This window comes from Saimiri boliviensis, chromosome 13 (genome assembly GCF_048565385.1).
Source record: "Saimiri boliviensis isolate mSaiBol1 chromosome 13, mSaiBol1.pri, whole genome shotgun sequence".
NCBI lineage: Eukaryota > Metazoa > Chordata > Mammalia > Primates > Cebidae > Saimiri > Saimiri boliviensis.
This window is the reverse complement of record NC_133461.1, coordinates 46,030,562-46,174,740: the sequence shown is the minus strand read 5'-3', so window position 1 is coordinate 46,174,740 and position 144,179 is coordinate 46,030,562. Positions and strand designations below refer to the sequence as shown.

The following is a 144,179-nucleotide window of genomic DNA, read 5'->3' as shown; positions in this document are numbered from 1 at the left end:
TAGCTTTGGGGTTGGTTTGCTCTAGCTTCTTTTTGTGATGTTAGGTTGTCAATTCGAGATCTTTCTAACTCTTTGAGGTGAGTGTTTAGTACTACAAATTCCCTCTCTTAACACTGCCTTAGCAGTGTTCTAGAGATTCTGATACTGTGCCTTCGTTCTCATTAGTTTTAAAGAACTTCTTTTTTTTTGTTGTTTTTTTTTTTTTTTTGTTGTTGTTGTTGTTGTTTTGTTTTTTGTTTTTTGGTTTTTTTTTGAGACGGAGTTTTGCTCTCGTTACCCAGGCTGGAGTGCAATGGCGCGATCTCGGCTCACCGCAACCTCCGCCTCCTGGGTTCAGGCAATTCTCCTGCCTCAGCCTCCTGAGTAGCTGGGATTACAGGCACACACCACCATGCCCAGATAATTTTTTGTATTTTTAGTAGAGACGGGGTTTCATCATGTTGACCAGGACGGTCTCGATCTCTTGACCTCGTGATCCACCCGCCTTGGCCTCCCAAAGTGCTGGGATTACAGGCTTGAGCCACCGCACCCGGCCTTGAGAACTTCTTTATTTCTGCCTTAATTTCATTATTTACCCAAAAGTGATTGAGGACCAGGCTGTTTAATTTTCCTGTAATTGTATGGTTTTAAGAAATTTTCTTTGTATTGAATTCTATTTTTATTGTGCTATGGTCTGAGAGTGTGGTTGGTATGATTTCAGTTTTTTGTTTGTTTGTTTTAGTTTGCTGAAGATTGTTTTATGTTCCACTGTGTGGTTATTTTAGAGGAAGACATACATGCAGCCAAAAATCATATGATAAAATGTTCAACATTACTAATTATTAGAGAAATAGCAAAGACATGGAATCAACTTAAATGTCCATCAACAGTAGACTGGATAAAGGAAATATGATGCATAGGCTGGGCATAGTGGCTCACGCCTGTAATCCCAGCACTTTGGGAGGCCAAGGCAGGCAAATCACCTGAGGTCAAGAGTTCGAGACCAGCCTGGCCAACATGGTGAAACTATATCTCTACTAAAAATACAAAAATTAGATAGGCATGGTGGTGGGCACCTATAATTACGGCTACTTGGGAAGCTGAGGAAGGAGAATCACTTGAAACTGGGAGACAGTTTGTAGTGAACCAAACTCACGCCACTGCACTCCAGCCTGGACCACAGGAGAGACTCCATCTCAAAAAAATATATGATACATATACACCATAAATATGATACATCACCATAGAATACTATGCAGCCATAAAAAACAACAAGATCATGTCCTTTGCAGCAACATGGCTGGAGCTGGAGACCATAGCAAACTAACGCAGGAACAGAAAACCAAATACTTCATGTTCTCACTTGTAAGTGGGAGCTAACTAATGAGAATTCATGGACTCAAAGAGGAGAACAACAGACACTGGGGCCTGCTTGAGCATGAAGAGTGGGAAGAGAGGAGGATCAGAAAATATACCTATTGGGTACTATGTTTAGTACACGGGTGACAAAACAGTCTCTACATCAAACCCCCATAACAGAGGTTTACCTATGTAACAAACCTGCACTTGGACTCCTGAGCACAAAATAAAAGTTAGAAGGAGAACCGGGCGCGGTGGCTCAAGCCTGTAATCCCAGCACTTTGGGAGGCTGAGGCGGGTGGATCACGAGGTCAAGAGATCGAGACCATCCTGGTCAACATGGTGAAACCCCGTCTCTACTAAAAATACAAAAAAATTAGCTGGGCATGGCGGCGCGTGCCTGTAATCCCAGCTACTCAGGAGGCGGAGGCAGGAGAATTGCCTGAACCCAGGAGGCGGAGGTTGTGGTGAGCCGAGATCGCGCCATTGCACTCCCGCCTGGGTAACAAGAGCGAAACTCCGTCTCAAAAAAAAAAAAAAAAAAAAAAGTTAGAAGGAAAAAAGGTTATATTGCCTCACTTCCCTGGGGTAATGACTCCCTCTGCCTCTCCTTCACACATTTCCTTTACAACATAGAACTTTCCAAATTTGCATCATTCTTGTTTTTTCTCTCTTTAATGCCACCAATTCCTCTCATGTCCCTCTACAGAGTCTTCACGTGTCTTCTCATTAATGATTTTCTGATCTGTATTCTCACCCAAATTTCTTCACTGCTTCTTCTTGGCGAAGTAATCTGCATCAGAATAAAATAGATGTAATCTAGCAGTCTTTCTTATGTTGATTATGGTTGTATGATTGAAGAACATTTTATCAATCTAACATAATAGGAGGAAGAGTCATCATCTGCTGATACGACACAAAGTCTGTCAGTAAGGGATTGAGAAGAGCGAACGGTCTGTTCTAATTAAAGCGTACTGTAGAGCATTTCATACCATAGTTTAATGTTGCAAATACAGCATAAATTCTGTGAACACAGGCAGTAAAAGAAACATATTTTTATCTAAAGCACATTAATGCTATTTCCCAAGTAATTATCAAGGGTTATAAAACTCCAAAATTATCAGGTAGATTGCAGCATATCAGTCATTAAGAAATTTCTTCATTATTAGTGAAGTTCATTATTAGATTCAACCATAATTGCTCTATGATATTCTATAATTAAGCAGCACAGGGGATGATGATAATACAGAGTCAGTATACAATTTACTAGATGTAAATTCTCATGCACACTCCAATTCCCCACCATAACAACTTAAAATCACGTGCAATTGAAAATAAACTGCAAGTAAGTTGAAAACTACACTGATCCTTAATGATGTTCACTTCTTAATAAACTTGGAGGAAAAAGAATGAAATGAAACCTCTTCCATTGCTTTTACCTGGTACACAGTAGTCACTAAATAACAATTTTTCACATAATGTCTTGAGCCTCATGTTAGCTAGCCATAACGACATTTCATTCTCCCTAGAATAGTAATATGGGCCTCCTCTCTTTCTGGAGCTGAAACTAACTCTTCAAGGACCAACAGATTACCCAATTTTTCCTAGTTAACTCCCCTTTTTAGACACTGAGTGATCATAGGTAACTGTCTTTTCAGTTCTGCCTATAATTATAGAGCTTTAGGCAAGTTTTCTGGTTTTCATATATTAAACAAGAAAGTTCAACTGGAAGGTCATAACTCTAAAGCTTTAATGTGCTGCACCTTACAGTATTTTGGTACATATCAGGAGGTACAATGCCCAACTACCTGTCTAAGACCTCTCTATCACCTCCCTTCTCCCCTTACCCTTCACTCTCCTGCCCTTTCATCCCATTTTCCCCTACTCCCAAAATGGATAAAGCTAAATTCTTAACCTACAGCAATACAGACCCACAGGAGCCCTGAGTTTTTCTGGGCATGAGCTCTGAGAAAGAGACCAGAATTTCTGCTCTGATTCCTAAGACAACTGTACTTTCTTGAAAGGGAAAAAAGTAGGTCAGGTGCAGTAGCTCACACCTGTAAACCCAGCACTTTAGGAGCAGGATGATTTCTTGACGCTAGGAGTTTGAGACCAGCCTAGGCAACATAGCAAGACCCCTGTCTCTACCCCCATCCCACCAAGAAACAAAAAAAAAAAAAAAAAAAGAAAAGAAAAAAAGTAGTTGGTGCTGGGTGCAGTGGCTCACACCTATAATCCCAGCACTTTGGGATGCCAAGGGGGGCGAATCACCTGAGGTCAGGAGCTAGAGACCAGCCTGGCCAACGGGAGAAATCCTGTCTCTACTAAAAATACAAAATTAGCTGGGCATGGTGACAAATGCCTGTAATCCCAGCTACTTGGGAGGCTGAGGCAGGAGAATCACTTGAATCCAGGAGGTGGAGGTTGTGCTGAGACAAGATCGTGCCATTGCACTCCAGCCTGGGCAACAAGAGAGAAAATCCATCAAAAAAAGAGAAGAGAAAAAAAAAAAAGAAAAGAAAAAAAGGAAGGAAGGAAGGAAGAAGAAAAAGCAGGTGATAAGGAGAAGTAAGATGAATAAATGGTTCTTATAAAATGTTCTGTACATGACATGAAATTTTACTGGGAGGAAAGTGTCTAAGGTTTTAAGAGGCATACATTAAATAACCTTGAAACCCATTTTCCTCTATGACTATCCATGTGTTTCCGAGAGTGACTAATGTGTATATTCCATGTATGTGTATAAGAGATGAAAGGAAACAAAAATAACTTCCCTCCCAGAAACAGTGGAAGGCTTCAGTCAACAAAGTAGGCCACAGCATCAGACTGTATCTCCTGTGATGTGTACTGCCTAGTTTTGAATGAAATCAAATGACAGCTTCCTCGAGATCAAATGACGGTTTCCCTGACCATCATCCTAAAGCACACCTGTGATGGATTGCTCTAGAATGAACCATCAACCTCGAAGTTTTCTTTAAGCTTTAGTGAAACAAAATAGTAAAAGCTTTTCATGGAAGAAGAAAGGAGTCTCCAGCATTTATACTAATTGATTTTGGCGGCCATGTCCTTCATTAGAAATGTAATTGCTGGGTACGTAAAAATTGGCACTGTTGGGGCTAGACAGATCTTTCTTTTCTTTTCTTTTGCTTTGCTTTTTGCCTAATATTAATAGTGGTTTCTCGGTTTTGCCATAGCCTTTCTGTCAAGATACTGGCAATCAGAATGTCATGAAAAGACCAGAATGCCCTTTCTCGCATTTATTGAAGAGAGCTTCTCATGATCCTGTGGTAAGACGACGGCAATTGCTTTGCTCCAATCCATCCTCCACACTGCAGCCAAAGTGATCATCTTAGTAACAAATTTGACCACATTTCCCCCCACTTACATCTTTAAATGATTTTACATCTGAAGGACAAAGGTTCCCCATGATCTGAAGTTTTCCTACCCTTGGCGCCATCTGCCTTCATATTTCCTTTTTCTTTTCTTTTTTTTTTTTTTTTTTTTTTTTTGAGACAGAGTCTTGCTCTGTCTCCCAGGCTGTAGTGTAGTGGAATGATCTCAGCTCACTGTAAACTCTGCCTCCCGAGTTCAAGCAGTTCTCTGCCTCAGCCTCCCGAGTAGCTGAGATTATAGGCGCACGCCACCACACTCAGCTAATTTTTGTATTTTTAGTAGAGATGGGGTTTCTACTAAAAAGTGTGAAGGCCAGGCTGGTCTTGAACCCCTGACCTCGTGATCCACCCACCTCGGCCTCCCAAAGTGCTGGCATTATAGGCATGAGCCACCACACCTGGCCTCACAGTATTATTTATGCCCGTTTTGAAAAGATTTTGTTTTCAAAGTCTTTTTACATCCTTCTTGAAACAGCCTCAGAGTTACTCTAAAATATTCCAGCCTTTGGCCACCCTCTGCAGTGCAGTTCTGGAATCTCAGTGTTTGTTCCTCCAGAGGTGATTAGGCCCAGAGAATATTGTGTTACAACATACAGGCTCAAACTGGATTAATCTGATACAGAAAGCCAATTTCAACACTTATGGTTAGAAAGGTCTCTTTTCACTGGGAATCTACTTGGAAATTGAGATGGTTTTTAAAAACTAAATCAGAACCCATAAATGTATGTACAAACGCATGTTCTAACCTCTGCTCATCTGCACACCATTCCCTCCCTGCCTCTCACACTCACGCCCAGCCATGTCAGAAAATCGGTCTTGTTTCTATTCACTGCTTTCAGTATTTTAAATGGCTATTTCTATTTTTCTGCTCACATACTCAGCTCCCTAATTGTTTCAAAATGATAGTATCAATTATCCTCTTGTCTTCCAGCAAGAACACAAGGGCTGTTATCCCTACCCTGGGGAGCAGGCAGGTTAACATTAACAAAACTTCTAGATCCTCTTCACCCATTTCTCTTAAAGCCCAGATCCTGTTGCCAGGTCTGTGAAACCAACAACCTGCCTTTTCTTCTTTCAGTCCCACTCAAAACATCAAAATCCCAAAATCTTTTCCATGTTAAATGCCACTTCACCGTACAAGGCATGAGGAAGGGAGGGATTTGAAGGAAAAACAGAAAATTCCTATTCTGAAGATACTAGAGGAAAAATGGAGAAGATAGGAGTCTCCCATCTCTATTTCAAGGTTAGCACTGGGTGATGGAGATGAAGACAGTAGAGGGAAGAACGATTCCCCATCCCAGCCTCATTGTCCAAGTCTCTCTTGCCTTTTTCCCCAATCTCTTCCCTTTGACCACTCTCATTGCCTTCACTGAATTTTCCTTTGCAGTATTCTGCCCCTTGAGAGAGCTGCACTGGTCTAAGCTAAGCAATTCTTTAAATCTCTCTTCCTCAATGAATACATCATCACTGAGAGCCTAATACAAGAAGATGAACTCATAGCTGCTTATCACTATCAACATCACCGCCACCAGCAACAGAACACCTCTGCTCTGTGTGGCCTATGGACAATGCCCAGCCCAGTGACGTTCCACTGCTGTAAGAATGCACTAACTGCCTGGTGTTGCTGTCAGTGTTGTTTTTTTTTTTTTTTTTTTTTAAGATGGAGTTTCGCTGTTGTTACCCAGGCTGGAGTGCAATGGCTCAATCTCGGCTCACTGCAACCTCCGCCTCCTGGGTTCAAGCAATTCTCCTGCTTCAGCCTCCCGAATAGCTGGGACTACAGGCTTGCGCCACCATGCCTAGCTAATTTTTGCATTTTGTTTTAGTAAAGATGGGGTTTCACCATATTGACCAGGATGGTCTCGATCTCTTGACCTCATGATCCACCCGCCTTGGCCTCCCAAAGTGCTAGGATTATAGGCGTGAGCCACCATGCCCAGCCTGCTGTCAGTGTTTTGACTTTCTTCTCCTCTATGTTGCTGCACTCCTATTTCTAGATGTCCTTTTTGAGTCTTCCCTCTGCAATCTCCCTCTTACCTCTACCTTCCTTTTTCTGAGAACATTCATACTCCCTGCTTCTGCTCCTTGGCCGCAGTTGATTGGTCAGGGGTGCAGACTTACCTCAGGTGACGCCAGTGTGGTCCATGCCTGGGATTTGGGCTCTTGGTACCAAGAAAGAATCATATACAGAATCAACATGATTATAGAATCAGATAGGTACAGAGAATCATATAGCATGTGTATAGATATATAGAATATAGATACATAGACCCATAAAGAAACTATAAAATGTAAGGGATTTGGAGTTGTTGCTAGCCATGTTTCCAATTACCCCTGATGTAGTTTTCTCACTTGCAACAACAACAAAAAAATACAAATAAATACATTCCTCATGCCAGCCCCTAAACACAGCCTCAATAAATACCATCCAGATCATGTTTTATTTCAAGGCTCCATTAGCCAGTAAATATAAAGCAGACTCCAACTTCTCACTTCCTGGAACATGGCCATTCTCACTTCAGCAGGCCTATGTCACCTAGCACGTTTGGTCAGTTAACACGTTACCTACAAACAGAATCTTCTACATTGAGGTAGTAGGCGTTTCACTTTGTTTCACTCTCTAGCCTTCATAGGTTATGCAGGAAAGAAAATGTCACCTGCAAAGGAACATAATCTTTTCGTCTTTCGAAAGAATCTCACTGAGATGGTAACTATATTATATTCAATATTTTTTAAAACAACATTGTTAATTTTGTTAAGCCCCATGTCCAAACTTCCCATGAGCATGCTTTATAGGTCTTATTTCTATAGAGCATACAGCGGAGCTTGCTCTGAACTTGAAGTTGTAGACATGCCAGCTACTAGACAGAAGCCACAACAAACAAGACTTGAGCTCTAGAGAACATGGCTCATTTATCAAAATGTCAGAAGCACAATTAAAGTAACCTTTCATGCACCATGAGTCAACTCAAAATTCAACTCTTGTGACGGGCTTTACTCTGCTTCTAATGTATCATCTATTTCCAACATGGTGCTGGCCAAGATAAGGCCTCAAAGGGCCTGCCAGTTACCCTCTCTCTTCTTGAGATAGCAGCACAATCAGGTTGCCTTATTCTTTGGGTAGTTGACCCTACAATCTGAACATAACCAATTAGACCAAAAATGCATGCCTGATGCAAATATAGCCATCTATCACAGTATTTCAGAATCATCTAGAGCATTTCTTATAAACCAGTCTTGTGGGAACCAGCCCAGAGCTACAGGATCAAATTTCCCAAGAAAGGGGTATGAATTCTTTATTTTAAAATGCCTACCAGGCAATTCTGATGATTAACCAAGTTTAGAAACCCATAATCAGAACACAAAGGGACATACTAAGTGGCCTGAGACTTCTTCCCAACAGGGCTGTGAGGAAGACATCCAATCAGATTTTCCCTTTGGAGTGTTCAAAGGTGACACACACACATAGAAAACAGAGTCCTGGCCCAGCTCAGTGGCTCACGCCTGTAATCCAGCACTTTGGAAGGCCAAGGCAAGTGGATCACCTGAGGTCAAGCGTTCAAGACGAGCCTGGTCAACATGGTGAAACGCCATCTCTACTAAAATACAAAAAATTGCGAAATGTGGTGGTGAGCACCTTTAATCCCAGCTACTCAGAAGACTGAGGCAGGAGAATTGCTTGAAGCTAGGAGGCGGAGTTTGCAGCGAGCTGAGATCACACTACTGCACTCCAACCTGGACAACAGAGCAAGACTCTATCTCAAAAAATGTAGAAAGCCAGAGTAGCTCACCTGCTTTGGGGGGATCAGCAGCAAGGCTGCTGTGAACTTCAGGTGAACTCCAGAGAAGCAAAACCCTAATAAAAAAATGTGTATGTCTCGGAGATGAGCAGTTGGACCTAGCAAAAGATAACCAGCTTTCACTGACCTTACTACAAGATAGTTGTTAGCTGAGATATGTTAACTGAAGTATGAAAATTATAACCACAGGCTTTTCTGGGTAACTGCACCCTCTCTTTTCTATGTGCTTTGTAAATATGTGAAATAAAGTACTCTGAGACAGGTCGGGGCTGAAGAGACTGACACCATCAGCTTTTCAGACCGCCTGGCCCAGCTTTATATAAGTCTGTCTGTATGTCTTTCTTTATCCCCCGCCATTCCCTTAGGTCTTTGAACCCTTGTGCAGCACAGGACACAGCACATGCCAGAAAAAAAAAATTTTTTTAATAAAAAGAAAGAAAGGAAACAGAGTCCTGAGCAGCAAAACCTAAGAGACTCTCAGAGAGACAACTGTAAACTCATAGATAGAGACCACGGGAAAGATAGAGTTTAAGCAAAGATGGTATCACCTAGAGTCATTAGAGAGATTGGAAGCAGAAGCAGCACTAAAACAGAAGTACCACTGGAATCAGAAGCAATGGTGGAGCTGTAGACGAACGAGCTGCCCCCGTGATGCCCGGATGCAAAATGGCGTGCTAGGTCCACAGTACTGAAAGCTCAGTAACTGGGATGGCTTCTTCTGCTTCTTGACTTTCCTTTGGTTTACTACGATAAACCCAAATCACCTGAGATACTGTGAAAGGCCTAATTCACTCACTGGTTTTATTTCTTGAAAAAGAAGAAAAGATTTTTAGAGGAGCGTGCCCTTTCAAGGGCCAAAGCAAAGGCTTCTGAAGTATGATTTCAGTCATTACACTAACTGAGGTGAACAGATAATGTATTACATCTATTAATTTACAAAAGCAACATCACTGATGCGTGTGTTTGCATGTGTGTACATGTGCGTGTGTGTGCTTACCTTATTCTATACAAGTAATAAATCTCTGGTTGTGACAGAAAACTAGGAAGAGATTTATTTCTGAGAATTAAACGCTTTAGAACAGTTTCTTGAAAGCAACGAACCAGCCCAGATAAATACCATTTATGAAGGCTCCTCTGAGTGACAGCCAGGCTTGGTCTGGCAACATCTAGGCTTCTCTCTCTTTTGAAAAAATTAACATTAAATTTACATAAGCAGGCTCATCTCTTAACATTCAAAATGGCAATAGTATAACATGTACTGTATATTTAACAGTAGAAAAAACAGTAGAAAATTTAACAGGTGAAAACTTGAACTTAAATTAACAAATTGAAGAGATTCCTTTCTATAAAACTTTATTAGAGGGACATTGTTTTGATCATTGCAAATAATTTTAATTTTCAAACTAGCTCTTTTTATGGATCACAAAATAAATATACATATATGTGTATTTTAATGTTACAAACTAGGAAATATCACACACACATACACACACACACACACACACACGACATTTTCTAATTCACAAATGGGAGAACATGTAATTTTAAATCCCAATCCTATAATCACTTAAAAGTTAATATAAATCAGAGTTTAATTTTTTAATTAAGATCAGCTTTTCTTTCTTTTTTAAATTGTATGCTCCCTATCATATCATTCCGTTTGATAAAAATAAAAGAAATAATTTAAAACACCACAAAATATAAGAGTTGTGATATCCCTGATAAGGGACTAAAAGTAAAACTAATTTTCCTGGAACTAGTTAAAAATCCTTTATAGGCCGGGGGCAGTGGCTCACGCCTGTAATATCAGCACTTTGGGAAGCCCAGAGATCAAAGTTCAAGACCAGCCTGACCAACATGGAAAAAACCCATCTCTATTTTTTAAAATGCAAAATTAGCCAGGCATGGTGGTGCATGCCTATAATCCCAGCTATTCAGGAGTCTGAGGCAGGAAAATAGCTTGAACCCGGCAGGTGGAGGTTGTGGCAAGCTGAGATGGCGCCATTGCACTCCAGCCTGGGCAACAAGAGCAAAGCTCTGCCCCCCTCCAAAAAAAAATTCTTTATAATATCACATCATCTCATAAGGGGGAAGAGTTACACTAAATACAGAACATCTTGGATGCCTGCAAAGCCAAAATGGCAAATAATAAAAAGGAAAGAAGCTGTGAACCAGGTGTCAGCCTCCTCAAAGAGAAAAGTTTGTGTGAATATTGGGAACTCTAGACTAGCTTTATCAGTCATCTGAGGACATACAGACTGCAGAACAATTGTCTTTATCTGCAAAGAATTTCTGCTTATCATCAGACAGATGTGGTGTAATACCAAGAAATAAATGTCTAGCACAGACTTTCTGTTTATGATGTTACAGATATATATATATATATATATATGTGGTTTCTAAGGCTATCCTTACTCCTTGGTTCTTTGCTAGAAATCTTAACAATTTCTTGATATGACACTTTTTTCCTTTAAAATTTTACTCTAAAGATAGTTTTCCAAGTGGGTTCCATTCTAAAATTGTTTTGCTTCTCTTAACATTGCTGAAAAAAAGCCTCTTAGATGCGCAAAGGTGTTTTCAAGGGATATAATGGATGCTTTCTGTTGGGAGATAATTCTCTATCAATCTCTTACATTTCTGCAAGTCTTGTTAGGCAAAGCATTAATTTCCTTTTTGTTTCAGACTACCTTTTCCTGGATGTTTGTGTCAGCCGTGGAAGACTGAGACCTGTCTCCCTCTGAAACTGAGAGCCAGTTGCTTCCTGTGCAGTAGAACAAAGCTAATATATGCCTCCACAGTGAAGGTCAGGCAGGTTTGCTTGCAGCCCTTTATAACAGATATTTTATAAATATTTTAGAAACCAAAGTTTGAATCTATGTTGCCCCACAATCAACCAGTGAAACCCATTAAGACAAATGGAACAATAAAGACTGAAATTTAAACTTTCGTTTCAATGTGGAAATTTTGCTATTTGGGCAATTTCACACATTTAGAAAACAGACTGCAGCTGGTGTCCTTGTTAACCTCAAGTCTTCACTTAATTCTGGTTCCGTGCTGCAGCTTATAGTATTAGCTGTGCTTTGGGGCCTTAAGGAGGGTCTTAAATTGACCACAGTTGGGACAAAGCAGCACGAAAAAAGCTGTGGCCACAGAGAAGCCTGTTACCTACCAGTGGCCAGAGGTGGCCCTGGAAGCACAGCCGCTGCCCAGACAAGAACCACCAGGACGGCTGTGAGTGTCCTGGGGTATGATGAGGGGAACCTGGTCAAAGACTTCTAAAAAACTGACTCTGGGACAAATACCCGCCAATGATAGACTGGATAAAGAAAATGTGACACATATACACCATAGAATACTGTGCAGCCATAAAAAAGAATGCGTTCATGTCCGTTGCAGGGACATGGATGAAGCTGGAAACCACCATTCCCAGAAAACTAACACAGAAACGGAAACCAAACACCGCATGTTCTCACTCATAAGTGGGAGTTGAACAATGAGCACATATAGGCGCAGGGAGGGGAACATCACACAGCCAGGCGTGTCTTGGGGTGAGGGGCTAGAGGAGGGATAGCATTAGGAGAAATACCTACTGTAGATGACGGGTTGATGGGTGCAGCAAACCACCATGGCACATGTATACCTATGCAACAAACCTGCACGTTCTGCACATGTATCCCAGAACTTAAAGTATCAAAAAAGAGAAAAGACTCTGAGAGACGGAGAATTGAGGGGATAAGTGGTCAACAATAACAATACTAAACTCAACCAAATTAACTGCTGTATTAAAAATTGTTTCAATAATAAAATGTGGCACATCAAACCAGCCTGCCCCTATAAAAACACCACGTTGATTCATTCATGAAACAAACGTTTTTGAACATGTAGTCTATGCCCAGGCAAACTCATAGGTATAACATGGCTTCCTGCCAGGATCTTAACACTCAGTGGGGTTAACACCCTTACTGGCAATGGCAACACAGTTTTATTAGGGTATGTTCAGCAAAAAATATCAATAGGTTTAATAAAATTAAACTCGATTTCTTTTGCACAAAGGTCCAGATAGACAGACCCAGGCAACTATGTAGACTCCACAATCATTAGGACTATGGGTTTCTACTAAATTGTTGCTCCATCGTTGACACATGGCTTCCACCTTGTGGAAGATTCCCAGTAATGGGAGGTCTCTCAAGAACCCGCAAAACTTTCCGTGATGGACTCAGTTGAGACAACTGCCAAGACCAGAGTGCCCAGAGACCACCAATGCCAGATTATCATGGTACCAGTGAGGTAAGGCCTTCCTACACCGTTGCTCCTCCTACTTAGGGAGTCTTACCAAATTCTAGAAGATTCAGAAGCAGCCACATATATTGAGACAGGAAGGAGGAGAAGCACACAGTAGAAAAATGAAGAAGTTGGTCACCTTCCTCCCAAACTGAAAGCTTCCCAGGAGAGAACCCAATGTTAACTTTATGAAACTCAGAATGCTGGTTATTAAACTTCTTGGAAAACTAAATTATTGAAATTGAGCCTGTCCTTGAGATTGTTTTTATTGTACTTTAGATTCTGGGGTACATGTGCAGAACATGCAAGATTGTTGCACAGGTGCATTCATGGGAAGGTGGTTTGTTGCCACCATCCCCCCATCATCTATACCTGACATTTTTCCCCATGTTATCCCTCCCCCACCCTCCCTACCACCATCCCTTCAGTAGCCTGGTTTAGTTTTGGTAGGGTGCAAGTGTCCATGAATTTATCCATTTCTTCCAGGTTTACTAGTTTATGTACATAGAGTTGTTTGTAGCAATCTCTGATGGTAGTTTGTATTTCTGTGGAATTAGTGATGATATCCCCTTTATCGTTTTTTATTGCATCTATTTGATTCTTCTCTCTTTTCTTTTTTATTAATCTGGCTAGCAGTCTATTTTGTTGATCTTTTTGAAAAACCAACTCCTGGATTTATTGATTTTTTAAGGGTTTTTTGTGTCTCTATCTCCTTCATTTCTGCTCTGATCTTAGTTATTTCTTGTCTTCTGCTAGCTTTTGAGGTTTTTTTTTGAATCTTGCTCCTCTAGCTCTTTAAATTTTGTCAATAGGGTCTCAATTTTAGATCTTTCCTCGTTTCTCACTTGGGCATTTATTGCTGTAAATTTCCTCTAGACACTGCTTTAAATGTTTCCCAGAGATTCTGGTATGTTGTGTCCTCGTTCTCATTGGTTTTGAAGAACATCTTTATTTCTGCCATCATTTCATTGTTTATCCAGTCGACATTCAGGAGCCAGTTGTTCAGTTTCCATGAAGATGTGCAGTTTTGAGTTAGTTTCTTAATCATGGGATCTAATTTGATCTGAGAGTCTGAGAGACTGTTATGATTTCCATTTTTCTGTATTTGCTGAGGTGTGATTTACTTCCAATTATGTGGTCAATTTTAGAGTAAGTGCAATGTGGTGCTGAGGAGAATTAGCGTAGATTAGGTCTTTTCACTTAATCTCTTATTTCTTGGAGGCTTTGTTCACTTCTTTTCACTCTTTTTTCTCTTTTTTTGCTTTTTTTTAAATTTCATTGAGTTGATCTTCGATCTCTGATATCCATTCTTCTGCTTGATCAATTCGGCTATTGAAACTTATGTACCCTTCGCGAAGTTCTCATGCTGTGTTTTTCAGCTTCATCAAGTCATTTATATTCTTCTTTAGGCTGGTTATTCTAGTTAGCATTTCATCTCATCTTTTTTCAACGTTCTTAGTTTCTTTGCATTGGATTAAAACATGTTGTTTTAGCTCAGAAAAGTTTGTTATTATCCATCTTCTGAAGCCTGCTTCTGTCAGCTCGTCAAAATCGTTTTCTGACCTGCTTTGTTGCCATGCTCGTGAGTCGTTGTGATCTCTCTGGGGAGGCGAGGCGTTCTGGACTTTGCTGTTTTCGTCCTTTTTGTGCTGGTTTCTTTCCACCTTCTCTGAGTGGATGTCCTTTCTGTTAAAGTTGGGGTTATTTCTCCTGTATGAGGCTTTTTTTTTTTTTTTCTTTTTTTTTAACGTAGGTGTCAGTGTGCCACTTAAGACAGTGTGTCCATTGTCTGCCTGTGGAGGCGCTGCTGGGCTCCCTGGTCTCAGCCAGGCTGCTGTTTGTTCTTTGCCGGGTTTCCATACTGCTGGGGCTAGCCCGGCCTTCCCAATGGCGGGCTCTTTCGCTCTGCTGAGCCTGCTGTTCCTGGGTGGAGGATGTGAAACTCTCCCAGAAGAACTCTGGTGGCTGGATCTTGTAGGGGAGGGGCCTGTCTGGTCGTATCCCTCTCCCCAATTTCAACTCTCCTTTCTGTGGGATGGGCAGTTCCTTTTGGCAAGCTTTCTCGGTATTAGTCCAAATCTCCACCCTGGGCTGCGCTAACAAGGCACTGCTCTGGCTGGGGCTGCCAGCCTGGGCTATTGCCCGGGTCTGTGACTCTGGGTGGTTCTCAGAGAGGCAGCGTTTCCCTGGTCTGCGTGCTGCCAAAGTCTCAGAGTGAATTGCTGTATCTAATTCAGAGAACTGAGGAGGTGATGCCGCCCTCCTCCCCCACCCCACCCCCCATCCTCCATGCCTGATACACTTTCCAGGTGGGGCAATGCCCCACCTTTCCTCAGCTGGATGCCTTTGGGTTGCTTTTGCTACCTTTTTTTAGGGGTTAATCCCACTGTTCAACCAGTCCCTTTAAAACAAAACCATACCTCACTCGGAGACGCAGATACCACCCTGGTTCTGCCTCACTCAGTGGTAGCTGCACTCTGGAGAAGCTTCCTTTCTGCCATCTTCCCCATGAGATGTTTCTTATATCTGTTCTAGAGATTTAAAGAGACCAGAGGGTATTGGTCAAAGAGTCATGGTGCCCAATATTTCATTCCTCAGTTCATTTCTTCTATTCAACAAGAATTTCTAGCATGTGTCCTGCATTGTTCTAAGTATTAAGGAATGATACGAAAGAAGCAAATCTCACAGTTGATGTGCACAAGCCCCCAAGTTCACAATCAAAATAAAGCCTAGAATCTTGAACAGAATTGGAAACTTAAAATAGTGCAGTGGTTGCGATAGAGTGTCAACCTTAACTAAAGAGATTCAGGAAATATGCTTAAATGTAGAGTTTAATCAAGCACAAAGTTTAAGAATAGCCACCAGGAACACAGATTCCAAAGAATGGAAGTCAGTGCTTCAAAGTGGAGAACTTTTGGAGGTCATTTATATAAATAAGGTTTGGGAAGCTTAACAGGGTTTCAGTGTTTTCCACACAAGGCTAGCACACAGTTACAGTAATCTGATTAATTGAGGTGGTGTTCTTTTTGGGAAAGGTATATTTAACATTTCACAGTGAGGATTTAACAGTCATGGGGGCTTTGGCGCTATCTGATCTGAGTTAGATGCAAGATAATAAAGGAGGAAAAGCTAGCCATCAGCAGGGGAGAGGTCTTATCTCCGGTGCCTCTTAGTTTTTCCTAGTTGATTTGCAGAACAAGAACAATGAGAAAGATTGACTTTATAATCTGAGAAGCAGAAATTGCCGCCACATGCATGTGCTGACCACACAGTCACATTTCCTTCAAGGCTCAACATAATTTTTAGAGTTTTAAAAATGATAATTAGGTTTAAATTATTTAGGTTTCATTCAGTCATTTGAAATCACATCTAATAGAGGAACTTATGAACTTCAAATGGAATTTAAGTAAATCATGTTTTAAAATAATAAACTGTTTGAGTACTTACTACAGTCAGTCACTGAGCTAACAAATTTATGAGCCGGACGCAGTGGCTCACACCTGTAATCCCAGCACTCTGGGAGGCCGAGGCGGGTGGATCACGAGGTCAGGAGGTTGAGAACATCCTGGCCAACGTGGTAAAACCTCGTCTCTACTAAAATTACAAAAATTAGCTGGGTATGGTGGTGCGTGCCTGCAATCCCAGCTACTCAGGAGGCTGAGGCACAAGAATTCAGGAGGCAGAGGTTGCAGTGAGCCGAGATTGCACCACTGCACTCCAGCCTGGCGACAGTGAGACTTTGTCTCAAAAAAAAAAAAAAAAAAGAAAGAAAGAAAGAAAGAAATTTATGGAATTAGGTCAGTTGATTGTCACAATGACCCAGTGAGATAGGAATTATTGTTGCTACACTATACAAATAAAAAAACTTATATGACTGGTTAAGTTACTGTCGAAAAGTCTTATATTTGGTAAGGAATAAAGCCATGCATTCAATCCCCGGTAGTGTGATTTAGCAGTCTTTCAATGCTAGATCTCCCAAGGTTGTCTTGTTTACAGAGATGACGGGCCTCCATTAGTCTGCTTTCACACTGCTGTAAAGAAATGCCGGAGACTGGATAAATTACAAAGGAGAGAGTTTTAATTGACTCACAGTTCTGCAAGGCTGGTGAGGCCTCAGGAAACTTACAATCATGGCAGAAGGCAAAGGGAAAGCAAGGCACCTTCTTCACAAGGCAGCAGGAGGGAGAACGAACACAGGAGGAACTACTAAACACTTATAAAACCATCAGATCTCATGGGAACCCACTATCACAAGAACTGCATGGGGGAAAACTGCCCTATGATTCACTTACCTCCACCTGGTCTCTCCCTTGACATGTGGGGATTATAGGGATTACAATTCAAGATGAGATTTTAAGTGGGGACACAGCCAAACCATATTACAGCCTGTTATTTGCAAGTAAACTCACATCCAAAACGTATTATTGTTTAGAAAATATTACAACCTACCTTCAAATATTTAAAATATTCAAATACTTTCTATAAACTTCATACATCAATCTTGATATTGATTTTGAAATTTAAAGGTACCAGAATACACCCCCACAAAAAATATACCACTTTAACGTAAGAATTATTTTGAGTTATAGGCAACTGAAAACCAGCAGTGCAGGAAAAGCTTTTTACTTCCCCCTGTCTAAAAAGAAAGTATAAAGTTTCCCTTTTGTAAAGGATATTTATATTTATATTTATAAAGGAAATTTCCATTGTAAAGATGTCTCCATACCAAGAAGAGAGGTACTTCTGGAGACAGCTCTTATCACCTGATATGGTTTGGCTGTGTCCTCACACAAACTCATCTTGAATTGTAGTTCCCATAATCCCCATGTGTCATGGGGGGACTAGGTGGGAGGAGGCAATTTATTCATGTGGGTTGTTCTTCTCATGCTGTTCTCGTGATAGTGAGTGACTTCACGGGAGAGCTGATGGTTGTATAATGGGCTTTCCCCACTTTTGCTCGACAATTCTGCTGCCACCATGTGAAGAAGGACGTGTTTGCTTCCCCTTCCACCATGATGGTAAGTTTCCTGAGGCCTCCCTAACCACGCTGAACTATGAGTCAATTAGAACTCTTTCCTTTACAAATTACCTAGTCTCAGGTATGTCATTATTAGCGGTGTGAGAATGAACTAATACACCACCTTAGAGGCTCTTATTAGCATGGCAAAACAGCCTTTATTTATCATGCATTTCCTTCTCTGTCCTTCCCAGAACTTGGCCCCAACTTCAGCCCAAATTCCCTTTTTCTTTTGTTTATCCTAAAATGATATATAAGTTTCAATCATCTGGCCACCTCCTTGAGCCACATTTTTTCTTTGTGAACTCCTCCAAACTATGCTATGTGTTACCTCATATAATGCTAATTTCAACATTTTAAAGGTAAAGATCTGGACAATGATGCAAACTTGCACTCCTAATGCCCTCTAGTGGATACAGTTGGTCTCAGGCGTCACTTGCTAGGTTTTTTTTTTTTTTTTTTTTTTTTTTTTTTTTTTTTTGAGACGGAGTTTCGCTCTTGTTACCCAGGCTGGAGTGCAATGGCACCATCTCGGCTCACTGCAACCTCCGCCTCCTGGGTTCAAGCAATTCTCCTGCCTCAGCCTCCTGAGTAGCTGGGATTACAGGCACGTGCCTCCACGCCCAGCTAATTTTTTGTATTTTTAGTAGAGACGGGGTTTCACCATGTTGACCAGGATGGTCTCGATCTCTTGACCTCGTGATCCACCCGCCTCGGCCTCCCAAAGTGCTGGGATTACAGGCTTGAGCCACTGCGCCCGACCAACTTGCTAGGTTTTAGTGAAACTTTCCATAAAAAGAATGCTCTGTCACTATACTCTGTCCTCTCTCCTTTCTCCTCCTCTATTTTTTGGTCTTGTCCATCTTCCCAAGATACACTGACAATGTTACTCAGTGTTAATGCTAATAAAGCTCTATTTACAAAACAGGTGTTTATTTAGAAAAATAGCTGTATTCTTTCATTTGTGTCTGGTGGTTTTTTTCTTTTTAATTTTCTATTTATTTATTTTTTAGATGGAGTTCCCCTCTGTTTTCCAGGCTGGAGTGCAGTAGCGCAATCTCGGCTCACTGTAACCTCTGCCTCCCGGGTTCAGGCAATTCTCTTGCCTCAGCCTCCCGAGTAGCTGGGATTACAGGCTCATGCCACCATGTCTGGCTAGTTTTTGTATGTTTAGTAGAGACGGGGTTTCACCTAGTTGGCCAGGATGGTCTCAATCTCTTTATCTCATGATCCACCCACCTTGGCCTCCCAAAGTGCTGGGATTACAGGCATGAGCCACCATGCCCGGCCTGTGTCTGGTGGTTTTTGTGCTGCAACAAAAGAGCTGAATAGTTGCAACAGAAACTGTATGACCTGCAAGGCCTAAAATATGTATTATCTGTCATTTTACAAAAAAAGTTCACTTCTAATCATGGCACATTTCACTAGTTCTGAAAGATGCTTTGGCTAGGAAAGGCTTTTCCCCAGTTGAATATGTTTGGGAAACCTTCCACTAATACACATGAACAGTAAAGAAACCTCTTTAATTTTAATTCCATATTTCTTTAATTAGTTTAGTCTAGGAATTCTTTTTTTCACCTAAGACATATTAACATGGTATTCAATGAAACATATTTTGGGAAATACTATTGGGAAATACTATTTTATAATATTGTACTTTCTTGGAGTCAACAATTCTGCTTTTCACAATAGAAGAATTGCTTTCTAAAGAATAGCACTATGCTTAGTTTTCATTTATTATATAAGAATATTTTTTAAATCCATTTACTCTTGCTACTCTGGAATTTTTTTTCTATTATACTGCTGTTTCTTGGTTGTCTTCTTTATTCATTCATCTAGTTTTTGAGCATGGTCAATTTTTAAGTGCTTAATTATGCACCTTAAAGACTCAGAAAAAAATGCGCTTTTAAAATGATTTTCCATGATTATTAACCTAGAATTCTACAGAATATGGAAATGAAAAAAGAGTAGGAGTAGAAACTAGTCTTCCTTTTTTTTTTTTTTTTTTTTTTTTGAGACGGAGTTTCGCTCTTGTTACCCAGGCTGGAGTGCAATGGCGTGATCTCGGCTCACCGCAACCTCTGCCTCCCAGGTTCAGGCAATTCTCCTGCCTCAGCCTCCTGAGTAGCTGGGATTACAGGCACGTGCCACCATGCCCAGCTAATTTTTTGTATTTTTGGTAGAGACGGGGTTTCACCATGTTGACCAGGATGGTCTCGATCTCTTGACCTCGTGATCCGCCCACCTCGGCCTCCCAAAGTGCTGGGATTACAGGCTTGAGCCACCGCGCCCGGCCAAAACTAGTCTTCCTTTTTAATGGAAATTCCATACTGTGCCAAAACCAGCTAGTTCACTTTTTAACAAATAATTAGGCCTTACTGTTGGGGGTTGAGTAAAGCAATGTGAGTTTACAAAGGATACTGAGGTGGAACATGATGGCTCATGCCTGGAATCCCAGCACTTTGGGAGGCTGAGGTGGGTGAATCGCTTGAGGCCAGGAGTTCGATACTAGCCTGGTCTAAATGGCAAAACACCATCTCCACTAAAAATGTAAAAGTTAGCCAATGTAGTGACACATGCCTGTGAGAGAGTGAGTAAAAAGAAACTAATTAGACAGATAGTTAGGGCAAAGAGTCCTTGGCAGAACTTCTCTTCTAACAAAAAGCAGCCCAAGAAATCACTTCAAAGAGCAGCCTGGAAGGTCAGTCTACAAACATAGATAAAAAAGCGGCTCCGGAAAAGAGGGGGCACTTCCTGGGTAATCAGCAAGCCTCACTTTCATACGGTGGGTCCCAGTAAGCACATTCCTTTCCTTTTTTGGACATACTCAGATAAGGAAGGGTATGCCTGCAGCTGCACTGATGAGAAGGGGTACCTGGTGCCAGGAACGTCAACCATGGGGACTTTACCTCCCACTTTTTTTTAGCACATGCGCAGTAGGAAAGAGATAAACAATGTGAGTAGCTCAGGCCAAAGACCTGCCTACATAACAAAAGGTTGTGGTAGAGCTACCAGAAGTGCATGACTTACGCAAATGAGATACTAAAATACAAAAGTTAGCCAGGTGTGGTGGTAACCACCTGAGGAAGGAGACCCTTAATCCTCTTCAGCCTTCTACATTACATCTCAAAAGAACTTAGAAGTCACCCAGAGGAGGGAGCAGTTGGCTGCGCAGGCCAGGTTAAGGGTAAGACCCCTACTACTAACCACAATCCTGTCTATAGATCACGGATATGGCATGGAAGAATCTTTCCGGAAGACACTGTTTTTACTCAAACACGATCAGACCCCCACCTAAGTCACATACCCCACACCTACGTCACGGATCCAGACCCTTTTACATGTAATTTCTAGACTTGTAAGCCTTTAAAAGAGCAATGATTTTTTTTGTTGGGGAGTGTGGTTGTTTATTTGGCTGCAGCTTCCAGCCAAATAAAACACCACTTCTTTCCCAGTTTGGTATTGGAGAGGTTTGTTGGCAACTGTTTCTGCTTCATTATTTGGTTCCCTGACCAGGAAATGAGTTTTGGTTGGCGGACGGCCAGCACAGGCCTTTCAGGTGGCTTTGCCTTGCCCTGCGGAGCATCCCTGAGGGGGACTCCAGCCTGCTTGGGTGATGAAATTCCTGAGAGCACTCCTGGGAAGTTATTGGCCCCAGTGGAAAGCCTTGCCAGAGCAGAGCAGGAAAGCCCCAACAGTGTGGATCCACCCCGTGGCTGAACACATAGAAGGAATGGGTGCCTGGAGTGTCCGGATGACAGAAACATGGTAGGAGTGATCCTGGGAAACTTGCCCACCTCCTGTATGTGGAAGCGTAGCCTAACCACCCATGTGTGCTGGACTGCGCACTCCCGAACTCAAATCAATCTCTCTCTCTCTCTCTCTCTCTCTCTCTCTCTCTCTCTCACTGTAACTAACCTTGGAAGTCTTGGCGTATTTTCACATACCTGCCATTCACCTCAGCTGATCTTATCAACTATAAAAATAACACCCCATCTTATACCGAGAAGCCACAAGCACTCATTGACCTGCTGCAGACTATTATTCAGAATTATAACCCCACTTGGACTGACTGCCACCAGCTGCTTATGTATCTTTTTAACACTGATGAAAGGTGGAGAGTACTCCAAGCTGCTTCGAATTGGCTGGAGGAGCATGCTCCAGCAGATTACCAGAGCCCCCAGGAGTATGTCAGGGTCCAATTACCGGGTACTGACCCCCAGTAGGATCCAAACACCGTGGAGGGCATGCAGAGGCTAGTCCGGTACACAGAAGCCTTACTGGAACGATTGAAAAAGGGAGCCCAGAAGGCTACAAACATCAATAAAGTATCTGAGGTCATTCAAGGGAAAGAGGAAAGCCCGGCACAGTTCTATGAGAGGCTATATGAAGCCTATCCCATGTATAGTCCTTTCAATCCTGAGAGCCCTGAAAAGCAACGCATGGTAAATACAGCATTTGTCAGTCAGTGTGCAGAAGACATTAGGAGAAAGTTACAGAAGCAGGCAGGATTTGCCGGCATGAATGCTTCACAGTTATTGGAAACCGCTAACCAGGCGTTTGTGAACAGAGACACAGTAAGCCATAGAGAAAGTCGTAGAGAAAACAAGCATCAGACTCAACAAAGTGCTGACTTGATAGCTGCTGCTATTAGAGGAGCGCCCCCAAAAGGGCAGGGAAAGAGGGGGGGGTTCCTGGAAAGCTACCCAGTCTAGTCGTCCAAGCCTGCAATGTGACCAGTGTGTTTACTGTAAGGAAGTGGGAGGACACTGGAAAGACAGGTGCCCCCAGTTAGCAGGAAAACAGGGAGATCTTAAGCACAAGGCTTCAGACAAAGGTGAAGGAGCTCTGTTCAATCTAATGGAAGGGCCACTGGACTGAAGAGGACCAGGCTCGATTGCCTCCAAAGAGCCCATGGTCACGATGACAGTGGGGGGCAAGGACATTGAGTTCCTCGCCGACACAGGTGCTGAATATTCTGTGGCAACCACCCCTGTAGCGCCCCCCCATCAAAGAAAACAACCGGCATTGTTGAAGCTACTGGGGTGTCAGTGAAACAGTCTTTCTGTTTGCCTCGGACTTGTGAGGTGGGGATGCACAAGGTGATCCACCAGTTCTAACACATGTCCAATTGCCCTTTGCCCCTCCTAGGAAGAGATCTGCTCAGTAAGCTATGGGCAACCATCACCTTCACCAAGAATGGCTCTTTACGGCTGGCATTGCCTCAAACTGAAGTCATAACGGACCTTAGGGCTCCTCGTGAAAAAGAGTGGAGTCTCTTCTTAACCGAACCAGACCAGGAGACAGAACCTGCATTAGCAAAACAATGGCCTAAGGTCTGAGCAGAGGACAATCCACCAGGACTGGCAATCAGCCAGGCCCCTGTGCTCATTGAAGTCAAGATTGGGGTTCAGCCGGTTAGGCAAAAGCAATATCTAGTTCCCTGAGAGGCTCTAGAAGGCATTCAGGTCCACCTAAAATGGTTAAAGGACTGTGGGATTATAGCTCCTTGCCAGTCTCCATGGAACACCCCCCTCCTGCCTGTCCCTAAACCAGGGACCAAAGGCTACAGGCCAGTGCAGGACTTGCGCCTGGTTAATCAGGCCACAGTGACTTTGCACCCAACTGTACCCAACCCATACACAGTGTTGGGATTACTGCCAGCGGAGGATAGTTGATTCACCTGCTTGGACTTAAAGGTGCTTTTATTTAAGTGTTAGACTGGCCTCGGAGAGTCAGAAACTATTTGCTTTTCAATGGGGAAATCCAGAAACAGGTGTAACCACCCAGTACACCTGGACCAGGCTACCTCAGGGGTTCAGGAACTCTCCCACCATCTTTGGGGAGGCACTAGCCCATGACCTCCAGAAGCTTCCTGCTAAGGACTTAGGCTGCATGCTGCTCCGATGTGCTGATGACCTTTTATTGAGACATCTCATGGCAGTCAGGTGCGCTAAAGGAACAGATGACTTACTCTGGTAACTGGAGCACTGTGGGTGTAAAGTGTCTAAAAAGAAACCCCAGATTTGCCAACAGCAAGTGCGGTATCTGGGGTTCACCATCTGGCAGGGTGCAGCCTAGGAGCAGAGAGGAAACAAATCACTTGCAACCTGCCAGAACCTGAAACTAGAAGGCAGGTGTGAGAGTTCCTGGGCATGGTGGGTTTCTGTAGATTGTGGATTCCAAACTTCGCAGTACTGGCCAAACCCCTATATGAAGTGACAAAGCGGGAAGACAAGGAACCCTTTGAATGGGGATCTCAGCAGTGTCAGGCCTTTCGGGAACTTATGTCAGCCCCGGCTTTGGGGTTACCTGATTTAAAAAAGCCCTTCACATTGTATGTGTCAGAAAGAGAAAAAATGTCAGTTGGAGTTCTAACACAAACAGTGGGACCTTGGCCCAGGCCTGGAGCTTATCTCTCCAAGCAGCTGGACGGAGTTTCCGAGGGATGGCCCCCATGCTTAAGGGCCCTGGCAGCAACTGCTCTGCTAGCACAAGAGTCTGAGAAGCTAACTCTGGGGCAAAACTTAAATGTCAAAGCACCCCATGCAGTAGTGATTCTAATGGATAGCTAAAGACATCGCTGGCTGACAAATGCTAGGCTAACCAAATACCAGAGCCTGCTATGTAATCCCCGCATCACCGTTGAGGTCTGAGACACTTTGCTCCCAATGTCGGAAGGCCCAGTTGAACACGACTGTGTTGAAGTATTGGACTCAGTTTACTCCAGCAGGACCAATCTTCAGGATCAACCCTGGACAGTAGCAGACTGGGAGTTGTATGTGGATGGAAGCAGTCTTTTTAATCCACGAGGGGAAAGGTGTGCCGGCTATGCAGTAGGAACTCTGGACACTGTGATTGAGGCCAAGCCATGGCCTCAGGGTGCTTTGGCTCAGAAGGCTAAACTTACTGCTCTGACCCAAGCCCTAGAACTGAGTAAAGAGAAGGCTACGAACATTTATATTGATTCCCGGTATGCGTTTCTAACTCTTCAAGTACATGGGGCGCTATACAAAGAAAAAGGCCTGTTAAATTCAGGGGAAAAGAAATTTTGCAGTTGCTAGAAGCAGTCTGGAAGCTCCGGAGGGTGGCAGTCATGCACTGCCGAAGACATCAGTGGGCCCGCACCTCCGTGGCCCTGGGAAATAGCTGATTCAGCAGCTTGTAAGGCGGCATCTACTCCCTACCGAGCAGCAGTTACAGCCCCTCTGATTCCCCAGATACCTGACTTGGTGCCCACTTATTCTAAGGAGGAAAAGGACTTTCTCTAGGCAGAAGGGGACCAGCTAATTAAAGAGGGATGGATCTGGCTACCAGATGGAAGAGTAGCGGTGCACAGCCATTGGGGCGGCGGTTGTAAAGGCCGTACGTGAAACCACTCATTTAGGTCAAGAGTCGCTTGAGGTTAGGCCGGTATTTTTACATCTCACACTTACCAGCCCTGACCAAAACTGGCGCAGCGATGCATTACATGTAGGCAGCACAATTCGAGGCAGGGTTCAACTATTCCCCCTGGCGTTCAAGCTTATGGCGCAGCTCCATTTGAAGATCTCCAGGTAGACTTTACTGAAGTGCCCATGTTGGGGGCATAAGTATTTGTTGGTCCTGGTGTGCACATACTCTGGGTAGGTAGAGCCCTTCTCGACTAGAACTGAAAAGGCCATGAAGTAACCCATGTGCTTCTTTGAGATCTCATCCGTAGGTTGGGACTGCCACTGTGCATCGGCTCAGACAACAGACCAGCATTTGTGGCAGATTTGGTCCGTTAAACGGCAATGGCATTGGATATCACTTGGAAGCTGCACGCCACCTACCAACCACAAAATTCCGGAAAGGTAGAGTGGATGAACCGGACTATTAAGAATAGCTTAGGGAAAATGTGTCAGGAAACAGGATTAAAATAGGTGCAGGCACTTCCCTTGGTATTATTCAAAATTAGATGTACTCCCTCTAAGAAAACAGGATATTCCCCCCTATGAAGTCTTATATCATAGGCCTCCTTACATTCTGTGGGCACTCCCTAGAACTCCTCGGGAGTTGGGAGACATTGAGCTAGGATGAAGTTTACAAGCTCTAGGAAAAATCACTCAGGATATTTCAACCTGGGTAAATGAAAGATGCCCTGTAAGCTTATTCTCCCCAGTTCACCCTTTCTTACCAGGTGATTGTGTGTGGATAAAGGACTGGAATGTAGTCCCTCTGAAGCCATTGTTTAAAGGAACCCAGACCGTGATCCTGATCACCCCTACAGCCATAAAGGTAGAGGGAATCCCAGCCTGGGTCCACCACAGCCACATGAAACCCGCAGCAGCTGGAACTTGGGAAGATAGATCAGACCCAGACAATGAATGCAGAATCACCTTGAGAAGGACAACAAGCCTTGTTCCAGCCACATCCCAGAAACTCGCTGGCCCACGCATGGCTAAAGCATGAGGAAGCTCACCGTGGGCTTATTCTTCTTAATATTGGACTTATACAGTGGGGACATAAATAGATTTTGGAGAATGCTCTCAGTGTGTGCACCATTGTACCTAGGGTAGATGTGTTCCTCCTTCTTTGGGGAACTTCTTACTCTATGGAGTAGCTGTCCTTTCACCACTTTTCTTTCTTAATAAACTCCCTTTTGCTTTGCACTGTGGACTCACCCTGAATTGTTTCTTGGGCAAGATCCAAGAAGCCACTTTTGGGGTCTGGATCGGGAGCCCTTTCCTGTAACATACCAATTGGAAAGGCATTCTCCAGCCAGGGCTAGAATTCAGTCCTGGTTCCGGTCTGTCCCTTGATTCCAATCTGAAGGTTAGCTGAACCTTGTTGTCCATCATATCTGAATTGAGTGAACCCTTCTGCCAAAATGTAGGGAACTGGAACTTCCTCAAGCATCTAAGTAATCATATGATTGCCTTGTAAATAAGAAATATTTGTGTTTAAGTGGCCAAAGTCATTGTAACACACTAGTGGGTAAACAGCCCGTGAGGAGAGCTGTAGTGAACGTGAATGTACATCCCAGTGTTAGTGATAGGGCTCTGATGCGTGGAGGAGCACCAGGGCTCTTCTCTGGTGTGAGTCAAACTACACAGACACATGTGGAGTGGTTTTAAGGAGCAAAGAGTTTAATAGGCAAGAAAGAAGGGAGAAGACAGAAGGAAAAAGCTCCCCTGTATAGAGGGAGGGGGGCTCCAAAGCCAAGGGAGGAGACCCCAAGTGTGTGGGACACCAGCTCCTTACAGGAGAAGGCTGGAGAAGGCGGTAACTGATTTGCATAGGGCTCAGGGGATTGGTTTGACCAGGCATGTCATTCACCTGGCCCAAGAAAAAACTGGCCCTCCCACCCTAGCTTTTAACATGCAAATAAACGGAGCCATAATGTTCTACACTCGTGGGGATATGTGGGGGTGGCCATGTTGCCAGGCACATGTGGAGACAAGGACAAGAGAACCATGATGGGAATCACCAAGTTTCAGTGGACCCGGTTTCTAAAGGCCTGTATTTGCATATCAAAGGTTGACAGCCCGGCTTTTAGAGCCAGGGCTTTCTTGCTAGACAAGAAATGTTTCTGGAGCTGCTTTAAAAGAAACAACTTTCCAAGGACTCCTTTTCCTATCTACCTAATTTAATAACTCCTACCACATTAGGGCTCAGAATATGATACCCCTAAATACGGTGCTCTGACATGTTGAACTAAAAAAGCAGCCACAAGGTCTTTCTGACCACCTCCCACCTCCACACTGACTCTACACCAACCCTATTTCTCCTAAAGCATAGGATAAGGCTTTTCTCTGATAGTTCCTTATATACCCTTAAGACCGGAGCCACCAGAGAGAACATAATTGCCCCCCCTCTCTCTGAAATCTCATTTTCTATCTCAGAAGACTGAGGAATGCAACCACAACTGGACAGACTTTTTCACAAGGTAACGTTTGCCTCTTGGCCTCATTCAAATTCCAAAAAGAATAATTTACAAGCTACTATCTCCAGGTCCATTCATTCCCACTAAAAATCATCTACTACTCCTCAACATTGCCACATTTTCATCTTTCTCCTATGAAGAAGTGTGTAGCAGCATCTGTACCTCACTGGGTTACTGAGAAATTGTTCTCGTGTGACTCCCCTGTGCTTAAGCACGTTAAATAAATTTCAAATGCCTTCTTCTATGAATCAGCCTATTGTCGATTTATTTTCAGTGAACCTTTCAAAGGCAGAGGGGAAGCTTTCCCTTGGCCCCTAAATCTTGGTACCCAGACAGACCCAGTTTATCCTGTTGTCCCCATAATTGTAATTTAATAATGCCCTCCTTCACTCTCAAAATCTCTCACTTGGGATGAAAACTTAGTGGTCATCCTCTCATCTACCTATACCTAGCAGAGACCACATGTATCTGCCCAAAAGAACCTAATAATTGTGAATGGCAAAATAGGCCAACTAACACCAGAAGCTGGTAAGAGTTCATAGTTCTGATCAATACCCAATAAATAATAAAATTGATAGGCAAGCTGGGATTGTCAACCCTAGCCGTATTGTTTAACACAACTGAACAAATGAACTACTGGAAACTCCATTACAATGAGTCTTTGAACAAATTGCCATACCTTAGGGGCGTGTGTTTAAAACACTGGCCTAGCTACCTATAACTTTTAAAGAATAATATTTCCATGATGTACCTGACAACTTAACCGACCTTATAAAAATCTGCAGCTACTAAACACAAAGTGCTTCTCAGGCTTCCTGGGACAATGTTTCCCAAAGTGGTCTATGCAGATCCTTTCTTCAGGACCAGGGCTTGTTAAAATCTCAAGATTTGAAAATAACAAATGAAAACAAAAGGAAATTAACAACAAAAACAAACTTTCATTGCCAAACCAGACCAACAAAATTGGGTTAAGAAGGTAGAACCGTCCGGGTGTGGTGATTCACACCTCTAATCCCAGCAGTTTGGGAGGCCGAGACCGAGGCCGGTGGATCACCTGAGGTCAGGAGTTCAAGATCAGTCTGGCCAACATGGTGAAACCCTGTCTCTACTAAAAATACAAAAAAAGCTCAACTTGGTGTGGAGGCAGGTGCCTGTAATCCCAGCTACTTGGGAGGCTGAAACAGGAGAATCACTTGAACCCGGGAGGCAAAAGTTGCTGTGAGCCGAGATCACGCCACTGCACTCCTCCCTAGGCAACAAAGAGCAAAAAAACCTCCATCTCAAAAAAGAAAAAAGGTAGAACCTCTGGTATTACATTTTTAGTGACTCCCTAATGATTATGCTCCTACATTTTGAGAACCACTGCAGATGTCAGAACATTTCTCACAGTCTATGACAAGAGTTACGCTGATAAATGTTTATCAAATTATTCTCCAGGGTAAAAAATCTTTTAAACTGCTAAAGTTTTTGTAGCCAACACTTTACAAAAGTAATAACAAAATACGCAATACTCTTTATTGTAAATTCCAAAACGCCAACTGATTCTCAGAGTGGTTTCTCTGATTTTTGCTGGGCTCTTGTATAGAAAATCAACCTATGTTGCAAATTGGTGAGAATAATTCTAGTATGAATGCTGGTTGATATTTCTGTTTACATTAAGGAGGAAGAGGAAGTGAGAAAACACATGTTGGATCTTCACTAGTTGATGAGTGATACGAGCAACTTCTTTGCTGGACTGGATAACACTTTTCAGATACTGCAGGAATATTTTCCTAAACTATTTGTGCTATTCGTAATAGCTACAAAAGCGCAACACTTTAAATAAGCATCACTAACATTTTCTCTATGACTTTCTCAAGTGTAGACAACAAAAATAAAGCCCTGGTTTGTTGCATTTGCTGGTTTTCCTGAGCTAAATATTCCACTATAATCGATTTTAAGCTACCAGCAATATGTCACTTAATGCAGAGTTGGCAAGAGACAAGCAGAAACACACCATTATATTGTATTTCCATGATACAGATGCAATAGACACAAACTATCTTGAGTACAGCCAGTAATATTTAGGAAGTAATTTTGAGTACTTTATTACCTTTGTTTTTAATATATTCAGTTGTAGGTTTAGTTTTTTTAATTAGTCTGTTTAACAATCTGTTCAATTTAATATTCAGCTGAATGGTTTAAACATGCTCCAAGATACCACTGTGACCATGTCTCCTTCTTGTTCTTGTATTTCCTCTCCTCCTCAGACTTTTTTAGAAGCCCATAGCCCTAAACTCTCAAGAAGGAAATGAGTGTCCCTAGAATGTGATCTTCCTCTCCACCTTCTCTCACACCTGCTAAGACAGAGTGAAAGAAGCTGAGAAGATCCAGAAGCATAAGCAGCAGTTGCAGAGAGGCACACAGACTAACCACCCCTCTCTCAAGAAGAGTTGTTCCAAGTACAGGTTTGGAATCTTCAGTCTGAAAAATGGTCTTTTGATCTCTTCCCCACTCTGGTGCAGTCTGCTCTAATTATTGCTGAGATTGAGACTGGAACAAACCATGGTAGCTGCCAATGGCACAAATAACCCATCTGCTCCCTGCCACCCACCCCTATGCTCTGTCCTCCCTCCTTCTCCATTTACAAGGATGTTCATTTGAAACACCCTTGCTCCCATTTCTCTACCCGCAGCAGGGCTGAAGTGAAATTTCGTATGTCCAAATGCCCATTCTCTGAACAAAAGGTTATTTTGAAACCAGACTTTCTACTAATCAATAGATCTTCATACTCTATACAGTGAATAGCATGTCTTTATTCTATTTACAGTACATTTGTTATAAATATAATACATTTTTGAAAAGCTTATTTTTAATTAACTTGAGATTTATATTTTAAACAGATCAACTCAATTGTTAACATTATATAATAAAGAATATGATAATTTTAATGACAAAAATCGTATGTATTGTGAAATAGTGCACTCTATACTGAGATGAATGAGGGGAAAAAGTCAAAATTCCTTTCAAAACTATATTCAAAGCATCAGAAAAAAATTTTTTTCTTTTTACAAAGTTATATATAAGCCATAGGGACCACCAAATACTGAAATATGAAGACGCTATGACCAAAGTTCAAAACTGATTTTAAGGAACTGTGTGAAGCAAGACAAGAAGATTTGTATTTAACACTCTATAGAACTTCACAGTAAAGCTGGAATTTAGAGACTAATGGCTTAATAGGAGTACTGCCAACAAGGCCTTTCCTTTCTCAGAATCATCTCCTAACAGTCATATACCATCACTGACAAGTTGTAACAGCAGACTTAGACTTTGTGTTTTCTTAAGATGGGGCTTAAAAGGTGCACGGATATATTGAAATCCTGTATTATGAGCATGTAAATTATTCTCACCGTTTAAAGAAATACAGAAAAATAATATAAGTATTCTCAGTCCAACGTGCTTTGCATCATCAACAAAATGACAAGTCAAAGGATTTTTCAGGGATCAGATATCAATCAGCCTTCATAACAAGTTAGGTATATCAAATACTGCTGTAAAACCCATCCAGCAAAATTTAACGGATTCTTGTGAATTTCAGTACAAATCTGCAAGTTGTCACATATTATTGATGATAATCAGGGCAGGCATGGAATTCTGCTGACTTGTTTCAAACACTGTAACTTGGTCCGATAACTTGGCAAATACCCTAGGAGTTCCAAGGTTATAAACACCTGTATGAACAAAGCACGCTTTCAGCTGCAGGCTGTGAATCTCCTGGCTTTTAAGCTGAAGTTTATACTGTGTTTGTCCAAGCCAGGTGAATGATCCATGGATTTCCAGTGCTTCTGAACTAAGGGAGGAGGAAAATGATAAGTTGCAGGATTTTTTCTTTATAATTTTTTTTCCAAAGTCACGTAACATACTGCTTTCAGTGATGCACAGTGGCTCACACCTGTAATCCCAAAACTCTCGGAGGCTGAGGCAGGTAGATCACCTGAGGTCAGTAGTTTGAGACCAGCCTACCAACATAGTAAAACCCTGTCTCTACTAAAAATACAAAATTAGCCAGGTATGGTGCTGCATACCTATAATCCCAGCTACTTGGAAGGCTGAGGCAGGAGAATCCCTTGAACCAGGGAGGTGGAGGTTGCAGTGAGCTGAGATTGCACCCACTGCACTCCAGATGGAGATTCCGGCTCAAAAAACAAAACAAAAACCAAATATATCCCTGTCATCTAACAATTCTATTTCTAAAAATTACTTTATGGGCCGGGCATGGTGGCTTACACCTGTAATCCCAGCACTTTGAGAGGCTGAAGTGCGCAGATCACCTGAGGTTGGGAGCTCGAGACCAACCTTGACCAATATGGTGAAACTCTGTCTGTACTAAAAAGACAAAAAATTAGCTGGGCATGGTGGTGCACGCCTGTAATCCCAGCTACTCAGGAGGCTGAGGCAGGAGAATTGCCTGAACCTGGAAGGTAGAGGTTACAGTGAGCCAAGATCGTGCCATTGCACTCCAGCCTGGGTGACAGAGTAAGACTCTGTCTAAAAAAAAAAAAAAAAAAAAAAAAAAAAAAAAAAAATTTTATGAAGCCAACTGTTTATTAATAATAGCAACATCATTACTATAACAGCTAACATATAGTAATAGTTACTAATTTTTAGGCACAATGCTAAGAGTGTATTATTTCATTTATTGCCCACAAGAGTTAGTATATGTGGGAACTTAATTTCAAACCTAAGCTTTTAACCCCTTAGCCATATATAAAAATAAATGTGTGTACACGAATGCTTCTAATATTGAAACTGTTTATAATATTGAAAAATAGAAAACCTAGTATCCCCAATAAAATATTGTTAATAAATTTATGATATACAAAATCATATATATAGGCATGTGTCTGGATTTCAGAGAATGGTTCCAGAGAGTGTTTGGGGGTTATACATAAACATAAAGTATATGCTTCATAGTATTTTTCCAAAAAATTAAAAAATTTCTTAATTCCAGCCGGGCGCGGTGGCTCAAGCCTGTAATCCCAGCACTTTGGGAGGCTGAGGCGGGTGGATCACGAGGTCAAGAGATCGAGACCATCCTGGTCAACATGGTGAAACCCCGTCTCTACTAAAGGTGCAAAAAAATTAGCTGGGCATGGTGGCGCCTGCCTGTAATCCCAGCTACTCCGGAGGCTGAGGCAGGAGAATTGCCTGAACCCAGGAGGCGGAGGTTGCGGTGAGCCGAGATTGCGCCATTGCACTCCAGCCTGGGTAACAAGAGCGAAACTCCGTCTCAAAAAAAAAAAAAAAAATTTCTTAATTCCAAAAAGCATTTGGCTCTAGTAGCATCAGTTGTGGGATTACGGATTTGATTTGTTGTTGTTGAGTACTATTTTATAATCAAGAAAAAACGTCTTTAATATTTAAAACCACTGTAACACATCTGTAAGCCTTCTACATTAGCAAACAAAAAACCAGGACATGCTTGAGTAACTTTCTTATCCATGTTAGACAATTATTTGCATAATTTCAAAATATTAAACTGCTCCCAAATCACTTTAAACCTTAAACTACAAAATAACCTTGCACTAAACAAATTATTTACCTTGTTGTTTTATGCCGAAGATCAACTATGACATCTACATCAGCCTTGGAACAATTGGAAAGCAAAAGGGTGACTGGTACTAAACAAAGGCTATGGAAGAAAAATAAAAAAGTTATGTATCTTTTTCTTCTTAAAAACAATTTTCCTGAAAATAACACTTAAGAATATGTAACAGAGCATAAGCTCCTTAAAAACAATCAGATTCAAGAAGAAAAAAGACCAAGTTCCAAAATCACTCAAGACAAATTATTTTGTAAATAAAAATACAAATATATTAATACAATGACAATACAATGTTATCTCCTGTCACCTATTCTTTTTCTATTCTCATACCTCTACTGCTCTGTGTCCCACTACCATGATCAAACCTCCTACTGTCCCATTTCCTCTCACATTTCTATTTGTTTTCCGAAATCCCCATTAAATTAATATCCTCCATCTCTTCTTTTTATGTTTCTACATCTTTAACTGTATAGTATTCTCAACAATGGATGCTGTTATTTCTTCCAACATCGTCTGTATCTTGGAGCGGTAGATGTAGTTCTTAATGATTTCTTCCTACTTCCTCTCCTGTAAAGATACCTCCATTCTTTCATCATCAACTACCCTATGGTTTGTATTCTTTTTTTCTGTCCCCATTCTAACAAACTAACACGGTGACAGGAATTCAGTAGAGCTGGAATTCTTTGGGGAAGAGGGAAGGAATGGATATTTTGGAATATTTGAGGTAACAAGGAAGCATGTGTAGTTTGACCATCTGCTTCACCTCCTATTTGTGAATTCGTCTGCTCTATCAGTCAAGAAAACACTTAGTAAGACACTATTCTCTGGCCTCCTTCTTCCATACTATCTATTAGTATAATTTTAAAAGTGTCAGGTAAGTTTGTTTTCTCCCTTTCAACTCCAAGTCTTGTCATCATTTTTAATAACTTCATTGTCTAAGTAGATGACTCATTCAACACCTTCCCAAATCCTGGACCTATCATCTCCATAATCTTCAGTACTATTCAAAACTCGGCCATACAACTTCCATGACCACCCATGATTTTTTTCACATCACATTAGACAGCTAATCCTAACACAATACTTGGTCACCCCACTCTGACTACCATCTCTTATCTCTTTGGATCTCCCAGTTATACTCTCTCATCTGTTTTTGAGTTTCACACAGACACCTTATCATTTCATCCTTCATTTCAATGGTTCTCAACCTTGGTTCCCGTGATAACTGTGAGTATTGCTTAACAGTTATTCGCTCCCAATACTTCCCACTATGGGACTGTGAATCATCCTTGTTGATTACGGAAGTGAGGCTATTTGGCCAATGAATATTAATACCTTTGATGCAAGCAAAAGCCTTAAACGTGCTTTTGCAGTTTGTCTCCCTTGTTATACTCCAGAGAGACACCACCAGAACATACTCCAGGTAGCAGCTGCTCCTTTGGACTGGGCCCAAAATATATGTGGCACAGACGTGAACTCAAGTTTCTTCAGGTGCCAAATCCAACCAACCCACAGACCAAAGCAGAGCTTCAGCCAAATTACCAACCTGCAGACCCATGAGTATGGAAATAAATGCCTTGTTATAAGCTACTGATTTCTGAAATGGTTTATTATGAAGCAATATTGTGACAACAATGACTAATATAGATGCACATGGGTATGATCTGAACACATTTTAAAACTAGAGATGCCTGTTTCCTGCTTCCCGAGAATCTGATTTAATCAGCCTGAGCATTGGAAATTTAAGAAATTCCCAAGTGATTCTAATGTGCAGCCAAGGAAAAAACTGCCACATTTTATCCTTGAACCTGTCCTGTTTTCACGTACTTCCATGTACAGTTTTGATTTTGGAATGCTTCATTTAATCCCTCTTCTACTTTAGTTTAATCAAACCTGTCCTGTTTCACATAGATTCTTTAGGGCTTTTTAACCCCAGTAGCATAATGTAGAGAACTAAACATCCTAGCCTCTAAATGCAGCCAAGGTTTTAACCACTAAGGTTAAAAAGAAGCACCAAGGGTATTCAGAAAGTACATGAAGCAGAACAGGTTTAATCAACAGAGCTGAAGTAGAAGACTTGAGTTAAAATAAATCATGGAATCAAAATTGCTCATGAAGTATATAAAGTTCAATAAGGATAAAATACAAAACTTTTATTTTCACTTATGGTTGCATATTAGGAGCACCTGGAGAACTTCAAAAAATCCAGATGTCAACCCCTGGGCCAATCAAACTGGTACCTCTAGGGGTAGGACTGAAGCATCCTTCAGTATTTCTTATATTTTCCCAGGTGACCCTGCACTCATCTCTGTCAGAAAAAGGAACACAGAATGAGTACTGGGCAACATTATGACCATGACAAAAACTTAAGACCACAAGTATTTAAAAAATAACTTAGGATAAAATTTTGTAAAGATCCAACAAGAGTAAGTGCTGGTGAAGTTATCAAGCAGAAGGAATTCCCATATGTTGCTATTGGGATATGCAAATTAGTAAAACCACTTTGGAAAAGTTCCTAGGTAAGTATAAAAAAAAAAAAAGGCAAGCACATATGTACAAGGAAAGGTGTCAAAGAATATTCACAGCAGTAGAATTCAAAATAGTTCAAATCAGAAGACATTCTATGGTTGAACACAGTGGCTCATGCCTTACTCTGGAAGGCCAAGGAGGGCAGATCACTTGAGCCCAGGAATTCGAGACCAGCCTGGCCAACATGATAAAACCCCATCTCTACTAAAAATACAGAAGTTGGCTGAACTGGTGGTATATGCCTGTAATCTCAGCTACTCAGAGGCTGAGGCATGAGAATCACTTGAACTCGGGAAGGAGAGTTTGCAGTAAGCTGAGATCATGCCACTGTACTCCAGCCTGGATGACAGAGTATGACTCTGTCTCAAAAAATTTTTTTAAAGAAAAAGAAGGGAAAAAAAAAAAAAGGAAAATATTTTAAAAGTCCATTAATACTTAAGTAGATAAACTAATTCTGGTATATCCAAACATATTCATATGCAATGAAAATCAATTCTTCAGGTTCATACAATGGTTGACTCTTACTAACACAGTATTAAATGGAAGAAGACAGACATACAAATATACTCTGTATAATTTTACTTATATAGAGATGATTATTTAGGTGTTAGCTTTGAAAAAAAAAATCACTTAAAAAATAAAGAGAGAGAGACAGGGTCTTGCTGTTTTGCCCAGGCTGTAGTGCAGCAGTGTAAACATAGCTGACTGTAGCCTCAAACTAATGGGATCAAGCAATCCACCTGCCTCAGCCTCCCAAGTAGCTTTCCCTGTAACCCATCATGTTCTTCAATATTACAAACATCCACATCTTGCCTAGTAAGAACAGATACTGCCTAATCCCTTTTGATAGCCCGGTTTCTTGAAAGGATGGTCAACCTAGTATCTTTACTTTCTTACCTCCTCTTTACTTCTCAACCTATGTCAGGCTCCTGTCCCCCATACAGCGGCATTTCAAAAATCACAAAGATCTCCTTATTGTCAGATCCAGTGACCTTTCTGTAGCATCTTAAAACTACTAACCACTTCTCTTGAACTGCTCTTACTCAACCTTTAAGATAGTTTCTTCTTACTACACTGAACAATCCTTGCACTTTAAGCAAAAAAAAAAAGGAGATAGTTTCTTTTTAAATTGGTCTTTTCTTCATAATTTTTTAATTGCTCCTTTTTCTTCAGTCTTCTTCATAGCCTTCTTTTTCCTTAGCTTCTTTCTGAGATGTTACTGTTCCACAGGTAACCATCCTCTTTTTTTTCTATTCCATCCTATATCCCCATCACAGGGTGATTTCACCAAAATTCCTATCTTCAATTATTATAGATTGTTTCTAATAGGCTTCTCTCCATCTTTTCTAATGTTTGCAGAACTGGCAACCTTTTGAAGTGCTGCCTGATTAAGGACTTCTTATTTTTAGAATTTTAGAGGTTTATATATTCAAGCTATTTACCAAAATCACAAATATATCACATTTACCATGAAATTTAGTACTTAATAAATCTTAAGCAACTGATATTGTCTAAATTTAAATTGTTTAGTTCAAGTATTCTGTAAACTCAGTAATATTCTAAATTTCTTCTTCATATTTGGGTTGTCATTGCCAAAACAAATAAATAAATGCACGTGTCAGTGTGTTGCAGAAAATTTTTAACAAAAACAAAGCTCAAACCTTTTTTGATGAAATGGATGATTAAATGATTCTGGGTAGTGAAGACTCGTTTTAATGAGACTAGAAAGCTGCTCTACTGATGGTCTTGAGGAAATTGTAGTGTTTTCTGGCCTGAAAAATTTCAACAGTTCCATTTCTGGTGGCTCCTGAAAAAAGAAAGGAAAAAACATATGACAATAAAAACACTTCCTTGTTTAAAAAAAAAAAAGCATAGTTTATACATACAAAAGTTAAAATTAGCAGAGATAATGGACTTTTTCTGCTGTTAAAGCTAATAGCTGCTATCATTTGCAATATAATCCAGGATAAAAATATCAGTATCTGGAATCATTTATTCATTCCTCACTTATTACGTGTTGGAGTTAGACTTGAATCCCAGTAGCCTTACATATTAGCTCTGTGATCTTGGATTAGTTGCTTAACACTTTAATAATTAATTTCTTCATATGTAAAAAGAAGTTGCTGACAATAATAACTTCAAAGATTGTTGTGATTCTTATCTGACAATACTGCAAAGGACTTAGGAGTGCAGACATTCAATTGCATAGCACCTGTTTTAATGGCTGAAAATCTAAAACTGTCTTAATATTTCGTTCTGAAAATATCCTGATACATTTTATAGATTATAGTGCTTCAACTATATTAGCTGAAGGTTAAAATTCATGTAAAAAGTCCTGACACAGCCATTTGTCAGGCACATTATGACTATTTCAGTAAATAATCATTATCATCTAAATGAAAATAGAGGTCGGGCATGTGGGGTCACACAGGTAATCCCAACACTTTGGAAGGCTGAGGTGGGCGAATCACTTGAGGCCGGCAAATCACTTGAGGCCAGGAGTTGGAGACCAGCCTGGACAACATGGTGAAACACCATCTACTAAAAACATAAAAATTAGCCAGCCATGGTGGCACACACCTGTAATCCTAGCTACTCAGGAGGCTGAGGCAGGAGAATTACTTAAACTCAGGAAGCAGAGGTTGCAGTGAGCCAAGATCGTACCACTGCCTTCCAACCTGGGTAACAGAGTGAGGTTCTGTCTCAAAATAAAGAAAGAAAGGGAGGGAGGGAGGCAGTGAGTGGGGGAGGAGTAGAGAGAAAGATAAAAGTAGAGAAACATTCCATTTCTACTAGTTTCTTTCTTGGTTATTTATTTTCTATATCTTCCCTCACCACCCAGGAGAATATTTGATTTCTAATTTTCTGATTGCTGAGTTTGATTTTGATCTATACCAGCAACTGGCAAACTATAGCCCATGGGCCAAATCCAGCCTGTGTCCTGTTTCAGTAAAGTTTTATTGAAACGCAGCCACATCCATTTGTTTACATAATGTCTAGGGCTATTTTTTTACCTCGATGACAGAAGTGTGCAATTATGAAATAGTCAATCTGGCAAGCAAAGCCTAACGCACTTCCTGGCCTTTTTCAGATTAAGTTTGCTGACTCCTTATCTACATAGTTGCAAAAGCAAGAACTCAATTTGCTGGAAATAAAATAAAAGCTGGCACTGGTTCCAGATTCATCCCATTAACAAGTAACAAATCAACCATATTATATTCAAGTAACACCCTGTGGCTACTGGTAAAACAAATTTTTAAAAACACAAACAGAAAAGTTTATAACTTAGTCAGTGGTAATAGATAAGCATATAATCATATAGCCATGTATGATTATTGTAATCATTTCTAGAAATCTAACCCACAAAATATGTAAAAAAAACACAGTATTTGAAACTGGTATGACATACAAATGTATGAAAACTGGCCAAAAGTATCATATAGTAGCCAAATAATGTTTAAATAGCATGTTAAAAATACATATATTTTAATGCTTATATTTGCATAAGCATGGAACATTTCTGGAATAGAAAAGGAACTTGACAGGCTGGTCATGGTGGCTCACACCTGTAATCCCAGCAGTTTGGGAGGCGAAGGCAGGCAGATCACCTGAGGTTGGGAGTTCGAGACCAGCCTGATCAACATGGAGAAACCCCATCTCTACAAAAAGCACAAAATTAGCTGGGCGTGGTGGTGCATGCCTGTGATCCTAGCTACTCAGAAGGCTGAGGCAGGAGAATCACTTGAACCTGGGAGGCAGAGGTTGCAGTGAGCTGAGATCACGCCATTGCACTCCAGCCCAGCCTGGGCAACGAGAACAAAATTCCATCTCAAAAAAAGGAACTGTACAATGGATAACTTCAAAAAGTGGCTCTGAGGAAAGAAAAGCAGAATTTGCTTATATTTGATCTTTTGTTTTAAATATTTTATCTTTCCAATTGACAGTTTATATTTTATTTTTTGCAATAAAAATTACTACTTTTATAATAAAATTTTTTCAAAAATCAGATAAACCTGGGTACATAAAAGAGAATAGAAATGTGATTAAGGGAGACAGGAGAAAGAAACTATCTGATACAACGTAATGGTCTTCACATGTGCAATGTAGGTGGAAGTATTTGCATTTTTAAAAAGAGGAAAATTAATTTAGAAATGTTAAAAAAAATTGAAGAAGATCTTTTTTAAGTGACAGAGATTATGTGCAAATACAATTCTATTTTGACCTATTGTGCTATACTGCTTTGGAATTAAATTTTCCTTCTGCTAATGATATGACTTAAAATTATAATGTTATATACCTGCTGTTGCCTAAACAGAGGATTCAAATCATGAGGACTTCTACCTACACCTCATAGGGTTGTGACTAAGTACTGATGTGAACCAGCACTTGACAAATACCAAATACCTAATGAATGGTATATACTATTGTCATTTACTTATGTGGATTACTTTATCCCCCAGTATCAGATAATTTTCTCTAGCTGAATTTCAGACTTTTTTTCTTTAAGAGACAGGGTCTTGCTATGCTGCTCAAGCTGGTTTTGAACTCCTGGCCTCAAGCAATCCTCCCACCTCAGTCCCCCATGCAGCTGAGACTACAGGCATGTACCACCACACTCAGCTTGTTTCAGACTTTAAGGAAATTTAGACTGGCCAATTAAAGATTCAAACACAAGACTAGTATATTCTTGGTACACAAGCATCTTTGTGTATGGATGGGCTAGCTGCCTGCTTTTCACAGGACTCAAAACGCAACGTTTATATTGGTGAATTTTACCTTTGGCCAAGGTATGTCATTCAGCCTTACAGACTCAGATATTTAATCCCATTATTTTCTCAGTTAAGTTATGGTGACACGTTAATCATTACAACATAATGTGGATGAATGCATAAAGACAAAATGCGAACATAATCATGTATAGTGATTAATGTAACTTGCCACCAACTAACCAAATTACACAGACTTTCTATGGGTAGACCACTCAGGAAACAAAGTTTCAGAAGACTGATTGCCAAGCATGAAATCAGACAAGGGATATTAATCAGTTAACATAAACGTTGACTGGCATCAGGCTGATCACCTGAACAATGAAGAGACTACAGAGACACAAAATATTAATGTGGGTAAGCAGAACATACCCCATGACAATGGCTGGATGAATACTGGCAAAGTCTTTTTTCATTCTATAATTTTATAACTGACTGACTCCCCTACTGATGGACAGTTTCTTTCTTTACTTATATAACATGAGCAGCCCAAATCCAAAGATCCAAAATCTGAAATGCTCTGAAATTGGAAATGCTGCAAAATCCAAAAATTTTTGAATGTTGACATGACATTCACAGGAAATGCTCTTTAGAGTATTTTGGATTTCAGATTTTCAGATTAGGGATGCTCAACTAGCAGGTATGTGATGCAAATATTCCAAAATCAAAAACACTTTGGGTCCCAAGCATTTCAGAGAAGAGATACTCAATGTATCTTCTTATTTTCTCTCAGGCTGAATTCAATTTGTGTATGACTAGGAATGCTCTTTCACATCTTGCATATTTCTGCTCTGATCCATTACATAGTCTTTAAAAAAAAATGCAAATGAATCAGTTTAGAAAAAGACCTAAAGGTGCAATATATGTTCAATGCAAAAAAATTCATGTACAAAACTGTAAGATAAAAAGTAAAAAGACTTTCCTTTCATAAATTCTTAAGGAAAAAAATTCTAAAACACTAAACTTATGGGTTGTATATTAATCTGCAATTTAGCAACCACTAACATAAACAAATAAATTATAATTTCTTTCTGTAATTTTAACAACCAGTCAATGAAACCTGTAGTTTATTAAACAGTATCACCTCTTCTCTCCCTTTTCTTTTTCGGTTAAAATTTTACCATTTCATAAAGTGAGCTGAATGAATGTTTACATGAACTTAATATGTAGTAAATGCATAACAAAAGCACACATATAAGTTCCAGAAACTGAGTATTTGCTTAAGGAAATAGATTATGTTGCTACATTGGTAAAATAATTTTGTGCAGAGCATTCCCTATATTTACCCTGTAAGGCAGAACAAAAATTAAAAGACATGCTGATTACAGAACTGCAGTGTTGAAAGTTGCGATCTTAAAGCTTACTGTGTGTACTATCTATTTGTGTGCAAACCATTAGTGTTACTGAGCCACTCATATCCAGTTAAAATATTTTTGGTTTCTTAAAGCAGTGGAATAAATTTCATAACTCAGCATTCTTTATTCATTCATTTAATAATTACCAAGTACTTACTATGCGCTAGCACTATCCTAAGACGCTGTAGTAAAACAGTAAATAAAGCAAACAAATTCAGCCTCAATAAATAAGTGTACCTGGGTGATGGATGCAGCAATGTGAAAACGGGTAAAATTACAAATCCCCAATCAATAGATGCCTATTTTCTCTTGGAAATTTTTAAAACTGAAAGTTATTATGAAATATTATAGCTGTTCTCATTTCACAGAGTCTCATTTGTAAAACAGAGATTACTCTACCTGCCCTGCTTACAGAGTATAAGGACCAAAGGAGAATACAAGTCACTTTGTAACCTATAAGAAACATGAATTCAATATGCTCTCAGTCAGTTTGGGTACATTTCCTTATTTTATGGCACCATAAAATTTTCTGGCTCATCTTGAATATTCTCTGCCCCAGCCCTAGAATCAACCATTTTTCCAAGGAACCTGGCTCCTTTTGTTGGAGGTCAGTAAGTTTTAAGCTGATATTATTCTTGTGAATCAAAAAACTATAAGTATACCGAACAATATGGATAAATTTCACAAACAAGTGGATTAAAAGCTAAGGCAAATATTGTATGATTCTATTTATATAAATCCAAATCAAGTAGTTTTGTTTTTGACTTGTAAGTCAGAAGTGACTAGAAGTTCGGTCTAGAAGAGAAAGATTCCTAATCGGAAAGGAACAAAAAGCAAAACTTCTGGGGTGCTGGTTATGTTCTATTTCTTGACCTGGGTCCTGTATTGGAGTGTTCCTTATTGTTATGAAAATCCAATAAGCTATTTACTTTAATGTATTTATGCTACACTTTAGTAAAAAGTTCAAAAATGTATTATTAATATATTCAAGTAACCAAAAAAATACAAGCTGTTATTTGAGACTTCTAAATTGTAATTAATACATTCCTATATACCACCTGTCAGGAGGAAAGCATGTGAACAATAGCCTTAAAAGAATACCTACAACCAGAAACTAATTTACTATAATAATATTTTGAAGAGTTTGTGCCTCTCTCCCAGTTTAACAGTAGCAGTAAATATTTTCACAATCAATACTGAATTTGTGAATGGCAATTTCCCAATAAGGATTTGATTCTATTTTATGAATTCCACAAAAGGCGCAATGTATAAAGTACTATCATCCTTGTTTTATATGTGAGTAGTAACCCAACAGGTGCACCAGGTCAATCTGAACATCTTTGGGCTCCAAATCTATTACTCACAGATGATGAAACTTATCTCCCAAGCTTAGCTAATCATACAAGAGAATATAAAATATTTCAAAAGTAACATACAGAGAACTAAAAGGGATATACTATATATAGTATGTAAAATGGGAATCTACAAGAGTAGATTTTATAGAAAAACCCACTGTTTCATTTTCTAAATGCTGTCATGCCATTGTTTGAAATGTTCCAAGTGATCAAAAGTTTATGATATTTAGGACTAAAACTCAGAATTTTTCTATTAATTGAAGGGAGGAAAACATTTCTTAAAGTAAGCAACAAACGTGGGGTTAAATTTTGTATCTTCACTAAATATAATAAAAAATTACCATTATGAGGCCGGGCGCGGTGGCTCAAGCCTGTAATCCCAGCACTTTAGGAGGCTGAGGCGGGTGGATCACGAGGTTGAAAGATCGAGACCATCCTGGTCAACATGGTGAAACCCCGTCTCTACTAAAAATACAAAAAAAAACTAGCTGGGCGTGGTGGCGCGTGCCTGTAATCCCAGCTACTCAGCTACATAGGAGGCTGAGGCAGGAGAATTGCCTGAGCCCAGGAGGCGGAGGTTGCGGTGAGCCGAGATCACGCCATTGCACTCCAGCCTGGGTAACAACAGTGAAACTCCGTCTCAAAAAAAAAAAAAAAAAAAAAAAAAAAAAACTGATTCTAGTCACATAAGCACCAACGGATACTAAAACTAGGGAACTTAAGTTTGATAAGAAACCAGACATTTAGGCCAGGAGCAATGGCTCACACCTGTATTCCCAGCACCCTGGGAGGCCAAGACGGATCCAAAGTCAGGAGTTCAAGACCAGCCTGGCCAACATGGTAAAACCCTGTCTCTACTAAATACACAAAAATTAGCTAGGTGTGGTGGTGTGTGCCTGTAATATCAGCTATTGGGGAGGCTGAGGTAGTAGAATAACTTGAACCCAGGAGGCAGAGGTTGCAGTGAGCTGAGATCATACCATTGCCCTCCAGCCTAAAGTATAGAGCAAGACTCTGTCTCAAAACAAAAACAAACAAACAAACAAAAAAAACAAAAACAAAAAAACCCCAAAAAAACAAAAAAAAGAAACCAGACATTTATACCACCACCTCAAATCATCTCCCCACAAATTACTTATTATTATGAAGGGAAAAATAGTAACTCGACTGTGAATTAACATGGCACCATCTTAATGATCCAACACTGACAATAATGAGACAAATTAACATCATGTGCATTCTTATGCAACACATCACTTAGCATAAACTTAATCTAATCATGAGGAGACAGGAGAAAAACCCAAAGAGTTATTACTCTAGAAAATAACTGGCCCAAGCTCTTCAAAAATGTCAATGGTATAATCATGTCATAATCCTGGATAGAAAAGAGCAAATACTTACTTACAAGGATGTAATTAAAACCTCTGACAGCATTTGAATATGGATTGCATATGATAGTACTGCATCAATGTTAAACGTCCTGAATGTGATAATACTGTGGATTTTTTTTTTTTTTAATGTAACAGATTGTCTTTCTTCTTAGGAATATTCAATGAAGTATTACATTTAGGAACAGAGTGACAGGATGTCTGCAATTTACTTGGGAGTAATTAAGAATGATTAAGGGAAAAAAATTAATACATATGTAAATAAAGAACAACAAAGCAAATAATGTAAAATGCCAACCACTAGTAACCTGAATGAAAATTATAAGGGCGTTTTTAACACTGTTCTTGAAAGTTGTTCATAAGTTTGAAAATTATTTTAAAATAAAAAGTTGTCAAAACTAATGGGGAGGTACTTTAAGGTCCACGGTGAAATAAAAAAAAAATAATAATAGAGGTGGGGCCTTGAAAATTAAGATCCATTACTTATAAACACAATACACGGCCAGTATTTGAATAAGTGGACTAAACATGCTTATATTTTATTCTTATTTGCCATAAAAATTTTCCAGTAAGATTAAATCATATTTTAGGAAAAATAAGAAAGCATATTCAATGATACCGGCAGCTGCTACACAACTGCAGAGGCCACCTTTTACATATTACAATATACCCCCAGAACTCTGCAATGATATCCTGTTATAATAAGAAAGAAAATAAAGAGATATGGTTTCTCTACTCTTAAGCAAATCAATTCTTTTCATACCTATGAATTCCAGAATCAATATGGGAAGTATCTTAGGACACCCCAAAAATCATAACTGGATCTTAATATTCTGAGAAAGGTGCTAATGAATTTTAAAATCAACTTATGTTCACTTTTAACTTTAGTCATTTTTCTATCACCAACACACATTCCAAATACCAATATAAAAATCTGAACGTGGTGGTACGTAGTAGCTCATGCCTATAATCCAAAAATCAGCCAGGTGTGATGGTACACATCTGTAGTATCAGCTGCTCAGGAGGCTGAGGCGGTAAGATCACCTGAGCCTGGGGAGGTCAAGGCTGCAGTGATTATGCCACTGCATACAAGCCTGGGTGAGAGACTGAGATCCTGTCTCAAAAAAAAAAAAGCTGAACAAACCTGACCCCTTCAAAAAACACAAATGCCAAACAAAGAAACAACCCACAAGTTCACCAGAAGGCTCCAAAGTGAACTATGTTATCACCTGTTTCTGAGGATATGAAAATGCTTCTTTTCCTATTGTGCGAAGAATAACATGATGTTGACCTTCCAAAATAAGCTGTTTACTGTCTTCCACAACGTATGCCTAAAAAATGCAAAGCACAAAATATTACCCTGCTTGACAGTAACCTCAAAAGTAACCAACCCAATATTTGATAGAAGGTGGAAATATTATGGCCAATATCTATCAATTATCAACAATCCTGGGAATGTCATTACTTCCACTTTTAGTTATTAATTAAATCAATAAATTATCTATCCAAAAAACAAATCTTTTTTACCTCAATATAACACAGTTGGCCTGGATATTTGAGGGAGACACATCATGAAATCTTTTCCCACATTCTTTAGAATTATTAAGAAACTACTTTAAAAGAGCTGTGCCATAACACAAGCTTTTTCTTTACTGAATTTACAGGCAAGAGGTTTATTTTTAGTCTAGCTTCTGAAATGCCCTAGGGTTTAATCACATAGCTGAGCAAAATCAGTGAGTACAATCATAAATCCTGTAAGTGGAAATCTTATGTCCATAAATATAAATATATATGCTTTTAAAAAAGCTTTTTTCTTCCAATATAGTGAGCTGATTTTATCTATATTAAAATACTTGTTACAGTTTATACCTCTTCTCTCCCTTGAGTTGCTTCTATGCTAGGGAAAATATAATTTACAAATAGCTCTGATTTACTGTTATCATATTATGCAAATACAAAGGCTTAATTTTTTTTTGACAAGCCCAATATTTTAACTATTAGATTGAAGACATAAAATTACTGTCAAAATGCTATCAAAGTTTCTCAATGTTTACTTTCAATTTCTGTACTTATCCTGGACAAGTGACAGTTTGCTATCCACAGAAAAACTTTGAGTAGTGCTGCAGTAAGACATAAGATGGTTCAGGACCTGCTCAGCATCTATATTTGCAAAACCCAAAAAGGCAGGAGAAATTACACACCCGATAGGGTAATCTTTAATCAAGAAGGAGTAAGAGCTGATAGATAAGGTTCTGAGACTTGTCAGATGTCTTTTCTCGTGATGCTGCAGCATTGAGTGACAGTCACCCATAGCTATGGCTAATTCTATATAACACATCCTACTGCTTGCGCAAAACCTTAGATTTTTTTAAACCAACCTTTACTTGACTAAAATTGTTTAGGAGTTGTACTACATCCCCTTTTCAACTTTTTTTTTTTCCCACAAAAATGTTCGAGCTCTTGGTTTTCCCCTGAATCATATTCAAGAGTCCTATGGTTCCTTGTGTATCTTACTCTACAACTTTAATGACTTTTCAAACTTTCTTTAATCTAATGACTCATTTTTGCATTATTTAGAACTCTAAAACAAAATTCTACCAGTCATTTTCTCCATTGAGTAAATTATAAACTTATCAAGGTACTAGCCACTACCAAACTTAATATCCCATTATTTAATCTACTCAAACTTCCATTTCCCAGCTGAGGAGCATCGCAATCTTAGATAACTTTCTTCTAGTGATACTAGCAGTGGGCTTTAGGTTCAGGGCCATTTCTTAAAAGTTAACACTTTTCCCTATCAAAGAATACCATGCACTTAACAATGAGTACAGAATACATTATACAAAACCTTGTCTCAGAAATATTATGAATTGCTACATGGCATAAACCTGTCAAATGAAGCTGCAAATGCTAAAGGTCTTTATATACTTAATATGATTCTAACGTTCAGAAGCATTTGATTTCAAGCCAATAATGTGTAACTGATCTTTTCAACATAAAACTCCTGCTATTATCAAAAAAAGTATCAATTTACTTAGCAGATTTCACTTAAAACATACAAAGTCAGCTTGGTTTTAAAAAAGTTTACTTGAAAGCATGGTTTAATTAAAAAAAAAAAAAACCTTATAAAACTTCTGAGCCAATTTAAAATACATGTATTAATCACCTACTATAAACATGTCTCAGCACCCAGATACATAAGGCAAGTTCTTAATGACTTACAAAGAGACACAATAATAGTGGGAGACTTTAACACCCCATTGTCAATATTAGACAGATCGACAAGACAGAAAATTAACAAGGATATCCAGGACTTGAACTCAGACCTGGAACAAGCAAACCTAATAGACATTTACAGAACTCTCCACCCCAAATCCACAGAATATAGATTCTTCTCAGCACCACATCGCACCTACTCTAAAATTGACCACCTAACTGGAAGTAAGTCACTCCTCAGCAAATGCAAAAGAACAGAAATCATAACAAACAGTTTCTCAGACCACAGTGCAATCAAGTTAGAACTCAGAATTCAAAAACTAACTCAGAACCGCACAGCTTCATGGAAACTGAACAACTGGCTCTTGAATACTGACTGGATAAACAATGAAATGAAGGCAGAAATAAAGATGTTCTGCGAAACCAACAAGAACGAAGACACAACATACCAGAATCTCTGGGACATATTTAAAGCAATCTCTAGAGGAAAATATATAGCAATAAGTGCCCACATGAGAAGCAAGGAAAGATCTAAAATCGACACCCTAGCGTCAAAATTGACAGAGCTAGAGGAGCAAGATTAAAAAAACTCAAAACCTAGCAGAAGACAAGAAATAACTAAGATCAGAGCAGAAATGAAGAAGACAAAGACACAAAAAAAAACCCTTCAAAAAAATCAATAAATCCAGGAGCTGGTTTTTCAAAAAGATCAACAAAATAGACAGACCACTAGCCAGATTAATAAAAAAGAAAAGAGAGAAGAATCAAATAGATGCAATAAAAAATGATAAAGGGGATAACACCACATATTCCACAGAAATTCAAACCATCATCAGAGATTATTACAAACAACTCTATGCTTATAAACTAGTAAACTTGGAAGAAATGGATACATTCCTAGACACTGCACCCTCCCAAGCCTAAACCAGGAAGTCGAAATAGACCTGAATAGACCAATAACCAGGTCTGAAGTTGAGGCAGCAATTAAGAGCCTACCACCCCAAAAAAGCCCAGGTCCAGATGGGTTCACAGCCGAATTCTACCAGATATACAAAGAGGAGCTGGTACCATTCATTCCTTCTGAAACTATTCCAAATAATTCAAAAAGAGGGAATCCTTCCCAAATCATTTTATGAGACCAACATCATCCTGAAACCAAAACCTGACAGAGACTCAACAAGAAAAGAAAACTTCAGGCCAATATCCATGGTGAATATAGATACAAAAATCTTCAATAAAATACTGGCAAGCTGACTGCAACAGCATTATCAAAAAGCTTATCCACTATGATCAAGTAGGATTCATCCCAGGGATGCAAGCCTGGTTCAACATACTCAAGTCTATAAACGTAATTCACCACATAAACAGAACCAAAGATAAAAACCACATGAGTATCTCAATTGATACAGAGAAGGCCTTTGACAAAATTCAACAGCCCTTTATGCTAAAAACTCTCAATAAACTAGGTATTGACAGAACGTATCTCAAAATAATAAAAGCTATTTATGACAAACCAACAGCCAACATCATACTGAATGGGCAAAAACTGGAAGCATCCCCTTTGAAATCTGGCACTAGACAAGGATGCCCTCTCACCACTCCTATTCAATATAGTACTGGAAGTTCTAGCTAGAGCAATTAGGCAAGAAAAACAAATAAAGGGTATTCAAATAGGAAAGGAGGAAGTCAAATTGTCTCTATTTGCAGATGGCATGACTGGATATCTAGAAGACCCCATCGTCTCAGCCCAAAATCTCCTGAAGCTGATAAGCAACTTCAGCAAAGTCTCAGGATACAAAATCAATGTGCAAAAATCACAAGCATTCCTTTACACCAATAACAGACTTAAAGAGAGCCAAATCAAGAACAAACTGCCATTCACAATTGCTACAAAGAGAATAAAATACCTAGGAATACAACTAACAAGGAACGTAAAGGACCTCTTCAAGGAGAACTACAAGCCACTGCTCAATGAAGTAAGAGAGGATACAAACAGATGGAAAAACATTCCATGCTCATGGTTAGGAAGAATCAATATCGTGAAAATGGCCATACTGCCCAAAGTAATTTACAGATTCAATGCTATCCCCATCAAGCTACCAATGACCTTCTTCACAGAACTGGAAAAAAACACCTTAAACTTCATGTGCAATCAAAAGAGAGCCTGCATAGCCAAGTCAATTCTAAGCAAAAAGAACAAAGCAGGAGGCATCACACTACCAGACTTCAAGCTATGCTACAAGGCTACAGTAATCAAAACAGCATGATACTGGTACCAAAACAGAGATAGAGACCAATGGAACAGAACAGAGGCCTCGGAGGCAACACAACATATCTACAACCATCTGATCTTTAACAAACCTGACAAAAACAAGCAATGGGGAAAGGATTTCCTGTTTAATAAATGGTGTTGGGAAAACTGGCTAGCCATGTGCAGAAAGCAGAAACTGCACCCCTTCCTGACACCTTACACCAAAATTAACTCCAGATGGATTAAAGACTTAAACATAAGACCTAACACCATAAAAATCCTAGAAGAAAATCTAGGCAAAACCATTCAGGACATAGGCATAGGCAAGGACTTCATGACCAAAACACCAAAAGCATTGGCAACAAAAGCCAAAATAGACAAATGGGACCTAATCAAACTCCACAGCTTCTGCACGGCAAAAGAAACAGTCAGGAGAGTGAATCGGCAACCAACAGAATGGGAAAAAATTTTTTCAGTCTACTCATCTGACAAAGGGCTGATATCCAGAATTTACAAAGAACTAAAATAGATTTACAAGAAAAAAAACAAACAAGCGCATTCAAAAGTGGGCGAAGGATATGAACAGACACTTTTCAAAAGAAGACATATGTGAGGCCAACAAACATGAAAAAATGCTCATCATCACTGGTCATAAGAGAAATACAAATCAAAACCACATTGAGATACCATCTCATGCCAGTTAGAATGGCGATCATTAAAAAATCTGGAGACAACAGATGCTGGAGAGGATGTGGAGAAATAGGAACACTTTTACACTTTTGGTGGGAGTGTAAATTAGTTCAACCATTGTGGAAGACAGTGTGGCGATTCCTCAAGGACCTAGAAATAGAAATTCCATTTGACCCAGCAATCCCATTACTGGGTATATATCCAAAGGATTATAAATCGTTCTACTATAAGGACACATGCACACAAATGTTCATTGCAGCACTGTTTACAATAGCAAAGACCTGGAATCAACAAAATGCCCATCGATGATAGACTGGACAGGGAAAATGTGGCACATATACACCATGGAATATTACACAGCTATCAAAAATGATGAGTTCGTGTCCTTTGTAGGGACATGGATGAACCTGGAAACCGTCATTCTCAGCAAACTGACACAAGAACAGAAAATCAAACACCGCATATTCTCACTCATAGGCAGGTGTTGAACAACGAGAACACGTGGACACAGGGAGGGGAGCACTAAACACTGGGGTCTGTTGGGGGAAAATAGGGGAGGGACAGCAGGGGTGGGGAGTTGGGGACAGAAAGCATGGGGAGAAATGCCAGATATAGGTGAAGGGGAGGAAGGCAGCAAATCACACTGCCATGTGTGTACCTATGCAACAATCTTGCATGTTCTTCACATGTACCCCAAAACCTAAAATGCAGTTTAAAAAAAAAAGAAAAAGAAAAAAATAAAATAAAAATAAAAATATATAAATAGCAATATACACTCGTTCTTCAGCTTAAGAGTCAAGTATCTGTAAGTGAGGCTTGCTGAAATAATTTAGTAGCACATACCTTCCATAATATGACAATATTCAAATCCACCTCACCACACTTTTGAATCAGTTTCACAGCATCCTCTGTTGACTGTTTTTCTGTATGCACAGGCAAGTGAGCTTGTGGTTTTTTCAATTCAGAAGATAAACTTCGATAAAAGAAGTCTGCACATGGGCTTGCTGAACTTATTATCTGTTAAAAGAAAATCACTTGTCTTCATAAATGCTTTTAATTACGTTCTGTCAAAATTTATTTTGTATAATTCATATTTAGTTTAAATTAAATATATCCTGCCAAAATTTGTATTTCTATAACTTATATATACCCAAAAGACTTATTCAATAATTCTTGTCAATGTAGTTGAATACAGGAGCCACCTTAACATCCAAAAGACTTGATACAAATTACGGTAATTTTCTTTTTTTGGAGACAGGGTCTCACTCTGTCATCCATGCTGGAGTGCAGTAGTGAGATCTCAGCTTACTGCAACCTCCACCTCCCAGGCCCAAGCAACGTTCCCACCTCAGCCTGCCAAGTAGATAGGTTACAGGTCCATGCCACCGCACTCACTTAATTTTTCTATTTTTTGTAGAGACAGGGTTTTGCCAGTTTCACCATGTTAACTAGGGTGGTCTGGAACTCTTTTGAGCTCAAGCACTCGCCTGCCTCCGCCTCCCAAAATGCTGGGATTACAGGCATGAGACATCGTGCCTGGCTGCAAGTTACTCTGAATCTTAAAGCTGTCACCCCAAAACAATTAAACTACAGTCCCATGACATCAGCTTTGACATTCCAAGTATGTAGGGAGGATGAATGGGTATTGCTAAGAAAATGTTGAAAAGCCATATTTAAAAATAACAGAAATACTTCCCATTTAAATCCTAGGCAATATCTAATGAAGTAGAATGCAAACAGAATCATTAGCATTAACTTGGATTTCATGTTTAAACAATGGAAGCATGAGAAAAGAATTTTAAATTGACTCAATTCCAGAATTTCCCTTAATAAATTAATAAAGCACTAAAAATTAATAAAGCACTATGCTACATAATATCTTTACATTTATGGTTTCCTGTATTACAGGCTATGTATATACTATGTAGATGTTAAACTTCAAGTTAATTATTAAATAAGTATTAAATATTAATAAATATATACATTTTTCTCCTTACATGTGAACTTTTTCTGGTAAAACACTGTCCCCATAGTTTTCTCATTAATCTGTAATGCTCGGCAAGTTCTATTTATTCAACAAGATTCATCAAATTAAAAAATGTGTTTGTTTCGTTTTTTTGTTTTGTTTTGTTTTTTTAAGATGGAGTCTCACTCTGTCACCAGGCTGGAGTGCAATGAGGCGATCTCAATTCACTGCAACCTCCACCTTCTGGGTTCAAGCGATTCTCCTGCCTCAGCCTCACGAGTAGCTGGGACTACAGGCATGCACTACCATGCCCGGGTAATTTTTGTATTTTCGGTAGAGATGGGGTTTCACTATGTTGGCCAGGATGGTCTTCAACTCCTGACCTCGTATCTGCCTGCCCGCCTCAGCCTCCCAAAGTGTGGGGATTACAGGCATGAGCCATCATGCCTGGCCTGTTTTTGCCTTCTTCAATGCTCTTACACAAAATTATTTAACAACAAATACAATAAAAATTACAATATAAGAGTCCCGCTGATGTTTCTAGTTTTTAAGTTTTTAAAGAAACAATAGTAATAAAAAATAACTGAAGTCCTGAAAATTCAACCATTCAGAAAACACTGTATCTCCAAAAGTAATGCATGTTTTGAAATTAATGAGCTTTTAGAACTTTAAAATATTTCTAAATAGCTATTTCCTCAATAGAAAAAAGATAGTAATGATGAGTCAGATGAAAGCAAATGATAAAAGAAGTATAAAAATATAAGGATGTTTAGAATTATCAAGAAGATGAGCAAAATGAAGAAATCATCCCATTAATAGTTTTATATGAACTTTTATACCCTAGATTCAGTATTTTTCAAAGCAGGTCTCTACTTCAGATTATCTTCAGGGATAGCTTAAAAATACATACTCCTCAAGTCCACCCAAGATATAATCAACCAGAGCTTTAAAGGTAGGGTAAAGCCTGTATTTTTATAAAACCTTCAAGGTCCAATTATAGTCTGCAGGCTAACAATGTCAATCTCATCTAGGAGTTTTTAACGATTTAGAACCCCAGGATCTACCCAAGTCCTATAGAATTAAAATTTGCATATTAACAAGACTTCTGATAACTTATACATATTTCGAAACTTTGACTACTGTTCTAGGAGGCTTTGTTGTTGTTCTTGTTTTTTTTAAAGAGACAGGGTCTTGCCTTGGTCTCTGACACCCAGTCTGGTCTTGAACTCCTCCTGCCTCAGCCTTTCAAAATACTGAAATTACAGGCATGAGCCACCGCACCCGGCCTCTACGTAACTCTTATACATAATTAGGATGGAATATCACTGCCCTAGACAGTAATAGCTTTAAAATCACAATAGAGCCTTATGTATCTACCTTATTAATTTGGGTCTCAGAATGATACAATATGCCAGATTTCAGAGCGTTATCATCTGTATGTTCCATTGTGACCACTTTCCCTAACAGAAAAGTTCTCTCACATAACCTTGCTGTTAAAAAAAAAAAATCCCAAGAACTATATTTACTTCATATGATAGTCTCAAAAGAAAGTTAAGTTTAAATTACTACTTAAAATGGTATAGTCCATTAGCATTTTTGGTTTGTTTTGGGAATTGAAGGCAGGTTGCAAAACTCAATAAAGTTGAAGTGTTTATCCTCCAAAGAGATTGGGGAGGCTGGGTGTGATGACTTACACCTGTTATCCTAGCACTTTGGGAGGTTGAGGCAAGCAGATCGCTTTAGCTCAAGAGCTGGAGACAAGCCTGGGCAACAGAGTGAGACCCTGGTCTCTATAAAAAATTTAAGAACTAGGTGGGTGTGGTGGCTGATGCCTGTAGTCCCAGCTACTCAGGAGGCTGAGGTGGGAAGATCACTTGAGCCTGGGAAGTCAAGGCTACAGCGAGCTGTGACTGCGCCACTGTACTCCTGGGTGACAGAGCAAAAAGACCCTGTCTCCAAAAAATAGAGTTTGGGAATTACTGTGACAAGTCTTGCCAAAATTGCCAGATATGCCATAACTATGACTTTTAAAATCAAACACTACTATGCTTACTTGCATACCTGTTCATTTCCAAAGATGATATCTGCAAAGGTATATTTTTCAGAGGACTGTGTGGCCACTAAAAAACAGGGGAAAACAAACTAATCATACCACTGGCATAAAATATAAAATGACCATTTAGTAAAGTGTAAAAGTAAAGTGAATTCACCTTCTTTTTCCTCACATCTTACTGCCTTGAAGCAAAACTTGCCCTTCTCTCTACTGGCAAGTTTGGCATCTGGAAGAAAAAGGGAAATTTCAAAGATGTTACTCAGTTCATCACATGATAAAAATCCAATTCATTATTTACACTTCCTTTGTCAAAATAAAAAATAATTTGTAATTTTAAATAATGTTTAATGAAGAACATCTTTGCTTTTATCTCAATGAAGTTACCTCTTAAAAAAGATTAATTTCAATTTTCTCAAAATACATATCCATGTATGCATATATATATATTCATATATGTGATATCTCAGATAAACAAAAAGTTTGAAAGATCAGAAAATGGGGACTAGAAAGCCCATAATCTCGCCACGCTAGCATTTACTTCCTTTCAGTATGTTTCATATGCATGATTTATACCACCATTATTATATGAACACATTCCACTATATGGTTTCCCGCAAATGCAGGCATTTTTAAAATAGTACTTTAAGCACATTTCTGGTACATATTCTTTTGTTAGAACGTTATATAAACACAAGAATTCACAGAAAAGCCAGTCAGTGTGTAGGTACAGCTATTCACAGATAAACCCACCAGTGGTAATGGAAACAAAGAGAAAATTCCATAATCTCGTCTATATATTTTGTACTGGTTGAATTTTTTTTTTTTTTTTTTTTTTTTTTTGAGACAGAGTCTTGCTCTGTCACCCAGGATAGAGTGCAATGGCACGATTTTGGTTCACTGCAACCTCCACCTCCTGGGTTCAAGCAATTCTCCTGCCTCAGCCTCCCGAGTAGCTGACACTATAGGCGTGCACCACCATGCCCAGCTAATTTTTGTATTTTAGTAGAGACAGGGTCTCACCATGTTTGCCAGGATGGTCTCAATCTCTTGACCTTGTGATCTGCCTGCTGTGGCCTCCCAAAGTGCTGGGATTACAGGCATGAGCCACCACACCCAGCCCTCGCTGAATTTTTGACAGTAATCATGTACCCAAGCATTAATTTTACAATTAAAAAAAAAAAGAAAATACAAGTATAAAAGATATGGAAGGGAATAAAAAAATGGAAACGACTGGATCAAAATGGTAATTTGATTTATAGTTAGGTAAACTAATGAAATCACAATTTAATGCTCAAAAAGTTAATCCTAATAATCTAAAATTCTGGCACTATTCTGAAAAACCAAGTAATAAAATTTCAAAATTTATTACGTAGCAAGAAAAATGCACAAACCTTTGTTTTCAGAAAGATTTATAGATTTCTGTAACTTCCAGTGTTTGCTACTACTTGATACCTGCACTACATGGAATTCTTTAACACCTGCTTCACTCTGTTAGAAAAAAAAAAAAAGACAGGATTTAGAAGAACTAAATCAGAATGTTCCAATGAGAACAAAATTCAGATGCTGCTACCAAAAGCAATGTCAATTAACATAAGATGCAATTACAACATACATTTTTTAAAAACTTAATATTTAAATCCCTTTCTACACATTTTCAGAGACATCAATATTTTGTGCCAGAAGTATTTTCAACTATAATGCACACTCAGTGGTAAATTTTAAAGTTTTGAAAGGAATTGAGTTATTAAAGAATATCACAATGAGCTACTGGTAGTATTTAAAAGATCAAAAATTGTTGTCAATTTTTAATCAAATTTACAGCATTTTCTTTTTTTTTCCTCTACTATTTCTGAGATATTCTTACTAGGCAAAAAACAAGCAACAAAAACTCACAAAACAGAATCCTAATATATGGTCAGTACATATGAAATTATTTAAACAGCACATAATTTTTTTATTTTCCTAAGAGCTAATCTGAAGTTATTAAAACATTCTCAATCTTACTATAAAAATATTGATTTTGGGGGGGAGATCACCAAAGTATAGCATATTAACCCTATTCTAGAAAGCAAAGACCTTACAAATTTATGAAGTTAAAGTAAAAAACATTACAGAATTCAGTAATATTTCAAATAAGTACCTGAACTGAATCATCCTAATGCTAAGGTCCTATTTTAAACATGAGATCACACTCTTGTCTTCAAGAATATTTATTTTTAAAGCCTGGCCAATATGGTAAAACCTCTCTCTACTAAAAACACAAATAAGGCCGGGCACGGTGGCTCACGCCTGTAATCGCAGCACTTTGGGAGGCCGAGGTGGGTGGATCATAAGGTCAAGAGATCAAGACCATCCTGGTCAACATGGTGAAACCTCGTCTCTACTAAAAATACAAAAAATCAGCTGGGCATAGTGGCACGTGCCTGTAATCCCAGCTACTCAGGAGGCTAAGGCAGGAGAATTGCCTGAACCCAGGAGGCAAAGGTTGTGGTGAGCCCAGATCGCACCATTGCACTCCAGCCTAGGTAACAAGAGCAAAACTCCGTCACCAAAAAAAAAAAAAAACAAATAAATGAGCCAGGCATGCAAGTGCGAGCCTGTAATCCCAGCTACTTGGATGGCTCAGGCATGAGAATCACTTGAACCCAGGAGGCTGAGGTTGCAGTAAGCAACCTGGGTGACAGAGTGAGACCCTGCCTCAAAAAAATTCATTTTTATATTAGAGTGCATAACCAGGAATGGCAATATTTTAGAAATTTATTATATAAAGGAAATGGTACTGTTAGAAATGTGCAAGTGAAGATTACCAATACTGAATGTGCTATATTAACAGAACTTCACAATTTGGTAACACCAATAGATCTCAATGGTGAGACTACAAAGCACTTTATGAGATCTTTTAGAATTACTAGCATATGGAACTATATTGCATATCAGTGTGCACCATATTAATGTCAGATCTTTTTATCTGAAGAGAGACTAAGGGATAAAATTACAAATCTAATGAAGAATTAAGACGATTTCACACTATTCTACATGAACATTCCTAAAATCCCCAGCTTAGGCTGTCTTGTAAAGCGGGGAGGTGGGGAAGAACACTACTAAAAATTAAAGAAATACTTCAAATATAATTAAAAACAAAATTTAGTTTTAAACCAACTTACGGTATTGGTATTTTCCACATCCACAAAGACTAGCATATTGCCTCCTCTGCCTTTTTCATTTTCAAGAGAATTACTTCTGCAGACAGTAGCCCGTACATTTAAAGACCGACTAGTACAAATAATTGCAGTGTGTCTTAATATCCTGTGGCTGAAGAAAAAAAAAAAAGCACATTTAATCTAAGAGTCTCTATGTAATAATTATCTAATTCCAAATAAAGATTTTAAAAACTGATCACTCTCAGGACCATTTATACTCTAAAAATCCATAGAATACATTAAGTAAAATTACACAGCCTAATTCCAGTTCAAGTCTTTCTATCCAATTTGGAAGGAAACTACTAATCTCCCTGGCTTTTTTTTTTTTTTTTTTTTTTGAAACGGAGTTTCGCTCTTGTTACCCAGGCTGGAGTGCAATGGCACAATCTTGGCTCACCGCAACCTCCACCTTCTGGGTTCAGGCAATTCTCCTGCCTCAGCCTCCTGAGTAGCTGGGATTACAGGCACACGCCACCATGCCCAGCTAATTTTTTGTATTTTTGGTAGAGATGGGGTTTCACCATGTTGACCAGGATGGTCTCAATCTCTTGACCTCATGATCTCAATCTCATGACCTCAGCCTCCCAAAGTGCTGGGATTACAGGCATGAGCCACTGCGCCCAGCCCTAATCTCCCTGTCTAACTTTTTGCCCTGCTTATAAACTTCATCGGTATAACACATAAAAATAATCCTCATATGGTAATGTTCTTATTGTGCTTCTTTCTCTTTTTTGAGATGGACTCTTGATTTGTCACCCAGGCAGGAGTGCAGTGAAGTGATCTCGGCTCACTGGAACCTCTGCCTCCCAGTTCAAGCAATTCTCCTTGCCTCAGCCTCCTGAGTAGCTGGGATTACAAGCACGTACAATTACACCTGATAATTTTTGTATTTTTAGTAGAGATGGGGTTTCACCATACTGGTCAAGCTGGTCTTGAATTCCTGACCTTAAGTGATCCGCCCACCTCGGCCTCCAAAAGTGCTGAGATTACAGGCATGAGCCACCATGCCCAGCTTTGCTTCTTTATAGTGGTTCTGAAGCTCCTGAATGACTACCAAATAAAATTCAAACGTTAACCTAGTATTCAAAACTCTTCACCATATACCTTTACATTCAATGGTTTCTTCCCCTTTACTTCTTCTACACTAGTTTGACACTGGTTGAACTAACTATATTCAGTTTCCAGTCTCTAATTTGTAAATCTTTATACATATATATAGCCTCTCCCTGGAATATCCACTACTCTCTTTCATACCCCTCCCTTGATATTTAAATGCTAAAATCTTTTTTCTTTTGAGACAGAGTCTTGCTCTGTCACCCAAGCTGGAGGACAATAATATAATGATGGCTCTCCGTAGCCTTGACTTCCTGGGCTCAGCAAATCTCCTGCCTCAGCCCCTGAATTCCTCCTAGTTAATTTTGTAAAAATGACAATGGAGGTATCAAAATAAAATATTCTGTTGAACAAAATATAGGTCAAAGACCCTGGATGAGCCAGTTAGCGTTCACTTCTTCAGTGATCATCTATTTTAACACCATCATAAGCATCTATTCTATAAATACATACCTTTTTTTCATACATTCTTGTGAGGCAAGGGGGAACACTAGGGGAAAAAAAAGGTAAAACAAAGTAATTTTCTTAAAAAAGGATGACTGAGTCAGGCGTGGTGGCTCATATCTGTCATCCCAACACTTTGGGAGGACGAGGCAGGCGGATCACCTGAGGTCAGGAGTTCCAGACCAGCCTGGCCAACATGGCGAAACCCCGTCTCAACTAAAAATACAAAAATTAGCTGGACATGATGGCACAGGCCTGTAATCCCAGCTACTCAAGAGGCTGAGGCAGGAGAATCGCTTGAACCTGGGAAGCGGAGCTGCAGTGAGCAGATATTGCACTACTGCACTCCAGCCTGGGAGACAGAGTGAGACTCTGTCTCAAAACAACAACAACAAAAAGGATGACTCACACAACTGTAGTCAGATAGGCAGGTTGTCTTCATACACACGTGACACCCTATTTTAATACATGGCACCTGTTAATTCCATTACTATGTGACAGCTCTGTCCACAGTACTTAATCATATCAAATAATTTATATTATCATATAAATTAAGTTTATATATAGAAACAACTAAAGAAAGTATACATAATTTTTTTTTCCATTTTTGGGTACCTAGAACTTACAGTTCTATTTGAGACAACTTCAGATATAAATATCATGCATAATCTGGAAGGGAGTAATTTCTTAATATGCTAGTAAATATCAAAATGTTTACCTGAATATGTGCATGTACATTAAACACAGATGTTAAATTTTAAAGGTTTTAAAATACTAACCGTATTTTAGGCTGCTTTTTGACACTTTCATAGTAAAACAAAAAATTAATTTCATGGACACCCTCTTCATCAGGTCCACGTAACCACATTGGCAGCTGCACTGAGGCTCCAGGTAGAAGAATAGTGTCAGGAAGGGGAACAGGAATCACCTCTGGTTGACTTCCTGTGCCAATGCCAAAGTCTACAGAAGAAGCTGATGATATGAGTGCTGTACACACAGAGGTAGCATCTGTCACAACAGTCTTGTAAGCACTACAGTTCTCAGAAGCTGAGGGACTCAGTGGTGTTAGAACAGCAGTATTACCACCAAAAGTAAAAAACTCTGGACGTTTAGAAACAACCTTCAATCCAGTAAGTGGACATTTGCTGACATTGACAAATTCTACATATGCTTTTCGTATTTCTCCACAGAGGAGCCCCGTTGGAAAATGTATAAAGAACACCTGCATTGAAGGGAAAAAATATTATTTGTCTGTTAAAAATTTTGAATCTCTAATGAATAACACTTTAAGATGCAATTTTTTTTTTTTTTTTACTGAAGGTTTACAAATATTTCATTAATTCTTTGATATCTCCCTGAATATGTGGCAGTTAATGACTCCATTTTAGAAAATATGATGAGACAAAGAGAAGAATGTTACTCTGCCACTCAGCAGTGATTCTGGAGTTATGAATTAAAGGTATACTGTCAGTAACAAGAGGGCTAACATGTCAAAACTTTCACAACTTGGTAGATTAAGGACCAGAAAAGTTAAAAGTAGTTTAACACAGCTATATGAAGTAATTATCAGTTTTATAGCCCTTATCACCATTAATTAAAGAAGCAGCTCAACTACCTATGTCTACATCATTGAGATGAAAAGATATGCCAGATATACCATGGATGTTAAAGTGGAAAAACGGGCAGATCATGACTCCATAACCATAATTTTAAAATCCAAAAAACTCCAAACTCATGTGGGGGCAAAATCTGACCTAACAGAGGCTTTTTATAGTCTTTCCCATTTAGTGTGATATTAATATAGTTCATTCAAGAAATATTAATGTGTTTGATTACTAGGTGCTGCCACAAACCAATGGGGTTTACATAACATTTCACATACACTTCTAAAAAAAATTTTTCCAGTACACATGTGGTCTCAGGATTTCAAATGAGGGATGGTGGACTTGTGAAGAGATGGAAATTCAGGCTAATGAACTCATATACAGTAAGTTATTTGCATTTAAAAGATCCTTAAGGATACTGGCTGGGCACAGTGGCTCATGCCTGTAATCCTAACACTTTGGAAGCCAAAGTTGGTAAATCCCTTGAGCTCAGGAGTTCAAGACCAGCTTGGGCAACATGGTGAAACCCTGTTACTACCAAAAACATAAAAAATTAGCCGCACAACTGTGATTCTAGCTACTAGGGAGGCTGTGATGGGAGGATTGATTGAGCCCAGGAAGAGGAGGTTGCAGTGAGCCAAGATCATGCCACTGCACTCCAGCCTGCATGACAGAGTAAGACCTCATATCTCGTGCACGTGTAAACACACACACACACACACATACACACACACAAAAGATCTTTAAGTATAAATGTCACAACTAACACTAACATGTAAGCAAGCAGGAATATAAAGGCAACAATATGAGAGAAAATGTTGTAATAAAGTTATAGTGGGCAGTCACTTCATGAAATTCCAGTGAAAATATGTTTTTGAATCTAAATATCAGTGGGACTTCATTACGGCCACATTATTAAAAAAAAATCAGATGAAATTTGGGGATATCAGAAACTTCAGAAATAAATGAGAAAATGAGGGATTAATGTAGAAATACCACATATAGATTTAATAGGATAAAAAAAATAAACTAGGCATAGCATTATGCTGAAGACACTGATTCTCTGTACTGATTAGGCAGTGTCAAATAAGCTTATAGTCAAGCTAAAACTTGTGGAGGAATATTAATTTTGAGTTATTACATCTAATGCACCTGCATTAATAAAAAGTGAAATAGGGCATATAGTGTGTAAAAACACACTAAAACACATAGAGACACGTAAATACCATCAAGAAGGTTACAGCACTGGTAAAATGGTGACAGTGATAGAACACAGTACCAACTACGTGTATGTGTAGAATCACATGTACTGTACCTTCAGAACACAGGTTTACTAAACATACTATTTAGACTCTTTAAGAACAAGTACATTTTTCCTTTACTTCAAATGCTCAGTTGCTGAAAATCCTTTTAAAAAGCTGGTATTTGTGATAGTTTCAAATGTAAATGGGAAACAAAACCAAGAACTCACTATCTCACTTCTAATTTATCCTAAAGAGATACGTGTGTGAGTACAAAATGACATGCTTAGGATTATTCATTGTGGCTTCATCTGTAACAGAAAATGACAGACACAAATCAAATGGTCTAGTTGAATGGTACATACATATAACAGTGCTTGTGCAGTGAGATATTAAAGGAGTTCACTCTTCTCTCTGTTTCTCTACATGTTAAAACTGTTCCTAATAGAAACAATTGCATTAAAAAAAAATAAAAAGATGTAGGGGGGGATCATTTTCTCCAAAAGAACTGAAGAATAAAATATTCCTAATCCACAATTTCTAATAAGTATATATAGCGCCCATAAGTCAATGTTTGCTTTTAGTATGCTATATTAGCTGTTAAGTCTATTAGCTGACTTCTATCATACTACCTTGTTGAATTAACCAACTTCTCTATTCTCTTACTAGAAAATACTGAGTCATATTTATGGAACTGAACATCAGTGGCTTTAAAATGGCTTTCTATAATGCCCATCATATTCTCCTTTCAAGAGTCACTATCTCTTCCCAAACTTGTTTACATAAATTAAATACTGTGTGAACTGCTTTGATGTATAGCTGAAAGTATACCTTTATCTGCAGATAAAAATCTAGACATACATTGTATTTAGATTACTTGACAAACTGTCTAGATTCTCACTCCGAAGAAACCAAAACTGGAAGCTTAAGGTGCAACTTATGGATATAGTTTAATGCATGAAAGACAAGATGAAACTCCTACCAGGAAACCCAAAGCAACACTCACATAAAAGGTCTCTGCTCTAAATCCATCACCCCAGAAATGGTGAATAAATGTACATCTGTATGTTTTAAATTAAGGGAAAACGTTTAGGTTATGGATCTACTGATTTTTTTTGTTCTTCACTTTACAGGCTTTGTTTCATCAAACACTGTTTTTGTTATTATGTAGAACAAGAGGCCCTCTCCTGTAATATACCCTCTTCAAGAATTGCATCTATAACAAAACTTTTCCAAAACTGTGATACGCAAGAAGTAAACTTAAATACAGCAATATCAAAAACCAGATGAATGTAAATATAAAGATCAACAGAGTAAAGAATCCAAGATACTATCTGGTTTAAGCTTCCTGGTTTTCTAAGTGAAAAAAATTTCGCCTATAAAATGAAGGCCAGATGGGCTGGGCACGGTGGCTCAAGCCTGTAATCCCAGCACTTTGGGAGGCCGAGGCGGGTGGATCACGAGGTCAAGAGATCAAGACCATTCTGGTCAACATGGTGAAACCCCGTCTCTACTAAAAATACAAAAAATTAGCTGGGCATGGTGGCACATCCCAGCTGCTCAGGAGGCTGAGGCAGGAGAATTGCCTGAACCTGGGAGGCGGAGGTTGCAGTGAGCCGAGATCACGCCATTGCACTCCAGCCTGGGTAACAAGTCCGTCTCAAACAAAAACAAAAAAAAAAAAAAAAAAATGAAGGTCAGATAATTAGGGATGAGGCTTAGACAATCTAAAAGTAAAACTCTATTCATAAAAATATTTTATTTGAGAAGCATTGCATTTAAAAACCATTTGTACACTTAAAAATCTTAATAACTGAAGAATAAATCATATGGCTTATTGAAAATCCCAGGTGCTGGGCATGGTTGATCCATGCCTATAACTGCAGCATTTTGGGAGGCCAAGCGGATGGGTGGATCGCTTGAGCTTAGGAGTTTGAGACCAGCCTGGGCAACACAGTGAAACCCTGTCTCTACAAAAAAACGCAATCAAATTAGCCAGGCGTGGTGGCATGCACTTGTAGTCTCAGCTATTCAGGTAGATCACTTGAGCCCAGGAAGTCAAGTCTGCAGTGATCAGAGATCATGCCACTGCACTTCAGCCTGGGTGGCAGAGCAATCCTGTCTCCAGGAAAAAGAAAAAAAAAAGGAGGGGGGGTGCAGAAAAAAAAAATCGTAAGTTAGCAGAATCATTAAAAACAGTACATTTTGCTGTTTTACAGTGATTTATATTGACAACTTTAACCACATACATCAGAATCTTCCCATCTGAAAGTAAGCTCTAATGAATTTTTATATACATAATTCTAAACAAAATGGTCATTAGTTCATGACTTTTAAACAATAATGATGAATACCCCTAAAATAACATTTGAATCCTAACTCATTTCAATTCATCATCAGCCTTTTAACTCCTATGCTTTACTTACACAATTCTAATCAAAATTATTATTGTGGGAACTTGAAAAGCTTGGACAAAAATGGTAGAAATATAAGAAAAATGAAAAAAAATTAAAGATTATGAAAGGGACTTGCCAGATTAAAAAAAAAAAAGATAAAGCAACAGTGTAGTACTGATACGGAAAGAAATGAAAAAAATTAGGAAATATTATCAAACAGAGTAGGCTGCATCCAAAAGAGAACGTGGTATGGATACCTTCAGAATATTAATATAATAGAAAGATGGCATAATAGCTTGCCTGTGTTCTATTAATGGTACTGGAACTAAAAAACAAAGTTTGAGCCTTATTTCTTGACAACCGGAAACTGGCACTCAGGTCAGTCCATTAAGTTTTTTTTAATTGCCCTACAAACTTCTTCACATGCATCATAATTAAACAAGGGTTAAATGTGGACAAAATACAGGTAGCTCAGCAATACCTGCCTCTCAACACACACCACTCATCACCATTTTCATGAGCATGTTACCAGTATCACCCCTACAGGTATAGGATTACTACCAAAAAAAATCATACAAGAAGAAGAAAGGGGCTGGGCACAGTGGCTCACGCCTATAATCCCAGCACTTTAGGAGGCAGAGGTAGGTGGATCACGAGGCCAAGAGATCAAGACCATCCTGACCAACGTGGTGAAACTCCATCTCTACCAAAAATACAAAAATTAGCAGGACATGGTGTGCACCTGCTACTTGGGAAGCTTAGGAAGGAGAATCGCTTGAACCTGGGAGGCAGAGGTTGCAGTGAGCCAAGATTACACCACTGCACTCCAGCCTGTCAACAGAGCAAGACTCCTTCTCTCAAAAAAAAAATAAAAATAAAAAAAATAAAAGATTTCCCAGCACTTTGGGAGGATAAGGTGGGCGGATCACAATATCAGGAGATTGAGACCATCCTGACTATCACAGTGAAACCCCATCTCTACTCAAAATACAAAAAATTAGTGGGGGGTGGTGGCACACATCTGTAGTCCCAGCTACCCAGGAGGCTGAAGCAGGAGAACCACTTGAACCTGGGAGGAGGAGGTTGCAGTGAGCCAAGATCATGCTGCTGGACTGGCGACAGATCTTGTCGCCTGGGTGACAGAGCGAGACTCCGTCTCAAAAAAAAAAAAGTATAAGCAGGCAATCATATGGACACATAGAGGAGGAAAAAAAATCATATGGACAAAAAACACTGATCAACCCTAACAGTTATCAGAGAAATGTAAATAAAAACAAGGTCATTTTTTAATCTGATTTGCAAAAAAATTTTGATTTGTTAAAAAACAAAAACATACTATCCAGAATGGCACAGATGTGAGGCAACCAGCACTCTCACTCTGAAGAATTTTAAGTGTGATTTACTATAGCTTTGCTGAGGGTTTTGTAGTATATTGCAAAATTTAAATGTCTCTCCACCCAGTAATTCCATTTCTAAGGTCTAGTCAAATCTAGAACATGGACAAAATATATACATAATGATATTTACTGTACTGATGAAAAACTAGAAGCACACCCATTAAGAGCATGAAAATATATTACAGTACATCCAAATAAAAGAATATCATATGCGATGGTTGAAAAGAAGACTAAGTTATTAAAAAGCAAGTACAGGATAAAACATGTATAGTATGATTCCATCTACAATTATTAAAACTACATGTAAGTGCACACTGAAAGGTTTGAAAAGATAAACAGCAATTTGGTATCACTAGCACTTTTTGGAGGTAGGGTGCAATCCTTGTAAACCCCATACTAGAATAAACTGAGGATGGGGGAGGAAGGGAATCTTTCTGGTGTTCACCCTTTCATTACATGGCCCTACCACTTTTGCCCTGCTCCTCAGGTATAAGCCTGACCCAAAGTGGACTACATCTTTCTTGTAGAAAACTGAAATCTGAAGTGTCACAAAGACTCAAAGTTACTGGACTAGAGTTCTATCAAAACCAATGCTTTCTAGAGGATTAAAAATACTTGCTCTTAAATTCCCTAGAGCTTCTGTCACTTCTTGTTCTATACTTTAGTATCCATGACATATTCCAAGGTCCTTCAACTAAATAATACATTTTCTCTTTCTCTGGCTATGCTACCTAGCAACAGTTTCTATCTTTTGCAACTTTTAATTTGTCTGGTATAAAAGGAGGATAGGATAGGATAAGAAGGTGAAGATAAGAAGAAGGTGAAGAAATACTGTTTTTTATTCATAAACTTCTATATATATTGCTTACGTTTTTTATAAGCATTCATTCACAAATTATTTTTTATAAATTATGAAAAAGAGTCACTGATCTTATTATCAGAAGTATTTTCAGAAGTATTTTTCCCATTTTCCATTAAGATTTTGAGAGTTATATTTTATAATCTAGCTATGACTTAATGGCAATTTGCATGATTGCCTTACGTTGTGAATTAAATATATTTAACACTAGCTTAGTAATTAAAAATAATTCAATGTAATAACAAAGCCCTCAGAGCCTAAAATTAATTTACTCAGAATATCTGCTCATATAGATAAATTCATTCCATGAAATTTTAAAAAGTAAAATACCTCCAACAGTGGCATTTCTTCTGTGATTATGGGATCTAAACGTCGATCAGGGCCATATTTAACAGATGTTTTCTCTTCTTTTGTGTTGTTTAGTCGAGGACCTTGTATTTCTAAATCCTGTTTCCCTCGGACTGACATACTCAAGGAATATTTTCCTGAAATAAAAAATAATCAATGCCCTAAAATAATGCAGTATATTAACTGACATCAATTTGACTTGAATATGTGAATACTGTTTCAGGTTATTTCTAGAAAATGTCTAGACAATTTTGATTAACATGATGAATAAAAAAATTTAGTATATTTTCATTCCATCTTTAACACCAACTAAGGTATGCTACTTAATTTCTCACTTGGTTTTAGATTTACTTTGCTAAGACTACACATTACTCAATAGGAAGTCCTCTGAAATCTATATTTAACCATGTACATATTAGCTAACAAAACCTGAGAAAATAACTACCTTAGGCCCAACAATTTAATTTAGGGATATCTACTTACAAAGAAAAGAAGTGGAAAACAATGAAAAAGTCAACTTTTTACTTTTACTCATATTCAAATATATATACTAATTTGAATTATTTCTGGAATATAAGCAACTGAATGCAGTCAAGAGACTGCATGAAGAAAATTAAATATAGTATGGTTAGTATTCTCAAAATTAAACTTATTTAATATTCATGTGAAATTTTTCCCCAAAGCATCTATGTAGTGCAGGTATGAGTGAAAAAAGCTAGAGTATATAACTATCTTTCTTGCAGGACTACTTAAAGCCTTTCACATGCTGAAGATCCCTGCAATGGTCTCAAATCAGATATAAAAGGTACTGATTCCCACACTTCTTGTGACCCAAGTCCTTATTAGCATTTTACATAATAATGAGCTATACTAAATCATGAAAACTGCTTAGAAGATAGGATTTTAAGAGTTAATTCAAGTCTCTTCCCATTGTTATACAATAATATATAAATTATTTTATTTATTTATTTTTCAGACACTCTTGTTGCCCAGGCTGGAGTGCAATGGCGTGATCTCAGCTAACCACAACCTCCACCTCCAGGTTTCAAGCGATTCTCTTGCCTTAGCCTCCCTAGTAGCTGGGATTACAGGCATGCCACTATGCCTAGCTAGTTTTTGTATTTTTAGTAGAGACAGGGTTTCTCCATGTTGGTCAGGCTGGTCTCAATCTCCTGACCTTAGGTGATCCACCTGACTCAGCCTCCCAAAGTTCTGGGATTGCAGGTTTGAGCCACCGCACCCAGCCACATATAAATTATTTTAATGCATGCATTTGGTGCCTTAAATGAAACAACTACCTATATTTTACTGACAACCATACCTTTGTACTGCTAGATTAAGATCCTAGTTACAGACAAGTGGGAAAAGAGATTCAAACAGCTCTTAATATCCAGTTATCTTGTTTTAAAAATGCAATAAATTAGCAAGCTAATTTACAAATAAACCAGCAAGCTAATTTACAAATAAACCAGCAAGCTAATTTATAAATAAACCTTGTCAGGTAACTGTCAACCAAAAAATACAAATATAGTACTAAAATGAAGAATACCTTACTCAATTTTAGTGCAAATTTTTTTGTTTGGTAAATATTTTTAGTTTCTGTGAATTCATTTCACTTATTTTTCTTAAATGATGTACTGAATTATCCTAGATATACAGGCAAGTAAATTTAATTGAAAGTTAAAAGAACCAACAAATTTTCCAAGTGTTCCCAGTTTCTCAATATTAATAATCAGCTTTTGTAAATGCTAAATTCATGTTTGACAATGACTATTCAACTTAATTTGTTATAAAATAAGACATATATTAAAATGAAGACCCAGAAATAAGAAGTTTCATGGTAAACTCCCTCTCCTGACATCTCGTCAACTTAAACTCAAATAACTACATATAGTAATTACATGGTAATATTAAATCTTGAAGGGTTCCCTGAGTTTAAAAAAACAAAGACAACTATGTTAAATACGTATATCTTGTAGTATGTGTAGAACATACTGTATAGTACACCAAGAATATGAGATTAACACTAAAACCCTACTCCTTCTTTCAAGACAGAAGATAGAACTTTAAGATATTTAATATCCAATGATGTGAAAACACAGGTCTTTAATCTCTTCCATGATTTATAAAAAGGAAATATTCAAAAAACAGAACATACTATTAGTATGTTTAAAAACTATGGTTTTTAAATTGGCAACAATTAATGGTTAGAATTTACTAAATTTGGATCAATAACAGAAAAAAATACATACAGTCTGAAAATTATCAAAAGAAAATGTATCAGTAGGGAATCAAGTTTTTTTTTTTTTTTTTTTTTTTTTTTTTGAGACGGAGTTTTGCTCTTGTCACCCAGGCTGGAGTGCAATGGCGCGATCTCGGCTCACCGCAACCTCCGCCTCCCGGGTTCAGGCAATTGTCCTGCCTCAGCCTCCTGAGTAGCTGGGATTACAGGCACGCGCCACCATGCCCAGCTAATTTTTTGTATTTTTAGTAGAGACAGGGTTTCACCATGTTGACCAGGTTGGTCTCGATCTCTCGACCTTGTGATCCACCTGCCTTGGCCTCCCAAAGTGCTGGGATTACAGGCTTGAGCCACCGCGCCCAGCCAAGTTGTTTATTTTTGACACTATGTTAGAGATTAAATTAACCTAAATTTGTCATTCTTACATCTGACTAAATGCTTTTACGTAAAGGTACAGTAAACCTATTTAGAAAATACCTCATTTTTGCTCATTTTTTTTTCCCTATGGAATTATTTAAGAAAGTTTTCTAATTGTTTACCAATGCTATAGCCTTTACCTGTGTGACATCCGGGAAGAGCACCAATGCCATCTACTGTCACAGAGGCCTGAATAGTGCCAAGATTATAAACAACTCCCAGAATATGCAGCTCCCCTACGTGATGGGGAAAGAGCTTTAGTCTTGCCTGTGGAGATATTTAAGTCACTCTTATTATGCTTTCATAATATCTTAAATAGCACAATGCCTAAATCTATAATGTTGCAAAAACGTAAACTCATGACCCAAACTTTAGAATGCCAAATAATTTATGAAAAGCATCTTCTTCAAAATAAAATCTCTAAATTTAACAATTATAGGCCTAAACCCTCAATAATCACTTTTCATAAAAAGCAAAATATTGTGGCCAACTAAATATCAGGCGAAATTACCACACTGACATCAAGAAGAAAGCAAAAACCTTTCAACAGGCTTCTCAGGAAACTAACAAATCAAAGACCACTGCAAACCACCAATTTCCTCCTGAGCAATTCCTGTTTTCCTAATTTTCCAAATTTCAGTTCTTATGAAAATTAGAATATAAACTGAATAAATGAAGATGATTTTAAAATTTGTTTTCATCTTACTTTCAGAAAGGCATAAAGCAGAGAAATGATAAAATAATTACCACTTTTGATTCTTCCCCATTAACTAAGAATTCGGAAATAACTTCAGTTCCAATCATTTCAGGTTCACTTGTAACCTAAAAAATAAATTTCATAAAATATAGAGTCTAATGAACAAAAAGCAGATTATTAACACTCCTATATATCAATACTTCAAAACAACAGCACTAAAGTCTGCATTTACTAGGTTTTTACCACATGCTAAACTCTACACAAAGTGTTTTAATTTCACACCTGGAGTAGAACCAGGCTGTCGTAGGCCCTCAACATATGCACTCCAGCCTGGGTGACAGAGCAAGACTGTTTCAAAACTGGGGAGCATATTATAGATACCTCCACCAAGACAATAAAAAAAAACCCTAGAGAAAATACCCAGCTGCTGCTCATAGTCAACAATGGCCAAAATGGTCATTTAATTTAATTTTACAATAAGTGCAAATTTCTTCTTTGCTCCGACCTGACTCTTTTGCAAAATTCGTCAGTTACATAGAAAAGGTAATGGTGGGCTAAGCATGATAGAGAAAGACAGGTGAACAGTAAGAGCAGTAGGAGAGAGGGGGAAAAGGCCTGTTTCCCCCAAAGCAATGACATTTGTCTGGTCATGCTGCAAAGGAGAGCTAACTGGCTTATACTGGAGATAAACCTGATCCTCATGAACACTATTATACTTTTACCATGACATTATTTAACACAAGAAACAAAAATTGCGTCTCCCTAAATTCTAGTTAAGCATCTTAGTCCAACACCATCTTAGTCCATTTCTTCATTTCTTGAAATTTATAGAAAAAAGAATATTTTCTAAGAAATACTTCATCACACAAAATGAAAATGTTCACTTAACTTTAAACCTCCTTTAAAAACTCCCATACTGAACAGACCTATACTTAAAAAGCTAATAAACCTTTTTTTAAAAAGTTTCCAAGTTTAACTGCTTGTACTTTTTTTTTTTTGAGACGAAGTCTCACTCTGTCACCCAGGCTGGAGGGCAGTGGCACGATCTTAGCTCACTGCAATCTCTACCTCCTGGGTTCAAGCGATTCTTCTGCCTCAGCCTCCCAGGTAACTGGGACTACAGGTACCCACCACCACACCCAGCCAATATTTAGTATTTTCAGTAGAGACAGAGTTTCACCATGTTGGCCAGGATTTCTTAACGTAGTGATCTGCCCACCTTGGCCTCCCAAAGTGCTGGGATTACAGGTGTGAGCTACCACACTTGGCCATACTCTTCTAATCAGTACTCAGGCATCCAAAACTTCAGAAAAATTGCAGAGGTTGCTAAAATTCAAGACAGAATACAGCCTGAGAAATCTCAGTCATTCAAATTATCAACAATGAATATAAATAACACAAAATATCTTCAACAAATTTAACCAGCAAGATTATTTATTTGTCTTTATTTGTTTGTTTGTTGTTTTTGAGAGAAGATCTTGCTGTCTCCCAGGCTGGACAATGGCATGACCTTGGCTCACTGCAACCTCAACTTTTCAGACTCAATCCTCCCACCTCAGCCTCCCAGGTAGCTGGGACTACAGATGTGCACTGTCACACATGGCATATTTTAAAATTTTTTTGTAGAGATGGAGGTCTCGCCATGATGACTAGACCAAAGCAAGACTTAGAATAAGGCCATCTTTAAAAAATCAAAACACTTGAGCACCAAAATGCTGGGGTATTTCCCAGTTCCAAAATCTTTTTTTTTTTTTTGGCCACATTATTAAAGCATTTAGCAAGGTAGTATAAAAAAGCAAGTTATGCAATACATACTGTTGAATAAACTAATAAATTAGTAGATAAATTATATATATTTGTCCAAGTTATTTCATTTATAGTCAGATGGGTATTAATAAACTATTTGACCAGATCATTTCTGCTTCAAAATGAAGTATTTTAGATATATATATAAAGGACTTATTACAAGATATGGAAATGAAAAGATAATAATACAAATGATGCTTTGAATAGGCAATTCACAAAAGAGGAAAAACATATATGACAGTTTCAACTTCACTAGCAATCAATGAAATAAAAAAATAAAACAGTAAGATAGTATTTAAAAAATGACAAATCAACAAAGTTTTTTTAAGTAACACTGCTGACTGTCACAAAGATGAGACACTCAAACCCATATGCTGCTTAGTAAGAAGCTCATTGGTATGAACTTCTATGAAACCAGGAGGGCACTAAAATACTCATTTCTTAAAATCCTCACTTCATGCCCTGGGATCTTCCCCACAGAATAATCTAAAGATAAAAAGCCACACATAAAAATGTAAACCGGCCGGGCGCGGTGGCTCAAGCCTGTAATCCCAGCACTTTGGGAGGCCGAGGTGGGTGGATCACGAGGTCGAGAGATCGAGACCATTCTGGTCAACATGGTGAAACCCCGTCTCTACTAAAAATACAAAAAACTAGCTGGGCGTGGTGGCGCGTGCCTGTAATCCCAGCTACTTAGGAGGCTGAGGCAGGAGAACTGCCTGAGCCCAGGAGGCGGAGGTTGCGGTGAGCCGAGATCGCGCCATTGCACTCCAGCCTGGGCAACAAAAGCGAAACTCCGTCTCAAAAAAAAAACAAAACAACAACAACAACAAAAAAAATGTAAACCACAGAATTATTGTGATAGTCAACAAATGGAAACTTGCCAAAGATCGTAAAGAGAGTAAACTAGCTTATGAATCACCCATATAATGAATTATGCAAAAATAAAATATTAAGATACGTTGATATCAGAATATGCCGATAAAGCATAGAATGTAAACAGCAACTACACACTATGAAGGAATCCCAAATAAGTCAGAAAAATGAGAATGACTGGAAAGATACGCAGAAAAATGTTAAAGTGGTTATTTCTAAATACTGTAAAGACAGAGGGTTTCACTTCTATTCCTTGTGTTTTTTATTTTCAATTTTCAAAAATAAGTATATATCATAATTTTTATAAAAGGAAAAATAAGCCAAAAAGAAATAAATATAACTCACTGAACAGAGTAAACTGAGGTGTTACTACAGCATTTGTTAGGCTATAACTGAAACATAATTACAAATACCTTTTAATAACTTACTAGTTGTTTAACTTCTTCATCATCCTTTCCACTGAAATCTTTAGGTTGAAACTTCCAAAGTAATGACAAATCAGTCAACAAAAGCGGCACTTTTAAAGGATTTCTAAAAGCCACTTCCACTGTAATTGGTTCTATTTTAAAAGAAGGCCTAAATTAATAAGGTTAATAAACATCACACACTTCATTCTCAGCTTCAATTTTCTAAATGCATCTTGCTTTCATAGCTCTGCATTTCTGCCTAGACTTTCCTTTATCACCTTGTAAATGTCCATGTATTCAGGATTCAGTTGCAGTATTACATCACCTCCTGGAAAATATTTCCCCATTTCTCTATACTAAAGAATGCCATTCGCTCTTCTATACTCCAACATCACATTGCACACAGTTGTAGCAGAGTCCCCATTGTTCGGTTTTATAAATGCAGTTCAGTAAATTACAAGTTCCTAATTTATTTTTACATCCCCAGCACCAAAAATATGTACCAATAAATTATCTTGATTGTGCTGGAAGCAAAACAAACAAAAAACCAGAAATAAAAACTCAAGCATATCACCTTCTACAACTGCAAGTGGAAATCTTGAATTATCTGAATAACTGTTCAAACAGTATTGTGTTGGATGAAAACTGGATGGAATTACTCCTTTGTTAACCACAGACACAACTTGTTCCTCAAGTTCTCGCCACTGTTGAGAGGATTCCGAATCATATTCTTGATCGAGACTTACATGAGTAGCTGCTTGTTTTTCACCTATGTAACAATACATGTTTATGAAGACTTTCCCTCAAATAAAATATATTTTAAATACATATAAGGTACAGAAATAAACACACACACACACACACACACACACATATTCACGCATGCCTACTTCTATTTCTGAGTGAAAAATATCTTCTCATTAACGCTAGCCTATCTGGGATTTTGCTTATAATACTGATGTTCTTTTTCCTCCTCACTGTGAAAGAATGTATTTTCCTTAGCTTCCACAAGCAATTTTTATATAAAACATTTTAAATATACAGAAAAGACATGAAGACTATAACAAATATTCTACACTAAAATTACCAAACGTCAACTTTTGCCCATGATCTCAAATATTTTTTATAAAACAAACACCATACATAAGAGTCAATGTCCTCTCTGCAACCCTCCCAATCTTACTACTCTCCTTCACCCCCACCGGCACCATTTCTTCCTAGAGGTATTCCAAAGTTAAAGTGTATAATTTTCATTCATGATTTTACCATGAGTACATATACAAAAACAATGTATATAATTAGTTTGTATGTTTGAAACTTATACTGTAATTGACTCTTTACTCAGCATCAACTTGTGGAAAACGTAGAATCAGCATGAATTCTCATGTATTGCACCATTATGTGAATATACAAAAATATATCAATTAATTCTCTATTAGAAATTCTAGTTGTTTCACTCTTGCTATTACAAACAACGCTGCTATTCATTAAAAAAAAACTAAATCATATCTCAAGGATAAACACATTGATTAAATTCAAATATAAAGTGTTTAAAATTACAAAGTTTAACATCCATGGAGAGCTTTAAAATATATGTATTTATATGAAATTATAAAATATATTTGTATAGATTTAGGGAGTACAAGTGATGTTTTGTTATATGGATATATTTTCCTGGTGGCAAAGTCTAGGTTTTTAGTGTAGCTATCACTCAAATAGTGTACCTGTACCCGTAAGTAATTTCTCTTCCTTCACTCCCAAGTCTCATGTCTATGTGAACAAATTATTTTGCTCCAACACCACTTATAAGTGAGAGCATGTAGTATTTGACTTTCTATTTCTGAGTTATTTAATGTAAGATAATGAAGAGCGTTAATATATTTATACTTTTGTTCCATTATTGCCATCCAAGGGCTTAATCTTAAAGAAATAATCCTGCATTTTAAAAAAAGTCTTACAAGAACAGCAGAAAACTGGTAACTGTTCTCTGCTTCTGTGTACATTAGAAGATTTCCATAATAAGACATTAAAAAATCAAATTTTATCTACAAAGATGTCCATCACAATATGATTTTATATAAGCAAAAGACGGAAACAGCCTATATATACATATAAAGTAAATGTTAAAGTACTTTATAAGCACTTTAATAGAGTATCTTACTAACATTAAAAGTTTATCAAGATTATATAATAACAAACACACTCTTTATGTGAGAAAAACTGTTGTAATTACAACTGTTTTGTTTTCATTGTTTTTAATGCTGGAAAGAAAAACAAAACAGTAGTTATCTTCGTGTGGCAGGACAAAATAAACAATATAGAGCTATTCGTTTTTAAATATTCAACTATACACCATGCCCAGCAAAAAAATAGGTTTTTTTAACTGTCAATAGGTAATTAGGCTAAGTAAAACTTTACTAACCGTCTGCTGGTCGTCTGTCATGGCCAAAAAAAACCCGTGTTGCTGAACTGTTAATATATGGTAAAGGAAGCTGTGGTAAAGGACCATCTGGTGACAGCTGACTTACATTCTGAGGGGAAAAAAAGTAGTTCTTGTGAAAACTGTATCTTTATGTATTTCCTCACTTCTTAATACACACAGCATTAAAAACATGTTAAGCAACAATATTAAGACACAGAATTACTAGTTTTAATATATGTCATAAAATTTTATGACTCAAACAAACTTCAGATATTTATTCTGCCTCAAAAGAATCTTACTGAGGGTTAATCAGCTAATTAATTATCTGGATGTTAAACGTCCAAAAGTTATTTTAGTATGTATTCTACTCCTTATGACTCTATAGCATCCTATCTGCCAAAATTCTAACCCATACAATTTCAAATTCATAAAGTCTAGACCCTAAGGGTAGTTATTTTCTGCAGGATAGCTACAATATGCATTACTCATGGGCCTTGGGGAAAAGTTTATAACTTCCCATTTTTTTTTTCCATAAAACAATGCTTTTTATGTTCTACCTGCTTGTCTCAGTGAAACAGTCCTTCTTCCTGTTAATTGTTATGCACTGTACCATAATAGCCTGTCTACTTTCTGCAGATCCATACCTCCTCCTATTTTGCAAGGAAAAGAACACAGAATGTCCATCTCCAAAGGACGGTAGAGAACCCACTTTAAACCAAGATCTATGGCAAAGAAGCCTAGCCTGCCACAGCTTTGTTATGACTGGTAAGTACACACATTCTAATAAAACTATCCTAAGATATGGCAATAAATGCTTTTCACCAAAATACAGTTTTAGTGAAAAAGCATTCACGTGAAGTGAATTTCATTTTAGTGAAAATATTTCATTTACTGAAAATAAAGCATTCACTCCTGAAAATAAGCATTCACCTTGTAAACATAAAGATATTCTCTGAGGAAAGCCCCTTGTTGAACAGCAGATTGTTTACTTTCATTGATTAAAATATGCCTAAAAGCAGACACCGCATTATCCAGTTGTCTAAGAGTATAGGACTGGCGCCCAATAGTGAAGTTAATGTGATCCTCTGCAAGAGACCAGCCTTTTCCTTTGTAAACTTGCATGGCTTGACAATAACAACGTAAAGCATGCTTTTTCTGTAAGAAAATAAACAAAACAATGTATTATACTCCAAATTTCTTTGAACTAGGAAAAAAAAAACCACAAACACATACAATTTAGTAACTTTAGTTCTTCCTCTGATAATCCCTTCACAATTATATATGGAATATTTCAGATTAGGTTACCTGTGCGTGCGTGCGTGCGTGCGTGCGTGTGTGTGAGGAATAGAAAATATAAAGGAGGGAAAGGGAGACCAGACTGTTTTGACATTTACCCACTATTTCACTAAGCCACATTTTCAAAAGGTCAGCTTCAGAGGAAAGAGCTTACCTTTCAACTTGGGTTTATCTACCTCAAATTCTTTCTGGAAAAAGGCAAGGAATATGTAAACAAACAGACTTCACCATCTAAAATGGTTAGATTTCACTAATATTATGATGAAAAAAATGCTCTCATACTCTAACTAGAAGCATGCTATGTCATCAAAGAATTTCTTCATGTTAAGTAAAGCAACAAACATACTTATCAAACTTTTTCTTGCCTACAATCAGAGACTCACACTGAATGTTTGTGGCCACATATGCCATATTCCCACAGTACAAAATCTCATAATATATAAATGAACTTCATTTTTCCCTATTAAAAATTCACATACTGGACCAACCATGCTGATCCCAGCCTGCATGCCTGCCAGAACTCACTAGTGTTGTGACCACTGAAAGGTTATGCCTCACATGGTTCAAATAAAGCCATGGGCCAGGACAGCAGCACAGTAAACACTTCCTGGGCAAGACATGATGGGGTTCTTTGCCAGCATCAGGTGCTACCACAGCCTCCTTTTCAAGGTGCTGTTGGCAAGTGTCAGGGCATACTTCCTGTTGTTCAGTGCATCGACTGCAGGACTTAAGAAGAGCAAGAGATTAATAATATACCAGCGTAATACACAAGATGTGTGTTCAAAACAAAAAATTCTAAGGAATGCCAAAATCTTATGAGTACTGCAATAAGAATGCAATATTTGTGGCAATAAGCATCATCAACGTACAAAATCAAAAGAGGAACACAGAAAGACAAATACTGCATGTTCTCCCTCATATGCGGGAGCTAAGAAAGTAGATTTCATGAAGATAGGAAGTGGAATGGTGGTTACCAAAGGCCAGGGAGAGTCAGTGAAAGAGACTGAAGTTGATTAATGGGTACACATATATGGTTTGATTGAAGAAATAAGACCTAGTGTTAGATCCGCAGGTAAGTATAGTTTACAACAATCTACATTTCAAAATAGAGAAGAATTTGAATGGTTCTAAGGTGATGGATATCCCAAGTACACTGATTTGACCTTTATAGATTACATGAATGTATAAAATTATCACGTATACCCCCAAACTATGTATGTCTATTATGTACCAATCTTAGAAGGAGAGTTTTTTCTTCAAGATTGCTTACTAGGGACCTCAGATGACAGTTCTTCTCAGAAAGATCAAAGTAACTGATGAATGGACATAATCCAAACAGAAAACTGAGAAAAGACAGCCAGGATCCAATGAAGAGCCCCATGGAAAGAAACTAGAGTGCAGAAAATGAAAACAACAAGACTTTGGCAGAGATCAACCCCTGAGGAACATAAAAATCCATGGAAAGGGCGATGGAGTACTTCTTTGGGTCCTCACCCCTCTGATAATCTGTTCACCATTCAACTGATGGGGAGTCCCTCTGCCCTCATAACCTAGGACATTACTATCAGTGGCAATTTGAGAACTTCCCAGAGACAAGGATGTGGGTGGCCAGTTCACACAGACATGCCTGCCCTCCCCTTCAGGCCTGAACTGAGACAGCAGATACCACTACCCTGTCCAGGAAATCCCTGCCCTTGAGTCAACACCGTACCACCAGATCTCTCACTAACATAATCACAACTGCTATGACATTAGCAGATATAGGGAACTAGTGGGTCCCCAGGGAAGGTGTGAGACCCATGGAGATGCAACCCTTAACTTAGGCTGCCCCGAGGGGAAGGGGGGACTGCAGCCTGCCAAAGCCCTACTTTGAGACAAAGGTAATACAGGCACAGCAACAACTGCTGAAGTGGGCAGCCTCAGCAGCTGGAAATGAACATAAGGCATTTCCCACCCACCACATCTACTGTTGTGGACATAGCAGAGGTTCTCCCTGCTGGGAGCTGGCAGATGTGTTTTTGGGAAAAGCACTTTTTATGCTTTTTGTGGTGGCTCCACCCCAGTTAAAATGAGGTCATGGCTGGGTGCAGTGGCTCACACCTATAATCCTAGCACTCTGGGAGGCCAGGGCAAGTGGATCACCTGCAGTCGGAAATTCAAGACCAGCCTAACCAACATGAGGAAACCCCATCTTTACTAAAAATACAAAATTAGCCAGACATAGCGATGCATGCCTGTAAGCCCAGCTACTGAAGAGGCTGAGGCAGGAGAATCGCTTGAACCCAGGAGGCAGAGGCTGTGATGAGCCGAGATGGTGCCATTGCTCTCCAGCCTGGACAACAACAATGACAACAACAACAACAACAACAACAAAGTGAGCCCATGAAAACTGGGTTTGCAGGAGGGGCAGGGCCCAATTCCCCCTCCCTACAGAGAAGCATCCAGGCAACAGAAGGTAGACAAACTGCAAAGATGTTTACTCTGTACTGGAGGAAGACATTCTGCCCTGAGCCCATTTTGGTGGAAGTGTACTCCGGCCAGGGCCCAGTGTACAAAGTCTACATGAACTGACGGTTGTGAGCCCTCTGAAGGGGGCATGATAAGAAAGCTTATTCCCGCCAAGGATGAGTAACTGGTGCACCCCACCCCCAAAACGGGTCAAATAACCTACAAAGTAAATATTATCAGACTAACAGACTTCTTAGCAGAAACCTTACAAACAAAAAGAGAACGGGGGCCTGTTTTTACCCTTCTTAAAGAAAAACAAAACAAAAAAACTGCTAGCTAAGAATTTTGTTGCCTACCAAAGTAAGCTTCATAATTGAGGAAAAAAATAGTCTTTCCCAGACAAGAAAATGCTAAGGAAAATTGTCAACACCAAACCAGGTCTACAAGAAATACTCAAAGGAGTTCTAAACATGGAAACAAAAGGACAATACCTACTACCATAAAGGTACATGTAAGTACAATGTTCAAAGATTGATACCTACTACCATAAAGGTAAATGTAACTACGAAGTTCAAAGATCCTATAAAGCAGTTATACAACTGGGACTACAAAGCAACAACATTGTAACAGGTACAAAACCTCACTCATCAATATTAACCTTGAGTGAAAAGTTTAATTGTTCCATTCAAAAGACAAGATCCAACCGTATACTACCTGTAAGAGACCCATCTTCTGTGTAATGAGACCCATAGGCTCAAAGTATAGGGATGGAGAAAGATCTATCACACAAATGGAAAACAAAAAAGAGCAGGGGGTTGTTATTCTTGTTATCAAATAAAACAGACTTTAAACCAACAACAGAAAAAACAAAGACAAAGAAGGAAATTATATAATGATAAAGCATTCAATTCAACAAGAAGATTTAACTAGCCTAAACATATATACACTCAACACCAAAACATCCAAATTTATAAAACAAATACTACTAGACCTACAAAAAGACAAACAGCCATACAGTAACATGGAGGGACTTCAACACCCCACTGACAACACTAAACAGACCATTGAAGAAAACTAAGAAACTCTTGAATTAAATTGGACTCTTGACAAAATGGACCTAATAGACATCTACGGAACATTCCAACTGACAACCACAGGATATACATTTTTTTATCTGCATATAAAACATTCCCTGAAGTTGACCATATACTTGGTCACAAAGCAAGTCTCAATAAATGGAAAAGAGTCAAAACCATATCAAGGATACTTTCAGACCACAGTAGAATAAAATTAGAAATCAATACCAGGAGGAACTCTCAAAACCATGCAAGTACATGGAAACTAAACAACTTGGTACTGAACGACTTTAGGGTAAACAATGAAATTAAGGCAGAAATTTTTTTTAAATTTTTGTTTGTTTGTTTGTTTGTTTTTGAGGCGGAGTTTCACTCTTGTTACCCAGGCTGGAGAGCAATGGCGCGATCTCGGCTCACCGCAACCTCCGCCTCCTGGGTTCAGGCAATTCTCCTGCCTCAGCCTCCTGAGTGGCTGGGATTACAGGCACGCGCCACCATGCCCAGCTAATTTTTTGTATTTTTAGTAGAGACGGGGTTTCACCATGTTGACCAGGATGGTCTCGATCTCTTGACCTTGTGATCCACCCGCCTCGGCCTCCCAAAGTGCTGGGATTACAGGCTTGAGCCACCGCGCCCGGCCGTGTGTTTTTATTTATGATGTATGCACATTTCTAAATAACTGGTTTGTTCTGTAAGTGATAGAGTTTGGTATTTTTTTTCGTCTGGCCATTGCTACACCCTATCACAAGCATAGGCAGATATTTGGCGTAAATTAATTATCACTGCCACTCTCTGAACTGAGACAACCTATATCTTACAAAATGGGATTTGGTACCAAGAAAAGACTTTTTTCACTAAATTTTTGTTTTAAAATATACCCGTTTCATGGTGAAACCCTGTCTCTACTAAAAACACAAAAATTAGCTGGGCATGGTGGCGTGTGCCTGTAGCCCCAGCTACTCGGGAGGCTGAGGCAGAAGAATTGCTTGAACCCAGGAGGCGGAGGTTGCGGTGAGCCAAGATCACACCACTGCACTCCAGCCTGGATAACAAGAGCAAAACTCTGTCTCAAAAAAAAAAAAAAAATATATATATATATATATATATATATATATATATATATATACATACATATATACACATATCAGTTTCCACTGTCCTCCATACTTGCCTTATAGTTTTGCCAGATTGACTTTGAGGGGGTTTTTTAAAGAAATATTTTCTTGGCTTGGCGTCATGACTCATGCCTATAATCCTAGCACTTTGGGAGGCCAAGGGGGATGATCTCTTGAGGCCAGGAATTCGAGACCAGCCTGGGTAACACAGTGAGACCTTCCTCCATTTCTAAAAAAAATAAGTTGTTTTCTTTTTCAAAAAAAGAAATGTTTTAGGTGATAAAATAGTCTGCCACTGGACGGCAAACCATCAGAACATAGGATGTATACTGTGATATTCCTACAAACATACCCAATTTGAATCTCATCAAGAGGAAAATAGCAGAGACACTTAACTTGGGACAATCTACAGAAATAATTGGACTGTAACCTTCGTAAGTGTTTAAGTTATGAAATCAAATGATCCTTTGACTAAAAAAGGACAAAAGATACTATGTCCTTTGATAAAAAACATACACAGAACTGTCAAAATTTGAATAAGGTCTGAGGATTACACAGTAGCACTGTATTAATACCAATCTTTACTTTGATGGTTATGCTCTTGTTATGTAAAGGGAAAGTTCTTGTTTCTAGAAAATAAGAAGTAGGCCAGGCACGGTGGCTCAAGCCTGTAATCCCAGCACTTTGGGAGGCCGAGGCGGATGGATCACAAGGTCAGGAGATCGAGACCATCCTGGTCAACATGGTAAAACTCCGTCTCTACTAAAAATATTAAAAAAAAAAAAAAAAAAAAAAAAACATTAGCTGGGCATGGTGGCGCATGCCTGTAATCCCAGCTACTCAGGAGGCTGAGGCAGGAGAACTGCCTGAACCCAGGAGGCGGAGGTTGCGGTGAGCCAAGATCGTGCCATTGCACTCCAGCCTGGGTAACAAGAGTGAAACTCCATCTCAAAAAATAAATAAATAAATAAATAAATAATAAAAAAATAAAAATTAAAAAAAAAAAGAAAATACATTTAGCCGGGCTTGGTGGCTCAAGCCTGTAATCCCAGCACTTTGGGAGGCCGAGGCGGGTGGATCACGAGGTCAAGAGATCGAGACCATCCTGGTCAACATGGTAAAACCCCATCTCTACTAAAAATACAAAAAAATTAGCTGGGCATGGTGGCGCGTGCCTGTAATCCCAGCTACTCAGGAGGCTGAGGCAGGAGAACTGCCTGAACCCAGGAGGCGGAGGTTGCGGTGAGCCGAGATCGCGCCATTGCACTCCAGCCTGGGTAACAAGAGCGAAACTCTGTCTCAAAAAAAAAAAAAAGAAAAGAAGAAGTATGTTCTAAGGTATTGACGTTAATAGGGCACTAGATAAACAACACTCAACTGGCTAAAAGAAAAATTTCTGAACAGTGCTTGCAACTTTTCTATAAACTTCAGATTATTTCCAAATTACTATTTTTTTTTTTTTTTTTTTTTTTTGAGACAAGAGTTTCACTCTTGTTGCCCAGGCTAGAGTGGGATGACATGATCTCAAGTGATTCTGCTTCCTGGGTTCAAACAATTCTCCTGCCTCAGCCTCCCAAGTAGCTAAGATTACAGGGGTGTGCCACCATGCCCAGTCAATTTTGTATTTTTAGTAGAGACGGGGTTTTTCCATGTTGGTCAGGCTGGTCTTGAACTTCGGACTTCAGGTGATCCACCTGCCTCAGCCTCCCAAAGTTCTGAAACTACAGGCATGAGCCACTGTGCCAGACTGTTTCCAAATTAATTAAGTGATGTTTCTTGGAGGGAAGGAAAAAAAAAAAAAAAACGCAACCTTAATATCTCTTTAGCATTTAGTAAAGGAACACAGATAGTATTAAAATCTGATAGATATTCTTAAAAATTAAAAAAAAAAACCTTTTTTTAAACGCTGGGCATAATGGCTCACGCCTGTAATCCAAGCACTTCGGAGGCCAAGGCGGGCAGATCATCTGAGGTCAGGAGTTCAAGACCAGGCTGACCAACACAGTGAAATCCCGTCTTTAAAAATAAAATAAAATAAAATAAAATCTGATAGATATAGAAAAAGAATCAAATGTGTCTGCATGTTTAGTTCAAGAGGATTTTTGAAGATTTTTTTTTGAAAAGTTAAGAAATTTAAATGCGGTAACAAGGTTTTAGTCAGCTTTTTATAGTAAGAACAGAAAGAAAGGTTGTCTAATCACATACACTCTTCCCCAGCATTTTCTTTTTTTGGTTTTTTATTGACTAAACTTTCATGCCAGTTTTCTTTAAAATATCCTTTACTTTCTGATACTCTTAATGAAAAAAAAAATAGAACTATAAAAAACTTCTAGGGCAAGATAAGCAATTAAACACGAATTCACAATCAAAGAGAGGACTAAGAGAAACGGCATTACTCTATAACTTCTCTCCTTCTCATTCATCCCTACCAACACACCCCAGTTTTAAATTCAAATGTCATGAAAATTTGGTGCTTTTCACCAAAAATCTTACCTACCACAATCAAGCTGGCTTCACCCCTGGGATGCAAGGCTGGCTCCACATATGCAAATCAATAAGGATAATTTATCACATAAACAGAACTAAAGACAACAACCACATGATTATCTCAATAGACACAGAAAAGGCCTTTGATAAAATTCAACATCCCTTCATGTTAAAAACTCTCAAGGTGTGGTGGCTCACTCCTGTAATCCCAGCACTTTGCTAGGCCAAGGCAGGTGGATCATGAGGTCAAGAGATCAAGACCATCCTGGCCAACATGGTGAAACACCGTCTCTGCTAAAAACACAAAAATTAGCTGGGCATGGTGGTGCGCCTGTAGTCCCAGCTACTCAGGAGACTAAAGCAGGAGAATCGCTAGAACCCAGAAGGCGGAGGTTGCAGTGAGCCAAGACTGTACCACTGCACTCCAGCCTGGCAACAGAGCAAGACTCAACCTTAAAAAAAAAAAAAAAAAAAAGACCTTATTAAACGAGGTATCGAAGGAACATACCTCAAAATAGTAAGAGCCAGCCGGGCGCAGTGGCTCACACCTGCAATCCCAGCACTTTGGGAGGCCAAGGTAGGCAGATCACCTAAGGTCAGGAGTTCAAGACCAGCCTGGCCAAAATGGTGAAACCCCATCTCCACCAAAAATACAAAACATTAGTCGGGTGTGGTGGTGGGAACCTATAATCCCAGGCACTTGGGAGGCTGAGGCAGGAGAATTGCTTGAACCTGGGAGGCAGAGGTTGCAGTCAGCTGAGATGGTAACATTGTACTCCAGCCTGGGCAACAGGAGCAAAACTCCATCTCAAAAAAAAGTAAGAGACATTTATGACAAACCCACAGCCAATATCATACTGAATGGACAAAAGCTGGAAGCATTCCTCTTGAAAACCAGCACAAGACAAGGATGCCCTCTCTCACCACTCCTATTCAACACAGTATTAGAAGTTCTGGCCAGGGCAATCAAGCAAGAGAAAGAAATAAAGCATACTCAAACAGGAAGAGGGGAAGTCAAATTGTCTTTGCAAATGACATGATCCTATGTCTAGGATCCAATGCCTAGGAATACTCCATTGTCTCAGCCCCAAAAGCTTCTCAAGCTGATAAGCAACTTCAGCGAAGTTTCGGGCTGCAAAATGTGGAAGAATCAGGAGCATTACTATACACCAACAACAGACAAGCAGAGAGCCAAACCATGAATGAACTCCCATTCACAACAGCCACGAAGACAATTAATACCTAGGAATACAGCTCCCAAGGGAAGTAAAGGACCTCTTCAAGGAGAACTACAAACTACTGCTCAAGGAAATCAGAGAACATAAACAAATGAAAAAACATTCCATGCTGATGGATAGGAAGAATCAATATGATGAAAATGGCCAAACTACCACCCAAAGTAATTTATAGATTCAATGTTATTCCTATTAAACTACTATTGACATTCTTCACAGAATTAGAAAAAACTATTTAAAAATTCACATGGAACCAAAAAAAAGCTTGTATATCCAAGACAATCCTAGCAAAAAGAACAAAGCTGGAGGCATCACACTACCTGACTTCAAACCATACTTCAAGGCAAAACAGCATGGTACTGGTACAAAAACAGACAAATGGAACAGAACAGAGAACTCAGAAATAAAAAGACACATCTACAACCATCTGATTGTCAACAAACCTGACAAAAGTAAACAATGGGGAAAGGATTTCCTATTTAATAAATGGTGCTGGGAGAACTGACTAGCCATATGCAGAAAATTGAAACTTGACCCCTTCCTTATACCTTAGGAAAAAATTAACTCGAAATGGACTAAAGACTTATATGTAAATACAAAAACTATAAAAACTCTAGAAGAAAATCTAGCAATACAATTGAGAACATAGGCACAGGCAAAGATTTCATGATGAAATTGCCAAAAGCAATTGCAACATAAATTGTCTCAAAAAAAAAAAAAAAAGTCAAGAAACAACAGATGTTGATGAGGCTGCAGAGAAACAGGAAGGCTTTTACAGTGTTGGTAGGAATGTAAGTTAGTTCGACCATGTGGAAGATAGTGTGGTGATTCATCAAAGATCTAGAATCAGAAATACTGACACAGTAATCCCATGACTGGGTATACACCTAAAAGAATATAATCATTCTATTACAAAGATAAGATTTATGCATATGCTCACTGCAGCACTATTCACAATAGCAAAGGCATGGATCAACCCAAATGCTCATCAATGATAGACGGGATAAAGAAAATGTGGTACATATACACCATGAAATACCATGCAGCCATAAAAAAGAGATCATGTCCTTTGAAGGGACACAGATGAAGCTGGAAGACATTATCCTCAGCAAACTAATGCAGGAGCAAAAAAGCAAATGCTGCATGTTCTCACTTACAAAAGGGAGCTGTTCTCACTTACAATGAGAACACATGGACATAGGAAGGGAAACACCACACACTGGGGCCTGTTGGGGGTGGGGCCAGGGGAGGGAGAACATTAGGAAAAACAGCTAATGCATGCTGGGCTTAATACCTAGGTGATGGGTTGACAGGTACAGCAAACCACCATGGCACACATTTACCTATGTAACAAACCTGTGCATCCTGCACATGTACCCTGGAACTTAAAAATTAAAAAACAACAAACAAACAATAAAATGTTGGTACTTCTCAGAAACAACTAGGCCTCAGTCAGAATTATATGTGTTCTATGCACCCTAACTTCCAAGGAAAAGACTGTTCTTGACCAACTTCAATTAGATATATATTGTGTTGGCTTATCTAGTGGATCTTAATTTATAGTCATATTCTCAGATCTCCACAATTGTAAAAGAGCTGTCTTGGGTTCAGAGTGTATTGAGTGGTCATGTAATAACAAACCTAGCTCCCCTGAATCATTAACTTCAGAGGGCTACATATTACACTAAGAGATGATTATGAAGTCAGATAGCAAATGTATCTCAATCTACCACAATGGTAGCATTTTTAACTTGTTAGGCATTTCCTAGAAGCAATATACCCTATAATTTGGGAAGGTAGATACAAATTTCTAGTTCCAATAACATTACCACTCTCACAAATGAAACCATTCACAAAAGTGGATAAAGACGTAGAAAAATGATGACTTATTTTCAATAGGAGACAATGGACCATTCCTAATGGGACATATATTTTCTTTTAAGCAAAAGAAACCTCCTCCTTATTACATTTTGTCACTTTCTGAAATAGAAACCTTTTAAGCAGAGATAAACAGTGGGCTAACATGTTTCAGATGCACTTGCACTCACTATTGAAGAAAAGCCAGGAAAAGTAATAAGTTATTTTTTTAAAGTTTTTTTTCCATGTTAGAGCCTGAGAAATTCTAATTCGAACATTAAGCAATTCCACATATTTTCTAACTTTCCACAGGTTCCAAAAATAGAGAAAGGAACCCAATTTTGAAATGTTGGTTTTTAAAAATTACAGCATTTTTACATGAAATTGAGAGTAATTTTTGAACATCTTTACTTCTTTGTACCTTTGAAACATTGTACACTGTGTAAAACACTGGGATGCGTGGGTTAGTGCAGACTTATAAAAATGTAAGGATGTTCGTATTTACATTTCATACTTAGTAAATTAACTAAATTTTAAAAAGATCCTTTTATGTCCCTACTAGATCAAAAGCTCCTTAAGAGGTAAGACCATGTTGATTTTATGGGTGTATGTTGAGCTCCTAGCAGAGTCTCTGAAATATAGAGACGGTTGTTTAATCCAAGTTTCTATTTATATTTATAGTAAATCACTATCTCCCTGCTGCTACCCTCAGTCTCCAAGAAAGTTAACTCTCTCCAACTAATGCTTTTAAGGACAACTGGGGCCAAATAAATCTCTCTAAATCAATAAAGATCCCAGCAACTCAACTGCTTCAAGAGACAAGAGACAGAATATTTCTACACATTAAGTGTTTAGTCAATAACAATATAAAGTACTCTGAAGCAGAGTAGGATTTTTTTTTAAGTACTTTGAAAGACAACAGAAGATCAGAGCTGAATTAGGGAGAATTCATTCCTACTTCAATGCATCCAATTTTATCTGTCTTTTCACATATGTGATTTAGTTTAACCTTACGAAAATATGGGTAAAATTACAAATTTTATAAATTAAAAAAACTGAGGCTCAGAGAAGTAGCTTGACCAAAAAAGCTGTGAGAAGATCAAAATTTACATGCAGATTTGTCTAAATCCAAATCTCATGACCTTACCAATATAAAGAACAAAATTTAATTTAGTTTTTAGGATTCATTTTAAATAATAAAAATGGACAAATGACACATATTTATAAAATAAATTAATAGTAACTTATAAAGCAAATGCACTCACCTGCCCTGCTTTACTAAATCGATGGCCTGCCAATATCATATGAAATGCGTATTTTCTAACCATGGGACTTTTCATGTTTATAAAGCAATGTGCCGCCTGTTCCAAAAGAAGTGCACTTCGAAGATCAGAATCCTATTGAATGTTTAAAAGAGAAAAAGGTTAGTTTCACCAAGTTTAAAGTAAAAAGGTAATTGGTGAAAAAACATTTAATTTCTTAATATATAGCATATCCAATGTTTAACTTAAGAGTATATGAGGGCAAAGATCAAGAGGCAAACCAATTCTGATTCTTCCAATAAACACAAAATTCTTATAAGCTTTTAAAAAATTTTCTACCGTGAAATACTTAGCTTTTCATAAAAACCAAATGCCTAGTTACGATATGTGCCATGTAACAAATCTGTGAAGAATTGCAATCCCTTCTCAAATGGGAAGTATGTAAACTACAAATTTAATACAAGTAGACCAATAAAAATAAACCGGAAACCATTTACACCAATCTAATTTTCTTCTGAAAACTGACTTGGTAGCGTATTTCCATCCACCCAAGAAAAAAAAAAACAATGTACACAGATTATGAAATATTCTAATCTACTACTTCATTCTCTGTAAAATTTTACTATATTTAAAGGAATCCTGAACTTTTGCTATAATTCTAGAAGGTCAAATCAACTGCATTTCATTAAAAAGTTCAGAAGGTTTCAGCTTCAAAGATTTTCTTTTCACCTATTAGGACATTAATAAAGAATATAATGCAGTAAGCTTCCACTTCAACTGACTCTTAAAGTACAGCATCTACAAAACCAAATACTACGTTTCGTCATCGCCCTTAAGACAAATTTTTCGACTGAGTCATCATGTTACAGATAACTGAGAAAGTACTGAAGGTTGCTGATTAAATATCAACATTTTCAAACTTTCTCCAGGTTTGTAGCTGTTCTCAAGCTGAACTTACCATGCCCTTCCATGTGTTCTGCTGCCATTATTTTCCCCAAGGAAAGTTGAAAACAGAAAACATTGACTTTAAATGCAATAATTTCAACAAATTATAGTTACATCAAAAGTGTTCACAGACCATTGATTATCATAAACTATCTCTGCGTCAATCATAAAATTATATTAGAGCTGAAATAGACCCAAGGAAACCATCTAGAAAGCATTTAGGAAATGGCAGCTATTATCTATTTCAACCTCCTCATGATAAAAAAATATAAATGACTAAATGATTGCTCTAGTAATTAAGATCCAAAAACTAGTGAGTAGAAAAGTCAGGAATACATAATTGAGTGGTTACTAAAAAAGAGTTTGTGCCAGAAATACTTAGGTGAGCTTGGGAGTTTATTTTTTATTTTTTTAGGAAAATGTTTTCTTTTTAAAAATTAATACAAACTAATTTTTTAAAAAAGAATTATGTTTCAAGAAAAAAGTGAACATCTTTCTTTCCCAGTGCATACTGCCTGTCATTTGCCAGAGGTATCTATTCTCTAGAGCTTAGTGTTTTCGTGCATTTCTGTCACCCCTTCCATGTATGTATGAACATGTGTTTACATGCCTAACACATATGGATTTTTAAAAATATACATATATTTTAATACCTAACTGGTATTTATATAGAGTACCCTGCTTTTTTTCACTTAATGTAAGGGACACCTTTCTAAGACATCTACATCTGTCTCATTTCTTTTGAAGCTACACTGTATTCCATTATATAAATGTACCCTAACTTACCAACTGATTGTTTCATATTTTACTACATAAAATGCTTTGATAACTATCTTTATAGAAACATATCTGAATAATTATTTGGACATTTTTAATAGAAAAATGTCTGGAAACAGACTGCTGAGTTAATGAAAGCTATGCATATACTTCAAATTCTAATCAATATGGTCAAACTGCTACCAAAAAAAGTAGCATCAGTACATACGTTCATCAACAAAGAATAAGAGTATATGTGTTCCACTCTATTCAGCCAAAAATCTTTAAAATTTTTACCTAATAAAATAAAAATGACAGCTTGGGAGCTCACACCTGTAATTCCAGAACTTTGAGAGACGAAGGTGGGGATCATTTGAGCCAAAGAGTTCAAGGCCAGCCTAGGCAACATAAAGAGACCCCCGTCTCTACAAAAAGTAGCTGGGCATGGTGATGAGTGTCTGTGGTCCTAGCTACATGGGAGGCCAAGGCAGGAGAATCATCTGAGCCCAGGAGGCTGCAGCAGCAGTGAGCAACAACTGCACCACTGCATTCCAGCTTTGACGAAAGAATGACACCCTGTCTCAAAAAATGAAAAAACACCTTGTTTCTTAACATACATTTCTTTAATAGTAGGGCTGTTAAATCTTTTCATATGTTTAGGGGATTTTGTACTTTTCCTGTCAATGGCCTGTTTATGCTCTTCTGTGAGTAGTTTTTTGCGATTTTCTGCTTTGTAAGAGCCCTTTGCATATTTAATATTAGTCCTTTGTAATGTATTTTGCAAATAGTATTTCCCAGTTTTGACATGGAAGAATGTATTCTTTTATAGGCAAGCACACTATCTTTGCCTTTATGGCGTCAAGACATCGCATCAAACTAAAAAAGGATATTATCATTCCAGGACTTTAAAAAATGCTGCCCTAGGCCGGGCGCGGTGGCTCAAGCTTGTAATCCCAGCACTTTGGGAGGCCGAGGCGGGTGGATCACGAGGTCGAGAGATCGAGACCATCCTGGTCAACATGGTGAAACACCGTCTCTACTAAAAATACAAAAAATTAGCTGGGCATGGTGGCGCGTGCCTGTAATCCCAGCTACTCAGGAGGCTGAGGCAGATGAATTGCCTGAACCCAGGAGGCGGAGGCTGCGGTGAGCCGAGATCGTGCCATTGCACTCCAGCCTGGGTAACAAGAGCGAAACTCTGTCTCAAAAAAAAAAAAAAAATGCTGCCCTAGTATTTGCTTCTAGGGGTGTGTGTGTGTGTGTGTGTGTGTGTGTGTGTGTGTGTGTGTGTGTGTTTGTATTACTCTGGCTTCATTTTTTTATTATAGCTTAATTACGCCATAATATATTAACATGCAATGAACAAGCTAAGATTCCAACCCAAACAGCTGGTTAGATGTCACAATACCATTTTGTGAATAACTTAGCTTTCTCCACTGATTTTAAATAATACCTTGTGTACAGTATTTAAATTCTCATTCTAGCCCATTAATAGTTTTATTCTTATCACTGTATAGTTTTACTTTCTGTAGGCTTACATTTTAATATCTATATATTTTAATATTTAAAATAGGTAATTCCCCCTAATTATTGTTTCTATTTCAGAATTTCACTTATGCCTCAACAGAGTTCAGTTTTTTAAGTCCTGTAATTTCTTAAGTTTATTTGTAGCACAATGCACATATGCATGCATGCATGCATACACACATACATACATAACAAATACACACACACACACACATTTTTTAATTGCCTATGAAGCTTCACTGAACTGCAAAATTTGGATGGGCAGCAATCCTGGACATTCTAATAAGCTAAGAACATCCCCTGAGAATATTTAATGGTTTGTAAATGATTCTAATGTACAATCTGGTTAAGAACCAAAACAATAAACCCTTAGCATTCCCAAATTTAACTCTCAAGAATTGAACAACTGAGGGCAGATGTGGAAGTCCATGGCCTGTATTAATTAAGCTGAAACAAAATTTTCACTCTTGCATGTAGAGAATCATACAGCCATTCTAGACTGACTGAGAATCGGTTTCTAGAGCTGAATACCCTGCTTTCATATCTTACTCCAGTTTTATTCTTCATTAGACTCCTAGTCTTATTGTGACACCCTAAGTGGTAAAAACATTGTTTAGAGAGGGAGAAAAATAGCCCTAAAAAGAATGACAACTGCTATCAGTGTTGATGGAAGAGCAACAAAAGGATTTTTACAAAGTGATGGTTTTATCCAGAAAGCAAAGGCTTTAAATGAATTGAAGGATAAAATTTTAATATAGTGGTGTATTTCATACTATCTTATAACAAGTTTTAGATATGTTCTATAAGAAACTAAAAAAAAAAAAAAAATCTGTGATAGCACTTTAGCAAGAACTCCGGTCTACGAAAATTCTGTCCACAACCAAGAGGTAATTTTAACAAAAGATAAAAAGAACAATAACTTAAAATATAAGAGTATGTACAGGAGGGCCGGGCGCGGTGGCTCAAGCCTGTAATCCCAGCACTTTGGGAGGCCGAGGTGGGTGGATCACAAGGTCAAGAGATCGAGACCAACCTTGGTCAACAAGGTGAAACCTCGTCTCTACTAAAAATACAAAAAATTAGCTGGGCATGGTGGTGCATGCCTGTAATCCCAGCTACTCAGGAGGCTGAGACAGGAGAATTGCCTGAACCCAGGAGGCGGAGGTTGCGGTGAGCCGAGATCGTGCCATTGCACTCCAGGCTGGGTAACAAGAGCGAAACTCCGTCTCCAAAAAAAAAAAAAAAAAAAAAAGAGTATGTACAAGGGAAAAAAAAATCACCTGAGGTAGAAGCCTCAATAAACACTTCAATAAAAACACAGCTGAAAAAACCACCAGTGTCAGCTAATTAACTGAATCAAATATCAAACAAAAGATGACTCTAAGCTTTTAAGCTTTCATCTCTGCATAACTGTAAAGTTAAAAAGAAAGAAAGGTGCTATCAGCTGATAAATTTCCAGAGGACCAGTTATTCCCAAGCTGAAGCAACTTACAAAAAACTGATATTAGCATCCCTAGAAAATGATTTTTCATATTTAAATACAATAACAGAAAAAATGGGTTATAAGACCAGAGTAAGTATTCAACACAGAAACAGACACAGGTAGGTATGTCTTAAGCATTAAATTCATGTATGTCCTATGTGGCAATGAATGTAGCCATGCTTTACCATTAAACTGGGTTTGCTCAGCCATTCTGAGAATCAAATGGGCATAAAACAAAAAATAAAATCCACTTCCCCATAAATTTGCAGTATTGAAAGTCAAAGCACAACTCCTTATGCCTAAGGCCTCATTAACTATCTTTTGCTATAATGGTATTAGCAAAAATCTAGGGGACACAGTTCAGGAATGCCAACAGTATGTAACTGAATTCTCCAGCTTCAAGAACAGTATGCATCTCTTGATACTATACCGCCTTTCTAGTTAACAAAATACATACAATAAATCTAAATTTTTTGTAAAGATTTAACAATTTATAAATATTAGTTTCAAGTAATCTCAAAGAAATTTATGAAAGCTATAGCAGAAAAGGCCACTGAGAATCACAATTTCTGGGTAAATGTACCACCACCTGGCTCCTCTCCCCACCACATGGCAGGAAGTAACAATGATACATTTTCTAGACTTTCATGATAAAACAAATCATCCAGATTTAAAAAAGAAAAGTGAAAGCAAAGAGTTGGAAAGAAGAGAAAAATGTTAAAAAATAACACGGTTATAATACAGACAGGAGAATTTGCTCTGAAGAAATTTTATTCACATATGTGGATAGAATGGCAATTTAAAGCATTTAAGCAAGGGAAAAGAAAATTAATTTTATTCAAGCTCCTGAACCATAAATTCTTTTTACATTCACTGATAATCCTTAGGTTGAAAAACACAGCAACACATTCAAACCCAAGTTAAGATTATTTATTATAAGAGAACATCAAAATACTCAAAAGCCTATATTCAGCTCTACAAAATAGTTTGGCATCTGTTCATATTTATTAGTGAGTGTCCATGCAATAACAATTATTAAACATTTTAAATATCACTTCTGAACCTTAGATCTTACAGAAACTTTTGTAGACGAATTAATGGATCAGTTCCAACAAACATTTGTAGAGCATCTAATCCATGTGCCAAGGCCAGTGTTAGGCAACAGGAATAAAAACAGAAGGCAACATGGTTCCCTGCCCTCAAGAAGCTAACAGCTTAAGAAGCTTAAACACAATTTCCAATATAATATGATGTAACATGGTAAGTCAGATCTTACAGCATTATATGAGAGAGCAGAACAGAGACAGGTAAGACAAACGGGTATTAGGAAAGACTATCTCAAGTACACAACTGATACCATGACTACTAATTAGGCGAAGCAAGATGAAAAAGGCCACAGTCTCAGAGAAAAAAATAATACGAATGAGAACTAGAAGTTTATAAAAAACATAAACAGCAGCAAAAGAAAGATAAGTAAACTATTTGGAGATATAAAAAGAAATTATATTTTTAAAGATTAAAATTTTTTTAATTAAATAAATAAATAATGTTTAAGAGCGTGAAAACAAAAACCACCCCCACCCCCACATCCACTCTGCATTGGATTACAGACAGGATAGGAGAATATAGAAACATCTCAAACAATTTCTGCATTGAGCAAACGGAAGGCTAGTTAGTGATAACATAATTGAAGATCACAATATCAGGTAAAAAATGTTACGGGTTTATCGATATGTTAATTTAACATGCCCTGGAAACATGCAAGTAGATAAATCTTTTTTTTTTCCTTGTTGTTGAGACAGTCTTGCTCTGTCGCTCAGGCTGGAGTGCAGTGGTGCAATCTCGGCTCACTGCAACCTCCGCCTCCTAGGTTCAAGCAATTCTCTTGCCTCAGCCTCCTTAGTGGCTGAGATTATAGGCATGTGCCACCACACTCAGCTATTTTTTGTATTGTTAGTAGAGACAGGATTTCACTGTGTTGGGCAGGCTGGTCTCAAACTCCTGACCTCAGGTGATCTGCCGCCTCGGCCTCCTAGAGTGCTACCTGGCTGCAAGCAGATAAATCTTAAAGACAGTTGGCCGGCTGGGCAAAGTGGACTCACACCTGTAATCGCCCAAGTTCCAGAGTTCAAACAAGCTTGACAAACATGGAGAAACCCGTCTCTACTAAAAATACAATAATTAGCCAGGCATAGTGGCAGGCTCCTGTAATCCCAGCTACTCAGGAGGCTGAGGCAGAGCCTTAGAGGCAGAGGTTACAGTGAGCCAAGATCGCACCATTGCACTCCAGGCTAGGTGACAGAGTGACAGTCTGTCTCAGAAAAGAAAGAAAGATAGTTGGCCATACAAATCAAAAGCTCAAGGAAATGTCAGGGTTAAAGACAGATTTGAGAGTGAAAATCATGGCTGTGGACAAGATCATCCCAAAAATGTACAGAATAAAAAGTGCAGTAGTCTAAGGATTAAAATCCTAGGGTAATTTAACATTTAAGGAGCAAACAAAGGAGGTGTTTGATTTTGTTCCTTCATTCTTCAGCATTTGTCTAAAAAACATGTTACTAACAATACTTATAAAGGAATTACTACCATTCTTTACAAGCCTGCAGTCAATGCAACTCAATGTCAGCTATAAAATCGACAACTATAAATGGATTATTTTTTCTCTTTTAAAATTTCACAATATAGGTTTTTTAAATGTTTAAGATGATTTTCTTTCTTTCTTTTTTTTTTTTTGAGATGGAGTCTTGCTCTGTCACCCAGGCTGGGGTGCAGTGGTGCAATCTCAACTCCGCCTCTGGGGTTCAAGAGATTATCCTGTCTCAGCCTCCTGAGTAGCTGGGATTACAGGCGTGAGCCACAATGCCCGGCTAATTTTTGTATTTGTAGTAGAGACGGGGTTTCACCATGTTGGTCAGTAGGGTCTTGAATTCCTGACCTCGTGATCCGCCCGCCTTGGCCTCCCAAAGTGCTGGGATTACAGGTGTGAGCCACAGCACCCGGCCAAGATGATTTTTGTTAAAAGTTCACACTAGTTGAAAGCAAAATTTTAAATTCCTCAGTGACTAGTTTTTTAAAATGAGTTTTATTTCCCTAGCAAGCAGACTCAGATAACAAATAATGAAAAATTTAAAAAATCATTTTATATTAGTAACAATGCAAATACATATTGTTTTAAATATTTGTATTCAAAGGACAAAACCTAAGTCATAGAGGGCGCTCTCAATACATATCTGTAGTTAATAACAAAATGTAGGTTTAAAATGTATAAATAAATTTAATTTATAAAAAATTACATTTAAAATTAGCTTAACGAAAACCTAAAATAGCCATGTTGTAAATTCCCAAAGAGATGTTTCCCCGGCTAATTTTATATTTTGTAAACCTTTCAAGAAAAAAGATAACGTCTTTTTAAAAAAATGAACAGTGCTAACTAAAGCAAACACTACACAATTTCAGTACCTCACTGGTCAACCGTATTAGAAGAGCTGCAGCCTCTGAATATTTGCTTTGGCTTTTTAAAAGTTCAGCACTAAGCAACACACATCTTTCAGCCAACACCATATTCCTGTAGAAAAAAGGACAAGAAGATAAAATCAGCACTATAATAGTACCTTAGCACATCAAAGTAAATGTGTTCAGCAAAAGATTCCAATTACAGTTTTAGAGGATAGTTGCAGGGAGTTGGTTCCAGGACCCTACAGGATACTAAAATCCAAGGTTTATCAAGTTCCTTATATAAAATTGCATAGTATTTGTATATAACTTATAGACATCCTCTCATATAATTTAAATCATCTCTAGATTATTTACAATACCTACTACAATGTAAATACTACGTAAATCATTGTTATACTTTATTTTTTATTTGCATTTTTAATTTTTATATTGTTGTTATTTATTGTTCGGTTTTTTTCCCCAAATATGTTTAATCTGCAGTTAATTGAATCTGCAGGTGCAGAACCCACAGATACACAGGGCTGACCAAAAAAAGAAAAACAAAAGTCTGTGGAGCCGGGTGAGGCGGCTCATGCCTATCATCCCAACATTTTGGAAGGCCTGGCAGGAGAACTGCTTGAACCTGGGAGGCAAAGGTTGCAGTGAGCCAAGATCATGCCACTGAACTCCAGCCCAGGTGACAGTGTGAGGTTACGTCTCAAAAGAAAAAAAAAAATGCATGGGCCGGGCATTGTAGCTCATGCCTGTAATGCCAGCACTTTGGGAGGCCGAAGCAGGCAGATCTCTCGAGGTCAGGAGTTCGAGACCAGCCTGGCCAACATGGAGAAACCCCATCTCTACTAAAAATACAAAATTTGTCGGGCATGGTGGCAGGTGCCTGTAATCTCAGCTACTCTGGAGGCTGAGGCAGGAGAATCAATTGAACCCAGGAGGTGGAGGTTGCAGTGAGCAGAGATCTTCCCATTGCACTCCAGCCCAGGTGACAGTGCAAGAGTCTGTCTCAAAAAAAAAAAAAAAAAAAAAAGAGCCGGGCATGGTGGCTCATGCCTGTAATCCCAGGACTTTAAGAGGCCAAGACGAACGGATCTCTTGAGGTCAGGAGTTCGAGACCAGCCTGGCCAATATGGTGAAACCTCTTCTCTACTAAATATACAAAATAGCCAGGCATGGTAGCTCCCACTTATAATCCCAGCTAATCTGGAGGCAGAGGCAGGAGAATCACTTGAACCCAGGAGGCAGAGGTTGCAGTCAGCCAAGATCATGCCACTGCACTCCAGCCTGGGGGGAGACAGAGTGAGACTCTGTCTCAAAAATCAATCAATCAATCAATCAAACAAACAAACAAACATGTCAGTAAAATTTCCTCACGCAGATTTATCTCAAACCTCCTTTCCAAATTTATCATCCAGTACTTTCCCTAGGCAGAAACCTTCCAACCTAGCCAGGGCATTATTGTCTTTAACCAATAATGCACATCTAAAACAATATGCCTGCCAATCACAATTCCTGATATGTCTTCATGGTTATCAAGTCCTAACCACCTTTCTTTCAAGATCTATCCATCAAATATCTGATGAAATATCCCCGACCACGGGGGACCAGTTCACAGTCTCCTTATAGGTGGTGGGTTCTAACTCTTATAGAGTTCCAACAGAATTCACTATGAATATAGTATTATTTAACTGTTTGTGTTTTGCCAATTTAACAAAGAAAATGCAAAATGACTAATTCCTAAGTGAAAGCAGTTTCAAGTTAGAAATGTCCCCACAATACAAATTGCTCTCAATGTAACATATAATTTCAACATTATGTAACACACTCCTAACCATCAACCCAAACAAAATAGAAAAAAATGTGTAATAAAACATTTATTATTAAAAAATCACCTCTTCCTCTGCAGAAGACCCAATTTAAAAAAAAAAAAAATCACCTCAACTTGTCTCTGACTGTATTAGCTTGATTTGGGAATGGAAAGAAAAAAAAAAAGAACAAACTGACCTCTAACTGGATACAATACAAATCTTATATAGTCACCTACTTGCAGATATCCCTGTATGTCTGAATTGCTGTATCCATGTAATGAGCAGGGTATGGCCTAGGTGCTCCTGGTTGAAGAAAAGCGGACACTGCTGCCATTTCCTAAAATAAAATACATAGTTTACATATTTCAAAAGAAGAAATAGTATTACAATTAAGATAGGAAGCCTAAAAGTTGTAATGAAATTTGCTGGGGTTTTGTTTTACTGGATACACATGCATAAACTTCATAGCCTAATGCAGACTTGACATTTACAGATCACACATCAGAGAAGCTGTGTGATCTGACTCCGAAAGGCCTGAAGTCAGAGAGGTCAAAAGAACACCTAGGATTCAAGTAAGTTGTAAGTAAGAGTCCTACAGAAACCTTCAAGTAGCACTGTCTTACTTGGCTCTTGTGAGGGGAGACTGCAGTACCTTAAATTAAGACCTTCAAAACATATCCTTAAAGACTGGGGGAACCTTGACCACCTGGTCTCAGAGAAATCATATGAGAGTAAAAGGCATTTCCTTATTGTGTTTATGTTAGTCTCTTCTTACTTTCCATTTCCTGAACACCCTCTAATGACCACTGTTTTGGGATGTGTTTTTCCCGAAGGAACATGGAGAGTACAGAGGCCAAAAGAGAGATGCTTCCATTACAGGTAAAGTTAGATAAGGTCTAGCACTTAAACTCTAGGAACATGAAGAATGAATTCTGGTGTCCAGACAATTATGAAGGGCTCAGGCAAATATAAGACCACCACTGGCAACACTGGGAGCAAAGATTGCCTCCTAAGATTTGTTTACACCCTAGGGAGGTCTTTACTTTTGTCTAAACTCAGATTTGCCATGGAAATTCCAAAGAGAGCAGACATTTGGATTTGTCCTCACTTGAGCATCTACCTGAATGTTGTATGTGGCAACGTGAGTGGGTGCATGTATATACAATGTGTTTATGAATGAATGAATGGGCAGGCATAGTGGTTAGGTGTGTTGTCCCTCGCTTTTCTATTTTTTGTGTGGATTTTTAAATCTTCTGTTTTCTAGAGCTACTCATGTTTCCCCTTCCTCTTTGTCATTATAGTATTTGACAGTTACGTTTTCCCATCAAAAATATGCTGAACTGGCCAGACCCAGTGATGCACACCTGTAATCCCAGCACTTTGAGAGGCCAAGGCAGACAGCTCACTGGAGGTCAGGAGTTCGAGACCAGCCTGGCCAACTGGTGAAACCTTATCTCTAACAAAAATACAAAAAATTAGCCAGGCATGGTAGCAGGGGACTGTAATCCCAGCTACTTGGGAGGCTAAGAAAGGAGAATTGCTTGAACCCAGGAAGCAGAGGTTACGAGCCGAGACTGTGCCAAGGCACTCCAGCCTGGGTGACAGAGTGAGATTCAGTCTCAAAAAAAAACAAACAAACAACAACGACAACAAAATGATGACCCTGTGCTGGTCAGAGCAAGAGGTTATTACTATTAGGCAGCATCTTACCCGCAGTGTTCTCCCAGATACTCTGCCTAACAGCTTTAAGTGGGAGGTTGAACAGTTTATCTAAACTATCTATTTTTCCAAACTAGCTTGAAAGGTCTTTTTATTTATTTTTGCTCCATGGGCCTCTGAGATGTGACGCAGTTATGGTTGCGGTATCATCTTTATAGAGATGGCACACGCTTGTAATTCCAGCTATTTTTGGGAGGCTGAGGCGGGAGAATTGCTTAAACCTGGGAGGCAGAGGCTATAGTGAGCTGAGACTGAGTCACTGCACTCCAGCCTGAACAACAGAGTGAGACTCCGTCTCAAATTAAAAAAAAAAAGAAAAAAAACTCCTTCAGCGCTAACAAAAAAGAAAAAAATTATTAAAAAAAAAAGTCAAAGAATTCCTATTACTGGTTTTTGCTGTGATATTTATTTTGCCTTTGTAGTTACTATGACTAAGTATCTTCTATACTTTTTTTTCAAAGCTACTGCAAATCAATCTTCTATAGTTTTCATCTAAAAAGACATATAGTCTAGTCTATTCCACTACAACACATTTTTACTTCATCAGTTAGCTAACGTGAATGGTAAATAGGGAAATGATATCAGTACAAATTAAATTTTTATTTATTCATACATTTTTCTTAGGCAAGGGAATCAAAAATAGCAGTATTATAAATTTATATTCTTCAGCATGAAAGGAAAAAGCCCTAAGCACAGCTGCTGCACAGACAAGTACTCTATCAGCTGCTAAAAATTAAATGCCTACACTTTGGTGCACACGGACTCTGTCTCCAGAGAAGTACACCACCAGTCTTGCACAGCTCTGAGCTCAGGACAGGCTGTACTTTCATCTGTGATCATCTTCATGGCAGCTCCACTGGTTAGAAACTCTTCTCCACCCCTATACAAAATTTATTTTTTATATTCTCTGAGGTATCCTCAGCCATCATCTTCCACCATTTAATGTTTTTGTTTGTGCTCTGGTTACAAAGACGAATAGGTTTCAAGAAGGCTATCCCAGTCCAACCTTTCTCAGAAGCCTATTATTTTTAGGGTAGCTTTTAAAGGCTACAATGATTTTCAGGTGTGCAAATATCATATAGGAGCAAATATGCCTTTGTTTTTCAGCGCTACATTATTTTATCTTAAATAGCTACTAATACTTCCAGTTAAATGGCTTAAATGTATTTATCAAACATTCTATTTGCAGGTACATTACATAAAATGTTATCATTACAAATGCATACCTATGTTACAAGGTATTAATAATAATATGATTTGTGATTTCATATTAGCTTAAATTGGATGACTATAATTAGCAATCAGAGAATATTTAGCCAAGGAAAATTCACTTATGTTTTCAAACACTTCTCACAAACAATAGCCTATTTTCCATTTCTGAGAAAGGTTTTTAAAAAGTGGGCTGGCTGTGGCTCATGCCTATAATCCTAACACTTTGGGAGGCAGGTGGATTGCCTAAGGTCAGGAGTTCAAGACTAGCCTGGGAAAACATAGTGAAACCTCGTCTCTACTAAAAATACAAAAAAAAAAAAAAAAAAAAAAAAAAACTTAGGCAGGCATGGTGGGATGCGCCTCTGTTCCCAGGTACTCAGGAGGCTTAGGCACAAGAACTGCTCAAACCCAGAAGACAGAAGTTGCAGTGAGCCAAGAGTCTGTCTCACAAAAATAAATAAATAAATAAAAGTGGGCTTATTACTATTTTCATTAAAAAATTAGAGAAACAGAAAATAATAGCAATATAATCTTGCTATCCTGGCTTCCATTTTTAAGTTACTAGTTTTATATATGCACAGTATTAAAATTAATGCAAAACAAATGACAGTTATTAAACAAGTATCTGTCAACCTGTGAATATTTTCTAGTTAAAAAAAGTATCTATATTATTACCAATAAATTAGTTCTTAAAACACATTTTTTCTTCACTTCTGTTTATAAGCTTAAACGTTTTTTAAAAGATTAAATAGAAAGTAACAGTGCTGGCCGGGCGCGGTGGCTCAAGCCTGTAATCCCAGCACTTTGGGAGGCTGAGGCGGGTGGATCATGAGGTCGAGAGATCGAGACCATCCTGGTTAACATGGTGAAACCCCGTCTCTATTAAAAATACAAAAAATTAGCTGGGCGTGGTGGCACGTGCCTGTAATCCCAGCTACTTGGGAGGGAGGCTGAGGCAGGAGAATTGCCTGAACCCAGGAGGCGGAGGTTGCGGTGAGCCGAGATCGCGCCATTGCACTCCAGCCTGGGTAACAAGAGCGAAACTCCGTCTCAAAAAAAAAAAAAAAAGAAAGTAACAGTGCTAATTTTACTCTTTTCTGAACACAAAAAGCAGATTACACATATAACTTTCAAAAACATTATAAAGTTTTAGGCAACAAGTATAGAAAATGCTTCAGAAACACCTGGCCTTGTAATCAATTACGAAACTAACACAACCAATACTTACTGACAACTTATTATATATAAGGCAGTATGCTAAGTGCATGACTTATACCTTATCTGATCCTACACCATTAGGATTCACATTTTTTTACAAGTGAGAAAACTGTGGCTTAGAGATATTCAACAATTTGCCTAAGATAAGAGTGTCTCACACCAAAGTACATGTTTTGATTAATATGAAGTCATACATCAAGCAACTTAAAAATGTTTGTCAAGGTTTAAAAATAACTTCTGGCCGGGCGTGGTGGCTCAAGCCTTTAATCCCAGCACTTTGGGAGGCCGAGGCGGGTGGATCACCAGGTCAAGAGATTGAGATCAACCTGGTGAAACCCCGTCTCTACTAAAAATACAAAACATTAGCTGGGCATGGTGGTGCGTGCCTGTAATCCCAGCTACTCAGGAGGCTGAGGCAGGAGAATTGCCTGAACCCAGGAGGCGGAGGTTGCGGTGAGCCGAGATCGTGCCATTGCACTCCAGTCTGGGTAACAAGAGCGAAACTCTGTCTCAAAACAAAAACAAAACAAAACAAAAAAAGAACTTCTAAAAAAAATTTTGTATTTTGAATATAGTAAAAAATGAAATTCAATTCTGAAAGCTGATGCAAAAGTTAGAAAGTACTAATCAAGAATGAAACCCTGACACATGATCATCTTTTAATGACCTAGTTTTTTGGGTTTTCTGTTTTGTTTTGTTAATTTTTTTTTTTTGAGACGGAGTTTTGTTCTTGTTCCCCAGACTTGGGAGTGCAATGGCGAGATCTCAGCTCACTGCAATCTCTGCCTCCCAGGTTCGAGAGATTCTCCTGCCTCAGTCTCCCAAGTAGCTGGGATTACAGGCATGTGCCAGCACGCCTGGCTAATTGTTTGTATTTTTAGCAGAGACGGGGTTTTGCCATGTTGGCCAGGTTGGTCTCAAACTCCTGATCTCAGATGAGCCACCCACCTCGGACTCCCAAAATGCTGGGATTACAGGAGTGAGCTACCGAGACCATCTGGGTTTTATTTTTAAGAAATAAGTTTCTTCAATTTATTTTTAAAGATATAATCTTCTTATTTTGCTCAGGCTGGTCTCAAACTCTTGGGCTCAAGCAAACCTACTGCCTCAGCCTCTCAAGTAGCTGGGTCTACAGGCATGTGCCACCATCCCAACTAATGAACTAGTTTGAGGGAAATCCATCAACTCAGCATTAAGAAATTCACAATCGGCCGGGCGCGGTGGCTCAAGCCTGTAATCCCAGCACTTTGGGAGGCCGAGGCGGGTGGATCACAAGGTCGAGAGATCGAGACCAACCTGGTCAACATGGTGAAACCCCGTCTCTACTAAAAATACAAAAAATTAGCTGGGCATGGTGGTGCGTGCCTATAATCCCAGCTACTCAGGAGGCTGAGGCAGGAGAATTGCCTGAACCCAGGAGGCGGAGGTTGCGGTGAGCCGAGATCGCGCCATTGCACTCCAGCCTGGGTAACAAGAGCAAAACTCTGTCTCAAAAAAAAAAAAAAGAAAAGAAATTCACAATCTATAAAGCACTATATGCTCTTTGAGTACAACTTTATCCCTAAGGATTCTGTTTGCCACCAAGAGAAATTTCTAAATCATTTATGGTACCAGAATTAAGGAATTATAATACCACAGAATACCAACCAAGGCACCAGCTGCATAAAGCATTGCTTGATCATTAAGAAAATCTTTCTTTGCAGTATGATAGCAATTGTATGCCAAATCATAATGCTGCACCAAAAAACACAAGTCAGCCATTTTCCTGATTTGAAGTTCTGGTGCTTCCGGTGGATAACTGTTAAATACAAAAGAAAATAATTTATAATGTATTACTAAACCATTAAAATTATAAAATATATTAACAAGCTGCATGTTCTTCCAGAATATGAGGAAAACTAATGCTGTTTTAAAGAAATTCTACCTCCAACAAGAGTGTCAGTTCTCAAAAATATCTGGAAACATAAAGTTCCTTGTTTTATTATTTATAGCCCTGAGAATGTCTCAATGGCAAGCAAACATTTTCTCCATGGTCAAATAATGAAGTAAATGGTTAATTCCCAGTGATTCACTTATAAATACAACCAGGAGAAATATTAAAATCCAAAATGGATTAATTATAATTTTCCTTAAAATGATTTTTTGTGTAAAGCAAAATTTACTAAATGTGTGCCTTGTCTTAGAATCGTCAGACCATTACATTTTAGATACAGAATAGTTACTAATGAATACCTAGTCTAACTTCATCATTTTACAAATAAGGAAATATTTTTCCTTAAAATGATTTTTTGTGTAAAGCAAAATTTACTAAATGTGTGCCTTGTCTTAGAATCGTCAGGCCATTACATTTTAGATACAGAATAGTTACTAATGAATACCTAGTCTAACTTCATCATTTTACAAATAAGGAAATATTTTTCCTTAAAATGATTTTTTGTGTAAAGCAAAATTTACTAAATGTGTGCCTTGTCTTAGAATTGTTGGGCCATTACATTTTAGGTACAGAATAGTTACTAATGAATACCTAGTCTAACTTCATCATTTTACAAATAAGGAAACAGACGCAAAGTACAGTGACTTTCCCATTTATTTTTAGATGTCCAATTACTTACAGTTTTTAAAAAATTAATATAATTTACTTAGAGTCACTCTTCATATCTACCTAGATTTTCACCAATACGAAACTAAGAAATTAAAGAGATAGTTATCTTCTGCAAGATATGGTACAAACACCAGTCAGAGTTAAACAGAGGAAAAACAAAAATGGTAACACTTTACTCACAGCAAGCCAGATGTATTTTTCAGCTCATTAATGCTCTTTTCTGGAACTTTACTGCCACTAAACCATTTTTTAGTTGCAGAAAACAGAGATCGACTCAAACCTTTTCTTGATATTAGCTTTAAAAAAAGAGATTAAACACATTGACAAATATAAAGAATTTAATGCTTTTCTTTTACACACACACACACACACAAATTTTTAACTAAAAAGCTTTACTAGTCAGCAAACATTGCTTTTATTAAAACCAAATTATGGTGTTGTTCTTGTCAGTTAAAAAAAAAAAGGAAAAAGAAAACTGATTTAAAGAAAACTGTCTAACATGCTGGCAAAATCCTAGTGAAAATGAATAAACTTCTTCTAGAGTTGAACAGAATTTCATCCCTGATAATAATTTTGAGAAGTCTTCATATTGACCTATCTTGAAAAGAAAACAAAACAAAACCTCAAATATGTTTAATAATTCTTTTTTTTTTCTTTCTTTTAAGATGGGGTTTCACCATGTTGGTCAGGCTGGTCTTAAACTCCCAACCTCAGGTGATCCGCCCGCCTTGGCCTCCAAAGTGCTTGGATTACAGGCGTGAGCCACTGCGCCCGGCCTAATAATTCTTAAATTTACTATTTACTTAAATTTTAAAAATGCTAATCCAAAAAATTAAACCTTACCTGATCGTTTAATTGTCTAATGGTTTTCTCTATATGTGGCAAAAGGCCTCGAAATGTGAACTCTTGTATAAACTGTCGAATTCTATCATGATCAGTAAGTGTCAAACATGCACCATGAATGATTCCAGTATTTCCTTTCTTTGTTTCATGTAACGATGAGACAGATCTTACATTATCTGGGCCATCAACACTGTTAGAAGGGTCACTGGATTGGTCCAATTGAAGCGGATGAGCTCTGAAGTTATTTGGTAAGCCATCTACTGAAAAAGAGATCTTTCTTTTACTCTCAGAATGCAACAGAAAATTGTGATGATACTATTATACTGCTAAAGGAAAAAAGCAGAATGTTAAAACCCCTTATCTTTCTGTATACGTAAATGTCTAAGATACAACACAGTAACATCCCCCGGCCTCAAAATTAAAGGGCTTGGGTTAATATTTGTTTTGGTGCATGTATTAGAAATTTGAAAATTCATATAAAACAGGAAATTTTAAAAAATGCTTTATTTTAAATAATATAATGAATGACTTTTAAACAGCACAACTAAACCATAAGAAAAAAATGTAATAAAATTTTAGTTATTATTACTAAAACTGTAATTTAAAATCAGAAATAAGGCTCTCCAAATCATGTAAATTTTTAAATAATTAATGCTGTGCATCACATCTTCCCTTTCTATAAGATATTTTAAAAGAAATCTCATACACTACTCATATAAAACAAATTTTTAAGTGTCAAAAACAATCAAACTCAAGTGGCTCAGTAAAATCTTCAGAAGAAAAACTAACATGGGCCGGGAGCAGTGGCTCATGCCTGTAATCCTAGCACTTTCGGAGGCTGAGGCAGGCAGACCAAGAGGTCAGAACTTCAAGACCAGCCTGACCAACATGGTGAAAACCCATCTCTACTAAAAATACAAAAATTACCCAGGTGTGGTGGCGTGCACTTGTAATCCGAGCTACACAGGAGGCTGAGGCAGGAGGATCACCTGAACCTGGGAGGCAGAGATTGGAGGTTGCAGTGAGCTGAGATCATACCACTGCACTCCAGCCTGGGCAACAGAGCAAGACTCCATCTCACCAAAAAAAAAAAAAGAAAGAAAGAAAGAAAGAAGATGCACATAGATTTTGCAAGAAAAAAAGAAAAACTAACCTGCCTATTATCTTTCTGTATTATGAAAATTTCCCCCATTTTTTTTTATCTATAAAGGTTAGCATGCTGACAACAGTGCACATTTTCAATCAAAAGAGAATCTTAGAGAAAATATATCAAGACCTTTGACTTCGTTATCTAATCCATCCAATGAAAGCAAGTTATTATCACAATTCTTATTTGAAGTTATAGGACAAGGGCCATCTTCATATGATTCCTATCAAAAAAAAATTTTTAAAGCATTAGCAGTTATATTTCAATATATTTAAGATACCATCAAATCCATCAACAACTTATTGCTCTACTAACTGTTGGCTTCATTTATTTGCTAGAGTGAGTACTTTCTAGTCCTCCAAATTCCATGGATCTTATTCTGTCATTCCAATTCACACCTACTATATTCTTTTAACTTTTCTTTTCTTTTTTTTTTAGTTTTGCCTAATAAAGCATACACCTACTATATTCTTAAATCCCCTTTCACACTCTACTATCCTAATTCTTCTTAATTCAAATTATCTTTCAAGACATCTACTTGCATGTGATACATACATCTACAGACACATATATGTATATACATGAATGTTCACAGAAGCACACACATATGCTTACGTATCTTAAGTAATAATGGCAAGAGAGATGGACTACTAGAGTTAGACGGGGAAAGAAAAGAAGGATGGTATGAAGTTTCTTGGGTCAGAGTCACAGTGTAAGCAGGTTGGAGTGAATTCTGAATATACTAAACTGTTTTAGAAAAACACCTAATGCTGGCCGGGCGCGGTGGCTCAAGCTTGTAATCCCAGCACTTTGGGAGGCCGAGGCAGGTGGGTCACGAGGTCAAGAGATCGAGACCATCCTGGTCAACATGGTGAAACCCCGTCTCTACTAAAAATACAAAAAATTAGCTGGGCATGGTGGCGCGTGCCTGTAATCCCAGCTACTCAGGAGGCTGAGGCAGGAGAATTGCCTGAATCCAGGAGGCGGAGGGTGCGGTGAGCCAAGATCGCGCCATTGCACTCCAGCCTGGGTAACAAGAGCGAAACTCCGTCTCAAAAAAAAAAAAAAAAAAAACACCTAATGCAATGTTTATTTGTGCAAAGGAACTGGATTCTCAGTTAACAACAACAACAACAACTTAAACTAAAAATACTCAGACTACGATGAAAGACCAGTAAATATGACATATTATTCTGAGTGTCATGCTTTGAGGAAAATACATAAACTAGAACTTAAAAAGAAAGTGACCAGGACAAGAAAATCGGAAGTCACTCCTCGAGAAAGAGTTGTAGAAACTAGGCATATTTAGACTGGAAGAATATAAAGACGATATGAGAATTATCCTTCTACATTCTGAAAGTTTTTTCTTTTTTGGGGGGGCGGGGGGAAGGAGTTTCGCTCTTGTTAACCAGGCTGGAGTGCAATGGCATGATCTCGACTCACCGCAACCTCCACCTCCTGGGTTCAGGCAATTCTCCTGCCTCAGCCTCCTGAGAAGCTGGGATTACTGGCACGCGCCACCATGCCCAGCTAATTTTTTGTATTTTTAGTAGAGACGGGGTTTCACCATGTTGACCAGGATGGTCTCGATCTCTTGACCTCATGATCCACCCGCCTCGGCCTCCCGAAGTGCTGGGATTACAGGCTTGAGCCACCACACCCGGCCCCTGAAAGTTTTCTTAATGGAAAACTGACATAGTCACCCCCAAAGGATCAAGCATACAAGCAAAGGTCGAAAATTTTTGGTTGATCCTCAAGCAAAATAAGAGAATTTTTGGGTGATCAGACATGCGATGGGTCACTTAATAAGAATACAGTGATTACTGTCAATAGATGCAGTCATTCATAAGTTTAAAGGAAATTAAAGCATGATCTAATTAAGCATAAAATTAAGCATGATTAGGCATTGGATGTAAAAACCTTTAAACTATTCTCCAACCTTGAACTTCGAAGATTCTAAGGCATAGATTTCTGATATTTCTGCCTTCTGTTAAAAGTTCTCGCACGGGACAATCTGCTTTATGTTCTGCTTCAGAACCTTAAGTAACTAAACTCTAAAGTAAATTTTTTTAGTAAGGTTCTTATTCTTAGAATGGCTCTAAAATAAAGTTCTTTCATATCCAGTTGGTACTTCTTTGCTTGGGGACTTTTACCCAGCATTATCTTAAAGAACATCAGTAATCACCTCAACATTAAAGCCATTAAAATACCAGGATGGCACTACATCTAAAGATTCCATTTCTGAGCCAAAAAATAAAGCAAATAAACAGCGTGAACAATACTTATATTAGAAGACTGAAAATTACAAAAGCTTTATAACTGATATTTTTTAAATGTCACTAAAAGAGTACATAATGTAGTTTAACTGAAGAAATATATTTTTCATTTACTTAAGAATTTCTGGGCCAGGCACAGTGGTTCACACCTGTAATCCCAGCACTATGAGAGGCCAAGGCAGGTGGATCACGAGGTCAGGAGTTCGAGCTCAACCTGACCAACATGGTGAAACCCCGTCTATACTAAAAATATGAAAAGCTTAGCATGGCGTGGCAGCGGATGTCTGCAATTCCAGCTACTGGGGAGGCGGAGGCAGGAGAATCACTTAAACCCAGGAGGCAGAGGTTGCAATGAGCCAAGATTGTGCCACTGCACTCCAGCCTGAATGACAAGAGCGAGACTCCGTCTCTAAATAAATAAATAAATAAATAATTTCTGGGCCAGGCACGGTACACTTTGGGAGGCCAAGGCAGGTGGATCACTTGAGGTCAGGAGTTCAAGACAAGCCTGGCCAACATGGTAAAACCCCATATCTACTCAAAATACAAAAATTAGCCAGGCATGGTGGTGGATGCCTGTAATCCCAGCTACTTGAGAGACCGAGGCAGGAGAATCGCTTGAATCCAGGAGGCAGAGGTTGCAGTGAGCCAAGACCACACCACTGCACTCCAACCTGGGCAACAGAGCAAGACTCTGTCTCAAATAAATAAAGAAAGAAAAAGAAAAAGAATTTCTGGTCAGGTGTGGTGCACTTTGGGAGGCTGAGGCAGGGGGACCAATTGAGGTCAGGAGTTTGAGACCAATCTGGCTAACATGGTGAAACACCATCTCTACTAAAAATACAAAAATTAGCCAGGCATGGTGGCAGGCGCCCGTAATCCCAGCTACTTAGGAACCTAAGGCAGGAGAATCGCTTGAATCTGGGAGGCAGAGGTTGCAGTGAGCCGAGATTATACCACTGCACTCAAACCTGAATGACAGAGACTCCGTCTCAAAAAAAATAATTTTTTTCTAGGCTGGCAGGGTGGCTTACACTTGTAATCACAGCACTTGGGAGGCTACGGCCTGGGTGACAGAGTGAGACCTTATTTAAAAAAAAAAAATCTTCTAAACAAAAAGTGACTATTATATGAACTAAACCCAGGAACTTGACATTGGACTATTACCAAATGGCATACTACTGTACTTCAGAAGTTTGACAAAACATCAAACACCCAGTTTAGGCCAACAGGACAATTAATCCTATTCTAGAACTCACGGTTAAGAAAGGAGTAAGTAAGAAAGAATAACTCCTGAGAGTACAGAAAGAAGGGAAATCAAGGGAAAGTTAGAGGGAAATGCCCACCCACCTAAAAAGTAGGAGCTCCCAAAGGTGGTTATAAAAGCACTCTGAAAAGGTAGGAGGGAGGCTGGGCACGATGGCTTATTCCTATAATCCTTCCATTTTGGGAGGCAAAGGCAGGTGGATCACCTGAGGTCAGGAGTTCGAGACCAGCCTGACCAATATGGTGAAACCCTGTCTCTACTAAAAATAAAAAAATTAGCCAAGTGTGACAGTGTGCTACTTGGAAGCCTGAGACAGGAGAACTGCTAGAACCCAAGAGGCGGAGGTTTCAGTGGGCCAAGACAGTGCCACTGTGTCCCAGCCTGGGCAACAAAGCGAGACTTCATCTTCAAAAAAAACTTAGCCAGGCATGCTGGTAGGTGGTGGGCGCCTGTAATCCCAGTTACTAGGAAGCTGAGACAAGAGAATCAGTTGAACTCAGGAGGCAGAGGTTGCAGTGAGCTGAGACCACGCCACTGTACTTCAGCCTTGCCGACAGAGCAAGGCTCTATTTCAAAAAAAAAAAAAAAAAAAAAAATGTAGGGGGCAACCCCAGAGTATGTAGATAACAAAGAACTGACTGTAGGCATTCATAATGAATTAAATGGACAAGTCAGAAATTCTATTCTGCACCTGTCTAGTCTATATAATTCAATTCTTAACATGTAATTCACTTTTAAAAGAAAAAGATCAGGCCAGATGCAGTGGTTCATACCTATAATCCCAACACTTTGGGAAGCCAAGGCAGCCAAATCACTTGAGGTCAGGAGTTGGAGACCAGCCTAACCAATATGGTGAAACCCCACTTCTACTAAAAATACAAAAATCAGCCAGGCATGGTGGCACATGCCTGTAATCCCATCTACTTGGGAGGCTAAGACAGGAGAATCACTAAAACCTGGGAAGCTGAGGTTGCAGTGAGCCAAGAATGCACCACTGCACTCCAGCCTGGGCAACAGAGCAAGACTCTCTGCCTCAAAAAAAAAAAAAAAAAAAAAAAGGGCCAAGAACAATTCACACTGATATTACACACCTGAAAAGACTATATATAAGGCCGGGCGCGGTGGCTCAAGCCTGTAATCCCAGCACTTTGGGAGGCCGAGGCGGGTGGATCACGAGGTCGAGAGATCGAGACCATCCTGGTCAACGTGGTGAAACCCCGTCTCTACTAAAAATACAAAAAATTAGCTGGGCATAGTGGTGCGTGCCTGTAATCCCAGCTACTCAGGAGGCTGAGGCAGGAGAATTGCTTGAACCCAGGAGGCGGAGGTTGCGGTGAGCCGAGATCGCGCCATTGCACTCCAGCCTGGGTAACAAGAGACTCCGTCTCAAAAAAAAAAAAAAAAAAGAAGACTATATATATAAGGGGTTACTGCAGTTGGTTAAAAATACAGCTTTTAAACCACTGATCTAAGAGCTCACCCTTGATAGATCAAAACTGACCAGATTCCACGAAATTAACATTAATAGTTATACTATTTAAACTAAAACATAAAAACTGAAATATAACTTTTGTGGTTTGTTCATTTTATTTTTTACATATACCTGGTTTTGAATACTATTTTTCTGGAGATACTGACTCCAAGGATCTGGTATCTGTTCATCTGATGCTCGATTAGATGTTCGAGAATTAATTTTAAGTAAATAGCAACCCTGAGTTCCATATTTCTGTTTCATTTCTTCATAAATTGATTCAGCTCTAAAATAAAAAACACAAAAAAATCTGGAGTAAAAAAGGAGCAGGTTTTAAGCAATAACAGATACTAAAGTAGTACAAAAATAACACTAAAGTAATCCCCAAAAAAGGCAGAAGAGAAAATTAGGATAGAATAACCTAAAAGCTAAAACAAAAATCATAATCTCAACTGAAATTCAGCTAGCTCAGATACCACCTTAAAGCAGAGATACCAGTGTGTGCCATGGCATAAAATTCTGCAAGATACTCCTCTGCATTATTCAAAGAGAGAGCTCTAGTGGTCAGACTACATTGTGGGGGGACTACAGTAAATAAAACAAGTGTTTTAACCTGGTGTGGTGGCTCACAGCTATAATCCCAGCACTTTGGAAGGCTGAGGTGGGAAGACCTCTTGAAGTCAGGAGTTAGAGACAATCCTAGGCAACACAGGGAAACCCCATCTCTACCAAAAATAAAATTAAACAGGCATGGTGGCACACACCTATGGTCCCAGCTGCCCAGGAGGCTGAGGTGGGAAGACTGCTTGAGTCAAGGAGGTCAAGGCTGCAGTAAGCCATGACTGCAGACTGCACTCTAGCCTAGGCAACAGATTGAGACTCCCATCTCAAAAAAAAAAGAAGAAAAAACAAGGAAAAAAAACTCTGGAAAACCTTAAAGCACATTCAAATGCAAATGCTAATACTATGTAAGCAACAAGCCTAGCCAACATCGAAATCATATTATGCAATAAAAAATTATGGCTGGATAAGTAAAATAGTTACAGAAAATCTGTATAAATACAGATAAAAATATATGTGTAGGTATACACATACTCAAGGATAATAAAGCAAACTCCTGGTCATATTACTAATGATACTACGAAACCTAAGAACCATTAATACTTGAATTACTACTTAAATATCCTAGTTACAACCACTCAATATGGAAGATACACTCCAAATTCAATTGACAAAAACTAATTCTATAGTCATTTCACATTTTTTCTATTAATATGGTACACTTTATCCAACAAACTACAGACATTTCAAAATATCCTAAAGATTAGTAATCTTCAGAGTAATCATTTGCTTCTACAGAGGAAAATTTAATAAAAAGATGGTGGTCCATGCTCAGAACGAGGGCAGGTAATGATTATTAAACTGTATTTCTTCAGTGGCACTGAGGTATCAGAATAGTTTGAGACAAAACATTAATTTGCTCCACACCTGGAACCAAAAGCAAAAATAAGCTCCAAAGCCACACAAATAAAATACTGTGTTTATCTTATTTTTCAAGAATTTACATTATTTTTAAAGACAATCTATTCACATATCCTGAATATAAAAGAACTACTGCAAACAACAAATGATTAATATTAAAGGGAACATAAAAAATTAAATGTTTGAATGTTTCTAAGTCTATGAAAAATATCAAGGCTACAAATATAAAGTAACAAATATTATGTCACAAGAGAGTAGACAGTGAAAAAAAGTACCTATAAGAAAGACAGGCAGTGAGAACTGAGAGGAAAACTAAGAAGCAGAAAAGAACAGAGAAAGAGAAATAATTTTATATAAAACTAGAAATAACAGCTAAGACCTACAGTTGAAAAATGGCAAGTGTTTCTGTACAGACTGCATAAGAATTAAACATTAAAAAGAAAGTTTGGGTAAGCATATGAAATCTAACATAAAGCCAGGCATGGTGGCTCACGCCTGTAATCCTACCACTTTGGGAGGCCAAGGCGGGCAGATCACCTGAGGTCTGGAGTTTGAGAGCAGCCTGGCCAACATGGTGAAACCCCACCTCTACTAAAAATATAAAACTTAGAAAAACAAAAAAAATACAAAAATTACCCAAGCATGGTGGTGTGTGCATGTAATCCCAGCTATCTGGGAAGCTGAGGGAAGAGAATTGCTGGAACTAGGGAGGCAGAGGCTGCAGTGACCCAAGATTGCACCACTGCACTCCAGCCTGGCTGACAGAGCTAAACTTCAGCTTTAAAAAAAAAAAAAAAAAAAAAAAAAGGTTGGGTACAGTAGCTCACCTGTAATCCCAGAACTTTGGGAAGCTGAGGTGGGCGGATCATGAGGTCAGGAAATTGAGACCAACCAGGCCAACATGGTGAAACCCGTCTCTACTAAAATATAAGAAATTAACTAGGCACGGTAGTGCACACTCGTCATACCGGCTACTTGGGAGGCTGAGGTGGGGAATCGCTTAAACCCACGAGGCGGAGACTGCAGTGAGCCAAGATCGTGCCACTACACTCCAGCCTGGCAACAAAGCAAGACTCTGTCTCAAAAGAAAAAAAATCTAACATAAAATAACGGGGCTGTTGAATATAATGCCAGAATAAAACATAAACTGAAATGCTTTATTAATAATAAAGTTCACATTAAACTTTTACAATCTTGTATCAAAAATAAATCCAAAACATACACAAGCTATCTCCAAATTAATGTTAAATCATTTAACTGGAAAACTTTAAAAAAAAAAAACTTACCTCTGTTCATCTCCTGCACTTACATCATGTAAAAGTACATAATATTTAAGTGTATTTGGTATAAACCACTTGGGGTAGGAATAATCACTGTTGTGCTGAATTCGATGCTGTTCTTGTGACAACTTTGAAAACTGTTCCACAGGTTCAGCTTCACTAGATGACGCTACCAACATACCTTGCAAACCATATTATTAAGGTAATTATCGCTCATTACTTAATGATAAATACTGTCCTATTGCGATTAACTTTAAAGAGATTCTTTTTTTTTTTTTTCTCCAGGCACTAAGTCTCCCTCTGTAGCCTAGGCTGGAATGCAGTGGCGTGATCTCGGCTCACCGCAGCTATCACTTCCCGGGTTCAAGCAATTTTCTCGCCTCAGCCTTCAGAATAGCTGGAATTACAGGTATGTGCCACTGCACCTGGCTAATTTTTTGTATTTTTAGTAGAGACTGGGTTTCACCATGTTGGCCAGGCTGATATTGAACTCCTGACCTCAGGTAACTTGCCCTCCTTGGCCTCCCAAAGTGCTAGGATTACAGGCATGAGCCACCTCACCTGGCGATATTTTCTCAGCTAAAAAAAAAAACACAATTCCATAGATTTTCACTGCAAGCACAAAATAACTTCTCCAACACTCCAAATAATTCAACACTCCAGATAATTCCAGATTTTTTTGTTGACTGTTTTTTAGGCCATTAACATGTAAGAAAACCCATAAAAATAAAAATGAACAACTGTACAACTTCAACAGAATGAATTCTGCTGAATCTTGCTCCTGTCCATTCTTTTTTTTTTTTTTAAGACGGGGTTTCACCATGTTGGTCGGGCTGGTCTTGAACTCCCCACCTCAGGTGATTCGCCTGCCTTGGCCTCCAAAGTGCTTGGATTACAGGCGTGAGCCACCATGCCCGGCCGCTCCTATCCATTCTATCTCGCTGCAGTTACAAATTCCATCCTACCTCTTAACTTTTGTTGGTAACCTCATTAAAAAAAACTAAGCCACAATCATCAAAAAAGAATATCCATTAAAAAATTACTAAAAACATGCTATTTTTTTTTTTGAGACAGAGTTTTGCTCTTGTTGCCCAGGCTGGAGTGCAATGGCGCAATCTTCACTCACCAAAACCTCCGCCTCCTATTCAAATGATTCTCCTGAGCAGCTGGGATTACAGGCGCCTGCCACCACGCCCGGCTAATTTTTCATATTTTTAGTAGAAGCAGGGTTTCACCATGTTGGTCAGGCTGGTCTCGAACTCCTGACCTCGTGATCCACCTGCCTCGGCTTCCCAAAGTGCTGGGATTACAGGCGTGAGCCACCACACCCAGCCTGCAAAATTATTTTTAATGCGTCTTAGGATAAGCAGTCAATTCTGAGGCAATCAACAAAAGCAGTTAACATTGTTTACATCTAAAATGACTAAAAAACTTATTAAGCATGAAATAATCAAGCTGGGGCTAAAGAAAAATAAGTAAGCTCTCTGTAGTCTTGGGGCTAAAGAAAAATAAGTAAGCTCTCTGTAGTCTTATTTTATAACCAAAAACTAAATTGGTTAAAAAATGGTTAAAGCAGTCATCTAACTAGGAGGCCATTTAACAAAATAATAACTAAGACTCCATGCATCATAAATCAGTAAAAAATAATTTCCTATTCTCCATGCCCTTAACAACTTTGCCTTCATTAACTATTTCTGAGATTAATAATTTCCAGAATATTTGATTTTAGGAGACCATAAATGTCAAAGGATACATGCTAAATAGTGGTTCAGAAATTCATGATCCGATGCTGGCATCGACTGAAGAAAGGTTTCTCTATAAGACTCAAACCATGGAGTAGTGGCTAAAATTAACAATACACAAAACAGTTAAAATTCCTCAATAGCATCAGTTGACAACAGACAAAATTAAACCTATACTCCTAAAAGGTATAAAAAATAATTTCTAACAGCAAAGAAGCATTTTTCACCTGGACTTTCAGATGTACGTGTGTGTATATATAAACTGTGTATAGGGCCTGGCATGGTGGCTCATGCCTGTAATGCCAGTACTTTGGAAGGCAGAGGCAGGTGGATCACCTGAGATCAGGAATTCGAGACCAGCCTGGCCAATACGGAGAAATCCCATCTCTACTAAAATACCAAAATTAGCCAGGTGTGGTGGCACACGCCTGTAATCCCAGCTACTTGGGAGGCTGAGGCAGCAGAATTGCTTGAACCCGGGAGGTGGAAGCTGCAGTGAGCCAAGATCACACAGTTGCACTCCAGCCCAGGTGACAGAGCGAGACTTCATCTCCAAAATAGTAATAATAAACCATGTATGTATGTACACACACCTTTTCAGTCATTCACAAGAATATATTCACAGAAGAATATATTCATATATTCCAGGGAATATATATATTTTTGCAAAACTAAAACTGAATTATTCCCAAACCTAGTGTTCCCACAACCTACTTACCTGTTAATGTTATAAATATTACTTACATAAGTAAAAAGGTTATTTCTTTAGAACTCAAGTTCTGTGACCCTGCCACTAGCTACACTGCCATAAGTAGGTCCTTTTCAGAAGTAACACTTAGCATAGAGGTTCTCAACTCAGCATGATTTTGACCCCTAGGAAACATCTAGCAATGTGTGAAGGTGTTTTTGGTTATCATTTCTGGAGTAGGTGGGTTATGTTACTGGCATCGACAAGGTCAGGAATAATGCAAAACATCTCACAATACAAGACAGCCCCCACAATAAAGAATGATCTAGCTCAAAATGTAAATGGTGGTATGGCTGATGCATCTTACTTTGTAATTTGATTACTTGAATGACAGTAACAAAGCCTCTTTAAATGAAATTTCAAAGCATACTTACCTTATAATCAAACAAGTGTATTTTCATTTTTTCTATAACTGTACATAATGTAATTCTTAAAAAGTCAACTCTTGTTCCGTCAAGCATTTTGTATCACAACGATTCTTTTTATTTAAACTTATGTAAACTTAGCGGTTTCACTAGGTTTTAAGCAGATTATCATAGCTGTGTATCACAGTTTTACTAAAAGGACTCCATTCCTAGCTATTTATGCTGACTATCAAACCTTATATTCCTTTTGCTTTCATCTTAACCACTGAAAACAGCAAATGTATTTTTTCTGCTTACATTATAATACTATATTAAACAACTGAAAGGGCTGAAGAAAAAGCCATTCCTCTTAACCAAATAGCATTCTAACCTTGTCAAATATACAAAAATTTAAATTCCAGCAAATGCCTCTTTAGAATGACCCATATGTTACACATAGTCTGATTGGAGAGCAACTACTATCACAATTTCATGTTCGCTGTTACAAGAGGAAATAGGCAGAGTATGGTGTCTCACGCCTATAATCCTAACACTTTGGAGGCTGGGTGTGGTGGCTCACACTTGTAATCCCAGCACTTTGGGGAGCCAAGGTAGGCAGATCACTTGAGGTCAGGAGTTTGAGACCAACCTGGCCAACATGGCAAAACCCCATTTCTATTAAAAATACAAAAATTAGCCAAGCATGGTAGCACATGTCTGCAATCCCAGGTCCTTGGGAAGCGAGGCAGGAGAATCACTTGAACCTGCGAGGTGAAGGTTGCAGTTAGCTGAGATAACGCTACGGCACTCCAGCCTGGGTGGTAGAGTAGGACTCTTGTCTCAAAAGAAAAGAAAACTAAAAAAACAATCCTAACACTTTGGGAGGCTGAGGCAAGTGGACGGCATGAGTCCCAAAGTTTCAGACCAGCCCGGGACACGTGGCAAAACCCCATCTCTACTAAAAAAAAAAAAAAAACAAAAAATTAGCCAGGTATTGTGGTGCATGCCTGTAGTTCCAGCTACTCAAGAGGCTCAGGTGAGCTGATAACCTGAGCCTACAAGTCAAAGCTGCAGTCAGATGAGAACACACCATTGCACTCCAGCCTGGGCAACAGGAGTAAGATCCTGTCTCAAAACATACAAAATAAAAACAAAATAAAAGAGGAAAAACATTCCCAGGAAACATTATGATCTATATAAAGAATGGCAAAAATTGGAGAATAAATGACACACTAATATCTGTCTTAACAATAGGAAACTTATCTTGTTCCAGTAACATATATCCTGCTCCCCAACTCAGTCAAAATTAGTCTTTACCTGAAAATTTAATGTATATTTAGTACCAATATGAAAACAAGAAACACATCATGAAAATTTTGGCTAAATAAAAAGGGATTTCCACATATACAAGGAAATTACTATCTCCACTTTTTTTTTTTTTTTTTTTTTTGAGACGGAGTTTTGCTCTTGTTACCCAGGCTGGAGTGCAATGGCGCGATCTCAGCTCACCGCAACCTCCGCCTCCTGGGCTCAGGCAATTCTCCTGCCTCAGCCTCCTAAGTAGCTGGGATTACAGGCACACGCCACCATGCCCAGCTAGTTTTTTGTATTTTTAGTAGAGACGGGGTTTCACCATGTTGACCAGGATGGTCTCGATCTCTCGACCTCGTGATCCACCCACCTCGGCCTCCCAAAGTGCTGGGATTACAGGCTTGAGCCACCGCGCCCGGCTATCTCCACTTTTAAAATTACTTTTTCTATTTACTTTGTTGCTTCAATGTTTCTTGAATTGAACAAATAACAGATAAATTATAGTCATATGAAACCGGGTTTGTTTCATGGTGAGGGTGGAAAGTTCTGGATAAACAAAGCATATCTTCCAAAACAGCTCTTCTTAGCAACACTAACTATAATGACACTGAAAGACTAGAAAACACACGTGCTCATCAGGAGAAAACTGATGAACAATAGTGCATGATGAACAACAAATGTCTCATGAGAATGACCCATATATTCTATATAGTCTAATTAGGAGATTTACTACTATAACAATTTCATGTTCATTCTTATAAAAGAGGAACTAGGACTGAGGCAGTGGCTCACGCCTTTAATTCTATCACTTTCGGAGGCTGAGGCAGGCAGATCACTTGAGCTCAGGAGTTTGAGACCAGCTAGGCAACATGGTGAAACCCCACCTCTACTAAAAAAAAAAATACAAAAAATTAGCAGGGTATGGTGGTGCACATCTGTAGTCCCAGCATTCTAATGAGGCATAAATAAATTATGACCTATCCATTAAGAAGATACAATAGCAGCTGTAAAAGAAAGGGTAGAATCTATTACAATGAAGTGCTGACCCAGTTAGCGAAAAAAGCATTCTGGCTGGGCACAGTGGCTCATCCCTGTAATCCTAGCACTTTGGGAGCCCAAGGCGGGCGGATCACGAGGTCAGGACAAGCCTGGCCATCACAAGCTCAAGACCAGCCTGGCCAAGATGTTGAAACCCCATCTCTACTAAAAACACAAAAATTAGCAGGGCATGGTGGTGTGCGTCTGTAATCCCAGCTACTCAGGAGGCTGAGGCAGCAGAATTGCTTGAACCTGGGAGGCGGAGCTGGCAGTGAGCCAAGAGTGTGCCACTGCACTCAAGCCTGGGTGACAGAGCAAGACTCTGTCTCAAAAAAAAAAAAAAAAAGAAAGAAAAAGAAAAAGGTGACAAGACAAAAGTATGCATTTTTGTGCAAGTAAAGAAGAAAATATGAAAGCCACGGCTATATTTGCTTATAGTTTCAAAGAGAAGTAACAGAAGAATACATCTACTAACATTTAATTATCTACACAAGAGAGAAGAGAAAGAAGAGAGGTAAGAAAGAGAGGGATCAGGCCTCAGGCCGGGCGTGGTGGCTCAAGCCTGTAATTCCAGTACTTTGGGAGGCTGAGGCAGGTGGATCACAAGGTCAAGAGATCAAAACCATCCTGGTCAACATGGTGAAACCCCATCTCTACTAAAAATACGAAAAATCAGCTGGGCATGGTGGCACATGCCTGTAATCCCAGCTACTCAGGAGGCTGAGGCAGGAGAATTGCCTGAAGCCAGGAGGCGGAGGTTGTGGTGAGCCGAGATCACGCCATTGCACTCCAGCCTGGGTAACAAGAGCGAAACTCCGTCTCAAAAAAAAAGGAAAAAAAGAAAGGAGAGGGATCTACTAAGTCCTGAAGTCCTGTAAATAAAGAGATCTTTGAGACTTGAATAACAGCCTCTAATTCACATTGTCAGCCTCGGAGCCTTCTGCAGTGTATAATGTAGCTTTCTCATCTCACTTTCTGGAAAAGGGAATGTGATTAAATATTTCATTTATTACTCTTTGATTTTCTTGTATCTGATTCTACTCTCAGGATAAAATTATCCAATTACATATATATTTAGAGGAAGATATGAAGGGGAAATTCCAAATGTTTATGGCATTTCTTACTGCCTGAAAATTGAATGAAATCAAATTTATCACAGTTGTTACCCCTAATTACGCAAGACCTTTTGCAAATTGTATTATGAGTGCTTCTCCCTCTTTAAGACAAAAGAAGAATGTAACCCAAAACTGTCATTTTTTTCTTAATGTTCATCATAAAAGTAATAAAAGAGTAACTGTAATCAGATTTTTATTGTGTTTTAAATAAAGTAAGGTCTATGTGAGGGAAAAAAAAAGAACAGGGGACATGAATAAAGGACAAACCTCTGTATCTTGCTTTATAATTTTGACTTTGAAATTATGTTAATGTACACATAACTAAAAATAAAAAGTAAAAGACATACATATGCAAACATACACAGAAATACTCTTAAATTGAAATAACTTTCTAAATACTAGCAGTGACTGGTGGCTTGTGGCTGGGTGCAGTGGCTCATGCCTGTAATCCCAGCACTTTGGGAGGCTGAGGCGGAGGGATCGCTTGAGAGCAGGAGTTAGAGACCAGCCTGGGAAACATGGTAAACCCATTCTCTACAAAAAGTACAAAAATTAGTCGGGAGTGGTGATAGGAGCCTGTAGTACTGTCTACTGAGGAGGCTGAGGTGGGAGGATCACTTGAACCCAGTAGGTCAAAGCTGCAGTGAGCCAAGATGGCACCACTGCACTCCAGCCTGGGTGACAGAGTGAGATCCAGTCTCCATATGAACAAACAAAAAAGAAAAAAACAAATTTTCTTGCACTTATCTTAGAATAAAAATCACTATTTTCCTCATACTCCTTTCTATCTCTACACGTTCTTTGTTTGGAATTGAAATAGCAACTATGTTTTCCTACTAAATTTCTGGTCACGTTCAGTGGCTCACGTCTGTAATCCCAGCCCAGCACTTTGGGAGGCTGAGGCAGGCAGATCACTTGAGCCCAGGAGTTCAAGACCAGCCTGGGAAACATGAGAAAACTCCATCTCTACAAAAAATGCAAAATTAACCGGGCATGGTAGCCCACATCTGTAGTCCCTGCTACTTGGGAGGCTGAGGTAGGAGGGTTGCTTGAGACCAAGAGGCAGAGGTTACAGTGAGCCAAGATGGAGCCTCTGCACTACAGCCTCGGTAACATGAGACTCTGCCTCAAAAAAAAATAAAAATAAAAATAAAATAAAATAAAATAAAATAAAATATATATATATATATATATATATATATATATATATATTTAGAACATAGTTTTGGTAAGGAAGGGTAATATGGTCTTCCTTCCTTTCAAATAAGATGCAGCCCAAGGAGGTACCTTACAGTAGAAGGGAAAGAAGCTAAGAAACACTGTTTTCTTTCGGTGTGTGGTTTATCTTACTTGAACCCAGGAGTTCCTGGGCAACATAGTGAGACCCCATTTCTAGTTTTAAAAATAATAATCACCAGCAGTGGTAGTTCACACCTGTAATCCCAGCACTCTGGGAGGCAGAGGCAGGCAGATCACTTGAGTCCAGGAGTTCAGGACCAGCCTGGCCAACATCACGAAACCCTGTCTCTACTAAAAATACAAATAATAATAACATTTTTTGTGAATCTGCCTAGAGTTCAGCTATAGTAATTGCCTCCACCTGTTTTTAAATGCAAATAGTAATCAATCCTTCCATATGAGGAGATGTTGGCAGGGACCTGAGAATGCAAGTAATAAAATTAGATAAAACAATTTCTTACAACCAAATCATAACTACATTGTTCCTACAAATTATCTGCCAAATAATTTTAATAGAAAAAAAGGCTCATCAGGATACAGAAAGCCAGAGAGCAGATTTGAGAATCCTTCTCTGGATAAACTAAATAGCTCAAAGAAAAAAAACTATACATAATAAAAATTGGGTAACCCTTATGCCTCTTCATGGCTGTACCAATTTGATATGCTTTCTTACACTCAGTCAGGGTTTTAATGCCTCAATTTGAAACAGAAAATAATGCCAGGTCTCACAAAATATTTGAGGTAAGTTGTCGAACATGAAATAAAGATAAACACAAATAAAATTAATATTAATGAAAAAAAAGGCACAGGATAGAAGAAAACTTAAAATAAAATAAGCCAACAACAATTTACTACTATCTTCAGAGTTCAGATACTATAACATTAAACAAGAATAGCATGGCACAAAAAAGGAAAATCTAGAGAACAGCAACTTCAAAAACAAAAAAGACAGCAAACATTAAAACTTCAATAGAGGGCTCAGAAGATAAAGTCAAGGATATTCATACCCAGAAAATAAAACAAAAAGACAGAGATAGACAATTTTAGAAAAAAAGATTAAAATATTAGAGGATCAACTCAGAAAGTTCTACATCCAACTAACAGTAGTTCCAGAAATAACAAAGAAAACAATGGGGGAGAAATTAACAAAGAAAGAATACAAGACAGCCTTTCAGGCCTAAAGAGTGAATGACCAGACTCAAAAGAAGCTGCTAAGAGAGTTATAACCCCCAAGATGAAATTTCAAAATGGCAGGCACAAAGACCTTCAAAACTTCTAAAAGTTGGAGGGATGGGGTTACTATGTATAATGGCTTCCAGCTTTTTAAAAGCAATGTTTAAAGCTAAAAAAAAAAAAAGTGGATCAATTCTGAAGAAAATAACTAACAACGTACACAGTCAAACCATCAATCAAGTATATAAAATAAAAACATTTTCTAATATTTATTCCTCAAAAATTTTATTTTCCATACACCCTTTCTCAGGAAGCTACTAGAGATGTCCTTTACCATATCAAGAAAATACACTCAAAAAAATATATGAATGAAATACTACAGAGAAGTGGAGGGAAGGAAATCCTTAGGATGACAGCTGTGGTGTGGGCCTTTGACAGCAACCAGTCCAACATAAGACTGAACATTATTTTCCAGCTTTTATTCCATTATATTCTCTGTGTTGTTTTTTTTTTTTTTTTTTTGAGACGGAGTTTCACTCCTGTTACCCAGGCTGGAGTGCAATGGCGCGATCTCGGCTCACCGCAACCTCCACCTCCTGGGCTCAGGCAATTCTCCTGCCTCAGCCTCCTGAGTAGCTGAGTGCTGGGATTACAGGCTTGAGCCACCGCGCCCGGCATTCTCTGTGTTTTTAGAGCTTTCTTCCAATCAATCCTTTTCCCCAACCAAAGTTCTTTTTTTCTTTTTGAGACAGAGTTTTTCACTCTTGTTACCCAGGCTGGAGTGCAATGGCGCGATCTCGGCTCACCGCAACCTCCGCCTCCTGGGTTCAGGCAATTCTCCTGCCTCAACCTCCTGAGTTAGCTGGGATTACAGGTGCATGCCCAGCTAATTTTCAATATTTTTAGTAGAAACGGGATTTCACCATGTTAGCCAGGCTGGTCTCAAACTCCTGACCTCGGTGATCCGCCTGCCTTAGCCTCCTAATGTGTTGAGATTACAGGCACAAGCCACCGAGGAGCCCAGCAGCAAGTCGTTTTTAAAAAGACAATTACTAACTCCTAAAAACACAAAAGGCTCTATCAGAAAGCCCAATAATTGGCTAAGCAGTGAAGAAGCGAACGACATTTAGTCATATTATAAGCAGTGAATACTAAACAAAAACTATGAGATGGAGGGAAAAGGATGGGGAGTAATTAAGCTAAATCCTTACCAGTCATAATGAGTGGTCAATAAATAAAATTTATTTAAATTGAAAACTTATTATGCCATAGACAGCCATATAAAAATATAACTTAGAGGCGCATAATAAATACCCAAGGAGATCACTGTTGTTTTTTTCTTATTCTTTTTATGTCTATGTACACATATCATTTTGATAATTTTTTTTTTCTTTTGAGGCAGAGTCTTGCTCTGTCACCCAGGTTGGAGCGCAGTGGCAAAACCACCTTTTGTAGCAATCACACATTTTTTGTACCCTTGACCTTCTAGACTCAAGCGATCTTCCCACTTCAGATTCCTGAGTAGCTGCGACTACAGGTGTATACCACCACACCCAACTAATTTTTTTTTTTTTTGGACACAGTCTCACTCTGTGGCCCGGGCTAGAGTGTAGTGGTGTGATCTTGGCAGATTGCAACCTCTGCCTCCAGAGTTCAAGTGATTCTCCTGCCTTAGCCTTCTGAGTAGTTGAGACTACAAGTGCCAGCTGCCAGCTAATTTCTGTATTTTTAGTAAAGACAGGGTTTCACTGTCTTGACCAGGCTGGTCTTCAACTCCTGACCTCAAGTGATCCACCCATCTCGGCCTCCCAAAGTGCTGAGATTACAGGTGAGAGCCACTGTGCCCCGCCACCAGCTAATTTTTTTAAAAAGTTTTTGTTCAGATGAAGTCTTAGTACGTTGTCCAGGCTGGACTTGAACTCCTGGCCTCAAGTGATCCTCACAGCCTAAGCTTCCCAAAGTGCTGGGATTACAGACCTGAGCGACTATGCCTGGCCTTGATAAATTTTTTAAAAGTAACAGGTATATGGATGTTGGAGGCTAGCAACATATTTGCAGTATGAAAAACATACTTTTGGTCAGCATTTGAGCTCATTCCTGTCATCTCAGCACCTTGAGAGGTGGGAGGATTGCTTGAGGTTAGGGGTTTGAGATCAGCCTAGGCAACATAGCAAATGGTTGGACCCAGTCACTCATGCCTATAATTCCAGCACTCTGAGAGGCCAAAGCAGGCAGATCACTTGAGGTCAAGAGTTCTAGACCAGCATGGTCAACTTGGCAAAAACCCCATCTCTACTAAAAATACAAAAATTGGCTGGGCATGGTGGCTGACACCTGTAATCCCAGCACTTTGGGAAGCTGAGGCAGGTGGATCACCTGAGGTCTGGAGTTCGAGACCAGCCTGGCCAACATGGTGAAATTCCATCTCTACTAAAAATACGAAAAATTAGCCGAGCGTGGTGGCGGGCTCCTGCAATCCCAGCTACTTCAGGAGGCTAGGGCAGGAGAATTGCTTGAAATCAGAAGGCGGAGGCTGCAGTGAGCCAAGATCATGCCATTGCCCTCTTGCCTAGGCGACAAGAGCAAAACTCTCTCAAAATAATAAATAAATCATGAATAAATAAGAAAAATAAATAAATAAATATAAAAGAAAAATATACTTTTGTGGTTTTGTTTTTGTTTTTCATACTTTTGTTTTTTAAATATGATAGGTAATCCCTCTCTGTGCCCCTTTAGCACTTCTGGCATACCAGACCTGCATAGCTCTATTACAATGTATTGTGATATTAATGTATTATAAATTAGAACATAGAATGATTACATTAATACGTTTGTCTCCCTACCAGATTATAAGCTTATTAAAGCATGTTTTGTTCATCTCTGTATCTCAATACAAAGCATACAGCAGGAAATCAATAAATATTTGTTGCATGGCTAACAAAATTATTAAGATCCTGCAAAACAGAATCACAGCTAAAGGTCTACAAGAGGATTTAAGAAAGAATCCAGCCAGGCTGGGGGTGGTGGCTCACGTCTATAATCCCAGCACTTTGGGAGGCCAAGGTGGGCAGATCACCTGAGGTCAGGAGTTAGAAACCAGCCTGACCATGATGAAACCCCATCTCTACTAAAAATACAAAAATCAGCCAGGCCTGGTGGTAGGCACCTGTAATCCCAGCTACTTGGGAGGCAGAGGCAGGAGAATCTCTTGAAACCAAAGGTGGAGGTTTTAGTGAGTCAAGATCATACCAGCACACTCTAGCCTGGGCAACAGAGTGAGACTTCATCTATAGCAAATTAAAAAAAAAAAAGAATCTATCCAAACTCCTGTTTCAGAGATGAAAACAGAGTCTCAGAAACACTAAGTGACTTGGCTGGGCATGACACCTTATGCCTGTAATCCTGACACTCAGAGAAGCCAGGGTGAGGGAATCACCTGAACGTAGTGAAACTCTGTCTCTACAAAAAAAAACTTAAAAATTGGGCCGGGCGCGGTGGCTCAAGCTTGTAATCCCAGCACTTTGGGAGGCCGAGGCGGGTGGATCACGAGGTCGAGAGATCGAGACCATCCTGGTCAACATGGTGAAACCCTGTCTCTACTAAAAATACAAAAAATTAGCTGGGCATGGTGGCACGTGCCTGTAATCCCAGCTACTCAGGAGGCTGAGGCAGGAGAATTCCCTGAACCCAGGAGGCGGAGGTTGCGGTGAGCCGAGATCGCGCCATTGCACTCCAGCCTGGGTAACAAGAGCGAAACTCCGTCTCAAAAAAAAAAAAAAAAATTGGCCAAGCACGGTGTTGTGCAGAAGCTCAGGTGGGAAGATAGCATAAGTCCAGGAGTTCAAGGCTGCAATGAGCAATGATTACACCACTACACTCCAGTTTGGGTGACAGAGACACCTTTTAAAAAAACGTATTAGCCTGGTGTGGTTGATAGGCTGAGGTGAGAGGATCACCTGAGCCTAGGGAGGTCGAGGCTGCAGTAAACTGTGACAGCACCACTGCACTCCAGCCTGGGTGACAGAGTGAGACCCTGTCCAAAAATACAATAAATAAAAATAAAAAGAAACACTACGTGACTTATTCAAGTTATCCAATTAACTAATGACTACGGTAGTATAACAAGTTGGACACTCTGGCATTTGATTCATTGCTTTTCACACTGCAATACCAATGAGAGGAAAATAATAGTTCAAATTATACTTCTTTCTTCAAGAAATACCCAAATTTTTGCTTCATGTTGAAAATGTAGGCTAAGAACTGCCCAACTATGTACTATATCCTGAAATTCAAATTCTTGATTGTTAAAGATAACCATAACATTCTCAATTTAAGATTATCAAGTTGACCCACTTTGCTGGAATTAAAACTAAAGGCAAAGAAAGAAAAAAAATTATAGGACACTTAAAATAATTCTACAAATATTTTTAACTATACGAGTACAAACAATTAACTTGGTAACCTAAAATATGCCCGTTTCAAATTCTCTGCATATGTTTAGGAAAATCTTTTTTTTTCCCTTTTTTTTTTTTTTTTTTTTTGAGACGGAGTTTCACTCTTGTTACCCAGGCTGGAGTGCAATGGCGCGATCTTGGCTCACCGCAACCTCCGCCTCCTGGGTTCAGGCAATTCTCCTGCCTCAGCCTCCTGAGTAGCTCGGATTACAGGCACATGCCACCGTGCCCAGCTACTTTTTTGTATTTTTAATAGAGACGGGGTTTCACCATGTTGACCAGGATGGTCTCGATCTCTTGACCTCGTGATCCACCCGCCTCGGCCTCCCAAAGTGCTGGGATTACAGGCGTGAGCCACCGCGCCCGGCCTTTTTTTCCTTTTTGAAGCAGAGTCTTGCTCTGTTGCCCAGGCTGGAGTGCTATGCCGTGATCTCAGCTCACTGCAATCTTTGCCTCCCAGTTTCAAGTGATTCCCCTGCTTCAGCCTCCTGAATAGCTGGAATTATAGGCACGTGTCACCATGTCCAGCTAATTTTTGTATTATTAGTAGAGATGGGGTTTCACTACATTGGCCAGGCTGGTCTCGAACTCATGACCTCCAGTGATCCACCCGCCCTGGCCTCCCAAAGTGCTAGGATTACAGGCTTAAGCCACCACCCCCAGCTGCTTAAAGTATTAGATTATAAACTATCCTGGTCTAGAAAAATTATTTCATTAGACTGCTGAGGTCAGGCTCCGTGGCTCATGCCTGTAATCCCAGCACTCTAGGAGGCCGAGGCGGGCGGATCATGAGATCAAGAGATCGAGATCATCCTGGCCAACATGGTGAAATCCTGTCTCTACTAAAAACACAAAAAAATTAGCCGGGCATGGTGGCACGTGCCTGTGGTCCCAGCCACTCGGGAGGCTGAGGCAGAAAAATCACTTGAACCCAGGAGGCAGAGGTTACAGTGAGCAGAGATTGCACCACTGCACTCCAGCCTGGTGACAAAGCAAGACTCCGTCTAAAAAAAAAAAAGAAAAAATAGACTGCTGAAATACGCTAAACTGATGATGTACTTTGAATATTTTTCCTTTAAAATATCTACCTCAGGCCAGGCGCAGTGGCTCACGCCTGTAATCCCAGCACTTTGGGAGGCTGAGGCGGGTGGATCACGAGGTCAAGAGATTGAGACCATCCTGGTCAACATGGTGAAACTCCGTCTCTACTAAAAATACAAAAAAATTAGCTGGGCACGGTGGCACGTGCCTGTAATCCCAGCTACTCAGGAGGCTGAGGCAGGAGAATTGCCTGAACCCAGGAGGCGGAGGTTGCGGTGAGCCGAGATCGTGCCATTGCACTCCAGCCTGGGTAACAAGAGCGAAACTCCGTCTCAAAAAAAAAAAAAACTACCTCATGTCTATTAATATTAAAAACAGTTAAACCAAATACTGCTAAGCCACTTTAGATATTAATACTTAATTTCAGGTCAGGAACAGTGGCTCACACCTGTAACCCCAGCACTTAGGGAAGCTAGGCAGGATCACTTGAGGTCAGGTGTTCAATACTGGCCTGGGGAATGTAATGAGATCCCCATCTTTATAGATGTTTAATTTAAAAAATAAAATATATGGCCAGGCGTGGCGGCTCACGTCTGTAATCCCAGCACTTTAGAAGGCTGAGGCAGGCAGATCATGAGGTCGGGATATCAAGACCATCCTGGCTAAAATGGTGAAACCCTGACTCTACTAAAAATACAAAAAATTAGCCAGGTGTTGTGGTATGCACTCAGAGGCTGAGGCAGGAGAATCGCTTGAACCTGGAAGGCAGAGGTTGCAGTGAGCTGAGATCGTGCCACTGCACTTCAGCCTGGGCAACAGAGCAAGATTCTATCTCAAAATAATTAATAAAATAGAATAAAATACATATGTATATATGTTATTTTACCTACCAATCTTGTTATGAAAACATTTACCATTCAAGTTAAAGACATACTCACAAAAGACTACATATTTACACATATTTTATAAGCATTTCCTCTACTTAACACCCCAAGCAAAATAAAAATACATTAAACTTAGTGCTTTTTATTTATCACTTACATCACAAAAGAATTTTTTTAAATTTACTGTTAGTTCTTTCATTCAACAAATATTTATTATGCATATGTTCTAGATACTACTTTAGGTCCTGTAATAAAATAAATAGACAAAGTTCCTAGGACTGTTTTCAACATTGTATTCTCAGGCTCTAGCACTTAGGAAGCTCTTAAATATATGTTGAATGATCTCCCAAGTCAGAGAATTGCTTTTCCTAACAAAAGGAAACTTCTCTCAAATAATAATAAACCTTGTTACATACCACTGATGTTAAGGTCATAATCTCCTGCTGTAATCACATTAGCTACTAATCCTTCTGCAGGCTGACTGCCAGAAACAACATCATTCAAAAGCTTCCGGATGGCTCCAGGCTGAGGTGGCTGGGTGACAATGTTGCTTACTGCTATCTTCAAATTTTTAATTACGTGAAGTTGATTATTAGGATCTCTCATATGAACTTTAAAGAAAAAAAAAGAAAAAACTTGAAATTAATTCTACACAGTGCATAATAACACAAAATTGGGCTAATCGTTTACAAACAAAAAGGATGCTCAAATCAGAAGCCAGCAATTCCAAGTGGAACGTTCTTCCAGAAATATAAATGGTTAAAACATTCCCTCATGTACCAAAAGGGCTAGCTAGACAGTTTATTAACCGCAGGATTCCTTTGTCTCTCACTACTGCTCAGCTTTCCTACTGCAGGTTCTTTCCTTTTCTATGTTTGCAGTTGTTGGAAACCAATCACCAGCCAGACCACTTCTCTAATTCTCACCTCACACTAAAGCTGGTCCAAGGCAGCATAAGGTCTGTGGTATTAACAATAAAAACAGTAAAGGGAAAAAGGGGAATTAAATGTTGCACTTGGGCTTCTGCTTTCACTAGTCAGCCTACATTCTTAGCCTCTTTTTCACTCTCATAAAACTCAATGCCCACTCCAGTGCACGATGCTGTGGTGGAGGCTGTGGATGTGCAGGGGCAACAGGTATGTAGAAACTCTCTGTACTTTCTGCTCAAATTTGCCATTCATCTAAAACAGTTCTAAAAATCAGAACCTACTTAAAAAAAAAAAAAAACTGGCCGGGCGCGGTGCCTCACACACGCAATCCCAGCACTTTGGGAGGCTGAGGCATGCGGATCACGAGGTCAAGAGATCAAGACCATCCTGGACAACATGATGAAACCCGGTCTCTACTAAAAATACAAAAAATTAGCTGGGTGTGGTGGGGCGGGGGGGCTGTAATCCCAGCTACTAGGGAGACTGAGGCAGGAGAATCACTTGAACCCGGAAGGTGGAGGCTGCAGGGAGCTGAGATTGCACCAATGCACACTAGCCTGGGTGACAAAGTGAGACTCAGTCTCAAAAAAATAAATTTCCACATTCCTTCTGCCATCCCAGTACTTCCTGCCACCACGGTGCTATAGTCCTTGCTTCAGCCTATACAATTGATGATCAGTAAGTAGTTTAGAGCTTCAGGACTGGGAACAGGTTCTAAGGCAATTACAGCAAGAAGACAGTGCCCATAGTCCACAGAACAAAATGTGAGCATATTTTTTCGCATAACCAGACAAAATGTTCCACAGTAGCATTAAAAGCAGTCCATTATAATGATAAAGGACTCAGGTTTTTGAGTTGGACTTTAATTTAAATCCCAATCCATTACTTATCAATTGGGTTACCCTGAACAACTTTTCTGTGCTTCAAATTCCTCATGTGTACAAGTGACTACTATCTACTTCACAGAATCATTTTAAGGATTTAGGTGAGCTATTGTTAGATAAGTGTGAAGAACTGAACACCATGCTCAATAAGTAACGGAGGCAGTACAGCAGCAGCAGCACCAGCAGCTACAACATATGCTACTTCAACTGCATCATGGGTCATGATCTAAAATAAGAGGCAACTTTGGGTAAATGGTCTTGATACTTAAAAATAAAGAATGACACTTTATTCTCAATGGAAAATGCCTTATACCAAAATCCAGGCCTGCCTCTCCCTCTACCTCTCCTTACATACATATATATATTTTGTTTGTTTGTTTTTGAGACGGAGTCTTGCACTGTCACCCAGGCTGGAGTGCTAAGGCAGGATCTCAGCTCACTGCAACCTCTGCCTCCTAGGTTCACATGATTCTCCTGCCTCAGTCTCCTTTGTAGCTGGGATTACAGGCACACACCACCACGAACAGCTAATTTTTTGTATTTTTAGTAGAGACAGAGTTTCACTATGTTGGCCAGACTGTTCTCCAATTCCTGACCTCGTGATCCACCCACCTTGGCCTCCCAAAGTGCTGGGATTACAGATGTGAGCCACAGCACCTGGCCCCAGGCCTGCCTATATTTTAAATAAAGTTATTTATTTAAAATATAGACTTTTCTAAATTTCCTATGTGTTCTATTGATTTCTAATATTTTTTATTAAAAAAAAGACTCTACCAAAGACCCTACCTCCAAAAAGATAAGTTTATAAATGATAGTAAAAATTAAATTTAAAAAAGACTCAAAACGTTTTTAAAATTATGTGGTACAAATGTATATTGTGGATGTATATACCCAAAAAGTATACATGCAGCCAGGCACGGTGGCTCACACCTGTAATCCCAGTAACTTGGGAGGCCGAGGTAGGTGGATCACTTCAGGTCAGGAGTTTGAGAACAGCCTGGCCAACATGGTGAAACCCCATGTCTACTAAAATACAAAAATTAGCCAGGCATGGTGGAAAGCACCTATAATCCCACCTACTAGGAAGGCTGTGGCAGGAGAATCGCTTGAATCTGGGAGGCAGAGGCTGCAGTGAGCCAAGATGTGCCACTGCACTCTAGCCTGGACAACAGATTGTGATTCCCTCTCGGAAAAAAAAAAAAAAAAGTATACATGCAAATTTTATCATAGTGATTGCCTATAAAAGGAAGGAAAGAAAAGGGGCTAAGAAGAAAAGGTAGAAAGAGAACTTCAACCAGGAAAGTTTGTCCTATAATTTTTTATTTATTTTTAAAAGGAAAGATAAAAAGCAAATATGATGGAGGGTTAAAATATGTTCGTTCTGGTTAATGGGGAGGGGGATGTTTCTTGCATTCTCTGCATTCTTCTATAATTGTTATGTTTTCTAACTTAAATAAACATATCAGCCTCTCTTCCTAAACTTCCCAGTCAGTCAAATTATGCAGTAGAGAAACAAACAAACAAAAAAAAACTATACTGCATTTCTGATATCCTTAGGAACATACTGCACAAGTATTTTCCTTAAAGTTGCTTCATAGTGGCTCACACCTGTAATCCCAGCACTTTGAAAGGCCAAGGCGGCAGATCACCTGAGGTCAGGAGTTGGGGACCAGCCTGGCCAACATGGTGAACCCCATGTCTACTAAAAATACAAAATTAGCCAGGAGTGGTGGCGTGTGCCTGTAATCCCAGCTACTCGGAAGGCTGAGGCAGGAGAATCACTTGCAACCGGGAGGCAACAGTTGCAATGAGCCAAGACCGCACCACTGCAATCCAGCCTGGGCAAAATGACAGAAACTCTATCTCAAAAAATAATAAAATAAAATAAAGTTGCTTCATGATTGTCAAATAACCTAAGTAGCCATGTACGTATTTAAACTTCCCTTTAACTACCTTTTGATATTCATAAGCATTAACATAGGAAAAAAAATTTTTTTAATTAGAAAAAAAGTGTTAACACAAAAAGACAATCTAGTTTTGCCCCATATTCAAGGTGGGTTTGTCAATTACTAGGTAATTCTGTGTGACCAACATAACACAGCAAAAGCAATGGTATTTCAGTTCTGAGATAAGTTTTGTTTTGTTTGAGACAGGGTCTGCAGGGTCTGCCTCTGTCGCCTAGGCTGGAGTGCAGTGGTACAATTTCAACTCACTGCAACACCCGTCTCCCAGGTTCCAGTTCTGGTGCCTCAGACTTCCTAGCAGCTGGTATTACAGGTGCCTGCTATGACACCAGGCTACTTTTTGTATTCTCAGTAGAGACAATGTTTCACCATGTTGGTCAGGTTGGTCTTGAACGCCTGACCTCATGTGATCTACCCACCTCAGCCTCCCAAAGTGCTGGGATTACAGGTGTGAGCCACCACACCCAGCCTTCTGAGATAAGTTTTAAAAGTCTATGCCTTCCATCTTAGGTTCTAATTATTTGTTTTGGGAGAAGCTAACTGCCATGCTATGGGAACACTCAGATGACTCTGGCCCCTGCTGACAGCTCTACTGCAAACCTCATGAGAGACGCTGAACTAGAGCTACCCAGCGAAGCCACTCCCAGATTCCAGAGGAAGTGAGAATAAACGCTTTCAAGATACAAAGTTTTAGAGTAATTTGTTACATAATAGGTAAATGACACTGGGGTATCACAAAACCAAACTAATAAAGAAAGCAAGAGCGAAGAATAACTTAAGAGAAATGTGAAATGCTCTTAATTCAGACAAATTTAAAAGCCTCAGATAAATATATTAAGGCTTCACTGAATTTAATATATAACATCTCAATTTCAAAACGAAATTAAGCTCTACTGTTACCTTACTTTCGTAAGTTCTTGAATACTGTATTTTGAAGTACATTTCCTAGAATTTTCCATGAAATACTGGTTCCTCAAGAAAATTAAAGAGTGTTTCTGAAAAATGACACTTCGTTCAAATACATTTGGGAAATACTAAGTTTTAAAGGTATCTTTACAGGTCTTTCCAGTGTCCAACTGTGGAAAGTTTCCAAACTTTCCATAGTTTGCTATATCAAACTATAATCCTCCCAAACACACGCTACCTTAAGCAAACTTATTTCACCACAACGATCTTTTTCAAGGCCAGGCACAGTGGCTGACACCTGTAATCCCAGCACTTTGGGAGACCGAGGTCAGGAGTTTGAGACCAGCCTGATCAACATGGAGAAATCCCCCGTCTCTACTAAAAATACAAAATTACCATTACCCAGGCATGGTGGTGAATGCCTGTAATCCCAGCTACTGGGAAGGCTGAGGCAGGAGAATCACTTGAACCCAAAAAGGTGGAGGCTGAGGTGAGCTGAGATCGTACCACTGCACTCCAGCCTGGGTGACAAGAGCAAAACTCATCTCAAAAAACAAAAACAAAACCAAGAATCCTTAAAACAAAACCACGGCTCATATGAAGAAAAAAAAACATCTGGTGTTTGAGAAATGTATTGGAAGGCCACGCATGGTGGCTGAAAACTCAGGCCTGTAATCCTAACACTTACAGGGTTCAAGTGATTCATGCCTCCCAGGTTCAAATGATTCTCCAGTTCAGTCTCCCGAATAGGTAGGACTACAGGAACCCACTACCACGCAAGGCTAATTTTTGTATTTTCAGTAGAGACAGGGCTTTGCCACGTTGGCCACACTGGTCTCAAACTCCTGACCTGAGGCGATTGTCTGCCTTGGCCTCCCAAAGGGCTGAAATTACAGGACCAAGACACTGTGCCTAGCCTACTTTTCAATCCCTTTAATAATCTTAATTTCAAAATAATGTACAAGCCACATACTTCCAAGTTAGTACTAAAGTGAAATTTTCTTGAAACATCTAAATGATACACTGCAACACTGTTTAGAACTATCAAAGAACTATCATTAAGCAAAAATAAGGCTAATTTTAATTTTTTTTTTTTTTTTTTGAGACGGAGTTTCGCTCTTGTTACCCAGGCTGGAGTGCAATGGCGCGATCTCGGCTCACCGCAACCTCCGCCTCCTGGGTTCAAGCAATTCTCCTGCCTCCGCCTCCTGAGTAGCTGGGATTACAGGCACGTGCCACCATGCCCAGCTAATTTTTTGTATTTTTAGTAGAGACGGGGTTTCACCATGTTGACCAGGATGGTCTCGATCTCTTGACCTCGTGATCCACCCGCCTCGGCCTCCCAAAGTGCTGGGATTACAGGCTTGAGCCACCGCGCCCGGCTTAATTTTTTGTTTTGTGCTTGATTATTAATACCACGACCCTTTGAAACACAGCCAGTGGAAATTCTTCAAGTATTAGGAAATTAAAAATTTGTGTCAAACAATAACTAAGTCTCAAATATATATCAAGCACAGCAATAACAGTAAATATATACAATAAATTTAATTATATATTTTTTGCCAGGCACAGTGGCTCCCTCCTGCAATCTCAGCACTTTGGGAGACCAAGGCAGAGGGATCACGAGGTGAGGAGATTGAGACCATCCTGGCCAACATGCTGAAACCCCGCCTCTACTAAAAATACACAAATTAGCTGGGTGTGGTGGTACGTGCCTGTAATCCCAGCTACTCAGGAGGCAGAGGCAGGAGAATCACTTGAACCTGGGAGGCAGAGGTTGCAGTGAGCCTAGATTGCACCACTGCACTCCAGCCTTGTGACAGAGCGCGACTCTATCTCAAAAAATAAAATAAACAAATTTAATTATATATTTTTAATATAATTTAATACTCTTCAGGTTTTAAAATGTCTCTAAGGAAGCCAGGTGCTGTGGCTCACGCCTGTATTCCTAGCACTTTGCAAGGCAGAGGCAGGCAGATCACCTGGGGTCAGGAGTTCAAGACCAGCCTGACCAACATGGAGAAATCTAGTCTCTACTGAAAATACAAAATCAAGCAGGTGTAGTGGCGGGCACCTGTAATCCCAGCTACTCGGGAGGCTGAGGCAAGAGAATCACTTGAACTCACGCAGCAAAGGTTGCAGTGAGCCGAGAGCCAAGATGGCACCACTGCACTCAAGCCTGGGAAACAAAAATGAAACTCCATCTCAAAAAAAAGAAAAGAAAAGAAAAAGGAAAAAAAAAGTATCTCTAAAGAACCTAAAATGGCTCTCTGTTGTCTAATACATCAAAAGTCTAACCTGTACTTTGAAAGTCCTACACATGAGGCCGGGCGTGGTGGCGCATGCCTGTAATCCTAGTACTTTGGGAGGCCAAGGTGGGTGGATCACCTGAGGTCAGGAGTTCAAGACCAGCCTGGCCATCATGGAGAAACCCCATCTTTAAAAAAAAAAAGAAAGAAAGAAAGAAAAGAAAGTCCTACACATAAATAGTACTCAAATCTTGTCTATCAACCCTCTCAAATCTCTTCTATCAACTCTCTCTTCAGTGTAGCTTTAAACCTTGTGTTTTCTACTAAACTCTAAAAATAAGTCTCCTGACAATACTTGGCACTGTATCTGACACTACTTGATATCTCAGCAATCAAGGCAAAGTTTTACCCTAAATAACAGCATACCTACAGGCCAGAAATTGAGTCTTTTTTTTTTTAAGATTCTTTTCTCCCTCTAAGGAAATGTTAGCTTATTTTAGTTAATTGTATTTTTAAATTACATTGCCTGAAGTGATATGGTCATGCCTCACTTCCTAAAGAAAATCTGTCTTTGAAAAATCCCCACACTTGAGACAAAAAGCAGGCTGTTCTGGATAGTAAAGAACTCTAAAATATATTTACCAGCAAAAAACTAAACCAAGAAAAATCAAGTCCTTTTTGCCAGATTTCTAATGTTACCACCATAGTCTATGTCCTAATCATCTTGAAATTTAAAACTTAACATCTCCTGGTCAACTCACTAATCTCCAAAACTTCAACTCATTAATCTCCAAGTATTTCACACCCTCAAGAATCTACTGACTGCTTCATATTTACCATTAGATATAAAATCTAAAATCCCCTTCCTAAAATTCAAGGTCCTCCCTTTAAGCAATCCTCTCTTACCACTCTGTACTCCCGTAAGGAAAGTTTCCCAACCATTCAGTCATAATTTAGACCTTTTGCCCGTACCATTCTGACCTCATCCCACTCCTTCATAGAGAATGACTGCCGTCTTTCCTGCTTTCTACCAACTGTCTACCTACCCACTTACATCCAACTCATCATTATACACCTTCTCTAGCCCAGGCCCAGTGGTTTGAGAAGAGCCTGTGCAACAAAGAGAAACCCAGTCTTAATAAAAATAAAAATTAGCCAGGCATGCTGGCATGTGCCTGTAGTCCCAGCTACTTGGGAGACTGAAGCAGAAGGATGGCTGGAACCTGGGAGGTTAAGGCTGCAGTGAGTGAGTGAGCTATGATGGTACAACTGCACTCCACCATTCCCAGCCTAGGCGACAGAATAAGATCTTGTCTCAAAAAAAAAGCAAGACTGGACACAGTGGCTCACACCTGTAATCCCAGCACTTTGGGAGGCCAAGGCAGGCGGATCACCTTAGGTCAGGAGTTCAAGACCAGCCTGATGAACACGGAGAAACCCCATCTCTACTAAAAATACTAAAATTAGCTGGGCGTGGTGGCTCATGCCTGTAATCCCAACTACTCAGGAGGCTGAGGCAGGAGGATCGCGTGAACCCAGGAGGCAGAGGGTGCAGTGAGCTGAGATTGTGCCACTGTACTCTAGAGCCCGGTCAACAGAGCGAAACTTCGCCTCAAAAAACAACAACAAAATAAAAACCTAATTTCACTTGTTTCTTTTACTTTTTTAAGGTGGCTACTAAAATTTTTTAATTATAACTAACTCACATTATATTTCAATTAGACAGCACTGCTTTATGGTGCAAGTAAACAATTCTAAATATTGTCAGGAGATAAGATGATTAAGAACACAATGTCTTGAGTCACACTGCCTTGTTTTAAATCTTTCCCAGATGCAAGACTGTGGACACATTAACACTTCTATGCTTCAATGTCCTCAAATTTAAAATTGCAATAACATGGGATTCAGTGAGGGCTAAAAGAGGAAAGTTACACATAACAAGTATCAGGTATTAGCATTACTATCACATATTAACAAAGTAGGTTTGAAACAAATTCCTTCTCATAGAAAAAAAAATAAGTAGGAAAGAGTACACACATACAAGTCAAACTGGCTCAAGTGTTTGTTTTTTTAAGAATTCAAAAATGTAGGGCATTTTGTTGTTCCTGTTAAGTCCAACATTGAAGGAAGTGAGACTGATAGCCAAGATACAGGCTAAAGAAAATCCAAAAGTTCCGTAACTGTTTTTTTGGACAGCTCCTTTTCTCCCCTAAAAAAGCTAATTTGTAATGGAGCTCTTCACCCAAAGAACACAGTAGCACGAAAATACATGAATGTATGGTACAGCACTGATTTTTTTATTTTGAAGTTAAGTCATATTAAGCTAATAAACATCACAGTCGTTTGCTCGACATAGGCTTACTATAAAACCCTTCAGTTCTTATTGAGCTTAACAAAATAATCTTTACTTGTACTTGGTTATTTGGAAGATACTGGCTAAAACATACTTGAAGCTTTACTAAATAATTTTCCCCTAATAAAAAAATCCAAAGCTGGAGAAAACGGGTAGCTCCTTAATAAGAAGACATTTCTCTTAGTAAACTTATATCTGAAAAACCAAATTTTAGGACTTTTCCATCCCTATAAGTATAGAATAACTCCAAATATCTAGGTTGGATTAACCACAAGTTGGGCTTGCTGCTTCTTCCTTCGGGCAAAAAGCTGTTTCAAGTTTTATTCTTCAAATAATATTTTTAATTTTCTTGAGGAGTTAAGCGAAATACTGTATATCTAAGAATATCTTAGTAAAATAGCAAAACAGTAGTTCAGACAGAGATGATCCTCAACGCTACAAGAATGTAAAGATATCCAGAACTACTCTGAAAGTCCAGTTAACACCCAAATGAGGATGACAGGTCTTCCTTACTCAGACACTGTTGGTTTAAGAGGCAGTGTTTTCCTACCTTAGCTGCTTTGCAAGTGCCTAATTCCTTCGCTATGGCCGTGAAGAACAGTCTCAATGCCCTTCTCAAAGACTCGTTTACACCTTTTCACCAACTACTTAACGAAATAGCTTATCTGAGAACAAAGTGCCCAGAGATGGAGCTTAGGACTGCGCTGTCTTGACGACCTCATGGTCCCTTCTCCAGCCGCCCCCGGAGTACGTCGGGGCTGCAGCCCCAGACGCCACGGTACCTGCTCCAGGACGTAAACACCACCCTTCTCTCCCCAGCCCGCCCGCAACTTCCTTCTCCCGGCCACGGCTTTGCGGGAGTCCACTGGAAAAGGAACGATACCACATACCCTCGGAAGTGAGGCGGGAGAAGGGCTTAAGCAGCTCCGCGAAGCTAAGGTGATTGAGACGAGTGAGCCGCTCGGCTTCGTCGCTGCACAGCGCGGCGACACAGGGGACGAAGGAGTCCGGGATTAGCTCCTGCACTGATTGTACACACTGGGCCATCGCCGCGGCAGAGGCAGCGGCGGCGCCCGCCCTCCGGCCCACCCTGAGAGGTGATCCCGCCGCTGCAGCAGCTACCGCCGCCGCCCGCCGGCCTGGCCCGGCCGGGCGGGGCCCCGAACGCACTGGAGCCTAGAGACGAGTAGAAGGAACAGACGCCGCCGCTTCGGTTTCTGGGACACACACCAATGACCCCCCTTCCCGTCACCGCCGCTCCTCAGCGCTCGTCCCCCCGTGCTCGCATTCCACCCTGATAGGTGGAGACGCAGACAGTCACCACTTAGTCCTTCGGACGGCAAAACCTTGGTCACTGCCCGACCGGAACCGCCATATTGAGGCCGAACCCTGACCAACCGGCAGTACTACTCCCGGCAGCCCCCGCGCGCCACCCTCACGTGACTGGGTTAAAGGAGACGGTAGGGGCGAGGGAAGAGAGCTAGGCGAGGGAAGTGGAGAGCGACGGAGGCCGGTTGGGAGGCTGGAGCCGGAAGTGCTGTGACGGAGGGTCCCCACCCACTGGGCGGGGCGGGGCTATAAGGCGGTGGGCGGAGCCGGGGATGGGGGGAGGCGCGCAACTCTAGGCGGGGATTTCAGGCTCGCACTTGACGTAGCAGAGCTAAGAGCGATCCGCGAGCGGCAGGCGGGACTTTGAGACGGGTGCTGTCACGGTGATGGAGGCGCACGCTCACTTTCCACGCAGGCCCGGCCTATTTCACGTCCCTAAGGCTCTCATCCTGGCTCCTATGGGCAGCTGATGCTGTTGGTCGCGTGGGTTCCTACGCTCGCGGCGGAGCAGCGGGTTCTGCACCTGCTCCGTGTAGAGGGTGTGGATCTCTTGGAAGTGCTTGGGGTTTCGCGGAAGCGGACTTCAGCGGACCATGTATCCTTTAAATACAGCCATGCTTCTAAAAGCGGACTGTCGCCGGGCGCGGTGGCTCAAGCCTGTAATCCCAGCACTTTGGGAGGCCGAGGCGGGTGGATCACGAGGTCGAGAGATCGAGATCATCCTGGTCAACATGGTGAAACCCTGTCTCTACTAAAAATACAAAAAATTAGCTGGGCATGGTGGCACGTGTCTGTAATCCCAGCTACTCAGGAGGCTGAGGCAGGAGAATTGCCTGAACCCAGGAGGCGGAGGTTGCGGTGAGCCGAGATCGCGCCATTGCACTCAAGCCTGGGTAACAAGAGCGAAAACTCGGTCTCAAAAAAAAAAAAAAAAAGCGGACTGTCACTTTGTATGGACTCATCCATTGAACAGAATGTGTGCGTGTGAGTGCTGCAATTCACTGCAGTGTAATTGCGCTGCTGCATTTTTGTTGGTCGCAGGGAAAGGGTGTGCCTGCAAATGTCCGCGTTGTTCGTCCACAGCCTCTTCCTTTTTACACTCTGCTAGGATGTTTACTTCCTAGTGGTGGAGGTAGGGGAAGCCAGTATTTATGAACTATGTATAACCGGCTTTCATTCCTAACTTTTCAAATACAGTTTAAGGGGAGAGGGGTCAGTGGTTTGTGCCTTTTAAGTAGAAGTAAATGAAAATAATTTTACTAATGTATTACTCAATTGTTTGAGTTTCTTCTGTATTGCATGCATGCCAAAAATATAAGGCAAGGAAAAATGAATCATTCTATCGTGATTTTATGGTGCTTTAATTAAAGGAGTCTTCCTCAACTTCAGCGTCTCAAATTTTTCCACTTTTTGACACCCTCAAGTTTTCACTATAGTAATAATTTATGACAAGTAAGCTGTATGTCTCTCATGTAAGTTGATAAATGGGAGGTAGGAAAGCACAATAGGACATATTAGTGAAATGCCTTGGCTACAAATTAACTTATGGGAGTGTCCATCCATCACTTCAGGAGATTTATTTGGCAACGGTAAGGACGAGCCGGAGAAACAGGTCTATGCCTTTCGAAAATGATTTTGAGGGTTCCAAATTTAAAGAGGATATTGAGAAGCACACGGTTTTCATCTAAGAGGGGCGATAGGGGAAAACAGTCATTCGTGCCTTTGGCTCAGTGAATCTGCATTTTTTACAGAAGATGACATAAAAGGGGCAAAGGAAAAATGTGGGGAATCTGCATTTTACGTAAGATAACAGAGACAAAATGGGGTAGGGGAACAATCAGATATGCATTTGTTTCTAGTGAGCTGGGGTGACCACCTCTAAAGATAAGCTATCAATTTGCATTGCTTGGTGAAGTTTTAGCAGCACGCTAGGAATGTCCTTGTCGGCAAAATATGGGGGAGACGTGTAGCTTTTCATCTTGTAGCCATCTTATTTAGGAACCAAAAGGGGGAGGTAGATTTGGTGACCCAGTTCCCAACTTGACTTTTCCCTTTAGCTAAATCAGTTTGGGTTTCCAAAATTTAATTTCCTTTTGCAAGCGATAACATATGCAAGGTAGGGATCTGGAAATTCATTTCCTTAAAACTATATACATCTGGAAGTTATTATCCTATCCCTAGGGGTACACATAATCCCTTTTCATTGCTTCTGATTCATTTCGTTACCCTTTATGTGAGTATCTCATATAATTGGATGTGACTCAAGTTATGAGACACAATTTTTGTTAACAGGACTCAACATGCTATTTAGTACTCAACTAAAAAGTTTCAAAGGCCATTTATTTTTTATGCTGAAAGTAAAAACAGCGGCTGGGCAAGGTGGCTTACACCTGTAATCCCAGCACTTTGGGAGGCCGAGGTGGGCAGATCATGAGGTCAAGAAATTGAGACCATCCTGGCCAACGTGGTGAAACCCTGTCTCTATTTAAAAAAAGAAAGAAAGAAAGAAAGAAAAAACAGCCGTATTTGACTTTTTGAAAAGGACTTTCAAGGGTAATTTAGCCAAAATGAATTTTTCTGAGATATAATTCACAAGCCATACAATTTATCCCTGCAAATAAGTGTACAATTCAATGGTTTTCAATATATTTTGAAAGTTGTGTAACCATTACTTCTATCTAATTTCAGAACATTTTCATCCCAGAAAGAAGCCTGGTACAGGCTTTTATCATTCTTCACACTGCCACACCCTCCAGTCCCTGGCAATCACTAATCTACTTTCTGCCTGTGCAGATTTATCTATTCTGGACATTTCATATAAGTGAAGTTATACAATATGTGTCCTTCGTGCACA

General features: G+C 39.1%; 1 protein-coding gene across 3 annotated transcripts; it reads right to left on the bottom strand.

The window, feature by feature from the left end:
- Positions 1-30,510: 30,510 nt before the first annotated feature.
- TRAPPC8 (trafficking protein particle complex subunit 8) lies at positions 30,511-141,449 on the bottom strand. 3 transcript variants are annotated; one of them, XM_039463804.2, is made up of 29 exons: positions 140,887-141,449; positions 131,128-131,322; positions 117,376-117,465; positions 115,629-115,803; positions 112,993-113,146; positions 107,976-108,069; positions 106,700-106,959; positions 106,037-106,152; positions 104,902-105,052; positions 99,342-99,442; positions 97,307-97,412; positions 89,140-89,271; positions 77,291-77,515; positions 76,361-76,469; positions 74,513-74,707; positions 73,960-74,090; positions 70,900-70,974; positions 70,293-70,419; positions 67,476-67,630; positions 60,428-60,870; positions 58,056-58,203; positions 56,283-56,379; positions 55,049-55,117; positions 54,900-54,958; positions 51,716-51,889; positions 45,945-46,046; positions 37,513-37,658; positions 33,320-33,409; positions 30,511-31,567 (listed from the first exon to the last, which is right to left on the bottom strand). In XM_039463804.2, the coding sequence occupies exons 1-29, from the start codon at positions 141,041-141,043 to the stop codon at positions 31,333-31,335; spliced, it is 4,311 nt and encodes a 1,436-aa protein (XP_039319738.2). In that variant the 5' UTR covers positions 141,044-141,449; the 3' UTR covers positions 30,511-31,332. The 3 variants fall into 3 exon arrangements, with proteins under 3 accessions (XP_039319738.2, XP_039319739.2, XP_074239745.1); XM_039463805.2 differs by having other exon boundaries at positions 106,700-106,956; positions 140,887-141,448; XM_074383644.1 differs by lacking the exons at positions 115,629-115,803; positions 117,376-117,465; positions 140,887-141,449 and having other exon boundaries at positions 131,128-131,218.
- Between the last annotated feature and the right edge of the window lie 2,730 nt (positions 141,450-144,179).

Bases quoted from the DNA above. Each gene is read 5' to 3' on its own strand.
- TRAPPC8 (XM_039463804.2), bottom strand. From the start codon at position 141,043: ATGGCCCAGTGTGTACAATCAGTGCAGGAGCTAATCCCGGACTCCTTC. The intron at 67,631-70,292 runs GTAAAGGCTATA...TTTTTATTTCAG, and splicing joins TCTTCCCGGATGTCACACAG to GAAAATATTCCTTGAGTATG. The intron at 60,871-67,475 runs GTATTTTACTTT...CCTTCAATGCAG, and splicing joins AAGAAATGCCACTGTTGGAG to GTGTTCTTTATACATTTTCC.